Here is a 144,179-nt window from a genome sequence, read left to right on the forward strand (position 1 = left end):
GAGCAAAAGGCACCGAAAACAAACTACACCACATTGTAAATGCTATACCCGAATACTCAACGGAGCTGAAAGCTCAGCTTATAGAAAACCAAACTACTTACTTAGTGCCCTTCCCAAAGCTGATTTTTGTCCTAAACTTGTCTCTTTATTAACATTATTCTCGAAACTTTAATTATCTTCACCTCTTTTCTTGTTCCTAACATCCAATATTAATGATACTCAATTCAGTGTAGGCTCTATGTTTGTGATAAGTACTATATTTTACACACATTTCATTTAATTGTGTTAACAAACCCATAAGTTAGGTGGTGGTCTTATTTTATGGCTGAATTAACTGTAGTTCAGGGAGATTAAGTCACTTGTACGAGATTACAGATCAGTCATGATGGGGTGGGATTTGAACCCAGAGACTGGTTACAGACCCTGGGCTCTGGACCACTGTTTTGTTCTGCCATAAGCTCCAGAATACTCGAACCGCTTTATTGCTGAGTGTGCTTCATACCTCTTCATCTCTGTGTTTTGCTTACAGTGTTTTCTGATCCAAATGCCTTTCCCCTTTTTAGTAAGCTAAGCTATCAGCTAAGAGGCTACTATTATGAAAAACACTCGCCAAAACTTTTTTCTTCCCACCTAGAATTTGGGGGTCTTTCTTCCTCTGAACTTTTGTAACATTTTGTTTTTGCTTCAGTTATGACAGTTATTTTCACCCTATAATTATTTTTTTGAGTTCATTCTGTTTTTCCTGGACACTAGAACGTAAGCTGTTTGAGGTCAGGGACTGTGTTTGACTCATATTTAGGTCCCCATCAGCTCAGAGTGTTTAAGAGTATAGGCTTTAAAAGGCAGATAACTTTTCTTTGCCAAACCCTTGTTTCTTGGCATATTATAAGATGGGGGTGATAACAGTCTGTTTTACATTGGATTGTTGTAGAATCAAGGGGATGAGGCATACAAGCATTTAACACAAATATCGGTGTGCCATTCGTTGTCACTCACTCACATGAAGACAGACCCATGGTGGTAAGTCACTGATGGATAGTTTGCATCGTAAGAGGAAATCTTTTTGTATGGGCTAGACCTTAGGAAAAGTAAAAACTGGATTGTGATCCAAATGGTAGAAATGGTGAGAATATTGATGGGAAAGAAGCTTGATATCATGACCCACAAAGATAGGGCCCCTGCCTACTGTAGGCTCAGAGCCTGTCTTGGATTAATTTAGCCCAGTCCGCTGCCTGTACCGGTGCTGTCCATCTGCCCAGTCTTTCCCATTTAGGACTCAAGGGTCATCTCCTGGGGGAGGCCCTCAGTGGTGGCCTGCTGAAGTGGGTCACCCCACCCTTTTCTCCTAGGTCGGTCAGCTTTTGTACTTATTTATTTGTGTGTTGGTATTTATTCTTATTTTACTATTTTATTTTGCTGTGAGTGTTAAACCTGTTGATAATAAGGGATTATCAATATTTGTTGAAATACTGGGAATTATTGGATTGCTCTAAATAAATTTTATAGAAATTAGGCAGATTTGATACCTGATAGGAGTTACATGCTTTGAGACTGCTTTTTATGAATGTACCTCATCAGGGAGCTGAAAGGATATACATATATAGGGTTTCTACCCTTTTGCTTTGTCCATCAACTTCTCACAATTTATTGTTTTGTTGGGAATAAGTAGTTTGGGTTTGAATGACGTTAAATATATCAGCTCTGGTCTTCTTTCAGATTTTCCCCAGAGCTAGGAAGATATTTAGGGTCATTTCAAGAAGGATACCTATGTTAACAAAGCTAGAATTAAACATATTTTAGCCTTTATCAGTTGTGAAGATAGTGCAGATCATATCCTATGTAATTGGTGATTGATTAGTGGTTCTTGTTTTTTACTAGTGTTGTACGGTATGGTAGTGGGTGGGGTATATACAAGCATAATGTTTCTCTCGGATTCTGTCTACAGAATGATTTTGATAATACCAGTATTCATACTTTGCAGAAAATTTTTATTATATACAGATGATGTAATTGGAAAGTATTGCATGGTAGTTACTGAGTTTATAGGTCTCTTGTGTTAAATATTATGTAGGTAAATATAAATGAGAAACCAGTGTTGGACGGAGTGATCTATTCCTTCTTGCTCTAAAATGTTGGTTTGGGCATAAGAGGTATAATTGTATTTAGCCTTTTGGATATTGCGAATTCATACATTTACTTGTCATTGAGAGAACTGCAGTGTTCTTTAATCCTTTAAATTTAAATATATGTAGATTTTCTAATAGTCAACTTTTGATGTGTTTAGTTATATGCTAAAATATTTTTCCTAAACTTATAAATAAACTAGTTTGAGTATTTTTATTTTAAATTCCTAATGATTTTAAATGGTTATCTAAGTCATAGGCCAAATAACCTAAGTGTTCTCATAAGCACTAGTTTTCTAATGTTGCATTAGTCAAAGGTTTGATCTTTGAATTTAGATTCTTGAAGACCTGGATGAACAAATTTATATTATTACCCTAGAGGAGGAAGCACTGCAGAGACGACTAAATGGTACGTATGTATTCCATAGTTAGAGCTCAATAAAAAATTATTTAATTCACAAAAAGACAGCTAATTGAGGGGGGGAAAATACAAGCCTCTTAGCACATTGTGCTGATGCACTAGGTCAAAACCTGAGAGTAACATGTGAACGTCCCAGGTGAGGATAGTTTTGCTGAAGACTAGTGGCACTGTGGTCAAGTTCCTGTCTTTCCCTAGCTGTGATTAGCTATAGTCTAGCAAGGCCAGTTCAGTTCTGAGACACTGGCCACTAAGGCACACCTCTACTGCTATGTATTTTAAGCATGACGACTTAGTTACTGAGGTTTTGCAAATTTGCATGTTTTCTTAGTGACTTTAATATCCCTACTGCATTTCTTTCCTGTTGAAATCTTTAAGGTCAAAAGTAGTATGTCTCTTTGCTACTAGGTGCTAAATTTGACTGTCTCAGTTATGCTTAGGAGCTCTGTTGTTATTTAGGAATGCTATTCATAATCAGCTGTGATAACCAAGTAAGCATGTCAAAGATCTTAAAGTTCAATTTTTATTTACCCATCCTTTTGGCTTCAAATGAAGGACCAGTAGAAAAAAGAATAATGACATAGTTTAACAGAGAAATGATATAATTTGGGTAAATTTTCTATTTTACTTAAATGCTTTGCACTCTGCACTCTCTTCTCCTGAAAAGCTGTTTTTTTTTCTTTAATGTTGAAAACCAACCCCAAGATCAGGTTATTAATAGCTAACTGTATTTCAGGGTCATAATTAAAGAGTAGATATAAAATGGAAGGGTACTTTAAGTATGAAATAGGAAGAAATATACCTACTTTCTTAAGCTACAAATAGTGAATTTAAAGATTTTATTTTTATTTATTTATTTGAGAGAGAGAGTGAGATAGAGAGCACAAGGAGGGGGAGAGGCAGATAGAGAGGGAGAAGCAGGCTCCCCATGGAGCAGGGAGACTTATACTAGGCTCGATCCCAGGACCCTGGGACTATGACCTGAGCCGAAGGCAGACGCTTAACCGACTGAGCCACCCAGGTGCCCCACAAATAATAAATTTAAATCATCAACTCAAAAGTGTTGCTAACATTTAGACCTTTATTCTTAAATCAAATTTTATCTATTTTAGAGAATTCTTGGCAATAATATTGTATCCTTTGGTACCAATAACTTTTAGACTGGAACTACGTGTATCTTTTATTCTTCTAACGTTATTAAAGCTATTTTAATATTTAAGCCTATTTTGTTTCAGAATTATAACTTTACACTCAATACTGTCAGCTTTATAAAATTTCGTTAAAGTAGTAAATATTATAATAAATTTGTCTTACTTAGGTAATCATGCTAATAAGTGATAAATATGCCTGAATTGTCATGCTGCCTGCAGTATGCAGTTATGTTTCAGCCTGAAATATATGGTCTTTCTGTCTTACAGATCAGGAGGCTGAGAACTAGGAAGGGTAAAAGATAGCACCCCATGGAGGCCCCTGGGTAGCTCAGTTGGTTAAACGTTCGACTTTTGATCTCAGCTCAGGTCTTGATTTTAGGTTTGTGGGTTTGGGCCCCACATCGGGCTCCACGTGGGATGTGGAGTCTACTTAATTAAAAAAAAAAATAAATATATATATATATATATATATATGTATATATATATAGTGCCCCATGAATTAAAGAAGTTGAGTTAAAACAAAACTAAACCAAAAATACAACCTTTTCCCACTTTTTGCTTTAAGAAAAAGTCCCTCCAGAATCTTTCTAATCCTTTGGCTCCTCAAATTCAAAAGTGAATCATTATATCTAAAGAAATTGCAAAAGAAGTAGTTGCCAGAAGGCTAGATATATTACAAAATGAAGCCCAACCCAAATAAACAAAATACCCTGACTACCACAGAAATATAATTTGGAGAGGATTAAGCATGTTATGATAGCTAATGCTAAGCATAATTTTATTTTCTGCCATTTTGGTAAGCCATGCACCACTTCTAAGTGCTCTGTTGGTAGGTTTTTAAAGTCTTTCTATTCATGCTCTTTAATGATATGTTGGGATAGTTGCTGTAGTTTTGTTATTTGCTGCTTGTTAGCACTGTGGACTGTTTCAGGTGGAAAACAACAGGCTTGTAACACAAATGGTTCTATAGCAAAGCGTCCCGCTCTTGATCTCAGCTCATGTCTTGATCGCAGGGTCATGAGTTCAAGCCCCATGTTGGGGTCCACACTGGGCATGGAGTCTACTTAAAAAAAAAAAAGTATAGATCATAGAATGTAAGTAGTGGAAATCATCCCCATGGGTTTGATTTAATCTAGTATTATGTCAAGTGCATTTTGTTGTAACAGTTATTTTGCATTTTAAATTATTTTTTTAAAAGTGAATTTAAATAATACATTATATGTTAAAAAAAGATAGTAAGAAGGGAAAAATGAAGGGGAGGAAATTGAAGGGGGAGACAAACCATGAGAGACTATGGACTCTGAGAAACAAACTGAGGGTTCTAGAGGGGAGGGAGTAGGGGGATGGGTTAGCCTGGTGATGGGTATTAAGGAGGGCACGTACTGAACAGAGCACTGGGTGTTATATGCAAACAATGAATCATGGAACACTACATCAAAAATTAATGATATAATGTATGGTGATTAACATAACATAATAAAATAAAAAAAGTGAATTTAAAATATTTGTTATTCTGGGCTATTTTTTCTTTTTCTTTTTTTTTTTTAAAGATTCTATTTATTTATTTGAGAGAGAGAGAGAGCATGAGAGGGGGGAGGGTCAGAGGGAGAAGCAGACTCCCTGCTGAGCAGGGAGCCTGATGTGGGACTTGATCCCGGGACTCCAGGATCATGACCCGAGCCGAAGGCAGTCGCCTAACCCACTGAGCCACCCAGGCACCCTGGGCTATTTTTTCTTAAAGGTTTTATTATTTATTAGAGCACTTGTGCAGAAGCAGGGGGAGGGGGAGGGGCAAAGAGAGAGGGAGAAGCCGACTCCCTGCTGAGCAGGGAGCCCGGAATGGGACTTGATCCCAGGACCCTGGGGTCATGACCTGAGCCAAAGGCAGACGCTTAACTGACTGAGCCACCCAGGCATCCTATATTCCTATATTCTTGAAAAGAATATAGGAATAATAATAATAGAAAATTAAAAATTTTTTACAGCAGCGATTTACTCCAGAATTCATGGTGGTGTTTTGCTAGTGGCCATTGAGTGTGCTTTCTTGGTCTGTGCGGGGATGTGTGAGGCACGTCACAGGAATCTTTGGGACATCAGCGTGGTTTGCTCTGAGCTCAGCTTCACAGTCATTGAAAAAAAATAACACTTTTTTTTTCTGGAAGATATGTAACTTGTTGTGGTAGTTCTTATATTATTGGAGTTGAATTTCCATGCATAGTTTTTAAAATATCAGTATACTTTTTGATAGAATACTTGCCTGTGACTTCTCCATTGTTCGTGTTTATCACTTGTTGGTGCTAGTTTTGTTCTTATGAATATTAGTATTACTTCAGAATGTTAATATGTTATAAAATAAAGGTATAAAATTATAAAGTTATAAAGTTAATGTTACAAAACAAAACATGTTAATATGTTATTAAAATAAATTTAATGTTATAAAATATAATATACGTTAATAAAATAAAGCTAACCTGTACACTATTATAATGTAAATCAGTGTTCTAAAGAAGCCATCCTGCTAGTGGTCTGCTTGACTTTTTGTCCTCCCTTTTCTGTTTACTGCTCATCTTCTTCTAAGCAGCAGACCTTGAGCAGATGAATTTAAATTCTGAGTCTCAAGATCATAGATGAGTTGGCTGAAGAAGAGAAAAACAAGGGTAAGGATCTATAAGATTTTATCCAGAACTGGAATACTTGAAAACAAAAGAAATAGATGGTGGGAGTCATATGTATTCCTGGAGCAGGGGGAGCCCCGGATTTCCAGCCGTCTGCTGCAGACAGCCCTCCCTAGTGTGCACATCACATGCAGGAGTGAGATGTCCCAGGACTCAGCACTGTCCCACGAGGCTCCTGCTCTTCTCGGCCGCAGCACACGGCCTTACTTTGGTGTCTGCCTTGAGGCCAGGGGGAGTACTGCTTGCATTCTTCCCTCCCCCTTTCTGTAGTCAGCATAAGGAGCCCAGAATATCCAGGACCCTTGCATCTCAGATTGTCCCTCACATCTCTCTACGTCGCATTTCTGACCTGATTTCCCGCTGTCCCTGAGCTCCTGAAACTCTGCTTATACCATGTGGAACCCTGTGGATCTAAGAGCTGCTGGGACACAGCAGCAGAGCCACCGAAATCCTCCGTCTTCTCCCTCTTGCTAGAAGAAATTTGGCTCCCCCAGCACATACTGCTTCTCAGTCCCTCTCAGGTGATAGCTGTGTTCTTTCCCACGCCCCTTACTCTGCTCCTGCGGGGGTCTGGGCAGGCGTCCTCCCGTCCTCTTCTGCTTTCACACGCTTTGAATCTCATCTCATTAGATCGTGGCCTGATTACTTCTTCTTTTCCCTTCATTCCTCTCCTTCCAGACAGTTCCTCTTCCATCCTTCCTCTTCCATCCTTAAGGTTCATGATCATTCTTTCTTTTTTTTTTTTTTTGATCAGTCTTTCTGCCACTACGCCTGTCGCAACTGGGGACTTCGGCGTCTGTGTGGATGACCCTTCCGGCCTGCCTGGCCAACCCTACACCTCTCTCGGTGGTCTTCCTCGGCCGCTGGCTGCCTGGGGCCACAGCGCAGGCCTGTCACTAGCAGGACAAGCTCTTGTGCGGTCTCACCATGAGTCACCCTGCCCTCCAGCTTGCTGCCTGAAGTGTGCCATGCCCCGTGGTTCTTCATGCCGTCTGTGCATCTCAGTAACTTTTTACTGCGTTTTCTCCCGCACCTCCTTCAGACCCTTGCTGTCTCACACAGTTTCAATTCCTGGGCCATCGTTTTACTCAGTGCCCTGCTTTCTCAGTTCCCTTTCCCTCTCTCTGCTTGGCCAAACCCTAGCCTTGGTCACAGCCAGCTCTTCACGTTCTCGGCACGCACGCCTGTTCAACTGCCTGCCTGGCCTTTCCTTAAATGTGTGACCAGTATATTAAGCGTACTTTATGTTCTCCTGGAGTCATTTTATGCCTTCTCTTTCCTCAGGACTTCTTCACCATCACTCTCAGCCAATGACCTTGCTTCCTCTTTTCTTGAGAAAATAGAAGCAAGCATGCTGAAATGTTGACAAGCTTTTTCCTTCGTATTGACTCATCTATCTGCACCCCCCCCCCCCCCACAGGCTGCCTTTTCTACTGATGCTATGACCGGACTGAAGCTCAGCCCTCCCCTCAGGCACTGGATTCAGTCCCTTCTCCCTGATTCAGGGACACATCTATGACCATTCTCCTGTCTCTCTGACATAACCAGTCTTTCTCCAGCTGGATCATTTCCTTCAGCACAGAGATATGCTATAATTTTTCTCAATAGAATGAACAAATGGAAGGAAGGAAAAGAAAAAAGAAAGAAGGAAATGAAATCAATCTGTGTTGACTTCCTATCCCTTCTGGCTCACCATCTCATTGCTTTGCTTGTCTTCATAGCAGAACTCGTGGGGTTGTACATGCATCGGTTTCATTTCTGTGCTCCGTATTTGGTTTTGGAGCCACTCTCGCCTCCACTGCTGTACTTGACATGCTGTTGTCAAGTTGGCTAGTGACTTCGGAGTCCTCAGCCACACTCCTCATTCCACTTGGTTTTCAGTTCACTACACTCTCCTTGTTCTTTTACTTAAGGAGCTACTGCTTCTCAAAAAACTGCTGGTTTTTCTCTGTGTCCATAGCTTTTTCACACTGGAAAACCTCATGCCTCAGTCCTTAAACTCTTCCCTTTGTTTACCTGCACTCCTTTGGTTATCTGGTCTCATGGCTTTAAATACCATCTATATGCTACTGATCTCCCTTCTGACCTCTCCATCTGTCCACTGACGTTTCCACTTGGATGCCTGATAGGCATCTCAAACATATCTTTGATATGTCCAAAATCAGCTAAAGATCTCATTTCCCGTTTCTGCTTCTCTTATAGCCAACCTGTCTCTATAGGTGGCAAATCCATTCTTTTAGGAGCTCAGGCCAATTCCTTGGAGTCTTTCTCTTAATTCCCGTATGGATTCCTTTTAGCAAAGCTGTTGGCTCTAGCTTCAAAGTATCTGTGTGTCACCACCTTGGTTTGAGCGACAGTCCCCTCTTGGTTAGATTGTTTCCTAATTAGCCTCCATGCATCTGTCTTTGGCCTTATAAGTCAAAGTGTTTGAGATGTAAGCTGGATTTTCTCACTTACTTGCTGAGTGTTCTCCAGTGGCTTCCTTTTTCAATCTGAATAAAAACCAGTTTTTGCAGTGCTTCCCTTTCTGCCCCCCATGTACTCTCTGACTTCCTTTCCTGCAGTCTCCTTGCTGTTCTTCCCTGGCCCACTGCCTCCTGTTCCAGGGCATTGCGTTTCCCTTTTGCCTCCTGTCTTTCAGGGCTTTACCTAAAGATCCCCTTCTCGGTAGGCTTTCCCACACTGGAGCCTTGTGGGTATGACTAATATTGCCAAGCTCCACCTCTGCCCTGGCACTTCTTTCCCTCTTTCCTGCCTTATGTTTTCCTGTAACACTTTCCACTTTCTCCACTTTTTAAATATATGGCCAGTTTCTTCATAGTAGAACAGGAACTGCACAGGGGCAGGGATTTTTGTTTGTTTTCTTCCTTTCCATACTCCTGAGCCCATGATATCCCCAGTCACGTAGTGGGTTGATGGTAAATATTTGTTGCATGAGTAAATGAAGAGATGAAAAACATGCATGATGGAGAGTTGTCATTTTATCCAGAAGGAAGTGAAGAAGGCAGAAGAAATAAAATTTGGTGATAGGATAAAAGAATTACGTGGAGACACTATTTAGGAAGGCCCACAGTAGAGACCTCTGAAGACAAGCCAAGATTGTGGGGCTGGAGGACCTTATGCCCTGGGGTGTTAGTAAAGAAGCAGACATAAGGTGATTTCCCCTAGTGTGAAGCCATGAAATACAAGCAATCAAGATCCATTTCTATCTACTCCAAGACCCCAGAAGAGTAGCCCAACAGAAAGTCCCATTACATTAATTGTGGTAGAAAATCTTTTGTAATTCCTACCCAGGATTAAGAGGATGCATATATCATTAGCATGTTTAAATGTTTAAGTAATGCAACAGCATTAATTGAAATAATTAGCTTTCGTGTGTATATAGCCTATGGGTGTACTGGGTAACTTTAGAAGTACCATAATGAATAGGAATTATTTTTTATTGTTTAAGTTCAAAACCTTGACAGTTCTTTTAATGTAATTTATTTAAAAATATTGTAAACTTTGAACTTAATGATTCAATTCAACTTTGTTAGGTACTAGTTTCATCTTCATGATAAAAAGTTAGTATATCACTTTTGGTAGCAATTACTTTCCTGCTTGATTTAGATCTTTTTTTAAAAAGTCCTTTTTCATTGAAGCTTGTATTCTTTATTCTTAAGAGCACAGAAAATGTACTTGTTTCATGTTTGTGGAGTGTCAAGTTGCAGTACCTTTGTATTCTGAAAAATAGAAGATTGATAAAAATTAACTCATTCAATCTTCTCGTGGAACGTAGTTACCTGTCAGAAGCAATTGGTCACCATCAGTCTTAGAATCTTGCTTATTTATCACTACATTGAGTTTGCCAGGCAGTTTTATGATGATGTCAAGGTTTATGGTGGTATTTATGCTTGGTTTAGAGTAGTTACATCCTGTCAGAGGCATTTTTTATCATTACTGTCAGTACAGTTTGCTGACTTGGTCATTCCTTATCTGAATTAAGGTAACACCCATAATGTAAGGGAGCTTGTATCACATCTTGTGTTCTCTACATACCTTCCTCTTGACTTTCTTTAGCTATTCTTCTATAGTCTAGCAATGGTTATTCTAGGAATACGATTTACTGTTGGTTATAGCACTGAAATTGAGAATATCTCAAATGTATCAGACCCTGGGCCACTTTGAGCAGTGATGGGCTTGGACTGGCTGAAGGTGATCAAATACCAGCTCTCATCAACAACATACATAGCAAAAATTGTTGATACTCAGTGACCCCCTCCTTTTGGCAATACTGTGATAGAAGAAAGTGTCTAGTAATATCTTGACTTCCTGAGCTAACAGGAAAGAATATTAACTCTACTGGTGAAGTTAATTAAATGGTTTCTTTCTAACATGATTACCAACATTTGGGTCCAAATGTCTGAAACAATGAGAGATGCCTTGTTAACAATTTATTCGGCTTCTTGGGCCATATAACCACTTTCTTGACTATAAATTGTGGCCCAAACAAATGATCTGTTGCAAGATGAAATGAGGTGACTGAAGAGATGTAAGATAAGATATATTATCAGTAGATGAGCAATAGTTTGGAGTAACAACCTATAGAATAACTTAAGAGTCAAGTATCATATAGTCTCTGAAATTTAGAGAAAGATTGCTGTACATAAATGATCGAAATTTGTTAGCAGAAGAAAAAATTTAATATACACGAGCTACTTGTTCAGCCACAACCTATTTGGATGATAGTATTCACTATCTTAATATCTTATCTAGTTTAAGATCTACCAATAACTTATATCTAAGGTTTAAAAAAAAAAGCCAAACAATTACTTTGATTGCTTGATTTTTTTTAAAAAAGATTTTATCTATTTATTTGAGACAGTGAAAGAAAGAGAGCACGAGTGGAGTGAGGGGCAGAGGGACAAGCCATCTCCCTGCAGAGCCTGATGCAGGGCTTAATTCCAGGACCCCCAGATCCCGACCTGAGCCGAAGCCAGAGGCTTAACTGACTGAGCCACCCAGGTGCCCTGGTACGTAGCTTTTTATAATGTTCTTAAAACTGATTGTTTAATGTCTTACTGTGGTCGTTTATAATGAAAGTATATTTGATTCTTCAAATTGTGTTGGATATGAAATGTCTTATAGTACTTGATTTCTGTACTTAGCCATATTTTTGTGGATATGTCACGAGTAAATAGAAACTAATATTTTAACAAATATTAGCATTGCAAATGAAATAGAAATAGAGTGTTTGAGTGTATGAATTGTCAATCTCTTTTATAGATAATAACAGAGTTTGTTGATGCTGAGATAGATGCTTTAGAGATTTGAATGTCCGGGCTTCAGTTTTCAAAAACTTTCTGGGGCCTGCCTCATTGGCAGTGGCTCTGTGCTGAACAGTAATTGCTGTTTGCTTAGAGGATGGAGACTGTTCACTCTATGAAGTTTTAGGAGTCTTGGGCTTTAGACAACAAAATTATCTGTCTAAGTGATTAGAAATAATTAAAAAGTACTTGAGGGACCTCACAATCTGTTGATAGAGATCACATTGGTCAATTTAATGTATTAAGTACAATCAAAATTTTAAAGAGTTACTTAGGCAACAGATTTTCTAATCAACTTTCTTTGGTTATATGCTAAATTTAAAAAAATGAAAAACTAATCTGTTTATACTAGAGATGTCTACTTCTAAATAGTATTCATTATGAGACTTAGTTTAGGACACTAAATTGTTTAGGGAGATTCGTTGCTTCACATTATATGAGTTGTTTACATACCAATTTAGAGATTTATATTTATTTTAAAAATGCATTACATATTTTAAATAGTATCTGCCCTTTAACATATGAGTATCAGTTAAAGCTTTTTTATGCATTAAGGCTTAGTTATTGAAGAAATGCTGGGCTTTGGGAAATTTTGTTATCTTGGACGCAAAATATTTTTAATACCACACTAGTTTTTCAGCTTAAGAATAAAGCCGGGAAGAGTTGCCTTCAGCTATTAGTTTTCCTGAATCCAGAGAGACGGGTGGGACAGGATCAAAAATACTTACTTGATCAAAGTTATTGGCTCTGAAGGTATTCTTACCTGTGTAAGGAAGATGAAAGGTGTTGTTTTTATTGCACGCTAGTAACAGTGTAATTTTGAACTAATTGGTGTTGAACTGCCAATCACCTAGGGGAATGCAAATAGATACTCTTCTAATTTCCTTTGAGGTAGTGACATCTTATGTCGAGGCTGGAAGAAAAACAGAATAATACCGTTAAATTGACCTTAAATGAGCTGCTTTGTGGTTTTCTTGGAGAATCCCTTTTTATTTTTCATGACTAGTCCAGACAGGTTTTGTCTACCGATTTGACTTATTGACTAGACAATGCTGACATGGAGCATGTTAGATTCATTTTGAAATAAAGTAAGGATAATACAATTGTTCAGGATATTTTGATGATTTTTTTTTAGTGCAACTTAAATTCCCGTCACATTCCAATGTGTTTGCAGTGTGTCTTGATTCCTTACAATAGCCATCATTCCTTTTGGTCATTTGCACTGGAAGACTCTGCCTAAACACGCTTGCTCTTCTCACTAAGGTAATGATACATATATAGTAAAGGATGGTAATGTCTTTGAAAATTGTGTTATTCCAGGTGAATCAAAGCATGCTTTGTTTGAAGATAATGAGAATGTATTCTTAATTTTTGTATGCAAGTCAGTATATTAACTGTTGTGTGCCTAGCGTTGTGTCACCTGAAAAAAACACAGCATTTCAGATACTACTTTAGCTATTTTTCCTTTGAAAAATATAGTGATTGGTCTAGATATTTGTATTGAGCTTTGCAGATACCACACCCACAAAGTAGGCATTTCTTTCTTTTCACGTAACTTAAAATTGGCAGCAGGAATACTGTTTCTTCTGATACCTATTCCATTTTAAAATTCTGAATATTCATCAGATTATTTTTCTTTAGCACTGAACTGGTTACTGGAATAATGCTTCTTTATAAATACAGGGAATGAAGTATAGTTTGGAATTGTATTTGTAATTAATCAGATAGAGAAGTTAAATGAGCATTAACTACAGATACACACCATATAATTTATGAAGAAATGGGGTAAAAAGCAAAAGGTATCTCTAAGACTGTTATGTAGTCTAAGCTTTGATGCAAAGACACTTGAAAACCTTATAATACCATGCCATCTTACTGTAAGTCTCCTTCTTATATGGAGATAATTATTGATTCCATAATTTAATTGTCTCCCTTTGGCTTTGGCTACCAGAAACTCTATAAACTACATTCATAGTCAAAGTTTAGTAGTTTTGGGCCACACTTCCTGAATATCTCTGTCTTTAACCCTGTTCTCCTATAACCTGAATATCTGTGTCTTTAACCCTGTTCTCCTATAAATGTCAGTTATATATTGACTAGTAAAATGATTAAACTCAGGAGCTCTGGAAATACTGTAGAACAGTTTAGTGCATTCAAGACCTCAGGCTCTCCAAAAGAGAAGGTATTGAATTTCTCTCTCTTCAGTGATGGACACAAGTGAGGAAGGCGATGCAGAGGGCACAGTACTTACCTTTCCTAGGAACCCAGGGCAAGACTAGAGTTTAGTGATTCTCCAGGAGGGCTTAGAAAAAGAGCCTCTGAATTCCCCTAGTGCATTAGCACCTTTGCCATCTTGCACTTTGGGTGTGAATCCTCTGTTTTCTTTCTCCCTCTGAGAAAGGAGTACAGCTGCAGAGAGAAACCCCAGAGCACCAACGCTTCTTCTTCCTGCATCGTTGTTTCTGGCCAGTTCATCCCCAGGCCCCCAAAACAGAAATTGCTGGGCCCTCAAAGTGGTTTGTCATTGTTTGAAGGACTGTCTGACTTGATTAAGTGTGAAGGGAACAGTAGCAGTGCATAAAGAAAAATGATCACTTGCTTAAGGCTGAGTGATGAAGGTTAAGATGAGTATCTACAACAATGATTCCCACTGAAGTTAAAAGTTAATGGAGAGACAAATAAGAATTTGTACTTAGTCCCCAAAAGTAATATGGGCTTTTTTTTTTTTTAAAGATTTCATTTATTTATTTGACAGAGAGAGACACAGCGAGAGAGGGAACACAAGCAGGGGGAGTGGGAGAGGGAGAAGCAGGCTTCCCGCTGAGCAGGGAGCCCGACGCGGGGCTCGATCCCAGGACCCTGGGACCGTGACCTGAGCTGAAGGCAGACGCTTAATACCTGAGCCACCCAGGCGCCCCAGTAATACAGACTTTTAAGGAGCTATAATTAGAGAAGAAAAAAGACCACCTGGAATGTGAAAAAAGTTAAAAATTCAGTAGACAAAAGATGAAATAGACCTTATGGTAGGCAGAATAGTGACCCTGCAAAAGTATCCAAGTCCTAACCACCCTGATCCCGTAAACATGTCCCCTACATGGCAAAAAGGACTTTGTAAGGTAATTAGGTGAAGGGTCTCAAGATTATCCCAGATGATCTGGTGGGCCCAGTGCCCTCACAGCATTGTCATAAGTGAGGGTTAGAGAAGGAGATGTGACAGTGGAAGTAAAGGTGTCTAGTGACCTGAAGAGGGAACCATGAGCCAAGGAGTGCAGGTGCCTCTAGAAGTTGGAAAAGACAAAGAAACAGATTCTCCCCTAGAATCTCCAGAAGGAACACAGTCCTGCTGACACCCAGATTTCAGGCTTCTGACCTCTAGAACTGTAAGATAATATTAGTGTTTAAGCCACTAAGTTTATGGTACTTTGTCACAGCAGCAATAGGGAATGAGTGTAGTCTTTCTGAAAACTGAACTAATTATCTGGTAGAATCAAGTGGGAGAACTATTTCATGTCACAAGCCAAAAGTACAAAGAGAAGGAAACACCAATGAAATGGCAGACACAGACTAGAGCTAAGCTGCTTAATCTAAATAGTAAGCATCTAGAAGGAGGAAAAAGAACAAGTAGAAAAAAAATAAGTAAATAGATAATAGAAGAAAATGTCAATGAACTGAAGAAAAATTTTAGTGCAGATTAAAAGACCACAGAGTCCTAGACAAGATTATTAAACGGGACATTTAAAAGATCTAGATTTATTGTGTAACATTGTTGAATTCCAAGAATAGTGATAATAAAACACCTTACAAGCTTTCACATAGAAAAATCACTTATAAAGGAGAGAGAAATCAACATTAAACTTCCCGTTTGTAACCTGCTAAGGATTATTGAATAATATCATTAGTTTTAAAGGTGTGGGGGGGAAAGATTGCAATGAAAAACTCATATATTTATAAATATGTCGTATGTATATTAGGGCCAAAAAAGACATTCATTTATTCCTTCATTTCTTATCTGTATATTGAGTATCTAATTTGTGCTAGATACTATTCTAGGCATTAAGGATATGGCAACTTTTATATTGAAAGAAAAATTTAATAATAATCTTATACTAAATATTTAATTAATTAATTAATTAATTTGAGGGGGTTAGGGGAGGGGCAGAGGGAAGGAAGAGTCTTAAGCAGGCTCCATGCTCAGCGTGGAGCCTGTCCCAGGGATTGGTCTCACGATCCTAGATCATGACCTGAGCCGAAATCAAGAGTTGGACACTTAACCAACTGAGTCACTCAGGTGCCCCGGTATACTAAATTTTTTTTTTTCTAAAGATTTTATTTATTTATTTGACAGAGATACAACAAGAGAGGGAACACAAGCAGGGGGAGTGGAAGAGGGAGAAGCAGACTTCCTGCTGAGCAAGGAGCCTGATGTGGGGCTCGATCCCAGGACCCTGGGATCATGACCTGAGCTGAAGGCAGATGCTTTAATGACTGAGCCACCCAGGTGCGCCTATACTAAATATTTTTAAAGCAATCCCAGCAAAATCCAGGGTTTAGGAGGAATGGGTGGGAAGCAATGAAAGAATAGATAAAAGTATCATGAAAGCTTCACCTTGGTGCAGGAAGGTTATTCAGTAAGGCATCACTAGGGTTATAACTATGTTATATTAAAAAAAAGTACAAGTCTACTTTTGTTAACAGTGAGAAAGTAACCACTGAAGTGCCAAATTAACATAGGGAAAAAGAATAAACGGAAATTCTACTAGCTGGGAAAAGAAGAAAGAAAGAGCAAAATAAACAGAAATTATGAAATTACATTAAAGAAGAAAGAGCCACCAGTCTTCATATCAAGCCAACTTGTGGATGGCAGCACTCAGTCCCTGGATGTCACTGTTGTGCTGTGGGAAAAAACCCACTTTGAAGCCCACTCTGTGTCTAAACTTCTAATTTCATGAAATTATTTTCTTTTTTTAAAAGCTACTTTGAATTGAGGTTTTTGATTGAGTGGAAAACATCCTAATAAATACAGCTCATTCACATATGAGAACAATGAGGTTCAGAGAATGAGAACTTGAGAAAACCCCAGTAAAATTTTGGAATTTAGTAGACCTGAGAAAACCTTAGAAGTAACCAGTTTAGCAGACCCAAGGAAGCTAAATCCTAAGCCATCTGTGCTTGATTTATATCCTGGAATCTCCCAAAGTCTCAAGAGGTGGCACCACCAGATAAGGAGGTGGAGATGAAGTGGAGTAAGTTTAAGGTAAGGAGGGCTCGTTGAAGATCCTGTTGGTGAAGCATTTTGTTCTCTACATTTTTTCCCTCCATCCAAGGCACCAGGCTCTTTCCTAGCCCAAGAGAAGAGTGAGGGTGGTTCTCCAGAGAGTGAAACAGAGTCTGTGGCCTGGTGAAGTAGAGGATGGGGTGTGGGCTCACAGGCTCCCATCTCCCTTCACTTGGACAGCCAAGCTTCAATACCCCAAGGAGATCAGAAGAGTCTTATCTGGGGAGTCTGTCTAACCCAGGAGGAAAGCCCCACAGAAGCCAGCAGTAGGGTGTCCTCCATGAAAGGCCTGGCTGGGTTACCCAGTAAGAAGTTGTCAGCCACCACCTACACACTCTTGGGTTTCACATGAGCATGTTTAATGCTTTGTTCTTTTTTTTCCCCCCAAGAATTTTATTTATTTGGGAGAGACAGAAGAGCCTATGCGAGCGGGGGGAGGAGCAGAGGGACAAACAGACTTCACGCTGAGTGTGGAGCCCCATGTGGGGCTTGATGTCACAACCCTAAGATCATGACCTGAGCTGAAACCAAAAGTTGGAAGCCCTAATCAACTGATGTCCCAGTGCTTTATTCTTAAATATAAGCAGGCAGCTACGGTTCATCAGACTTCTGAGCCACATGAAAGGAGAGGTCAAAACAAGTAAGACCACCGGGGGAGACAATATACACAGAGAAAATATTTAAAAATAAACCTGTTGTTAATATCCTGAGAGAGACCAGGAGTGCAGTCATGACAAAGGCCAGGATTTCATAAAAATGGAGTATCTAGTGAACAGAAAGTGACTCTTGATAATTAGAAATAATGACTTATCTAAAAGACTGGAAGATAGAGAACTTTTTTAGAAGATAGGTCAAAATGACAAAAATAGGAGAAGAGTTTAGAATATTAGAGAACCAATTCAGGATATCTAACATCCAAATAATAGGAATTCCAGATGGAGAGAGGAGAGATTCCTAGATCCGAAGGATGTGAATTTGGAGATTGGAAGGGCTCACTAGTGCCCCACATAGTACGTGGAAAGGGACTCACTGCAAGAACATTGGGAACAAAGATCCCACACATTTCACAGGATGGAAAGCAGTTCACACTCAAGGGGACAAGAAGAAGAACTTTAGACTTCTCAGAAGCAGCATTAGAAGCTGGAAGACAATGGAACAATGACAATAATTCTGAAGGATAGTTTTACCCTAGATTTCCTTATTTAACCAAACTATAAGAGCAAAAGTAAAATATCCAGGCCCCTCAGAATACCGGCTCCCGAGCAGGGTCCCTGAGGACTGGGGCGGTGGTGTGGCCTGAGCAGAAGCACAGCGGGGGAGAGTGGCAGGAGGTGGGATCAGACGCGGCAGGGGCCAGACCATGGTGCAGAATGTGGGTTTCACAGTCAGGGCAACGGATGAAGGGCTCCTCTGTGACCCCAGCGGCACTCAGCTCCCTGCGGGGCTTACTGACGTGCTCACTCTGCTCCCAACTTCACACACAACCAGCTTTGCTCTCGTTCACATTCAGACTCAAGACCATTCAGATATGCTTCCAATTCTAGAAAAAAATCTGTGCCTGATTTGATTTTGTCAAGAAAATAGCAGACGTGGTATGTGATATACCTACACGATGCAGGGAAGCTGCTGACAGTCACTCATTATGACCAACACGGCAATTCATACAGATCTACCTACTAAGAAACGCACCCTTGAGAAGGAACGTGGAGGACTCAGAGTCAGTGGAGAGAGTCCAGTCTGTAGGTAAGTTAAAGAAAATTAAAATAATCATAATGAGCTATTTGTCCATAAAGCTCACATCTTAAAAATCCTAAGAACTCGGCGGGTCAGAAAGAAGAGTTTTAATTGACAAGTACACAGACTTCCACAGGCAGGCAGGAAGTTTTCAAGAGTTCACAGGGTGCTGCTGGGCTTGGGGCGGAGTGGAAACCCAAGGAGCACCTTCTGGGTTCATCTGCGGTGCTCTCTTCAAATCATGAACGGTTAGGGCTTAATAAAACCACTGCTATTGTCACATAGCCGTAAGAATCTGTTATTTCACGAAATACTGAGTCACAAATAAACGTCAGTGGACTATTTTCGGCTGACGGCACACACCCTCAAGGCCCGTGAACAGAGAATGCGGATAATCTTCAAGGAAAAATAAAACACAAGTTCACTTTACAAGTGAAAACTATCATAGAAAATGTATCTTCAACTAAGACTGAAATACCACACAGGAAGCAGAAGGTTGAGTTTACACGCATTGTATATTTTGGTCAAATGTTCGTATAGTTTGCTTTTTAATGTTAAAAATCTCTAGAAGCTCAAACCTCAAACACTAAGTTGACAGAGTAATTATAATTATCATCACTATACTTAGTAATGTGCTAATTTATAGAATTTTAAAATTTAGACCTCCGCTCGTCTAGTAAAGTACTTTACAGTAACATGACCTATGAACAAAAAAACATTAAGCCTACCATTTTGAGAATTACAGAGATAGATCATAAGGTAATGGATACCAGTTACTTTAAGCTCATTTTACTGCTAACTGACCAACTGTGATTTTGTGATCAAGAGATCCATTTCAAATGAAGTGGAAAAGCTGTCTGCCATTTTAGACAGTCACGTGAACAAGAAGGCCACGGTGGCCCTCGCTGTCACACACACCGAAACGGAGCCCCTGGACTCTGCGCAGCGTCAGGAGTGTCAAGAAGGGGCGCCGCAGCCGAGCACAAGGCTGACCGGGGAGCAGGCGCCTCCTGGGGGCTCCTTCCTGACCAAACAGTCCCACCTGGCCTCACCTCACCGCCGGGAAATGTCGGAGGAGGGAACCCGAGCCCTGGAGCAACAGGAGGCCTATTTCCCTCAGTGCCACGGTGGGGCCAGGACCCCACTCAGCCCACCCGCTGCCTGCTGCATTCAGACTGTCCTGTGATACGACGGTGCAGTGGCGCTGGGCGGCACTCGGGCTCCCGGCTGAGCCAGGCCCTGCGCCTGCAGCGCTCCCCAGGGAACGCAGCCGCCCAAAAGGCCTCACACACTCCTGCCTGACTGAGGCGTATGTGTAGATCTTAATCTGAGCAAAAGAAGAGTCATTTTAATGAGAAGTTCTATCAAAAGTAATCAAAGCTTTTTCCTGTAAATTGTCATCTGTGGGAAATGGCACAGATACCGTTTTATCTGAATCTCCCCCCAAATTTTTCATTTTGGGACATCTTTAACCTCTTTTTGGGGGTGTGGAGCCCAATGTGGGGTCTAAATCCATGACCCCAAGATCAAGACCCGAGCTGAGACAAAGAGTCGGATGCCCACTGAGGAAGCCATCCAGGCGCCCCATCCACCTCTTCCTGACACACCGTGGATGGCAAGGGATGGCACCAAGATCCTCACTGGCTGCACTCTCCCAACGCTGGGCACGTGGAGGGGAACATTCAAGTCTCTTCTAGGAATCTGGACCTCTGTCCTGGGCTTGAGACCAGTGTATTCTGTTGCCTGCAGACGATCCTACCTCAGACTCATCACAGATCCCCTCTACATGAATATATACAAGGGAGGGTAACATTCCCCCTTCCTCGTCTTCCGGTGCCAGACAAAACAAAACAGAGAAATCTACTCTTTCTCAAGGAGGAGGAAACACTCCTTGGGACCACCTGTCACCTGAGCCAGAACTGCCGAAGGACTCCAGGCTCCTTTTCCCTTTCATTTCCCTTATCTCAATAATCAACTCTGGCCCACTCAACCTCCCCAATTCTCCGAACCCTCTTTCTATGCTCCATCAGGAAGAGGCATGGCTAACTGAATTTTACAGGGTTAAGGCTAGGTATGACTTGTACTGATTTTTTAATTTCCAAATTTACCAGTTCTGTGATCTTGGACAAATGACACACTTGATCTTTCTGAGCCTGTCATAGTACCTCTAAAATGCCATCTACAGGGAAGGTCACTGTCGGTATCGGCACTCATGCATAAAAGCAGGTTACGGAATTATGTTACTGGAGCAGAATATCACTGTCTCAACAGTCGGGAGAAGGTTTTATAGAAAAGATGAGCCCTGAGCTAAAATGGAACGGACCCGGGCGGGCAGCATGTCGCGCACCACTAGGGGAAGGCGGGTCGTCAGCAAACCTCCTGAGCTTGGAAGGTACCGATGGCACGTAAGTGGAACAAAGGTGGGTACACACCTAAATCCACCGAGAGTCCACCTGAACCGCATCAACTACACACACAGACACAAAGAATGTACAGCCTTCGGCCCTAAGAAACAAAAAATCTGGTAAGGTATGAAAGTAGTTTAAATTGGCATATGCAAATTCTACATCACATTATTAAGTTTTTGAATGGGTGTGGGAAGATGAGAGATTGGAAATGAAATAGGAGAAATAAACGGAGCTTCGAGGTTCCAGATCAACTGAAGCAAAAAATGCCAGAGCCACAAGGAGAGTCAGAAGCTGCACACGAGGCAGCGGGATGCCCGGGAGTGTGCCAGGACCTGGGGCCCCCCAGAGGGCTCCGAGAACACACCCTTGCTCCGTGCCACACTTAGGGAGACGGGGGCACAGTAAGGACGGTCTTCAGGGAGACTCACCTTTTCGCCTTCTGTTCAGAGTGATGTCAGCCCCAGCTCCTCAACATCCCCCACAATCAAATATTAATCATAGGCTCAGATTATCAGGGTGAATGGCAACAGGTAATTTAGGCCTTCCCCACCATTCAGAGTTGTTTCAGTGTTTACGTGGGGGGGCCACGTGAACTACTGCATACACTATGCGCCAGCTGGAGTCGAGAGGGGGTGTGTGTGTGTGTGTGTGTGCGTGTGTGTGTGTGTGTGTGTGTGTGTGTGTGTGTGTGTGTGTACTGACAGGTAAAACACACCATACAGCAACAGCATAAAGATATTTATGCAGGAGTGAGGCCAAATATTTTGTGTCAATACGTGAAAGAGATAAATATTCCTATTAAAGGGCCAGCACTTCCTGTAGTTCATAAATAAGAGTACTAATTAAATGCAATTTGATACACCTTAAAATGAAATGTCTCTGGTAGTCTAAGAATAAAGGAATGGCAAAGGTGTATAAGACCCCAAATTAAGCATGTAGCGGTTGTGTCAAAATATTCATAAGAAAGCTATAACCAGGCTAAAAAAGACCAGATGAACAGGTGGAAGGCAGGGATGCCTGGGTGGCTCAGTCAGTTAAGTGTCTGCCTTCAGCTCAGGTCATGATCCCAGGGTCCTGGGATCGAGCCCCACATGGGGCTCCCTGCTCGGCAGGGAGCCTGCTTCTCCCTCTGCCTGCCCTGCCTGCCCCCTCCCCTGTTTGTGCACGCAGTCTCTCTCTGACAACCAAATAAATAAAATCTATAAAAAAAAAAAAAAAGAAAAAAGGTTGAAGGCAGAAAATCAGATGCTTTTCAAGCTTGGAAAAGCTCAGCTCAACTCTCTACCCGAAGGGGACAGTAACCACAGTGAAACCAGGGCAGAGTATAGGACTGGGAGGAAACGCCCCCCAGTGCCCCCACGATGGAGCCCTGCAAATAGAGCGGGGACGAGTCACGCCCTTGCTGGGCTGCAAGGCTGCAGCAGCAGAGGCACACCCCTGCTCTGAGGTCGGACCGGGGCACTGGGCCTTGAATATCCAGGCTACGCACAGTGAGGCAGTGCTGGGTTCTGGGTTCTGGGAGCACCAGTGCACTCTCAGTTTTCCTGAATCAGTTTCAATAAAGTGTGTAATTACGGGAGCAGAACATGAGCCTGAGACCGCTAACACCATCTGTGCAGGCAGGTGAGGAAGATGGGGCACAGAAGACACTTAAGCGGAAGAAGGCAGAGTCAGCAGACGGGGAGAAGACCCAGCGGGCACTGGGCTTCTTGTTCGAGCCACACCCAACAGATTGCTCTTCTCATCTTCTTTGCACCTGTTTGACACACAAAGTCCCCCTTTAACTTCATTTACAAACCGCATCTATACATCTTTCATGAAAAAGTACCACAGTCTAATTAAAAGGCAAATGAGATAAATATATTTGCAAATATGAAAGAGCTGTTCGTTATCATATGAAAAGACAACACAAACTGAAACAAGAAGAGCCAGAAGGACAAAGGCCTGAAGAGTGAATCCAGCTACTGGTGCAGTAAAGACCACTTTACCCTGAGAAGGAACAGAAGAGACCAATTGAGGCCACGGCAGGAGTGAGGTGTCCTCAACCCAAGAATGCAAACTCACAGCCCCCAGACTCCAGAGCCTGAGACCTCCACCTCCAAGTATATACCAACTCTCGTGGATGGTGATGACAGTGTTTTGCTTTTTTGTAACGTTTTGTTTTTAAAGATTTTATTTATTTATTTGACAGAGAGAGACACAGTGAGAGAGGGAACACAAGCAGGGGGAGTGGGAGAGGGAGAAGCAGGCTCCCCGTGGAGCAGGGAGCCCCATGCAGGGCTCGATCCCAGGACCCTGGGGCCATGACCTGAGCCGAAGGCAGACGCTCAATGACTGAGCCACCCAGGCGCCCCGCTTTTTTGTAACTTCTAACTTTGAAGTTGTTTTTAGACTCACAGAAGTAGCAAAACCAGGGGAGTTCCCGGGTGCTCCCCCAGTGGTGACACCTTAGGGCATGAAACACACTCTGCAGAGCCAGTGTTACAACACGATTAAGTCAAACGCAGGCTTCATTCAGGCTCTGTCAGGTTTTACACACACTCTTCTGCTTTATGTGTCCCAAGGACAGATTCGTGTTACACCCCGTCCACCATCGGGATCAGACAGTTCCATCTCACAGTCCTCAGGTTAACCCCCAACAGTGCTAGCTGCCCCCAACCCGAACCCTGGCAACTGCTGAACTGTCCATCATTATAATTTTCTAACTTTAAGAACATCCTATAAATGCCCAAGTTGTTCTATGTATCAATACTTTATTCCTTTTTATGAATGGATAGTATTCATCGTATAGATAGACCATAATTTATCCAGGTCACATTTTTTTTTTACTGTCACCTTGCATTCCCCAAATTTGCTATGATATAGTTGCACTTTGTTGTTAAAACAAAGCCTGCTGCATTCTCAAGAATAAAGTTTATCACATTTGGGGCCTGAAAACTTTACCTACCCTTGGAAAGTATTGCCAACCAAGTTAATCAGAGAGTTTCATTCAAATTTGTCTAACTTTCTTTATACAAAACTGCAAGAAAGTTCTGCGATCTTGGGTAACGGCAGGCTATACTATTTGAACCAATGTTCCCACTGAAAACAGTAAGAAATACTGTATAAAATGTTTTTTAAATTTCTTAAAAGAAATAAGGCACTGACTAGATATGAATTTCTGGGTTGAACCCTCATCCGTTTCCACAAAGGTTAAGTGATCACATGCCAGGCCCCAAGAGTTTGAATTCTCTCTTCAACAGACTACCTGTGCAGGAGCAAAAACAAACACCGGGACCATCAAAAGGTGGAGGTCCAACAAGAGGCCCTTCTTTCCATGAGAGGCAGGGCTGTGAGGGGCTACACTGTCACAGTAAGGGGGAAGCTGGAAAGCGAGGCAGGTGCATGTGGAGATGGCACCAGGCTCACATGATTCGGTGACTGTGAATCTCCAATTTGGGGGAAGATGTTCCAAGACAGGTGGTACCTCCAAGTACACCGCAGAAGCAAGTGTAGAGTTTTCAGAAACACGTCACTTTCATCTTTGATCTCCCATTACTCATATAATTAGCTTTTCAAATACAATTACCAAAGAAAACCTCCCCAAATAAACCAAAAACAAAACACAACAACAAACAGCACAGCACTCAGGGGACCGTACTAGGAGCAAGAGCCAGAAGGGAAAAACAAGAGGAAGGATCAACAAAAGCAGCAGATCCCACACGTGACCGACACAGACTGTAAAACAGGGAACGTACGGAAAACCAGAAAGACATGTGCAAGGCAGAGACAAACATAAAAATGAATAAATCAATGTGATGAAGACACCAAACAGAATTTCCCAAACTAAAAAGTATCAATAACTGAAATTAAGAACTCAATTGGTTTGACAGAGGCCTAGACGCAGCCACAGATGAGATCAGTGACTTGGAAGTCGGATTGCTGGGAATGATACAAAATGGAGAATGGGGACAGAAGGTGGAAAATAGGGAAAAACAGGAGAAAGAAAGTGGGGTTAGGACGCTGAACAAATCCCACATTCATGTCCCCAAAAGAGGGGACAGAGCAGTATAGAAAAGGAGACAACAACCAGTTTTCTGGGATGGGAAAGGACCAATCCACAGACTGGTGCATTCGAGAAACGCACCGAATCCTAAGCATTATATGAAAAGCAGCTTCTGTCCCCACACAGCGCCCAAGCCCAGAGCAACAAGACACAGGTCGGAAAACTGCTGCAGGGCGGAGGGCACCAAGGAGCAGCGTGGGGTACGCACGTGGAATTGTTTCAGGAAGGAAAGCCAAACAGAAATCTAGAGCATTCCCAACAAACCCATAGTAAACAAAACAATAAATTTTTGACAGAAGGAAACTCATTCTACATGAAAGGTCTAACGTATAAGAAGAAATGAAAAAACACACGGATACACCAAAGTGCATAAAGAATGTAGAAAACGACAGTATCTTTGGGACTTAAGAATGACTTGAATTTAAATACACGACAAAAGTGGCACAAGGTCGAAAGGGTGCAGGGAGGTAAACGTTACTCCGAGACAATATGTAAAGGAAGTAACTACCTGCAGATTTGATAGATTGAGAATAATGATCTCAGTTCACAGGCTAACTACTAAAAGAATAAATATGGCTTAAAATCTTCTAAACTAGTAGAGAAGAAAGTGGAACTATACTAGAATTATAAAATGGTAAGACAGGAGAAAGATACAGAGCAGGTGAGTCATACTAAAAAAACAAAATAAGATGATAGGTTTAAACCAGAAATACAACAGAATCACAATAACTGTGTAGGCACAGTTTGTCAGAGTAGGTAAAAATGAAACGTAAGAGACACACATATACACACACACACAGAAGGGAAAGTGCAAAATGGAGCAAGACAAGCCAAGCACATTACACCCAGCAGGCATGGCTATATGAATATAACACGAAGTAGAACTTAATGCAAAAAGCTTTCACAGAGGGGTGCCTGGGTGGCTCAGTGGGTTAAGGGTTTGACTCTTTCAGCTCAGGTCATGGTCTGGGGGTTATGGGGTCAAGCCCCGTGTCAGGCTCTGTGCTCAGCTTGGAGTCTGCTTGAGGATTCTCTCCCTCCCTCTCCCTCTCTCTCCCCCATTCTCTCTCTCTCTCTCTCTCAAATAAATAACTCTTTTAAAAAAAAAAAAAGCTTTAGCAGAGACAAAGTCACTTTATAATGAGAAAATGCTTAATTCAGCAGAAATATTTAACAGTTTAAATTTGTATACATCTGATATCACAGCCACAAAATATATAATGCCAGCAATAGAATTCCAGAGAAAATAGATTCCCAATACCAATGGGAGATTTCCACCTGACGCTTTGCAAGTGTGACAGAAGGCACAGAAAAGCCAGCGGGGGTGCGGAGAAACTAAAAAACAAGATTAACAATCTCGGCCTAACAGACGTGCACACATTCCAGCAATCCAGCACCCAGGTTTAAGTCAACTAGACACCCAGCCCTACAATGCATCTCAGCAAAGTTCATGCATCTGAAATGACTAAGATACATTCTTTGACAACATAAAAAAAAAATATGAACACAGATAATAATTAGGAAATGCAAATATGCTTATAATAACCACAGGTCAAAGAAGAAATCACAGTGGAAATTCTGTACTGACAGTAACAAAAATACCACGTACAGAAGCATCTAGGATGTAGCCAAAGCAGTACTTCTGTGTGAATTTATAGCCTCAATGACATACTCAGAATGGGAAAAAAGGCTGAAAACTCGTAACTGAAACATCTATCTCAAGAAGAATAACACAAACCAAAAAAGGTGTGAGGAGAGAAGATAACAATAAATTAGAGAAATATTATATAGCACAAAGAATCAATAAAGCCTAGAGAAGGTTTTCCCAAAAGACTTCTACAGCTGATACACCTGCTGGAAGACTGATCAAGAAAAACAGAAAAGAGGAACAAGTATCAAGAGTGAGTGACAAAGATCAACCCCACAGACCCTACACATTTGAGGTCAAAGGAAAACATTATCAACAGGCTTGTGGGAATACACCTTAATACGGGCACAGGGGACATATTTCCTGAGAACTGTTAACTGCAAAACTGACTGAAGAAGAAATTAAAAACTTGAAATCAACTTTTTAACTATTTAACTATTTACAACTACTTGATAAATATATTTAACCTATTAAAGACATCCACTCTGCCAAATATCTTTTCACAGTAAAAAATTCAGGCCTCCCTAATGTGTCAATATCAAGGAATAAATCATTATAATTTTACAGAAAATATTTTAGAGAGGAGAAAATGAAAGAAGACTTGTCAATGTACTCATGAGAATGGCATGCTCCTGACACTAAACACCATCAGGAAAGTTACAGCGGAGTCAATCATATGGACCAATGCAAAAATTCCACAAAAAATGCAAACAATGGGACCCAGTAACACAAAAAGAATGGTATATCATGATTAAGTTGCATCTTTCCCCCAAAGAATAAAGGCAGGTACCACATTAGAAAGCCAAACAATATAATTTTTCATAATAAAATATTAAGGAAAAATTTAAAGATAAAATATCATTTCAATAGATTTTAAAAATCTATCGAAAACTATAATCATAATTTTAAAACAAATTTTAGCCAAATAGTAATAGGAAAAACTTCCTCAGGGGGCGCCTGGGTGGCTCAATCAGTTAAGCGACTGCCTTCAGCTCAGGTCATGATCTCAGGGTCCTGGGATGGAGCCCACATCGGGCTCCCTGCTCAGAGGGAGTCTGCTTCTCCCTCTCCCTCTGCTGCTCCCCACCTGCCCCCCGCTCGTGCTCTCTCTCTTGCTCAAATAAAATCTTTAAAAAGAAAACTTCCTTAGGATAAAAATGGTTTCTATAAAAACATAGAGCATACTTGATGAAATCTTGGAAGTTTTGCCTTTTATGATGGAAACAAAAGCAGAGTCTATTAGTACTTCTGCTTAACATTGTATCAGGAATCTTTGATACAGTGATCAGGAAAAGAAATAAATGGTGCAGGAATCAAAACTGTCATTATTTACTGATGATACAATTACCTTAGAGAAAGTCCAATAAACCCCAGATTAATAATTGAAATCAATAAAGTTTTACCAAAATTGATGGATTCAATCATTTTATAGAAGTCACTTGATTTCTCCATACCAGTAACAAATACAAAGGAAACAGTTCCTTCAAAACCCATAGTATTTACAACAGCATTTGAAAAATATCAAGTATCTAAGAACAGCTCTAATAAAAGTTGTGCAAGATTTCTACGGAGAAATTTTTTAAAATTTGAGATACGGCAGAAGACCTAAAAAATTAAGAGTTACGTTGGGGCACCTGGGTGGCTCAGTCGGATGAGCAGCTGACTCGTGATTTCGGCTCAGTTCATGATCTCAGGGTCATGGGATCGAGCCCTGTGTTGGGCTCCATGGTCATCAGGGAGTCTGCTTGAGATTCTCTCCCTCTGCCCGCCCCCCCATAAATGAATTTTTTTTTCTTTAGATTTTATTTCTTTATTTGACAGAGAGAGACATAGCAAGAGACGGAACACAAGCAGGGGGAGTGGGAGAGGGAGAAGCAGGCTCCCCGCCGAGCAGGGAGCCTGATGCGGGGCTCGATCCCAGGACCCTGAGAGCATGACCTGAGCCGAAGGCAGACAATGACTGAGCCACCCAGGCGCCCCTGAATAAAAAAAGTCTTAAAAAAAAATTTAGAGATAGGCTAGATTCATGGTCTGAAGATACAGTATTAAATGCAAACAGCCAGTGAGAACAAGGCTGCTCTTGAAGAGCACGAGGAGGAAGGCCCTTTCTAGGAACCACTAACTCAGGACAAAGGTGTGTGAGTTCTGGCTCAGGAATAGACAAACCCCCAAGGGGACAGCACAGGAGACCCAGAGTGGCCTGTGCGTGTCTGAGTCCTAGCGTACGACGGAGGGGCTCTCGTCACTGAGGAACAGTCTTTCTTACAAGGTCTGCTGAGACAACTGGTGTGGAAAGCAGTGACACATGAAAATCCTGTTTCACACTATTAAAAAACCCACCACTTCCAGCGGTCAGACAACCCTGCCATGCTTTCAGAAGCTAATGCAGGAGGGTAGCTCCATCATCCAGAGCCCAGAACGGCTCTCTGAACAACATAAAGAGAGTGTAACCAACAGCAAAAAAGACTTATAAATTTGACTCTGCAAAATTAACATTTTTTCATAATTTCACCAATAGTAAAACTTCAAGCTATAGATTGAGAAAGACTATCAGTAAAACACGGACCTGAAAAGAACACCCGTATCCTGCCCAGTAGGGCCAACTCTTTCAGGTTAGGAGAGCTGGGGACAGTCTTTTGTGACTGGATGCTCCACTCTCTGGCCCTGTGGGTCCAGGCCTGTGCACCTGTGGCCACAGTGATTCTTCCTTTCTCCGCAAGGGTAGCACCAGTTTGCAGCGGGGCAGCTCTATCAGCCTGTTTCCTGCCTGTCGGATTTGGGGGGTCCAAAAGGCTTCCCTCATTTTAGCCTGTCTCTGTTCCTTCCAGCCCAAGCTGGTAGTGCTCCTGCTGATCCAGGATTCTCAAAAACTCTGTGCTTCTCCAATGTGTGTTATGGGGGTCCACACCACCTGACAAGAGGCTTCTGCACACATCTCTCCTTGGATAACCCCATCTGCTCCAGGCTCTGGCCAAGTGGGTGAGTGAGTCCATGAGTTACATACCTAACCTCTTCAGCAAAGAGCTGTCCAGTGACACCCTTGGCCTCTATCCTGTGCATGCTTTACAAACCGTGAATTTTCTATATTAGTATCTTTTGCAATCTGGATAGGCTGCAAATTTCCAACACCATTGACTGGTTTCCTAGGTTGGAAACACTTTTTTCCCCAAGCATGCTAAATGGAAAAGGAGGCCCTACTGAGATGTTAAGAGAGTTCATTTCTAGGTTCCGAAGCAAATTCTGTACCCATGTTACCTGACATTTTCGATACTTGATTCTTACTGTGCAGTGCTCTGAGCAGAGCTGGGTACTCACTCCTTCAGGCAGTTAGGTGGCAGAATGGGGGCCCCGCTGCCCAAGCCACAGGGCCCCCACCGATTGCAGTGCTTTAGACAAGACGGGCCCATGTGTTTCTCAGAAGGGACAGAGTCCTCACTGTCAGCACCTTTCTACCCCCATCACCCATGCGTGCCCCCGTGAGAGTAAAGGTCCCTCTGACCCAGCACTGATAGGACAGTTTTCTGGACCATCAGCTAGAACGTGACACAACACTTGGAAATCATGTGGGGAGAAGAGCGACTGAACCAACAAGCAACCACCAGTGCCTGGCCTGACGGAGCCATGAAGAACTCTGATGGTGTGTGTGTTGTTACGAGTGACACAAACAATGCAGGGAACATATATCCATTTCAATTACAAGACTTAAACCCTGTAATGTTTTCCTTGAAAGACAAAGTAAATTATATCAGGTGGCTCAAAAATATTTTATTCTGTCGAGAAAAATTTCTAGGAAACAGCCTAAGTTTGTTAAATTTGAAAAGCCTTTGAACCCACCAAACACACCAGAAACAGACTCACAGACACAGAGAACAAATGGGTGTTTACCACAGGAAAGGGGGCTGGGGAAGGGTGAAGCAGATGAAGGGGATTAACAAGTACGATCCTCCAGTTAAAAAATAAGGGAGTCACGGGGATGAAACGTGCAGCCCAGGGAGTGTAGTTGGTAAGACTGTGGTAACTGCACGGTCACCGGCAGGGGGCAGACTTACTGCAGGGAGCGCCTGGTAAGGCGTGGAGCTGTCCAATCGCTATGCTGGACACCTGAAACTAACGGAACACTGGACTTCCATTAAAAACATGTGTTAGGTCAATAGAGGAAAAAGCATTTAACTTTCCAAAATTGTGCACTTTCAAAAAAAATTTTTTTAAATCTATCCTTTATTAAATTGAAAAGCGTATTTGGCAAATACTGAAACATTACTATTCATATTTTATGGAAACTTTGCAAAAGGAAAACAAACTTTGTTGAATCAAATGTAAACATGAAGTCCTTAAATCAGCATCCTAGGCTTTTCACATTTTACAGTTTTCATTTCTTCTGCCACATTTGTCTAACTGGATTCTCAAACTGTGAAAAACAAGACAAAGGATCATGTTGAAGTAGGCGTGAGACATTTTGGAGCTAAAAAGAGGTGCAGGTATAATTCTGTCTAGTAAGTCTCTCCACACTTGACTGAACATGTAAATATAAAACTGTTGACTGGAGGGGCCGCCTGGGTGTGTCAGTCACTGAGCATCTGCCTTCGGCTCAGGTCGTGGTCCCAGGGTCCTGGGATCGAGCCCCACATCGGGCTCCCTGCTCCGCGGGGAGCCTGCTTCTGCCTCTCTCTCTGCCCCTCCCCCGGCTTGTGTTCCTGCTCTCGCTGTGTCTTTCTCTCTCTCTGTCAAATAAATAAATAAAATTAAAAAAAAAGAAAACACCAAGAAACTGTTGACTGCAAAACCAGAACAAGACAAACTTGCAGAAACTTAGTACATTCCTCATTTTGTAAACAGACTTTTAAAAAGGCTATATAAGCTAAACAAACAAAAACAAAGATCTGTTTTTGTGTAAATGCTGGTATATTTACATATATGTAAACATGCACATTCATATTTATAAGTCTGTATATGTACACGTATCTGAAAAGTTTTAGTTTTTACCAATAGTAAAATTACAGATACCTATTTCTTTCTCTTTTATTAGATATTATCTAATTTTTTACTATAAATATATATACAACTGAAATCCAAAAAAAAAACATTGAAAGTTAGTATCAGCCTAAAAATGCTTATAATGTATATTTCATACCTATAGTTCATTTTTCCTGTTAATTTGACAAAAGAAATGGGAAGTCTCTTTATACTGTCATTATGCTGAAGAAATGAGAGTCCATAGGAATAAAATATTTCACTAAAAAATATAATAAAAATTTGAATAGTGTTCAGTGGTTTCCACTGGTTAAATACGGAAATGCTCCCGAAAAAAGAAGGAACAAAGTCCCCAAGAGGCCTTCTGCACTATGAGAGTCTTGAAAGGGACATCAGAAAAACACCTTAGAACTGACAAAAGCAACACAAATGAAGAAAAACAAGATTAATGAAGCAAAAACACAAACCAAGGCAAAACAAAACAATACAGGATTTACTAAGAAAATAGGTGTTTGCTCGATGGATGCAGGAGTAGGAGACTTTTGTGGGCAGCTGAAGGAGAGTAGAGGAGTGTGCTAACAGGCTAACACCTGCAGTGCCAGTCCCTGTGGACACAGCCTGAGCAGGGGAGGAGGGGGCTCCCCACCAGGCAGGGGGACTCGCACCAGGGAAGGGGGCTGGTTCACACCGGGCGGGGGGCTTGCACTGGGCAGGGGCGTTGGCTCATACTGGGTAGGGGGGGTTGGATCATTCCAGGCAGGGGGGCTCACAGGGGTAGTGGGGTTGGTTCACACTGGGCAGGGGGGTTGGCTCACACTGGGTAGGGGGGTTGGCTCACACTGGGTAGGGGGTTGGGTCACACCAGGCAAGGGTGTTCCCACTGGGGAGTAGGGTTGGTTCACACCAGACAGGTGGGCTTGCACTGGGCAAGGGGGCTGGTTCACACTGGGCAGTGGGGTTCACACCAGGCAGGGGGGTTGGTTCACACCGGGCAGGGGGGCTGGTTCACACTGGGCAGGGGCCTCCTGTTGGGCAGTGGGGCCCCAAGCTCACACCTTCCAGCACTAAGTGCTGCTGGTGCCTAGTGGGCTGTGTGTGGGGTGCTAGGCATGTGGCCTTCTTTCCCGTGGCAATTGTAGAAGGAATCCTTGTCGGCCTCAGACTCGAGTCAGGAAGCTCCTGGGGAAAGCTGTGACATTCATTCAAAGCAGAAATGACATCAAGGTCCTTGATCTAGGGAGCAACAAAGTCAAGCTACATCAGCAGATACAATCCACAGAAATGGGTGGTGGAGTGGACATAGAGAGTAAGGGAAGGGAGGCTTCCAATGCTAGTTTTGGGAAACATACCCACTGGTGTGCCACGTCTGGCAGGGAACTCTGTATTGCATTTACTGTAAAAGAGTGAAAACACCAGCAACACAGACTTATCACATTTGCAAGCTGACTTTCCTTTGGGGCCGTTCTTTCCAAGCCCTGCACTGAGGATGTGGTGTGTGCCATGCACCAGGCTGGGGCTGCTGGAGCGGCAGTAAGCTGAGCCAAGGCCCTCTCTGCCGGGTTCCACGCACGCGTCGGGCCTACGACTGCATCCATGTCCCCAGGGGACACTGGGTGACGTGCCGGGTGCAGATCAGGGCTGTGGGGGGATGGTGACTAGGCATCCGGGCTGCGTGCGTTCAGACCAGGAACTGCCCGCTGGACCGTCCCATCTGAAGGAGTTGGCTCGGGAAGACTGATCAATGGCTATATTCTGCCTGTTTCCACTTACCCAGTGAGTTTCTGGGGACAAAGCTCTGTCACCAGAGCCCCCTGCTGGCACTCGGTATGCATCTAGGTGCTAACGACGACACTGCATGATAGCTCAACCAATGGTCTGCACACTCGCAGCTCCTCAGAGCAGGGCGGGAACTCTGTGCCGGGTCCGTTCAGTGAGGGTGTGAGGAGCCCTGGGGCATGCCCTGCACTCTGTTCTAAGCATGGAGCCAAACGCAGCCCCTATCCTCACGGAGCGTGGTGAGCACAGAGCATCAGAAAAGCAAGACCAAGTATCAGTGACCAGTGGAAACGTCAGCAGAATTAAAACAGGCTGATGTGATACGCCAAGAGGCTAGTTGGCAGTGAGCACCGAGCCCAGGTTAGGAGAGGCTTCCTGCAGCTGAGAAGGGCCAAGCCTGGAGTGTGGTGTGGTGGTGGAGGGAGACACACAGGGCTGGGAAGGCAGGCTGGCCACAGCAGGCACGACGCTGAGGCAGTCAAGGGGAGAGCGGCCACGGGAGCAAGTGTTCCAGTTCCAGCAGAAACAGCCGCGAATGCACAAGACTGCGTGTTCTTGGAGGAGACAAGCTCCCCGTCTCAAACAGCAAGTGGGGCTGGATGCGTGAGCGGGCTGTACACAGGACACTGTCATGGGCACAGCACCCTGGGGGCACGCTACAGCTCCACTTAGATGTACGTAAGTGAAAGAGACTTCACCTTTAGACAAACTTTTGGAGAAAGCTGGTCTGTAAAGAAGCCTTTCCCTTCAGAATGTTTACATCCTTGCGCAAGACTGTTCTAGTCTATGTTACTCTGTTCTGTGTTACAAAAGATGCTTATTCTAGCTTCATGCTTTATACATGATTAGGCTTGAATTGCTCATTCATGTAAAAATTTTCAGTCTTACATATGAAGCATTTTTTAAAATATACTTTGTGGAAATATTTTAGAATGGACTTATATATATCTGTACTGTAAATATTAGTAAATTAAACTCATTAGATACCTAATATTAACTATTTAGATCCTAATTTCAAGTTAGAGGGGTTATCATTTTGAAAAATTGTTCATATTAAAGTCTGTCTTACTCAATATTTTATCTCACTTGACAGATATATTAGATTGTTTCTGAAATATAACTTAGTGATGCATATAATCCAATGGCACTAGAAATAAAGTCTATTGGCAATAAACAAAACTGTTTGTTTTATCAAGAAACATCTCTCAATTCTTGAATATACTATCAAAACATTCATATAAGGAAGAGCATCAGATTTCTAGATTATTCTAACAAAACTGACTTTGCCTCCCCAAAATACTATTTTCTTTTTTTTTTTTCCCCAAAGATTTTATTTATTTATTTGACAGAGAGAGACAGCGAGAGAGGGAACACAAGCAGGGGGAGTGGGAGAGGGAGAAACAGACTGCCCACTGAGCAGGGAGCCCGATGTGGGACTCGATCCCAACACCCTGAGATCATGACCTGAGCCGAAGGCAGTCGCTTAACCAACTGAGCCACCCAGGCGCCCCCCAAAATACTATTTTCTACAGAAGCATTCCTTAAGATTCATCAGAGTTGTTGGCTCCTTCCTCTTTAGCTTTGTATGAATAACTTCTTCCATGCCGACAAAGATAAATTTCAATAAAATCAAACTCAATGAAACCAGTTCCTTGTTTTCTCTTAATTCTTACACCTACCTGATGGGAATGATGTAGGAGAAGAGAAGGAGGAACCGAAACAGGTTGTGGTACCACGGGCCTACAAATCCTTGTAAGGTCACCATAACAACCGAGAGAGCAACTAAAGCCACAAACAGTGCTTTGGTCAGCTGATTGAGTTCAAGGTCCAACAAACCAACCTGAAAGGAAAACACAGAATTAGGGCATAACCATAATGTCTCTAACGTGACAAATGTGAATACATGATAGTGATGAATGACATCCTTAGATCTCCTCTTGTACTGACCTTAACTATAATAAAATACAAAACGGTATTAACTTTACTCTTCTCCTGAAAAGCCTCTGAGAGATTTAAGCAGAATTTCTGAAAGGGAGTCATGATCCCCAGGAAATTCCCAGAAAGGATTTACTGCGACAACGGGAGTCCAGGGTATCCAACCAAAAAACACCCAGATCCTTTGTCAAGATGAAGATGCTATGACAGCTGACTAGGGCAGACTGGGACGGGGGGGGGGGGGCGCAAAGCACAGCAGAGCCCTGCTCAGGCTGTGGAGAGTGCATGTGTGTCTCTCTGCACGTGGAATGCCAGCTAACTGATGCTTAAGTGCATCCCACGTAAGGATTTCATGTTCACGTAGAGGCTCCCAGGAAGAGGACAGTGTCTGTCATCCCTCTCTGCCAGGAGTGTCTCTGAAAACACCTTCTCTGAATCAAGCAGAAAAGCAACAGACAAGGTAGTTAGCTTGACGGAATGCCTTTTTAATGTGCACAAACCCTACGCTTTAGGTTCTCCCCATAAGGTATACAACCCCAAATTCATTCTGTGGATTGTGCCCGATTGGGCAAACCGTGAGGGGAAGCTATGTCCATGGGAATGAACTCATTTTGGGGTGCATTCTGTGTGGGATCTTGGAAACGGTGAGAAGTAGTGTTCATTCCTCAAGTCAGAAGTGATCTCAAGCTCTGGTGGTCTGCATGCTGCCCTCCCCTGCTAAGTTGCCTGGCTGAAGGACCACAGTGTGGTACAGCATGTGGGTGGACACAGGGGTGGGGTCCTGGGCTTTGCAGAAAGGCTTCAGAACCACACAGGGGGAGAGGTGGGGTCACACAGCAATGACATTTTCTCGGGAATCAAAACGTAGGCTCATTTGAATGCTGGCTCTGCCACCTCACAGTAGGACCTTGGGCAAACTGTACACCCATTTTCTTATCTGTAAAATAGGGTTACAGAAGTGCCTCCCTAACAAGACTCAGGGGGTTAAAGACGAAACACAGCTCCTGGGACAGAGTAAGCCCACACACGTTTTCCTGTTCTCGTTCTTTGAGTTAGGAAACACTGAGATCTGAATCTGCACTTCCCACCTCTGTGGCCTTGGCCTTCCCCTGGCTACCCTCGCTTTCCTCAACCCCAAGCTGCGGCTCCCCACCTGCTAACCAGGTGGGCTCCCTGCCGGCCCTGGAGAACCCACAGTCGCCCCTGGTGACTGCCCACCCTGCCTACTCCTCACTCACGGGACCCTGACAGGCACCGAGTCCTACCACCTCTGTCATTCACCACCATCTGAGCTCCTCCCGAATCTCGTACAAATTGTGAAAGAGAATAATCTAAAAAGAAAGTGAGTGCCATAACTTTGATAAAATAAACGAGATACTACAATTCTCAAACTAAAGTGTTTGAGAATTACTGAGCTAATTAATTAGTAACTTGGTTTATTTTTTAGTACTTTTGAAAACCCCTAATTTTGGCCAAAATGAGGTTAGCTTTCCCCATGTCTCAGTCTTTAGTTTGTATCTGGTTGTGATTAACATCTGCCACAGACTTGCATGAGAACATTCGAACCTGTAGTTAGAAAAAAACACCAAACTTTGTCAGAAAGTGCAGGTAAGTAAGTGTAGCTCGGACGAAATCCACTCACTGAATAAATGGAAATGTCTGCTGAGCTTTCTGCTACAGCGTAAGGCGATGAAAAATGAGCCCACTGAGATTCCACCCGCAAGAAACAGCCAGTCTAGTAGGAAAAATAAGATGAAGAGCAGTGATAAAATTACAAAACAGAAAGTTTTCTTGTCTAACCCAGCTGCTGCCGGATGCCACTCCTATAGGCCTTTAAGAACAGCCTAGAAACACGGGAACCACAAGAAGCCAGAAGTAACCACTGACGTTTCTCTAGAGCCTGGGTTCTACCTGCTCACCCACCAGGACAAGGCAGGGTCTGCGTCCTGGGCGGGGCTCGGCAATCCCCCGACAGGCCCCACCCCAGAGGCTCCCCGCTCCACCTGTAGGCCCCGCCCCCAGGCCCCACCCATCGGACCCGCCCCCGTGGCCCCGCCCCATCGGACCCGCCCCGTGGCCACGCCCCCCGCCCCGGGAAGAAAGCGCGGGGCCTGCGGAACGCGGTGTGGTCTGGCGACGCCCTAACTGAGGCTGTGGGCAGGTGCCTTCCCGTCCTGCACAAGCGGTCACCTTCGGGCCAGGGGTCACCGCGAGGCCCCCCACCTGCAGGCCCCGCAGGCAGCGCCCGCCCCCTCCCCAGAGGACGGGCAGGCTGCACAGGAGCCCTTTGCGAGCTTCTGGAAACCTCCGGCAGGGCCGCCCAGTAAAAGCCCTTGAGAACAGGGCAGCTCAAGAGCCCCGCACTGGATTTATCAACCGCGTTTGAAGAGCAGCACAACCAGGACAAATATCTTGCAATTTCCGCCACTTCAACTACTACATAGTTTATGCTTGAATTATTGAGAATAGGTTTTTGGATTAGAATGAAGAAAAATTAAGCTGAGGAAGTAGAGCATGTTTCAAAGCCCAGACCCTTCTGCTGTGACAAAGGAGGCCTGAGTGTCAGGCCTCGCTGAGGGTAGGATGAAGTCATTATTCATTCAGTCAGGGAAAAAAGACTCAATTACCTCAACCTAAAGATGCTATCAATGAATGCAAAGTGCATATTTTACTCTATTCATCCAAATCCCATTAAAAAGTGAAAGGAATGATTTAATCTGGCCTTGCAGAGTTGGTCTTTTTTCTGTAATAAAATAAAGAATCACTGTCTTGCAAAATGCATAACCACTACCTCACATTCTCCCTGCATCCCAGCAGTGAAAGACTGTAAGCACAGGGACAAAAACAGTCAGAAATGAGTACAAAGTTTCCTTTGAAAAAATGCCACATAGAGGACCGCAATGAGCAGCAGCCCACTGCACACTGCTGTGCAGATAGCTCCAAGTATTCATACCTGTCTGACCAAGACGCAGGCGCTCAACTGCCTGACTCCCGCTAGGCGGGTCCTCTCCCACACCCCTGGGATCCAAAGGGAAGCTTCATCACTTTGAACTTTTTAGGTTTACAGAGCAAAATACAACTTTTCAATAACAGGTTGTTCTTTGCATTCTTTCAGGTAGCCCTTGTTGAACTATGATTATTCTTCCTGGAAAATCACTGCAACCAAGCTACAGTATATAGCATGATCTAAATTTGCTGGTTTTTTGGGTCAATTCTAATAAAGTCCACTTTTAGTTAATAGTTAATATTTTTATACTCATTTCTCTAAAACATGCTTAAAAAGTTTCTACAACTCGCTTAAAATGCAATCTGGACTCTTAAAAACAATATTCAGTATAAAAACTAGTTAACTCGTAAACTTACAGGTTTTATAAAGAAGATGGTAACTTCACTTTGATGTGAATCTCTTCCTTCTTTAAAAAATTTCTTTAAACACCTGAACAGAGCAAATACCTTTTGCTGTGATTGTAAAACCTTTCCACCCATAAAATATATTATTAATCACTCGAAGTAATTATGACTGTGTAAGAAAAGGTAAATTATGTACACTAGCAAGCAATTTTCAACATTTATTGTAAGTTCCTATATTAGTAAAGCAAATTTTCTTCTACTTGTCATAATATTTGTTTTATTTGAAACAACTGTGATAACAAAATTAAATACGCTACTGGAAATTTTAATCTCCAGGGGAAAATTTGTGCCTAATGTCTAAGATACCACAGTGGTTCTGCAAAGGGGCTGTTCTAGGATAATGAACACAATAATTGCCTGTATAATCTAAAATGGTACTAATGGCAACGATCACAAATCCATTTAGCTCCTCTTTAATTTATGTACCAAGTTTAAATAGCTAATGGTTCTCAGTAAAATAACAGTTTCTACCAACAATAAAGGGTAAATACGGTATTCTCCTGCTTAATCAAGAAAAGATCAGTCAGGTTTTTGTAAATGGACGAATGAGAGCCCGCCTTATCTCTGAGATGCAGCGCTGTCCCATCCATCTCACAGTGAAACCCCTACCGCGCTACCAGGTCCCTAAGAAGTCAGTGTACACCCCAAACTCGAACAAAGGTCTCGTGCTATACAAACTTAGAGACAAAACAATGGGCCTTGACACCCACTAAGTGCTGACCATATGGTATTATCCCTGGAGGAGCATGATGTGAACATCAAAATGTTTTCACCATTCTTTTAAAACTCACATTTAACTCACCTGTTACACAGAAGTATTTTAGAATAACTACACAGTAAGATGTGAAATGTCAAAAAGCCAATTTAAACTCTTGCAAGGAGCTAAATAATATTTTAATTTGTCCTATATTATCCCTGTACATGGATCACATTTTGAAACAGAAAAGCCTCCAATCTAAAAGCCTAATAGCTAATTTACTCAAGATGACTCTACACGGGCAGAAGTACGGCGTCATACATGAAAGATCACTTAGGGGAAAAAATAACGTTGTTAACGCTGTTTATCTTTTAGCAGCTAAACTACTCTTGGACCAGCCCACCGGTTCCTCATCATTCAGAATTTGGATCTTGACTAGAAAACTGAGACAGGGCGACACTTTAACGTAATTGAAATTCCTATAAAAAGCACATTCCTTTTAAATATCTTTGAAACAAATCAGCCCTGTATTTTCTACTTTTAGTAGAATCTTAAGAAACAAGAAAAAAATAAGTCATCTACAGACCTTCATTTGTACTTATGTATTTCAAATAATTGAAACTCATTTAACTCCTAATTCTTACAGCAATAACTTTTTCCATTTTGGAGTTTCAATGGAAAGTATTAGTTTTTAAAAAGTGATGCTATATAGCCTTTTATTTTTTTCCTCAAGTCTACTTACTTACTCATCTTTGGACATGAACTACTAAGTCTGACGTGTCTGCTGCACACACAGCCTGGCCACACGCTGCAGCCGTGTTTGAGCTCTTACTGCTCACCGCCCCAGTGATCTGCGAAATAAGCAGCGTTTCTCTGAGCCATTTTAGTCTATTGGCTCAAGAATCTGTGCTTTTAAAAGCTCCCTAAATAAGTATCAGTACGAAAATTCTTAATGTTAAAATATATCACCTTAATTTTTAAAAATAAGAATGTATATTTACACAATACACATTTTAAAGTCTGTTGTTAGAGAATATTTCATATCCTACAATTTTACCTACCAACAAATTTTGCCTGACTCTCCTATATTCAGCAACTAAGGTTTCTTCCTGTGCTTCCTATACAGTTATTACGTAAGATGGTTTTCCTTCAGTGTTGAACATTTAAAAAGAAAATGGGGTTGTTCTATTTTTTACAGGAACAAAAAAGTACTGGTGGGAGGATCAGCTATTCAGCAAGAAGTAAAACCACTTTGCATATCAACGGGAGAAACTTAAGAGAGGAGACAGGAGATTCAAGGCAAACCCTAAGTGAGCCTGGTTTACACAAACTTGGGACTGAGCTCCGCTGTCAGACCGTGCATCGTCAGCTGGCTGTCAGTAAACACGCTGCTGAAGGTGAAAGCCTTGCTGAAATCTGCAAACATGTCACCTGCTAAGTCGAGTGCACAATGAAGCTGTTTGGTCAAACTGCTGGCCCTGCAGACCCCTGGAGAAATTTCAATACTGGTTTTAGCATTTCCGATAGGACACATATCCACTCAACAGGGCACTTTTTATAACTGACAAAAATGTCACAAAAATAGCAGGTTGTCTATGAACATATGTATGCACACATCTCAGATTTGGTTTTCCCAAATGCAGGCTTGCTGTATGGTCCTGAAAGACAACCTACCTGGTCACGTCGGCTACTGTCTGACAGCTTCCTCTGTCATATTAGAACTTTTATTAAACGATAACCAATATGTCAGAAGTCATCAAAATTAATGCAATACAGTGGCTTAGAAATAAGTGCTAAGTTTAATTTTTAACATAAATTATTTCAAATACTCGTGTATACAACTTGTGGCACATCGATGCCATATTTAAACAAAAATGGAGTGAAAACATGCAAAACAGCCTGGAAACTATTTGGAAATTTAATGTGTACTCCATGTACACAAGTTACATCAAAATCCAGCACTAAGTATTAAGAAAACCCCGTAACTTTCTAATGTACAGTATTCCCAATCTTATTTCACAATAGTCCACATAATTTATTTGAAAATCAGGGATGTAAGAAGACTAAAATGCACCTGCCAGCGCTGTACCGACTATAACCTGAGTGCGCCGCGGTCGCGGGTCATGTTAATGGCTTGCTGCTCTTTGTGGCCAGCAGAGGGCGCGCATGTCTCACGCTTATTTTTTCTGAATCCTGAATGCCTGCTTTTTGAATGCAGAACTTCGATCTCTAATTCAACCAATTCAGTATATTGAATACATGTTACGTACATGGATGTATTTTTTTTGTTGCCTAAAAGGGTTACCCTAAACATCTAATTTCTGCCATGCAGAATTCAAGGCAGAACTGATAAGGACTTCCAAGAGGGGAATTTCCTGAATAGAAACATACTGTTCTAGAAGGAATCATGTTTAGAGATCAGACATCCAGAATACGTTCAGAATACTGCAGGTAATCAGCAGAGTACTACGGGACTAAGGCTTCTGAAGATTTAGATCTATTATAAACTAAATTGATAAAACAGTAACAACAGCTTCCATTGATGGTTTCAGAAGATCCTGCATATATTTAACCTTATTTTTGTCCTAACAGTGTAGGAAGCTATCAATTTTAAATGGTTTTGCCAAGCCACTCACCAATTTAAAATAATTACTTCAATAACCTAAGCTATCCACTGACACCAGAAACCTTAACATTCAACATCATTCACATAAGTGGAATTCCAAGTCAGGCATTTGGATTTCAAAGTCATTAAATAAGCAGTTGATTTTGGTAATTTTATATTTAACAGATATTGACAAACAGCATTAACCTACTTTCAAATCCTTACTATCTACAAACACAACACCCACGAGTTGGGGGTCTAGCCATGTTATTGTGTTTAAAGGACAAAGCCTGGAGGGATGTGGGAGGAGGGACGGGGCCCAGGTTGCAGGTACAAGAGCCACCTCACGCCCAGGGTCACGGCCTGCGGTACACCCGACGCTCTTGGGATTTCTTTGTTCCCTAGCAACATGAAAATCAGATTTTTCTAATAATAACCCTAAATGGTACTGATACTTTTACAGAAAGGCTTTTATTAGGAATCTTAAGAGTTGAAGGGGAGACTGTGCTTCCTGCAGCACTGCTGGTGGCGGGGGGGGGGGGGTGCGCGTGCTGGCCTCTCCCGCGCTCGTCTCTTCACCGGTCTGCACGGACGAGACCAGACTGCCCAGCACCGTCTTCTTCTGGGAGACACGTGCACGTGTGCATCTTTACTTTCTCCTCAACGTGGCAAGTCCTCTGTTTTAAATATCTTGTGTGTGTGTTTCAGAAACACCCTTAAGACACATTCTTATTCATTAGATATAATCTGTAAAATATTATTGGCTAGAAAACAGTATTGTACTGCTAAGGATGTTAATAATACCAGTACTAAAATCTGGGCTCCATGACTACTTGTTAAGGAAATTACTAAACATACAGCCAGGCCTTCCAACTCTACTGCATCCTCAAACTGCCAAGCACAGTGACAGCTTCCCTTCAGGAGACCCTCTGAACTCTATTTAAAAGAGCCAGAAAATAATTATGCGATCCCTTTCTGATATCCAGAAAATGAGGTGTTGAAGGAATTATTCTGGTGAGTGGCTTGGAGCTGCTGGACTACAGGTGATATGAAAAGGCTGGGTTTGGGGGAGGATACAGGTCAGAGCACCCCTTCCCCAGCACAGTCCACAGCGGGGATGCACGGGGCTGACGGGGGGATGGCCGGAGCAGCCCTTGGCCCTGGAGCCTGCCTGGCAGTGCGCCATGAGAACGGTTTCCGTTTCTTGGGGGAGTGTGTGTGTGTGTGTGTGTGTGTGTGTGTGTGTGTGTGTGTGTTTTTAAGAAATTGTATGTAATGGGGCCAGGGGTTACCACCTTTCCACCTGTATTTTTTCCCTTATAAAATTCTGGTTAAGGAAATGGCTCAATTTTTATTAGTAAATGAGGTCCCATTAATTTAAAATGAAACCTTAATTTCCAACCTGAGATCCTCTTTCATAAGAGGTCACGATACAGAGGAGTCTCCAAAATAAAGTCAGAAACTTGCTCAGTGATTAGCTTCAAAACATTACTTACATCTAAACTCTTCCTTCGACGTACCAGCAAACACAATGTACATAATGGTTTGTGCAGGGGAGTTTACCAACTTTAGTCAACAGAGTTTTCATATAATAGATTCCAGAAAGTCTGCTTTCATGAGAGACTTGAGTCCAACACTAAACACAGCCTATGAAGCTGCTAGTTCTGAATCAAACATCTTGGGGTGGGGACGGATGACAATTAGCAGGAAAAGGCGGCTTAACTGCTCTAGTGGTGCAGTTTCATGTAGCACGGTTCCACGTGTGAGCCTCTGCAGCGAGCCCCACGGGGACCCACACTGTGTACCACCAGCCGCCATGTCACATGAAGGCTGCAATGGTGTCCGGTCACGCATCACTGTCTCCCCTCAATGTTTCTTAGATTATTGTGTAAATATGCAGGAATTTATGGACCACATAAGGTCCCTACCCCAATCTCCGAATATCCGGCACCTATCATTACATAAACCAGTCAACAGTGCTTTTAAATCAAGAGTCATTAGCTGACTTGACAAGATCTATGACGAAGATATTTATTGGAACCCAAGCTAGGATCATGGTTTCACAGAACTCGTGAAGCTCCCTGACAATGCGACGCATGCCCCCGACTGTACCGGCATCAAGCATAGGGTAGATCCATAACACACTGGGGACCGGTGTCTCAAACATCTGGGGATGACACTGTCGTGAACACAGGGGCTCGTTCTGCCCATGTCCTGGCACCCCCGAGTCAGCATCAGCAGTGACTAGCCCCTTATAAGGCCAACAAAGAATGGCAGAGAGAGAGACACCGATGGAGAGTGGCCAGTGGGTCTAACATCTAATTTTGAGTCAGTCCACGGTTCTCATGATTTACATTCTTATTTTTCAAGAAAAATGGAATTTAGCAGATTGGCTAAAAATTTTAAATGACAACTTCAGGTGGTTGAAGAAACTTTCCATCTTGCTTTACCTCCTTTATTATGAGAACTGTCTGTGTAAGAGCTTTATTAGTGGCATCTTGGCAAAATGTAACACTATTTTAAACATCTAAAATTTTTGTGTTACTTTATGTTTTCAAAGACATTTTATGAACCATTTCATACTTAATGGCTTGTAAGCAATCCCAGGAGTTAGGAATTGTGTGAAAAGTTGCCCAGATTGACGGATAAAGTGAAAAGGTCTGTATTAATTTCCAAATAAAGAAATGCATGGCGTGGTATCTCACGATGATTACACTCTAAAGTACCAATTAGAACGCATCAGAAACTAGAGCAAGTTGACACTCTACAATAAAGCAAATAATTTCCAGTTGGAGGGGCAGAAAATGTTAATATGCAATGTTCAAGACTACAAGAATCTTTGTAAAAGGAAGTAGCTAATAAGGTTTAATGATGCATGTCAGGAAGCCACAGTATGTAGGGAAACACAGCTGGCTTCATTTTGTAAACTATTTGATATACACATCTTTCTAGTTCGCGATTATCAGCTGTGCCAGTGCCACGGGGGACAGTTTAGCCTTCAAATCAGGGCATTCCTCTTGTTCTCTAAATTACAAGTAAAATACATTAATATAATATGGTGCTAGAGGCTAAGTGCCCTGACTAAAGTTTATCCGCTCACAAAAGAGGATTTAAAGAAGTCTTCTGTAAAATGTCATGGAAACAATCCTACCAGCCTAAATAGGCTACTAAGTACTAGACCCATTAAAACAAATCATAAAACAAACACAACGCCAGGATTTAGTGAATTAATTACCTTCACCAAACGGTCACCATCTTTCCTACCTTGTGCATGAAAATACAGATGAACTACCACATGGTTGTACTGAGAAACCCCACGGCTCTGCTCCCCTGCCAGGGGTCCACGTGTGCGTGTGTGGAGGACCCCACTCCAAAAGGCCATACTCGTGCTACTCACACACTCTCAGCTCTGGGGGACTGCAACGTGCAGGTGCCAGCAATTACTAGCAGATGACAGAAGCACTCTGATTTTGTACCAGATGGCAGCTTAGGGTCACTGGAAGCCAGCAGGCCTTCCACAAGGAAACCCCGTGTTAGGCAACTATCAAACGTGAAAGCTCTTAGACACAAATTAATTATTCAGCCACCAGAAGACAACTCCTAGGTCACAACACTAATATCAAAATGCTGTTAAAGCACTCGGAGCCACTTATTTTAAATGTAATTACACATATTAGCTGCTAAAAACAAGCATGCCACGTAATGACGAAAAGGTTGTCCTAAACTAAGAGAGCTAAAATTCTAGTAATTAGTGAATTGTCTTATGGCAGAATATACTCAACAGGTTCTCACTCTGGATGAGGGCTGTTTATGGCTGAAGCCGGGAACAGCCATGGCCGAGTGGGTCTGCACTGAAAGCTCCTCGGCACCTCAGCTGCTCCCGAACACACGCCACGGATCACAAAGAGGGTACGGCGTTGCGGCTCCTCGGCGATCTGAGAAGAGTCTCAGAATCTCAGAGGTCGTCGTCTATCAAGCCTTGGTGCTCAAAAATATGACAGAGCACCCAGGCCAGATGTGAGGAGACAAGGGGCAGTATGATCTCCGAGAGGCTGTGCATTTTGACTGGGGGACGGACCCACCGTGAGCTAGTTCAATACTGGAGTCCGTCAGGCTACATTCTACATGAAAAAAGATGCAGGCAAAAGTGCTCCAGGCAAACAAAACATAAATGCATAAGTAACTGATTTACTTTAACAAGAGTAATTCCACACTAATAATTAACATAAAAGAGTTTTCATTTTTGGTCTGATTAATTTCAGACCTCTTATGACCTTAGCCATTTCCCACCCAACGGCCTTCCCCAAGTGCTGCTGCATGATTGCCGTTGGTGGATCTTCCTAACTCCATCAGAGGTCAGCACTTGTGGCTGACCTCCCGGGAGCTTCGGTCTCCTCCTCCAGTCTGGCCTCCTGGGCCAGACACAGCCCAGCTGTGGATGCTCCCTGGGACTACTCATCCCCATAATCAGATCTCTGGTAGCACTTCCCTTTAACTACACACACTTCCACAAGGTCCATAAAATAAAGACTGGTCAAATTTTGCTTATCAAAATGTTTTTCTCCACTGTTTTTATCTAAATGTGCTAAAACTTGCTGACATGGCACCAACTACTTTGGGGAAAGCAGAACAGACTAAATCAAACGACTGACCAAAACCAACGACCAAGAAAGTAAACAGTCAACAAAGGCAAGTCTTTTATCCAGCAAAGTCATCAAAGGACAAATAACCCCACGGTACCTGCCTGTTCTACCTCAAGCCTTCCTTCCCACACTCTAAGTGGGTTCTACCGAGTTCCAAGCAGGGACGGGGCGGTGTGTGTGGAGCCCTGAGGTTCTGGGTCGGGCAGGAAGGTGTCCTCAAAGAGCCAGGGTGGGGGCACGTGGAAATGCAGTCCTGAAGGACTCCCAGAGATGCACTCTACACTGCTCTGTGTCCTTCAGCATCTCTCAGAGCCTTGATACTTGACTGATGATTAACTGTCCTTACAAAACCATGCTCTCAAGGAAACAGCAAGGTGAGACACATATTCTTCCCAAAGGATAATCCTATAACTTACATGAAGAGCATTTTAAACTATAGAAGAAGCTGCTGTGAATTGCCTGAAGTGAGTGTTGGTCATCAGATTTCTCTTAAACAATGATCCACCGCAGGTAAGCTAATTTTTCTTCAATTTCCTTTCAAAGTAAGTATGACATGATGGTAGGAAATGGCACCATAATGACTAGAATTTAAACGAATTAATTCTTCCCAGACTATTGTTAAGTACCTATAATCCACGGCGGCACACCCCATCTTCCCACCTGCCTGTCACGACGACAACAGGCCTCAGGCAGGCTTTAGCTCACGTGTCTTCCCAGAGCTCAGGGGCTCACGCTTCATCCTGGGGCCCCACTCCACGAGAATGGTCCACGTGCACAGGGCTGCGTGCACAACGTCCGCGTGAAGTGCCACGATGTCATCTGGCCTGTGTGCAAATTCGCCATCTTTGTTTCCTCTCTAGATGCACAACTAGTGACGGACTGTGGGCAGGAGAGACACACGGAGTACTGGCGGGCACGCGGGCACAGCCTCGCCTCTCAGCCAGGCCAACTCAGCACCGCCAGGCCGCTGGCCCCATGCACCGCCCAGTGTGGCCCTTGGAAGGGCCTTGTCCTCTTTCAAGGCGAGATACATCTGGGCCCGCTGGGGTCTCTGGCTGAAAGGCACCCTCTCCACGGTGAGCCCTCTGCATGAACGACTCAGGCTGCCGGCCTGGGATGCGGCCCTGGAACCTCTGCAGTCTGGCCCACAGCTGGAACAGGAGAACCGCTCACGGCAGCCAACCACCATCATTCTTGTTCTAATGTCATGATGAAGCATCTACTTCTTATTTGGTCTCATTTCTTTCAAATCCAAGCAAAAACACTGTTACAGAATAGCTGACTTGGAGGCTGCAGATCTTTCCCCCTTTTGAAATCCAATCATTGGAACAGCTTTCTCCAACAGGAGGTCATGTCGGCTCCTGGCCCCTCAGCCACTGGTCACACACATCACCATCTCAACAGCGGAGGAAGAAGACAGAAGTGAATTTCACAGCCTGTCCACACAGAGCTCGTGAGTGGGGTAGGGGCAGAAGAGTGACTCAGGACCGGTCAGGACGGTCAGGGGCAGGCTGCGCCCACAACTACTAAGGAGCTGGCTCTGGCCTGGCCGATTCCATGAGTGAAAAGTAAGATCTGGACTTTGGCAAGCATCTTCAAAGCGACACCCCATCGCTCCGAACACACATGGGAGTGTACGGAGTTGGAATAAAAATGGCGGGACCGACGTGTTCAGGGTCATCCTGCACTATGGTCTTGCACATCAGCAGCCCAAACTGACAAGTCACTGTGCTTTCTCTTCCAGTGTTTCTGTGAGCCTCTGCACCGACACATCAGGGACCCACCATCTGCCTCCCTCACACAGACAGGAAATAGCTTCCACAGGGCCCTGAGGCGGCCTCAGCACCTGACCAACAGCAGTGAAGTCTTGTGCTACAAGTCACCAAGTTTCTCATTTAAAAAACTATCAGCTGGCCAAACAGGGTAAATATTTTTTCTTAGAGGGGTGGGGCAGAGAGACAGAGTGTTAAACGGGACAACCTGAGATCATGCCCTGAGCCAAAATCAAGAGGTGGTCGCTTGACTGACTGAGCCCCCCAAGCGCCCCAAGACAGGGTAAATTCTTGAGACGACAGTGCTCAACATCTGACTGGGATCTGTAATTAAAATGCAAAGTATGCATTTAATATTTTTAATGGGAAACCAATTTGGGAATAAAAGGCTTCACTGCAACTATATTTTTATATGTCAAGAAACAGAAAATGAAATTTTAAGAAGGTAACAAATAAAATAGCATCACAGGTGGTGAGCAGCCCATCGCAGCCCTTCTTCCCGTGTCACAGGGATCCTTTTGGTCTTTTCGATAGTGTGTCCCCACCCGCACCACCCACACCAGCTCCTGCACAACGTCTGCTTTTCCTACAGGAGCCCGTAACATGTCGACCATGGTGCTTTCACATCCCGCCCGCTAGCTCCCGAAGCTGCGCCCTCTGTGCGTCTGGGTCTCGCGTTGGCTTTGTTTCTCCAGGCTGTTTTCCTACCTGGCAGCACGTCTTACAAGGTTTGCTGAAAGCTGGACATGATGTACCAAGTAACCTGGGCAGGGGCTGGAAGTGCCTGAGGACCTCCGGTGTCCTCGGCTCCATCTTCCCCGCTGACTCGGGCTTCTTGAGTGTGGCTCCTCGGGGAGTCTATGCCCCGAAGCTCTTCCATCTGGAACTTGCCACTGTGGCCCTGGAAACCCGCCGGTGTGCGGCTAAGGTGTGGGGCCGTCATTCACTCCCAGGTTTTCAATGGACCTGTCACCTTCACAAATGGGGGACTGAGTGGGAGAAATGCCCTCCCCAGGTGGGACAAAGCCAGACAGGCTTTTCACTGTCTACAGTAAGACTCTGCTACGTAGGGGACACTCCTCCCTGTCCCCTTCCTGCCTTGCGGGGGCGGGGGTGGTGGCTCTGGAGCCCCCAAGATGGCAGCACCCGGGTCCCAGACTCAGACAGTCCACACTCGTCCTCCAGAATTGGTCAGAATGACTTAATTAGTCCTTCCAGTTGATGGCTCCAGCTCAGATCTCAAGCCTGTCTCTCAGCTTTCGGGTGACAGTGGTTGATTTTCTCAGCTCAACTCCTTTCTGCTGTAGGGCCAGGTGTGCCAACTTCCCAGGCCGACAATGGACGGGGCCCACTGTGCTACCCCCTTCTGGCTAGATGCGGGGATGGTGCCGTGGCCCCGGGTGTTGGAACCACAAGGTAGGAGAAACCCAAGTCCCCAGGGACCCCAAAGAGAGCACTCCGCAGGCAGGAGGAAGTTCAGAGCTGTTTTCTGAACCCCTGTGATGTCAGGGCCCATTTGTTACTGCACATTAGCTTACTGTGGCTCACAGCCTGCACAACCCTGACAGCAAAACCCAACATCCCACTTTCTGCTTCTGGAGGAGTTTTGCTGGAGAAAGTCACACAGCAATTTACAATCATCCTTCTAGAAATGGCGTCTCCAGCCTCTACTAGGGCTTCAGCAATATGGGTCAATCTACTTGCTTTGTAATGGCTTGTTTTCCCAGCCTTCTCTACTCCATATTCCCCAGGTTTTTCTCCAGGCCAGAGGGCTCTCCCCTGACTTTACTCTGACAGACCAGCACATTTCCTACCTCACCCAGAACATGGAGCCGAGTGGTGTGCCATGACTGGCCATGTCTGATCAAATCCGTACTGACCAGACCTTGTCCTGCTCTCTTTCTCCTGTCCCGTGAAATGGGATGCCCCTCACCCAGTTCAAGAACACCCTCCTCTCTGCTGAAGACCCTCCTGTGTCCTTTGGGACTTTATTCTACTTTGTCTCTCTGGAATCTTCCCTCTCTTCCTTGCTACTCGCATCGCCCAGAAACATGGCCACGTTGTTCGTGTCCTGTAAACACTGCCCAGCCTGAGAACACTCATCGCCTCATCCCCCCTCCCTCCCTGCTCATCCTGGAGGTCACCAGAGCCCTGCACATGGTCAGAGCCACATGTGTGCTCTAGTCGGCTGCATTGGACAATGGTGATCGTTCCCTCCAGCTGCAAACTCTTCTCTTTGATTCAGCTCGTGCCTTTGCCCGTTTTTGTGGGTTCTGTTCCTCTGACCATACTAGTTCTTGTAGGAGCATAGGGGTCCTCCTTGGCCCAAGCCTACTCAGACCGTTTCCATGAGAACAGTATCTATCCCACAATCTCAACTACCAGTCAACTCTACCCTAACCAGGAGGTACAGAATCCTATCTAACCGCACCTAGAATTCTCTACCTGCAGGTATCAAAAGCTCCTCAAATCGCCAACATCTGGGAAGTTTTAGAGTAGTAGGTATCATCTTTAGAGAATGTAGGCTGAGAGGTGCAAAGCTTAACTTTATTTTCCTAAAATAATTCCTGAAATATTCAATCTAATAGAATCTGGTCACAACCTAAAATCGTAATTAATATTTCAGATTTAAATTAAATTGCATTCTGGCCTTTACCACTCTGTTTCCCCACCCCCACTAGACCCAGGATGGGGTGGGAGGGCCTGGTGGCACCTGAGGATGAGGAGGCTCCCTCCTCTGCCCACTATCTGCATGGTATCGGCTCTGGGTGCTGAAGTCCCAGGGTCGGCGGTCAGCACCATGGCAGACATTTTCCTGGTCCTCCCATCTGCCCCTGCGGGTGGCACGGGAACTTCTGAGACTGCCCTGCGGGACTTGAAGCCTGCGGCACCCGTGGGAGGGGCTCAGCTGGGGAGGACCTGGGGCCGTGGTGTCCTCTGCCCCCACAGCTGTGCTACTGGGGCTTCTGCTCCAAGAGGCACGAACTCCACACCCACATCTCTCTTCCTTGCTCCTCCGACTCTTCTCCTTTCCCCTCCGGAGCAGGCTGTGACAGGATGTCTACGGAGGGCTGGTCTGGCTTTCCTACCGCTCACACACACATTCCACCGCGGCTTCTCTAAGACTTGGCTTCTCAAATCTCAACAGCACACAGCTCTTCCAAATCAAGTCTCAGTTGTTAAGACCATCAAATTTGTTTTAATCTATTTAAAAACTCAAAAGCTGAGCACCAAGCTACGTATTTTTTTCTTTCCATTCATATTTTAAAATTTCTAGTTTCTTGCACCTCTGACTGAATTTTTGAGCATTTAGGAAGTGTGTAAATAAAACACCACAGCATCCTCACCTCAACGTCGTGCTGCCGAAACGACACCGAGCTGTCTGAAATGGGGCTCTCCAGACCTCATCTGCCGCCTGTCCTGCCTTCTGAACTGGTCTCCCACGGCGCTCAGAACGATCTACCACACACATCTCCTGGCCCTGAGCTCATTCTACTCTGGCTCTGGGATGTGGGTCACGCACTCCACAGCGGAACGGAAGGCCCCGTGCGATCGAGGCCTTCACTGTTTCTTCAAGGACAGTTCTTGTCGCTCCCTTCCGTAACCACACACAACAAAAGTGCCAAATCACTCCTGGTCCGGGACCTACGCACCCAGGGTCTCTGCTCGTCCCTGACCGAGAGCACCCTGAAGCCCCCTCCTCGAGTCTGACCCCCTCCAGGCCAGACCTCCCAGGTTTGTTAGGGTCAGTGTTCACTGCCCCCCAGACACCTGAGGACTAGTAAGACTATAAAGGACAAGTCCGTTTGAAAATGGTCTGTTAATATGTCTCCCACTGAGCAGATGATGAGCTCCTCCAGGGACAGATGTTTAGGTCCCCATGTTTTTCCTGTGCCTTAAAAAGCCCCTGCACAAAACCAGTGTCCACGAATGGATGAAGGAGCGAGTTACCAGCATTCCAGGTAATTCTGAGGAAAGCAGTGAAGCACGAAACAGAAAACAGAGAATTTATACTCCATTTCTTATTATGAAACATATATGGTGAATTGATATCAAAAGATTTTAAACAGGGGTGCCCAGGTGGCTCAGTCAGTTAAGCATCTGACTCTTGATTTCAGCTCAGCTCGTGATCTCAGGGTCGGGAGACGGAGCCCCTCGTTGGGCTCTGCGCTTGGGATTCTCTCTCCTCTGCCCCGCACCCATAAAAAGAAAAAAAAGGTTACAAACAGAAACAACTTCATGTTAATTAGTAAGAGCGGCAAATAGCTCAACCTGTATCCAACCACCAAACTAACAGAGAACTTCAGATTGGACAGTAAGCAGGAGCAGGCTGCGCCAGTAAGAGGCTCCCTCCGCCCTAGGGTGACAGAAGGATGGATGAAAACCTACCAGTTTACTTTGAAAAGTTAGCATCGAAGCACTAACAAAATAAGAAACTGAACATTTTTATACTTCTTGAACTACTTACATTGACTTTAAGGGGAAAAAACATTAGAGTACTCTTCATTTATTTTTAAAACTTGCACATGGGGCGCCTGGGTGGCTCAGTTGGTTAAGCGACTGCCTTCGGCTCGGGTCATGGTCCTGGAGTCCCGGGATCGAGTCCCGCATCGGGCTCCCTGCTCAGCGGGGAGTCTGCTTCTCCCTCTGACCCTCCCCCCTCTCATGTGCTCTCTCTCTCATTCTTTCTCTCAAATAAATAAATAAAATCTTTAAAAAAAAAACTTGCACATGAACTATCTCTTCTAAGCAATGTGAATCTTACTTTGAAAAACAGACCCAGGTCCTGAGCACCCTCCTTTTCTCTTCAGTGCACTAATTCAGCATTAAAACAAAAACGGAACACCCAGCTACAACCCAGCATGTTACATACACATCCTTAAAATGACTTAAAATGTGTATTAAATGAAATTGTGCCATCACATGGATACTTTATTTTTTTTTTAAGATTTTATTTATTTGAGAGAGAGAGAGAATGAGAGATAGAAAGCACGAGAGGGAAGAGGGTCAGAGGGAGAAGCAGACTCCCCGCTGAGCAGGGAGCCCGATGTGGGACTCGATCCCGGGACTCCAGGATCATGACCTGAGCCAAAGGCAGTCGCTTAACCAACTGAGCCACCCAGGTGCCCTCACATGGATACTTTAAAATGTCCAAGAACCCATTTATTTATTTACTGGTGTTAATTAGCAACCACAAATATCTTTAGAAGTGTTATGATTCTTGATGCAGAAAGCCAAGGTTTGAGAATAGATCTTGAAGAAGACTGATGACTAATTAAAGAATGTGAGGAAACTTCTCAATCTGTTTTTCTTCTAGAATGTAGCATACAGGGATGCCTGGGTGGCTCAGTCGGTTAAGCGTCTGCTTTCAGCCCAGGTCATGATCCCTGGGTCCTGGGATCAAGTCTTGCATCGGGCTCCTTGCTCAGTGGGGAGCCTGCTTCTTCCTCTGCCTGCCACTCTCCCTGCTTGTGATCCCTCTGCCTCACAAATAAAAAATCTTAAAAAAAAAAAAAAAAGAATCTAGCATACATTCTGTAGTAACCTGATCTGACTGCCAAGAAGGCAAAGTGAGCACATTCCCCTGAAATCAAGCTGCTGCAATGTCATCTGCATTCATCTAAAGTATGGAACAAATGCATCATCTTAGCCCGAAATGAAAACTTGGAAGTAGTCATTTTTCTTTATATTGTTTGGAATTAAAAACATATTAAATTGGTCCATTATGAAAATTCTGTTTTCTATGTTGTGTGTTTCAGACAATGTCTGTATCTTAAGGCTATGAAACAATTTTTGTAATTGTAATAAAAAAACAAATTATTGACTTTAACCTAAGATGGGTGCTTGAATGACTAAATATTCAACCAAAACAAAATAAATCCTTCTCTAAATTGTACCCTGCACAAGCCACTCATTTCTACAGGTTAATGCACTTTACGTACTAATGTCCCATTTCTCTCTTTCTCTACTTCTGCTGCGTGTGTCTGTGTTTGCAGTAGCAGGAGAGGATCTGTAATGCCGCTCCGCAAGCACACGGTTCTACGCAGCACGGAGCTGGCCATCAACGTTCCCGCAAAGGAAGAGTAGTACGTACTCCATGTTCAGTGAGCATCACTACCCACGGGAGAGTCCACAGGAATCCTGCTCTGTGTCTGGAAGACATCAATCTGAGTTCTAGGCCTAGCTTCCCGAGTCTGCTCATTAACTTGGAAGTCACTTAATTTGGAATATTAAAACAAAACAAAACAAAAAAACTACCCTGAATGTCAGCCCAGCAACTCATACTTAAAACAAGTCACTATTTATTGAGGGTGTACTGTGTGTAAAATGTAGGGACAGAGACAGAAAATAAATGTATCCATGACGAATTCCCTCTTTTGATTATAATCTCTTTCAGGACAGTATTTATTTCAAATCCCAAGCAATAACAGATGCAAAGAGCAATTCCAGTTAAGTCAGCTCTACTTGTTTAGAAAGCAGCAGACAGAGAACGGGAAGGAACATGGCTTCACTTGTCTCTTTGCCCAGGGTCCTACACACAGCTGTGTGGCAGACGTGGAGTGTGGGGAGCCAGAGTTGGGATGAAGAGTCAGGCCTCAGCACCTGTGTCCACCCAGGGCTTTCTGTGGACAGCTGGAGGTTCCCCAGCAGGAGCACCTGTTACACTGGCACAGCAGTCTGTGACCACAGACTTGCAAACAATACAAACCCTGCTCACCAGACAGACATTATATTCAATGCCCAAAGAGACTCTGAGCAACTTTGATCTCACTTCCTCTTAAATCAACTGAAGACAAATACTATTCTGTACTCACCTAAAGGCTCTTTCAGGGTGAGGCTTTAAGTATTTAATACGCCTCTCAGTGGTTCTCTCAACAAGTGACTCCTCTGTTCATTCAATCAGCATTTACTGAACACCTCAAGTGTCTGTCTTAACAACCTATAGGCTTTGGCTGAGGTCTACAAAATGAATAAACAATGGTTTTAATCTTCATTGAAACGAAACAAAAATAAAACAACTGGAGAATAATTACTTCCCTGTGTCCCTGTCCTTTCTAAACACAGTGCATGTGGCCTGTGCCCGAGCAGAGTCGTCCAGCCCCACGAGAGGGCACAGGCCCAGGTTGGGGGATGGCACTGAGGCCACCGAGGAAGGAGACAGGCAAGGGTGGTCGGGCCCAGAGGCTGGAGCTCAACAGCTGAACAAAGAGGTACAACTGGAAAGTGTGGGATCAATCAAATAAGTAAATACATCAAGGGCAACAGTACCCATGTTTCTCACTAGAGAGAGAAAACTAGAAGAAACCGGAGCAGCAAGTGTGCCTGAACTCCCAGTGTTCAATATACATAAATAATATTAGGCTTAACAGCGTGTGTCTGTGCACGCACGGGTCCATCCATCCGTCTTCCTGTCACACTTCCGTCTCCTTACTCCGTTCCACGCCTGGGCCTGGGTACAGCACATCTCAACAGCTTCGAGCACACCCAGGTCCCTCCTGACTTCCAAGTGACATTCTCTGCTGGAAGGAACCCATGGCTGATCCCAGGGCAGGGGCAAAGAAAGTACAAGATGAATCTGGAACATCTTTTGTGGCAGAAAGAAAAAACAGTATTTTTATTTTTTTAAAATTTAAGTTTAATTTAGTTATAATATTCTGTATTATTAGTTTTAGGGGTAGACTGATCAGTTGCGTATAACACACAGTGCTTGTTACATCCCGTGCCCTCCTGAATGCCCATCACCCAGTGACCCCATCCCCCACCCACCTCCCCTCCAGCAACCCTCAGTCTGTTTCCTATAGTTAAGAGTCTCTTAGGGGCACCTGGGTGGCTCAGTTGGTTAAGCAGCTGCCTTCGGCTCAGGTTAAGATCCCAGCGTCCTAGGATCGAGCCCCACATCGGGCTCCTTGCTTAGCAGTGAGCCTGCTTCTCCCCTGCCGCTCCCCCTGCTTGTGCTCTCTCTGTCAAATAAATAAAATCTTTTTTTTTTAAAGTGTCTCTTATGATTTGTCTCTCTCTGATTTCGTTGTTTTATTTTTCCTTCCCTTCCCCTATGATTCTGTTTTGTTTCTAAATTCCACATAAGAGTGAGATCTTATGATAATTGTCTTTCTCTACTGTATTTTGTTTAGCATAATACCCTCTAGTTCCATCCACATCATTGCAAATGGGCAAACGGCAAGATTTCATTTTTTTGGTGGCTGCATAAGATTCCATTGTATATATGAACCACATCTTCTTTATCCATTCATCTGTCACTGGACATCTGGGCTCTTTCCACAGTTTGGCTATTGTGGCCATTGCTGCTATAAACATCGGGGTGCACGTACCCCTTCGGATCCCTCCATTTGTAGCCTTGGGGTAAATACCCAGTAGTGCTATTGCTGGGTCATAGGATAGCTCTATTTTCAACTGTTTGAGGAACCTCCATACTGTTTTCCAGAGTGGCTGCACCAGCTTGCATTCCCACCAACAGTGTAGGAGGGTTCCCCTTTCTCTGCATCCCCGCCAACATCTGTCGTTTCCTGACTTAATTTTAGCCATTCTGACTGGTGTGAGGTGATACCTCCCTGAGGTTTTGATTTGGATTTCCCTGATGCCGAGCAATGTGGAGCACTTTTTCATGTGTCTGTTGGCCATTTGGATGTCTTCTTTGCAGAAATGTCTGTTCATGTCTTCTGCCCATTTCTTGATTGGATTATTTGTTCTTTGGGTGTTGAGTTTCATAAGTTCTTTATAGATTTTGGATACTAGCCCTTTATCTGATAGGTCATTTGCAAATATCTTCTCCCATTCTGCCGGTTGTCTTTTGGTTTTGTTGACTGTTTCCTTTGCTATGCAAAAGCTTTTTAGCTTGATGAAGTACCAATAATTCATTTTTTTTTACTTTGTTTCTCTTGCCTTTGGAGACGTGTCTAGCAAGAAATTGCTGTGGCCAAGGTCGAGGTTGTTATTGGCTGTGTTCTCCTCTAGGATTTTGATGGATTCCTGTCTCACATTTAGGTCTTTCATCCATTTTGAGTTTATCTTTGTGTGTGGTGTAAGAAAAAGGTCCAGTTTCATTCTTTTGCATGGGGCTGTCCAATTCTCCCAGCACCATTTACAATACTTCTAAATGATGGCTTTATAATAATGGGACACAGACACTGGGCTGAATGCACTCCCATAGGCCAAAGGGACAATATAACCATCAATCAAAGACAGTAAGACAGATGATAACGCCAGGGGCAAACAGAAGACCACCAGTCACAGATAAGACAGTGTAGGAGATGCTAAGAGTAGTATCTGAAGTATAGCAAGTGCTCCATAAATGCGCCCTCCATCTTGCAGCGCCCCCACCCCCTCTGCATACCGCCAGAGCACTTCAACCACCCAGGACAGCATCTCAGTCTCCAGTGAGCCCACGTCCCCTACAAAGACACCACATAACTTTCAGGCAAATCATCTTGAGATCCTTCTTCGCTCCTCATTAAACTGCCCAACATCAATTATGTCTGAGGAGCTTGGACTGCAGCAAGAGAAAAAGACACAGCTTCTGCCTCCAGGAAGTTTAAAATGTGTGGAAGAGGCAGACACATAAACAAACAGTGGCCCCAGGTTTACTCCTTTGTTCAAACAGTTTCCTTAAGCATGTACATTGGGCAGGGCACCTGAAATACAGACATGAACAATCTCTGCGGTAAAGAAGCTTACTTCTTAGTAGAGGAGGCAGACAGACTAGTCATACAATGATCTCGTTACGTCTCTCCTCGGAGCTCAGGGTTAGTGCAGGGAGCTCTGATTCTGCCCAACGCTAAGCAAGTGCGGGCCACTGAAGCTTGGTGAGCACAGAATCAGAAGTGAGCCTCTGGGCTAAGCACCAAGCAGGTGGAGGGCGGGGGGCTGTGTAGCCTACAAGAACACCTGCAAAAGGTCAGGGCCTCCTGGCTAGAGCAGAGGTGCTGGTGTTTACTCTGCAAGAAATGGGGACCCCTGGAGCCCTCCTACACTGTTGGTGGGAATGCAAGCTGGTGTAGTCACTCTGGAAAACAGCATGGCGGTTCCTCAAAAGGTTGAAAATAGAGCTACCACACGATCCAGCAATGACACGACTGGGTATTTACCCCAAAATACAAATGTAGTGATCCGAAGGGGCCCATGCACCCCAATGTTTATAGCAGCAATGCCACAACAGCCAAACTATGGAAAGAGCCAAGATGTCCATCGACAGATGAATGGATAAAGCAGGAGTGGTATATATACACAATGGAATATTATGCAGCCATCAAAAGGAATGAGATCTTGCCATTTGCAACAACGTGGATGGAACTGGAGGGTGTTATGCTGAGTGAAATAAGTCAATCAGAGAAAGACATGTATCATATGTCCTCGCTGATATGAGGAATTCTTAATCTCAGGAAACAAACTGAGGGTTGCTGGAGTGGTGGGGGGTGGGAGGGATGGGGTGGCTGGGTGATGGACACTGGGGAGGGTATGTGCTATGGTGAGCGCTGTGAATTGTGTAAGACTGATGAATCACAGACCTGTATCCCTGAAACAAACATTATATGTTAATAAAAATAAAAAAGAAAAAGAAATGGGGACCCCTGGAAGGGCTCTGGGCAGGAAACTAACCTCAACCAATCTGCACTTTGTGAGCATGTGTGATGCCAAGAGAACAGGACTGCAGCTGTCTGAGCTGTGCAGGTGAGGGAATGGCAGCACTGCCTGGAGGGGGTGCCATCCCAGAAGTATGGGAAACCCTGATGGGCGGAGGGGCGCCCCAGACGTGAGTGGGTGCTGGTAACCATGGGGGGATGGGGGAGGCTAGCCGCACGGGAGGGGACGGGGAGGCTGGAGGGTGCAGGTGCAAGGGAAGACGACGATGAGAGCCTGGCGCTCCAGCCGCCAGCCCACAGGCGCGCCACCGTCTCACACAGCGCGCACATCTTCAATTCACCTGAGTTTTTACGACCCCGTCTCCTGGCAGAGGAGCCGCTGTGGAAACAGTGATTTGCAGCTTGGGCAGTAACTGTATTTTCAAAGTAATACCCACACTGCTGTGCATCTGTATAAAACAGATCATTTTAAATCCCTAAATTATCAGGGTGAAAACTTTTACAAACTTTGCATTCCAAACAATTTTCCTCTGTTTTGAAAGTAATTTTTGTGAACTAGATGTGCTTCAAAAAATAAGATTCATAATCAGAACGTAATGGTATAGTTCTGTCTATAATGATGTCTTGGTTGTTTAAAAATTTAGAAGTTTTAATGGAGTCAAAGAGCCAATTCACACAGGTGCCCAGGGTGACACGAAGCCCCCGGGCGGCACCGTCGGCACCTCGGGGTCATTGTGGGTCTGCCTGTCATTTGCCAGCGGCCCTCCTTCTTCAGGGTGAGAGTAACACAAGACAGTGCTCTTCTGAAGGGCCCTCTCAATCTCGGCCTCATTTCAGCACAAATTCAAATCAACCAACCAAACAGCTCACTCAGCCAGCCCACTGCACGAACTAACCCGGCCTCAGTTATTACCTAACCTGCATCAGGACCAAGCTCACATGATCACTAGGATGGGGGTTTTTACACTACGTGAAACACCCAGCGGGCCCCGCGCATCCCTGTCCCCTGTGACCTCAGGACCACCATCCTTCCGAGCCAACCCCCCAGCCCCGCGCAGCGCTCCTCCCACCAGAATTTAAAAACATCAAACAGTAAGTATTTCACTGATCTTTGCTAAAGCTTTGCCACTGGAGGCTCTGTTCACTGGAGGAAGGAACTAACTAACCTTTAACCAGTATGTTTTGGGCTCGCTCAAAACTTTTCCTATTGCCTCTAGAAAATACTATGAAGAAATACCCTGGCATGTTGATTTCAATTTATACTGAAACCAAAAAAAAAAAAAAAAAGGAATGTCTGACGTGTAACTTATCCCACAGAAGTTTCTGTGTCCTGTGTTCAAAAATGTCATTGTGACTCAAGGCCTCAAAAAAGTTTTGATTTTGATGGTATTACACAGTTTAAAAACAAGACTCAGAGATGCTTGCTGTGGATGACTGGCCCTCAGAAAGAAATCCCAGGCAATCAACAGTTCATCACAGTGGGAAAGCTCACACACACACAGACACACACACGACATATTTTAAAGTTTTACAAAAGGTAATTATTAGCTGACACCGCTAATTACATAGGAGAAAAGAAAGCCATTGAATTTCATGTTAAATTTATCATACACACGTTTTAGTTAATGCAGTTTTAAAAAAGAAACTTTGGTACAGTTGCTACTCTAACAACAACTCAAATTTTTTAAAAAACGGTAGCATTCAGAATATATTTTCAGATGTATGAGAAGACAATTAAGTTGAAACCAGATGTTTTAAGATTTGTTTCTGAGGAATATTTTTAAAAAAATTGTCGCTTAGAAAAAATTAACTATGGAGGGGAAAAAAGACAATCAGCTCCTTAGTAAAACTATCTAATCATTCAGCACACGTGCTGGGCGCTATGCCAGAGGTCTGACACGGTCATGGTGGCCAGCGTGGGGCCAGCTCTCCGGGGGACAGGCTTGGGGTCCGGGCAGCAAGCTGGAGGCGCCCTGCACAAGGAGCCAGCGGGCCTCCAAATCCACCGAGACCTCAGCCCCCAGGACAAGCACCCTGCACGGCCTGCCAAGTGCTGGCTAGTCCATGTCCCCACCGAGGACCAGCTTCTCTCTCTAATGAGGAGGAGCCAACGCAGGGGCCAAACACGCTGCACAGTAGGCCTTCCCAGGACACAGTAAGGAGCCCATGTGGCCTTCCCTTCTAGCTGGCCTGGCTTGGAATTTACCCCCAGGAAAGTCTGCTTCTGAACCCACACCGTGCACACAACCTGTTCCTGATCCGGAGGAGGCCCCCGTGTGCACAGTTGCACTGTGGGTCTGTACCACTCAGACCCACCACAGCCCTCTTGGGAAGAAGACATGACTCTGGGAATCTCAAAGCAACAGGAAAACCTCATTTCCCCCCTTCCCAGTCTCCACTCATACCATCGTCACCCACACTCCACCTTCCTTCAGTTCCTGTCCCACGTTTTAAAACTGGTCTTACTCCTTACTCTCGGTTCTACTAGATATTCCAGATCCCATTTCTCACCTGTCCAAAATGGCTTCCACCAAAAAAGGCTTCAGGATTATCTGATGATGGTAAGTACTCAGTTTTGTGAGCTCATAAAAGATGGAAACATTGTGACTGAAAGGCATCACAACTTCCACAAATTTCTAAGTTTTTATAGGCTCGGAGTAAGGAAACAAGGATTTCAAAAAACAAAGACAATTATGAAAATATTTGCTTCTTGAATAAACTATACTTCTTTCGTTTTTTAAGATTTATTTACTTATTTAGAGAGACAGAGGGAGCGGGCACTAGGTGGGGGAGCTGAGGGAGAAGGAGAGAGAGGATCCTAAGCAGACTCCCTGCTGAGCATGGAGCCCTACTCGGGGCTGGATCCCAGGACTCTGAGATCACCACCTGAGCCGAAATCAAGAGTCAGACGCTGAACCAACTGAGCCACCCAGGTGCCCCTGTACTTCTTTGTTAAGACTTTGGTTATAAAGAATTTAACTATACTGCTCAGAAATGATAAAATACTATCGAGTAGTTTTCGACAAATGATTAGTAAGCCCTCCTCATTCAGAACTTTATGTAAAACTAAGGCTTTTTAGTGATACAAAGTATTTAAATAACAGATACGCTCATGTTCCTATTTAGAACACCTGCTTTATAATCAAATTCATACTTAAAAGGAACTTAGGGACTAAATCCAGGTTTTCTGGTGTAGATATTTGCTGCATACTCTGACAGAGCATTATGTCCCAGATGTTATCATTAGGATTGCTTTTTAACCCTTTAGCATTTTGCCTCTTTATTGCTTTCCTGAAATTGTAAGTTTATTTACATTCACAATGCTGATGAAGACACACAACTTTTCATGGTGAGCAGCTGCAATATGAAAGTGTGCAGTCACACAAGTGCAGCAAAGGCGGGGTATGTGGGGCCATAACCCCTAGAGCCACCCTGGGTCCTGTCGGCATGCCGCTGAACCACGTTATTGTAGGCTTGTTTCTCTTGTTGATCTTTTCCCGATGAGGCTTTCAAACACTATGATTTGTTAATATTAGTAACAGTTATCCAAATACAGCATTCCTGAAGTCTCGTTATTTACAGTTGCCGTATTCTACAGCACACAGCACGTGCGCGAGGCACACGATCACGTTTCTAAACAGATATTTAAACCCAGGGATATTTTATTACTCAAGAAGACAACTATTAGAAAAATTAAGGGGTACTATGATTGCACACAGAAACCACAAGAAAAAAGAGAAGGAAGTTATTCTATGGTAACATCTTAATACAAGTCAATACAACTTTTAAAATATTAATAAACTGTCCTTTTTAAAATAAGAAAGCTATTCTCCAACACAGCCTTGATATTTCAACCTACAAAGTACAGCATAAATAATTCTATTTTGTTCTGTTATCTGAAAATGCCTTTACGATAATTCAGAGAACAAGAAGTAGCTCTAATTCACATAATGGCACATATCACCTGTCTGTCAGTGAGACATCTGAAAGCATCTTTTTATTAGAAACACAAATCAATATGCCCAAGGGATTACAATAACTGCCTGAAGCAATCTGTATTACCATTTCATCCCTGATGCTCTTGCTCTGAGCAACCTATTATTATGAATGGCATGAAAATGGCAGCCTGTCACAACTGATTTTTCTTCACCTCCTGTAAGAATTTTCCCTCTTAAATGTAATCAAGTATCATCTTATTAAATATATCTCAAGCTAGGCTTTATACAACAGTCCATTACTCAAGTTGTATTCCTTATAATTTAAACTTTCACCAAATATTATTATAAAAGTAACTCCTTAGTAATAAAAACTTTCGGTTTGTTTGAAGTCTTAAGATAACAATTTCAGACTGGGTAGACCCCATGTCCCTGCCTTGCGCCTGTTGGGAGTCCTGGAGGCATGCATTTTTGTCCTGAAAAAGAGCCTCGAGAACTGGTCTATATCTCAGAACTCTCCTCCATCGAACAACATCATAGAATTTGGTATTAATCGACACAACTAGATAAAACGTGCTACATTTTAAAGAGTACTCCGATAAACCCTTGTAATAAGCTTAAAGCTGTATATTCTGATTCTATAAAAGGATCAACTTGGATTCCAAGGACCACTCTGAAAGGGTGAACTAACATGGCTCATCTGTCAGTGATGAATCTGGCTGCAGCTTAGTTCACCTGCCTACGAATTCTCTTTCCATCTCAGATTGTCGTGGCCAGTGAGGAGGCGGTGGCTCTCAGTTATCAGTATGTGTCCCAGCCCTCAGGGCTGGCTGCACCCCCAATTTCCAATTCAGGAGGTCTAGGAGAGACACCCCGGGGCAGTCTCCGTGCAGGCAGAGGTGACACTGATGTCACCAGCCCAGGGCCACTCAGCTGGACCACGAGACAAGGCCGTGTGGATAGGGAGGTGCCGCAGAGTAAGACAAGTGGCTAAGGCAGCAGGTAGAGAAACTGCCTTCTCTGTTTCTTAAAATGCATGCCTGGGGTAGAGTGCAGGCATCTGTGGCCACAGCAGATGAGGCAAGTGATCACATTTTTCTCCTCATTTTTCTGTTGGATGTTTTCTTTCTGACAAGCAGCTAGAGAAGAACGGAACAGACAAAATGAAGACAAAAGGAGAAAGGCCCAAATTAAGGCTTGGGAAATGGGATGGGCAGAAGGACAAGTTTAAAAACAGGTTTTATGAAGCAACGAGCAACACTGGTTCAATGGCGAACATCCCTCTCCTCAGCTCTGGGAGGGTATTCTGACAGGTACAAATGCTGGTGCATGAGCACCTCCGGCCTCCACAGGGAAGTCACACGCACATCCCCTGACCCGTGGGGACGGCTGGCGCTTTTCCCAGGGGGAGACAGGGCTCTGTGCGACAGTCCTCACCAACGACTCCACCAAGGGGAACGGGGGCCCTACGAGCGGGCCATGATGTTGAGTACCGCCAACTGTGTGCACCTGCGACTGTGCAAGTTCCCCGACTCGCCTGCCCCACCACCTGTCACTCTGGACCAGCCATTTCTCCGCCCATGTCTCTGCTTCTGCTCTGGGGCTCTTGAACATCGGCCTGAGGAAGCCACACACTCCTTACTGGCTCCATTACAAACTTAAGAATCCCAGCAGCTGTTGGGTCCTTCCATCACTCAAGAACTGATGAGGCTGAATCGTTTGGCGAATCCTCTCCAACTCCGGCCGTGCTGTGCATCCCTCTCCCCACCTGAATGACTGTTATCACTGGCTTCTCCCCCACCCGTCAGCACTGCTCTCTTCCCGCAGTGCCTCCATCCCAGAAGCGCACAGACGTTTCACAAATGAGCAGGTCCCTCCTCTGCACGCTACGGGAAGGCAGGGAATAAAGGCACTACGGAGCGAGAGCAAGGACACACCGGCTGACGGACTGAGGACCGTCCACATGTGTCCAGAGCCATGGAGCCACGCCCTACTGCACACAGCAGCTCTTCCCCCAGTGACCACAGAATCTTCTCTTCGGTGACCTGAAGTGACTGCGGGATGACCGTGGAACGCGTTCTTCCATAGACTGCAGCTTCTCCTTTATAAACTAGGGCCCTCTCTTCTTTTATGGAAAGCATGAATAATTTTACAATTTTCTCAACCAGAAACAAACAAAATCAATAAAACCCTCTGCCCGCATCCCTGCTGCTGTCCTGGTGCTTCGGGCTCCCTCCCAACCCTCGGCCCCGCTGTCCTTCCCCTCATCCCCGACCTTCCTGCTGCCTTTGCATCTGATTCCCCCGGAACAAATCAAAGACAATGATTCTCCTGTTGCTAAATCTACTCGTCTCTTTTCATTTTTCTCCCCAACGACCTCCAGAGCGCCGGCACGCTGTGGACCTCCACCCAGTGCTACGAGTGCCTTCCTCCTTCAGCCTCTTCCTCCCTGGCCGCTCTTCTGCCACTTCAACCCTTCACTGCCAGCACTAGGAGGTTTGACGAGGTTCCTGTCTCGTTCTGGCTCTTACTGTACATAAAAGGCCTGGGAGCGCTCATCTAGGACCACGCTGGGGTAGCCAGTGGTCCTAAGTTATTAAGTAGTCCCCCTTTCTCTCCTTCTGCACTGGGGGTTGGCCTCTACCCCCGTGACCCACTCACCTTCTGTGAGGGCCATTCCTTGCTCTGGCCAAGGAAAGGTGACCTGAGCCACTTGGTATGTAACCCGCCCCGTCTGTGTCTTCGTACCCAGTGGTCCTGGAAGCACGTGTCCAGGAGGGCTCCCCGAGGGACCACGATGAGCAGAGCACCTGCCAACGTGTCAGACCCATACTGAGGAGGAAAGCGGTCTTTGCTGTAGTAAGCCACTGTGGTTTTCAGGGCCATGTGTGTCACGGCATGACTCAGAGACAGGACTCTTTCGTAAGTACGTATTTCCAGCCCCAATTACTCTGCTGTCGTGAGCACCACAGCGAAAGCTCACCGGAGCACTGTGTCTGTCACTGCCCTGCGTGCACACAGAACGGAGTCTGAGGAACAGTGCGCTTCCCTAAAGAAGAGAAACTCGGAAATGGTCTGACTTCCCTCTGAGATGTTTCCTTTGTGTTTCGGGTGGCCTTCTCTGAAGTCCAAACGTTGGCTGGTTTAGTAAGCCACGGCAAGAACACTGACAGGTCATCTTTACATGATGTCTTCCTTTCTCTCTTTAGGGATCTGAATAGATCACATCATCTTTTCATTCAACATGTATCAGTCCTTCCCCTAGATAAATTACATCCGTTACTTTTTGCCCACTGTAGCATGCTCATGTTTCCTGAATTTTTTTCTTATACATCTGGCATTTGACACGTAGAAATATTTAATAACGTATGGAAATTTAGAGATTTTATTCTTCTCCTAGGAGCATTCCTTAATTTACAAAAGCGCTTCCTCTCAAGCTGACGCATTCTGACCCGCAGCGCTTTCAGGGAGAAGCACCACGGTGACTGCACCACAACGTCCCCGCTCCAAAACCAGCTGCCACCATTTCCTCCGAGGGTGGTCACGCAGATTCATGATGTTACGTACCGGGTGCTTCAAACAGCACCTGCCATGTGTTGGCGCTCTTCCTGGGCCTCAGCCATCACAGGTACAAAGACTTCCACCTGGAGCTGATGGAGCACCAGGAAGGTGCCGGCCATGGAAGAGCACGTTTGCTCCACCTGTGAGGCTGACACGTGGCAGAGCAGGGTTCTGAACCCAGTTCTGCAAAAAGTCAGAGATGCCCTTCCTATTATAGGTGTGCTGTGTTAGCACCAAGGACATTTAGAGGTTTTGTTTGGTTTTAAAGGAGGGACGGAGGAAGAGGAGGGGAGCGGAAGGACGGCTGCCGACATGGGCAAGGAGCAGGTCTCCGGGCCCCCTGGCGGGACAGTGTGGGGTGGGGTGCCCGCACAGCTAGGGGCGCACTGAGTATTTCTGGGCACTCATTCCCAATGCACACTTCCCTGTCGAGGAAGACAGTCATGGTGGGTAACGTGTACTGAGCGGTAAGACACAGAATTAAGCCATTTGCCCAGGGTCACAGAGCTGGCTAGTGGCAATGCCCAGACGCTGACCGGGCAGCAAAGCCCCAGGCCGGAGTTCTTCACCTCCGGTATACACCTGGGAAAGGTCACCCGACGGCTTCTGTGTCCACGCCCAAGGGGAAGAGCATGGAGCCAAAACCAAAGGTGTGTGCAGAGCAGTGAGGTGAGGACAGACAACAGGAGGGAACAGAAAAGAAGCCACCCCAAAGAGTAAGCTGGGAGGAAACAGGAGTTGTATTCCATGACAGGATCACTTTTCAGATTTTAAAGCTTACTATTGAAAATAAAATCGACCCTCAAATTCATCCTAAAAGTAAAACGATTAGAAATGATTAAGAAACAAAACATACCCTAGAACTTGCATATGCACAGGTAGAACATTCTCATTTTGCTTACTAAAGAAAAAAAAATAGTGCTATACTTCACAGAAAACATACACAAATATGCATGTAATCTGTCAATAATTTAATAATTTATTTTTAAATAGATTTAACTCTACAGAAAAAATAAGGACTTGAAGTATATTCAATTTCCTCAAATGAGCGCAAGCTTTTTAACAGACATCAACAGGGATAATTTTCCATGTTATCACAATCAGAATTTAAACTAATATGAATGTGTCACACACAGACATTTGGAGTCCTAATGAACACTACTTCATCGAGCTCCTGGGATGACCCGTGTGGCCCGGCAGGGGCAAGGACACTTGCCAGCCAGCAAACGTATCAGAACCACTCTGAAGCACTGCAAATAGGCACGGACATTCAAAGGGTAAGGAACGCTTTCCTAATGTTGGAAGGGTTTTTTTTTAAAACAATATTTAGCTGAAAAAATGGAATACATCTTGTCCTTAAAAATATCTTTTCAAAGAGTTATTTCATTTCTATTGCTTTGCAATAAAAATTCCTACAAAAGACAACCTTTTCTACTGATTACTCAGAAAGCAAGGTATGAATCCACGACAGCACTTTTTTTGTTCTACTCAGATACACCTCAGATTATATTTCAAATAAAAAGGAGTAAAATGCACAGTTAAAAAGAGCTTCTCATAAAGTGGACATCGGCAAATTCTGTGACCTGACCATACAAAATGTATTAACCAAATAATAGCAACTGAGATATCAAACTAACTTTTTCTTGGTTCCTATGTAACTTGCATACACATGCTGCCTACCTAAACAATTTCAGAAGTATAACAGAAAGATGATCAATTTAGGAATATAATCAAGCAGTCTTTAAAACTAAAACCTGTTTTCAACATGCTATGAAATGAAAATAACTTAAATGAGTTCAACAGTGTCGCACTATCAAATACTGTAACATACCAATGTAGATTCTATTTTAAAAATGAGCCATCGACATAAAAAAAAGAACGCAAACTGTAAAATAAACTGAAAAGAAGAGACCACAACTCACTATTTATGGGCAAATTGTATAACCAACAAAGAAAACTTAAGAGACACGGAAACTTTGATTAACCAAGAAAAGATACTTTTGGAAGTTCTTCAGTATGAGCATGCTGTTACATAAATACAGAGAATTCACATCTGAAAACACCAACATTTTTGAAAGTCTGTTTTTAGGTTATTTATATTAAGCTAAAATGAACAAGCTCTTCAGGACTGCATGTACTTTCTTACTGAAAGGGAAAATCAAGTCATTAAAGCAGCTGCTCCTTAATCTAGCCTACCTTATTTTTTGGATTGGATGTGTTCATTACACTTCGAGTCTCTTTTCCAGTATAAATGACAACACCTATTACAGTACCTGCAAAAACACGAAAGTGGTCCTTACAGAGATGCCTCAAAGGGGAAGCACAGAGAGAACACTTTCTAATCAATTGTCTTGATGGAAAATATTATTCACTACTTAATTTTATATAAATTTATCTAACAGCACATTTGATTTGGCTAGGTCAAGAAAGTCTAATCTCAATTTTCAAAATAAGCTTTGAGGAACTCAACTGATTTTTTAAGCTATACAAATTTACCTATATACAACAACATTAGAAAATGTACTGATAATCTTTTCCCTGTCAAGAGAAAGGGTGACATCACTCGGTTCACGTGTGCAAACACCACAGGTAAGTGAAGAGAGGCTGTGTTCTCAAGTGGTCAGGTGCATCATGGGACCTTCAAACCAAGACCGCGCCAGCTGAACCACCTTCCCTGAGCGAGACTTGAGTATTACTAGGTATAAGAGCCTCCGCTGACATTTTAGCACCTGTACAATTAAAACAGTAAGAGACAATTACATAAATAACATTTGATGTTGAATTTAGATGTTATTAGCCTTTTTTACTCATGTCTCCTCAAAGTTTGGTTTTCTAAGTGTGTATGCCTATCAAACTTAAGGTAAAAGAATACTAAAATACCCCTAGAACAACCATTGGATTACAAAGGCTCAGAGGCACTCACCTCTGTAATATTAAATTAAAAACCACAGAACAGGTCTGTTTCTAAACTGCAGCTACGCATAATCTATATTCCTAGTTTTCGTAAATTCTGAGGATGAGAAATGATTAAAGAAAGAAAATCACGTCCATAAATACTCACTGAGACCAACAGCACTGCAGAATTCACTATAATAATTGTACAAAAACTCTTTGATGTCACATTAATGTAACGTGTGAAATTTAGGGCGTTGTAAGTCAGGACCCAGGGAATAAATGTGATCCTAGTGATCTCTTGGATTTATATGAACAGACAGCTGCAAATCATACGCATTAGATAATGAACGGTTTCCTCCATGGAATGTTCAGGAAGACAGGGAGGTGCTAGAGGGCTGCTCAGTGGTCACATCTGCAGAGGTTACACGTTTCTTTCAAAATAAGCATTTCCTTTCTTCCCCCTGTTTTAATTGTGAGCCGCTTGCAGAGCTGTGTGGTTGAATTTCCTGAGCCCCTTGAAAGCAGAGCAGCCCCTCCAGCACAGAGGGCAGCCCAAACTGCACAGATGCGACCTCTGTAGAGCAGTGCCCAGCAGAGCTGCAGATGGCAGGTCTGCACTTAGTGCTCAGGAAAGCACAGATTACGTAATGAGCCAGTGCCGTAGAGGACCCCACCCGAAACACACACAGCTCTCGTGTCAAACAGTACATTCAATCCGACTGCGTCAGTAGTTTCTTCCTATTTTGCCAATTAAACTTAAAATATAGGAGTGTCTCATGTGAAATGAGCTCACTAATGTTAAAAAAGTACAAAAACAGAAGACAAACTGCAAAATTATTTTTAATATTAGCAGAACAAAGAGTCTCAGAAAAGACTTAAAAATTAATTAGGCTAGAAAACACTGTCCTAAAATCCAGACAAACTATTAGTAATGTTGATTCTAGGCTGGTATTGCAGTTACAAGTATCCAAAATGCAATCTGAGAAATGACAAGACTAAGAAAACGTAATGCATTCAGATACACATAGATAGCATATTTAATCAGTACTGCAGGTTAAATATAACGTACATAAAGATTATTTAACAGAATTCCTCCATGGTTTTCCTTGTATAATCTACTGAAGTCTGGTAAAGGCTCTCCCATGCATTATCTCATCCCATTCTCACTGAAAAGGAATTAGAATAATGCATTTTTTTCCAAGTCGGTCATGCTTTTTAACTACTAAAATTAGTGAAGTCAGTATGGAGTATTTGCAGTACTCTCCATTCTTTTTGACAAAGGGCACCTACTTATGGACTAGTACAGGCTGAAAGGTTGACCAAACCCTGTATGTACGGCAAATCTATCTATAGATACATATATATAGATATACATGGCAAAGTGGTCCCCTGTTCATTTTGGAAACAAGACCAGAGAGGGAACACAACAGAGCACATTCATCAGAAAGTCTGACAGAGAGAACGTGTCAGAGACAGACAGACACATGGACAGACCTCGAGAATGCTCAACCATCCGAAGTAGTTCCTGACTGTCACTTAGGCACCTGCTGGCTCCCATGCAGAAGTGCTTTCCTCGTGCCAGTCTCAACAAAACCCCGAGCGTGGGTGGCCCACCCACTGCAGAGTTTTCATGTGCCTGCAACAGATGGGGAGCACAAAGGCGGCCAGCAAAGACTACGGATTTGCCTCAGGAGAGCAACACGGCGAGACCGAGCCAGGGACACAGGCGGACACTGCGACCTGCACCAGGTCTGGGCCCCGCCCGGTGAGCGTGCCATGCATCCGGGGACAGCAGGGCAGCTGCACCCACTTCCCAGCGGCCAGGACTGCCCAGTCCCGAGACCCGAGGTGCAAGCAGCAGCAGCGTGCGGCGCCGCTATGTCCTCCGTGTCCCCCACTGCCCTCCTGCACCACAGGTCGCGGGTCGTGTCCCTCAGGGGACTGCAGTGGGGCAGCTTCTCCTGCTTTCCCGAGGCCCACCAGGCAGCCGCTCTGCCGCAGGAGCCTCACACACCATGCCCACTAAAGGGACAGTGTGATTTTAAGTTTCTAATCTGGCACGAGGACTAGTCTCATAAAATATCATGCCAAAAATTACCAAGAGAAATGAAACCACACAAAAACCAAAAAGAATATATATGTTCCAATTTTTTCAACCTAAATTATTTCATCAAACTGCTATAGAAGTATCCAACTGTTTACTCTCATTTTCTGTATTTATCACAATCAGTACCAGCCCTGGACCCCTGTCTACGTACAGGCCCCCCTCTAGAGGGAGGGGTCACCCTAGACCCCCGTTGGCACACACGCCCAGCAGCCCTGCTCTGGGGGGGTCACTGCCGTCGGCACACAGGCCCCCGCTCTAGAGGGGTCAGCCTAGACCCCCGTCGGCACACACGCCCAGCAGCCCTGCTCTGGGGGGGTCACCGCCGTCGGCACACAAGCCCCCGCTCTAGAGGGGTCACCCTGGACCCCCGTTGGCACACACGCCCAGCAGCCCTGCTCTAGGGCACATCCCTGCTTCCAGGCTCTTGACAGTTTAATTTCAGAACACTCTCTTGTCCACTTATCACTTGCAACGTGGCAGCTCTCTGGGACACTGACTCTGCTCTGGGAATGGCGTTCACTAACAGACAAGGGGAAGAAGATGGAGGGCACCACAAGCAGTTGTGTTTGTCCCTTTTCAGGGACCCTTGGCCCTCGGATCCTCTGTGGTGTTAACGTGAGCCCTCATTCCCATGCACTCAGAACCCCAGGATGACGGAGGAAGGCCCAAGTTCACTTCACCTAGGAGGCAACCTGAATTCAGTGGACACGTATTCAAAAGTAAGATTTAAAACAATTCTTTCTCAACTTATAATCAAGTATAAAGAAGATATGAGCCCTTAAATTACTCCTGGAAACCCAAGGTCTTTCAAACATTGCTCAGGATACAGCAGTTTCATAATATATAGAGTCTAGTAATTGCTCACATTATTAAGGTTTTTAAATAAAGGTAAGTATGTGTTAAAATATTTAAAATTAATGAAAAGAGCTTGCATTTTTAAAATGTCCAAACACAAATGAATCTTAAGAGGCGTCTTAAGACTTAAGTTTTTTTGAACGGATGGTTTTTGAGCAGCATAAATACTTTCCTGGAAGATAAAAAGCCCGGGTGCACTGAATTCAACCCATGAGAGAATGAGAAACAGTCATCAATGTGGCAAGCATATGTGACGCCTAGATTTGTGTCTGTTCTGCCCACGTGTGCAACCAAGAGCTTCCACGTGCCAAGGTTGCCTGGAGAGGAAACGTTTGTACGGGGGTTACCGGGCACATCACATAGGCCTTCTGCTCGGGGGCTTCTGCCTCTGTGAGAAGAAAGGCCACAGATCGATAGCACTAGGGTCAGTAGCAACATTCTAATACACAGGGAACAAAAGAGCAAATAAAACGTATTTTTTTTTTTAAAAAAGCATCTTCAATATGATGGAAACAAAACAGAATACAGCTCTAGACATGGGGAAAATGTGAAATCAGTGACCAAGTATCAGCTCATATGTGCTATGTTTTAAATATTTTCCTATCAGCTATTAAACGCTAAAGGCTGAAGGGTGACAGCTGTCGAGGATGGATTCCAATCCCGACCCTGGGACAGCCTGGCTGTGTGACCGAGCGAACAATGGGGGCCGGCGCGATGAGGCTGTGCAGCACCACACCGAGCCAGGGCGCAGCTGTCAGCAAGGTCAACAAAGATCGGCAGCGTGGAGGACGCGTGAGCTCAAGATTCGGGGACTCCTCCTGGCCGCAGTGCCCTCTCCAGTGACCCCCCGGGCACAGCCAGTCTCCCCGTCCTGGGGTCTACACAGCCCGAGACCTGGCCTGCTCCCCACCCCTCCTTGGTGTGCTATCCTGACTTCTCTTTCTCTTTAGTTTGAGAAATTTAAAAGATCATCAGTACAAAAATCATGAAAGACCTCAATTTCTATTAAAATTGTCCTAGTTGCCCTCAGATTTTTATTAAACATAGGAAACATTAGTATACACCTAAGGCCCCTCTCCTCCTCTATTCCCTAGAAGGTGCACACGTGGACCCCTACAGGAGCCTGACTGACACACTGCTGTGCACACAGGCCCCCACGGCGCACGCGCACAGAACTGCCCGGCCTTTCCCCGAGCCCCAGACACCAGGCCCCGGCACCATCCTCGTCAGCCTGCAGCTCAAGAGGCCCTCACGTAGCTGCTGGTGCGCTCACGAATCCTCCCCACACCTTTCACCCCTTGACCTCACGCACCTGTTTGCTCTTCCTTCAAACTCTGATCAGGTAAGGATTTTGGCTTCTTTGTTTTGGGGGCACCCTATACTTCCCTGTGGTACTCAGCAGAGCGTAAAGCACCCGCCTCGCTTTATTAAAGTAGTCCTCGCCCATGCGCGCTCCCGAGGACAGTGCATTCAACAGCGCCTGGTCTCTGCAGAGGGATTCTTACAAAACCACCAGAAGAGCAACCAGGCTCTATGGGCGCTGGGCCACAGATTAAGAAGACAGACAGCCCTACTCTGAACATCCCCTAGCCTTCCTACCCCCACCAGCAGCCTTCACGCTCCCTGCTGCTAAGATTCACTCCTGTTTACCATTAGCAAGTCAACTACTTTCTGAAAAGCTGACCAGCATTTAGATTTCAATACCTCCCAGAGAAATTTACTTCCCAAAATGTGTATTTAGGTGACCTCCCTGTTCAGCCACTAGAAATACTCCAACATCCTCCAATTTCACTCAGAAGAAAATTAAGACGCTTTACTCTGGTCCCCAAAGGCCGAACAGGAAATATCTCCCCAGGCCCCCTATCTCATCTAATACTTTTCTCCCTGACAGACAAACCCACCACAGTGATCTCTTCCAAATTCTACTGGGTGACTGAGGAGTGGGAAAACCCCCAAATACCACCCCTTCCTTCCCCGGTTGCGCTAGGCCACCTCCCAGTAAGGGACATTGACAAGTCTGGCGAGAAGAGGGATCAGAACCCACGAAATGCCGCTGCCCTGCTCCACGGAGGCCTTGCTCCTTGCAGCGCACAGCCCACAGCCAGCGCTTGCTTAGCACTCAGCCCCTCAGGTCCTGCCCCACACCCGCCAACTACAGGGAATGATCCGTAAGGTCCCTGGGTGGTACAAGGTGGTTATTTTCAGAGATACTGCACAGAGTCACTCCAGCACAAAAGCACCACCAAATGTGAGAGCTGACACTAACAAGAGAACTTGTTTCATACCTGATGCAACAATGGTGCTCGCCCGCAGTGTATTTTCTAGGCTGAGACTCTCATGAATGGGTGGGTGGCAGTCTTCCTGTTCACAGAGAAGGGGAAAAATGGCAAGTTAGCAACTTTTTTTACTTCAGATATCTGCAGTGATAAAACAAACATACAAGCTGGATTCAGTGAATGAGCAGTGAAACGGCACTGCAGAATAAAGGTGAAAAATGGGAATTTAGACAGAGGCTCCTGGGAAGAGGGCAGAGCAGGGAGCACCAGGAATCTCTGCCCACCGGGCAATGACCACATGGCAGAATCTGTCTGATGGGACTATTTGGGGATTGTGGAGTCGGCTGAAGGCTTGCAGCTGTCCAGGAGAAGTAGTCAGTTTTGGTCTCTTCTAGCTCCCAGCACAGAGCAGCTACCCAGCCATGCGGCAGGCAGCTGTGCACGTGTTTCTGGGGCAGCCTGCAGACGCCAGGTGGGCAAGAAGCACCCCGTCCTCCAAAGAGCAGGAGTCTAAGCTCTGACCACTGCCGGCTGCTTCTGATCACACAGGTGCAGACACAGAGCCTGGCGGCCCTCGCTGTCGGCCCTCCAGCTCCACTGACTCCAAGGGCATTGGAAGGGCGAGGGCCCCATTGTCCCCCTTCTGGGAGCCAGACATTAAACACTAGAACATTCTAAAACAACTGCATATATGGAAAAAAACACAAAGTGACTGTGGGTGCCCAAGAAAAAGCTCAGAAAAGACCTGAAAAGACATTAAATGTACACCTCAGACTGATAACCCAGCACAGAGACAGTCTATAATCATAAAAAATAAGTAAATCAACAAATAAATATAATGACTAAAACCCCAGCAAGCCCGGAAGAAGGGCGAGAATGGACTTCCAGAGGTACATCATTACACTAAAAACAAAGTGTTCAATAACAAGGCATTAAAAACAAAACAACAACAAAAAAAGTATGGCCCATTTATTTTTTTTTTTTAAGATTTTATTTATTTGAGAGAGTGAGAAAGAGCATGAGAGAAGAGAGGGTCAGAGGGAGAAGCAGACTCCCCACTGAGCAGGGAGCCACATGTGGGACTCGATCCAGGGACTCTGGGATCATGACCTGAGCTGAAGGCAGTCGCTTAACCAACTGGGCCACCCAGGCGCCTAGTATGGCCCATTTAAAGGAACATTGTAAATCAACAGAAACAACCCCTGAAAAAGACCTGATGTCAGATATACAAGACAAAGACTTTAAAAGGAAAGTATTAAGGATGTTTAAAGAAATGAAGATGTGGAGAATGCCAAGAAAACAATGTGTGAACGAAACGTAAATATGAAGAGACAGAAAACCTCAACAGAAAGCAGAAGAAAGTCAAGAGCTGAAAAGTACGATGACTGAAATGAAAATTCCCCTAAAGAGATTCAAGGCAGATCTAACCACGCGGAAGAATCAGCAAACCTGAACACGGAACAACGGAAATGACCAAGTCTGGGAAACAGAATGAAAACAGGTGGAGGAAAATTAAAAAGGTCTGAGGGAGTGCAGGACGCCAAGGTACAAACCAATATAGGTATTGTGGGAGTCCCAGAAGTGGAAGACAGAATGAAAAGGGCAGAGAGAATATGTGAAGAAGTAATGGATGAAAACACCCCAAATCTGATGAAAGACATGCATGTAAACAGTGAAGAAGCTCAAGCAAATCCAAGGAAGATGAACTCAAAGAGACCCACATAGAGACACATTATCATAAAAGTTTTAAAAGACAAAGACAAGGGCGCCCAGGTGGCTCAGTCATTAGGTGTCTGACTTTTGTTTCGGCTTAGGTCATGACCTCAGGGTTGTGAGACTGACCCCCACACTGGACTCCACGATCGGCGCAGAGTCTGCTTGAGACTCTCATTCTCCCTCCGTCCCTCCCCGCCACGTATTCTCTATCTCTTTCTCGAAAATAAATAAATAGGTCAGCACTATTTTTAATTTTTTGAGGCACCTCCACACTGTTTTCCAAACTGGCTGTACCAACTTGCATTCCCACCCACAGTGTAAGAGGGTTCCCTGTCTCCACAACCTCTCCAACATTTGTTGTTTCTTGCCTTGTCCATGTTTGCCATTCTAACTGGTGTAAGGTGGTATCTCAATGTGGTTTTGACTTGAATTTCCCTGATGGCTAATGATGATGAACATTTTTTCATGGGTCTGTTAGCCATTTGTATGTCTTCTTCAGAGAAGTGTCTGTTCATGTCTATTGCCCATTTTTTTGACTTATTTGTTTTTTGGGTGTCAAGTTTGAGAAGTTCTTTATAGATCTTGGAAATCAGCGCTTTGTCTGTAGTGTCATTTGCAAATATCTTCTCCCATTCTGTGGGTTGCCTCTTTGTTTTGTTGACTGTTTCCTTTGCTGTGCAGAAGCTTTTTATCTTGATGAAGTCCCAATAGTTCATTTTTGCTTCTGTTTCACTAGCCTTTGGAGATGTATCCTGAAAGAAGTTGCGTGGCCAATGGCAAAGAGGTTACTGCCTATGTTCTCCTCTAGGATTTTGATGGATTCCCATCTCACATTAGCTACCCTATGACCCAGCAATTGCACTTCTGGGTATTTACCCCAAAGACACAGATGTAGTGAAAAGAAGGGCCATATGCACCCCAATGTTCATAGCAGCAATGTCCACAATAGCCAAACTGTGGAAAGAGCTGAGATGCCCTTCAACAGATCAATGGATAAAGAAGATGTGGTCCTTATATACAATGGAATATTACTCAGCCATCACAAAGGATGAATACCCAACTTTTACATCAACTTGGATGGGACTGGAGGAGATTATGCTATGTGAAATAAGTCAAGCAGAGAAAGTCAATTATCATATGGTCTCACTTATTTGTGAAACGTAAGGAATAGCAGGGAGGACGTTAGGAGAAGGAAGGGAAGAATGAAGGGGGGGAATCAGAGGGAGAGACGAACCATGAGAGACGATGGACTCTGAGAAACAAACTGAGGTTCTAGAGGGGAGGGGGGTGGGGGGATGGGTTAGCCCGGTGATGGGTATTAAGGAGGGCATGTACTGCATGGAGCACTGGGTGTTATACGAAAACAATGAATCGTGGATCACTACCTCAAAAACTAATGATGTACTGCATGGTGACTAACATAACATAATAAAATAAAATAAAATTTTAAAAAATTAAATAAATAAATCTTTAAAAAAAAAAAGACAAAAAGAGAATCTTGAAAGCAGTATGAAAGAAGCAAACCATCACATACAAGGAATTCCCAATAAGGTTCTATGCAGATTTTTCATTAGAAATAGTGGAGACCAGAAGGCAGTGTGGTGATACAAAGTGCTCAAACAAACACACACCCATGTCAGCCAAGAATCCCATATCCAGCAAACTGTCCTTCAAAAATATGGGTAAAATCAAGATATTCCCAGACAAACAAAAGTTTAGAGAGTATGTGTCCCACTAGACCTTTCCTGCAAGAACTGTTCAAGGGAGTCCTGCAGGTAAAAGAAGAGGGTACAATAACTCGAAACTACATGGGGAAATAAAGATCTCAAGAACGGTGAGAATACAGGCAATTATAAAGGCAAATATTATTGTAGCAATGGTTTGTAACTGCACTTTTTGTTCTCTACATGACTTAAAAGAATAATACATAAAACCTAGTATTGTTGTAATTTTGGTTTGTAACTCCAAATCTTGTTTTCTACATGAAGAGGCTGGGTGCATTTAAAAGAACTATTCGTTTACATTTTTAGTCACAGACCGTATAAAGATGTAATTGTGTGAAATCAGCAAACATAAGGGGTGGGCACAGAGCTATAAAGGAGCACAGCCTTTGTATGTTATTGAACTTAAGTTGGTATAAATTCAAATTAGAGTGTTATATCTTCAGAATGTTAAATGTAATTCCCATGGTAACCACAAAGAAAACAGCTATAGAATATGCACAAAAGGAAACGAGAAATTTAAACATTTCCCTACAAACACCAACTAAACACAATAGAAGACAGTAATGTAGGAAATGAGGGACAAAAAAAATATATATATAAGGCACACAAAAAATTGAACAATGACAGAAGTTAAGTCCCTTCTTTTCAGTAATTACTTCAAGTATCAATGGATTAAACTCAACCATCAAAAGACAGATTGGCACAATGGATAAAAATACATGATCCAACTATATACTGTCTACATGCTGAGACTCACTTTAGATCCAAAGACACAAAGAAGTTGCAAGTGAAAAGAGCTATTCCATGAGAATAGTAAGCAAAAGTGAGCAGGTGTGGCTACACTAATATCAGCAAATAAAATGTGAAACCAAAAAAGGTTATAAGAGACATTATATATTAATTAAACGTTCAATAAGGCAGGAAGATACGATTATAAACAACTGTGCATCTAATGAAAACCTGTAAAAATATATGAAGCAAAAACTGATAGAACTTAAGGGAGAAATAGCTCAAGAGTAATAGAGACCTTAATATTCCACTCACAATTATGGCTAGAACAACCAGACAGAAGTAAGTAAAGAGAAAACTTGGCAAAATAAGCCAACTAGATCTAACAGACATGCAGAACATTCCACCCAAAAACAGCATACACATTCTTCTCAAGTGCACACGGGACATTTCCCAGGACAGACCTTATGTTACAAATGAAGCTCCAACAGATCATCATACAAAGTATCTACTCCAACCACAATGAGATAAAGAGAGAAATCAATAACAGAAAATTCACAGAACTGTGGAAATTCAACAACTTTTAAACAACCAATGGATTACAAAGAAATCACAAAGGAAATTAAAAGATACTTAGAGACAAATGATAAAAAACTTGGGAGGTGCAACATAAGTGGTGCTAAGGGGGAAATTTAAAGCTATAATATATGCTTATATTAAAAAAGAGGAAAGATCTCAAATCGATGACGTAACTTTACAACTATGGAACTAGAAAAAGAAGACTAAACTAAACCTAAAGCCAGCTGAAGGAAGGAAAAAATAAAGATTAGAGCAAAGATAAATGAAATAAAGAACAGAAAAACAATTTTAAAAGTGAATGAAAGCAAAAGTTCATTCTTTGAAAACATCAACAAAACTGGCAAACCTGTAGCTAGTTGGACTGAGAAAAACACAAAAAAGAAGACTCAAATTACTAAATTCAGAAACCAAAGTGGGAAAATATTACACTTCAACGGAAATAAAAAGGATTAAAAGAGAATACATTAGTACCCATGTGGCAAGAAATTGGATGAATGGATGAATTTCTAGAAACACAAAACCTACTAAGAGTAATCATGAAGAAATAGAAAATCTGAATAGACCTATATATCTAGTTAAGAGACTGAATCAATAATAAAAAATCTGACAGAGAAAAGCCCTGGGTCCAGTGACTTCACTGGTGAAATCTACCAAAAATGCAAAGAAAGACTAACATCAATCCTTCTCAAACTTTCAAAAAATTAGAGAAGGGACATCTCCTAACTCACTCTATAAACCCAGCACAACCCTGATACCAAAGCCAGACACAGACATGACAAGAAAAATAAAGATCAACATTCTTGATGATCACTGATGCAAACAAAAATCTTGTAATACTAGTGAATAGAATTTAGCAAAACATTAAAAGGATTATACACGATGACCAAGCAAAATGCAAGGTTGGTTCAACATGTAAGCCAATCAATGTAATACATTATATTAACAGAATGAAGAAAAAAATCCACATGATCATCTCAACTGATGCAGAAAATGCAAATATTCAATACGCTTTTGTGATTGAGGGAAAAAAAGCAAAAGCATTCAATGAAACTAGGAAAAGAAGGGAACTACAGGGGGGTCTGGGTGGCTCAGTAGGTTAAGCGCCTGCCTTCCGCTCAGGTCATGATCCCAGGGTCCTGGGATCGAGTCCTACATTGGGCTCCCTGCTCAGCGGGGAGCCTGCTGCTCCCTCTCCCACTGCCCCTCCCCCTGCTTATGCTCGCTCTGTCAAATAATTCAAATAAAACCTTAAAAACAAAACTGGGGGGGGGGAACTACATCAACATAATACAAGCCATACATGAAAAGCCCACAGTGAGCACCATACCAGATGGTGAAAGACTGAAACCTTTTTTTTTGGTCAGGATGTCCACTTTCACTATGTCTATTCAGCTTAGAACATAGTACTGGAAGTTCTAGCTACAGCAATTATGAAAGAAAAAGAAATAAAAGCCACGTTATTGGGAAGGAATAAGTAATATTACTTGTTTGCAGATATGATCTTGTATATAAAAAACACTGAAGATTCCACGAGAAGATTGACCTAACAAATGAATTCAGCAAAGCAGCAGGCCACACAGTCAACATACAAATAGCTGCATTTCAGGGGCGCCTAGGCGGGGTAGTTAAGCATCAGTTAAGTGTCCAACTCTTGGTTTCAGCTCAGGTCATGATCTCAGGGTAGTGGGATCAAGCCCTGTGTCTGGCCCTGGGCTCAGGGTGGAGTCTGCTTGAGACTCTCTCGCCCTCTCCTTCTGCACCCCCCCCCAAAATAAATGAATAAATCTTAAAAAAAAAATCAGTTGCATTTCTACACACTACCAATGAACAATCTGAAAAGGAAATTATAAGAACAATTCCACCTACCTTCAAAAATAATAAAATATTTAGGAATTAACTTGAAAGACTTGTACAATAAAAACTGCAAAACTGATGAAAGTAAAGAAGACATAAATAAATGGAAACACATCCCATATTCATGGATTGGAAGACTTAATATTGTTACAATGTCAAGAATACCCAGAGTGACCTACAGATTCAATGCAATCCTTTATCAAAATCCCAATGACATTTTCTGCAGAAATAGAAAAACCCTCTTAAAATTCATATGGAATTGCAAGGGATCCCAACATCTAAAACAATCTTGGAGGAACAAAAGAACAAAACTGGAAGAATCATACTTGATTTTGGGCGCCTGGGTGGCTCAGTTGGTTGGGCGACTGCCTTCGACTCAGGGCATGATCCTGGAGTCCCGGGATCGAGTCCCGTATGGGGCTCCCCGCTCAGCGGGGAGTCTGCTTCTCCCTCTGACCCTCCCCCCTCTCCTGCTCTATCTCATTCTCTCTCTCAAATAAATAAAATCTTAAAAAAAAAAAAGAATCATACTTGATTTTAAAATTTACTACAAATCTACAGTAATCAGAATGGTGTGGTGCTGGCATAAAGACAAACATACAGACCAGTGGAATAAAATGAAGAGCCCAGAAACAAACACTTGCATAGATGGTTAAAATAATTTTTGATGAGGGTGCCAAGACCTTCCACCGGAGAAAAGAGTCTTTCAATAAATTCAATAAATAAATGATACCAGTGCAAAACTGGTATCCACATGCAAAACAATAAAGTTACCCTTCCCTAATACCACATATAAAAATAACTAAAAATGTACCAAAAACCTAAATGTAAGTCTTACGACAACAAAACCCTTAGAAGAAAACATCGGACAAAAGCTTCATGAAACTGAATTTGGTAGTGATTTCTTGGATGTGACACCAAAGGCAGAGGCAGCAAGAGAAAGAACAGACAAATCGAACTTCATGAAATTTTTAAATTGTGTGCATCAAAAGACACTATCCAGAGTAAAAAGACAACCCAAAGAATGGGAGAAAATATCTGCAAATCATAGATCTGACAAGGGATTAACATCCAGAATATAAAGAGAACCCCTGAAACTCATCACCACCACCAAAAAAACATTCAAAAATGGGAAAATGACTCAAATAGACATTTCTCCAAAGATATATAAATGGCCAAAAAGACATGAAAAGATGCTCAAGATCACTAATCATTGGGGAACAGCAAATCAAAAGCCCAATGAGGTCCCACTTCACACCACACACTCATGAGGATGGCAATGCTCAGAAAAGGAGGAAACAGAGGATGTGGAGAAATGGGACCCCTGTGCGCTACTGGTGGGAAGGTAAAATGGGGCAGCCGCTGTGGGAAACGGTACGGTGGGTCCCCCAAAAGTTGAAAACGGAATTACGATTTGATCCAGAAATTCCACTTGTGGGTATAGACCCCCCCAAAATGGAAAGGAGGGTCTCGAAGAGATATTTGTACCTCCAAGTTCGTAGCAGAATTATCCCCAATAGCGACCACGTGGAAGCAACCCAATGTCCGTGGATGGTTGGATGGATGGATGGATGGAGGCAGAATGTGGCCTATCCATCTAATGGAATATTACCGAGTCCACTGCACCTGCTACAACACAAATCATCCTCGAGGGCCTGGTGCCGAGTAAAACAAGCCAATCCCAGTAAGACAAAGACTGCATGATTCTAGTTACATGAGGTACTTAGCCAAAAAAATCTCAGAGACAGAAAGGAGAATGGTGCGTGCCAAGGGCTGCAGGGAGCAGGTAGGGGGAGTGAGTCTTTAATCGGGACAGAGTTTCAGTTTTATGATGTGAATGGTGGTGATTCCTGCGCAACATAATGAACATATTTACGGCCACTGCACTATACACTTAAAAATGTTTACGATGGTAAATTTTATGTTACGTGTATTTTGCCATAACAAAATGAAAAAAATTACAAAACATACAGGAATACTTAAAGAAATGAAATTATAAGTGGAAAGAATGCCTTTAATCAATTCATTTTTAAGATATTTAACTTTAATATAAATAATTTCAAATTTGCATTAAACCACTACATGTTCTATTTCTTTCAGGCAGCAAACTAAAATTTTATCTTCCAACATGTAACTTAATAACAACCACAGCCCTCCTGGAAAAGTATAAAATATTATCACAGATAAATTATAAATTAACCCATCAACCTCTACTTAGTGGCTATTGTAGAATATGGCGTCCTCGCCTTTTGCTAAGGAGAAGGGTTATGTTTTTCAAATACATATATTCACGGGAGAAAAAAGTCTATCTGTGAACATTTTAAAACGAATACATATCTGTATCTATCTCTATAAAGGCAACATTTGTATTTTATTTTTCTTTAAAATTATTATTATACTAGACATTTTTCATTTAAAAAAAGGTCAGAGGTAAGCTGTATGTTAGGAACTACTGTGTACAGATCTCAAGCACGGCCATAAGTCATTATCACAATAACAATAACGCACACTCCGGTTTTATCTTTACATTATAATGCGTATGTTTAAACACAAAAATATTTCAAATCTGGGAACTTTTCGCCCTGATCTGAAGACATGGTCTATACAGCATTCTTGCAATTTTGATTATGGAGTGTTTCTAGAATAGAGAATTACAAAAGCCCAGAGCCCTGCCCCTGGAAGTATCCCAGGAAAGATTTCAAGCGTGGTGGCATATTGCCTTTATGTGTCTGAGGTACCAAACCTTCACTGTCCCGAGTGGCATGAGTCTCTCTTCTATAATGCCCCCTCCATGGAGAATTGTATTTTAAGATCAGAGAAGTAAAAGTAACTTGGGAAGGAGGAAACAAACTGAAATTTTCAAACATGCGTGTAAGAAACAGAGGTTTGTGCTACTGGTGTTTTCTTTCCGTTCACTCATCAAACCATTTTTTTTTAAGCTTTTATTTATTTGAGAGAGAGAGAGAGAGAGCACAAGCAGGGTAAAGGACAGAGGGAGAAGCAGGTTCCCCGCTGAGCAGGGAGCCTGATGTGGGACTCGATCCTGGGACTCTGGGACCATGACCTGAGCCGAAGGCCGACCCCCTTAACCGACTGAGCCACCCAGGCGACCCTCATCCAGTCGTTTTCAATGATATAAATTCTGGCCGTTTTGCTAATTACTTGGAAGGCACTTACTAGATATTTGGTTCTCTGATTTATTTGTGAGGTACAACATCTAAACCAATCCTGACAAGTTTCCAAAATATTTCCCCTAGTATTGCAAATATTGATCAGGTGAAACACTGTAATTTAAATTGAATTCAAGGGAAGGGCTTGGCACACAGCGGCCTCGTGGACATGGGACAGCAGGACCAGCCGCTGCTCAGCCTCTTGCATTCCAAGCACTGGACAGTCAGCAGTTAAGTCCTCGGACCACAGCCATCTAGAGCCCTCGCGAGGCCGTCAGAGAGCCCTAAAAAGAAAGCTACCACTCGACAGATAAGACAGGCTTCGTCATTTGACTGCGATGCCATTCAGTGTTCAAAACACAGGTGGGTGGTGTCTCTTGAAAATCAACCCATTTTAAGAATAGAGAGGGGTATATAATGTCAATGTGCCTAGGGTACATCCTGTGGGAAGAGGAGAGTTCATTCTACTCTTTCCAGTATGCACTCGGTTCCTAGGCAGAGCCCACAGCCCGTGTTAGAGGCTGGGGCCAGGAGGAGAGCTGAGCGCGCCTTTCACCGCAGTTGTCCCTGGTCTAGTGCAAGAGCCAAAAAGGGACACACGCAGTGACACACAGTGCGCCACCGGCGCACGCACGGACGGGCAGGAGCGCAACGGTAGCAAAGAACAGAACAGAAAAGGAAGTCTTCTGAGTATCAGTTCTTAAACTGGGTCTAAGATCCAGGAGCTCCGCAGACGGCCCTTGATGAAAGGGATCTGTGGACCACGGCCCCCGTGTACGGCCAAAGCTCTGCTTCTGGAGACACACTCACTTTCTTTCTCATCTTACAGTCACTGTGAAGTGACTTCTTCAAATATAGTTTGTCAAGTAAAATCTGTTCTACACTTTGCTGCATTTAGTAGGTGTAGCTGGAAAAACCTATTAATAATTACATAACGGCATCAATATACAAAATACTATGGAAAAGTATTTTTTAAGAAAAAAAAACATCAGGCTTCCACGATCCCACTAAAAATGTGTTTCTGAGAAACAACTTGGAAGAGTCAGAAGAGTCACACTAGTGTTTACGTCAGAAGGAGAAAGACTGTCACACTTCGGAGCACTTGTAACCACTTCAGTTTATACAGCTTCTCAGCAATGGTGACCACAGCCTTACAAATGTTCAAACACAGCCGGCCTCTGACGGAGCTCCCGCACAGCAGCCCGCGTACCGTCATGAGCGTCTTTACCACACGGGACGGTATGCAAGTACTGTGCTTGTGCGCTCGATTCTTCCACAGGAAAATGCCCGGGAAGGGAGCTGCCACTTGGTCCCTCTGTTTAGAACCAAAGCAGCTGTTCAAAGCAGAGGTAACAATCACCTGAGAAATAAATCCTCCAAGAAAACGGAGTTCCCCTTTGACTTTTATGATTTTACAGAACAAAGCATCAACATTCAAAAGAGGAGTATGTGGCCTCTCTGCATCAACTGTTTTGTACTTGAATTTATTTATAGCTGAACTAAAATGTCTAACTTCTGATCCATTGAGAGATGGTCTTAGAATCCAACCCTGAAAGACACTGTTGGATAGAGAACAACGCTCACTCCTATTTCCCAAATATGGTCCACATGGCTTATCTTTCAATTATATGTTAATCTAGGAGTTACAGCCACAACCTAGCAAATGGAGTATATAATTTGGATAAAACCTGCCAGTTGTTGACTCACACACTTATCATTTAAAGTATGAAACAGGGGCGCCTGGGTGGCTCAGTCGGTTAAGCGGCTGCCTTCGGCTCAGGTCATGATCCCAGGGTCCTGGGATCGAGCCCCACATCGGGCTCCCTGCTCAGCGGTGAGCCTGCTTCTCCCTCTCCCACTCCCCCTGCTTGTGTTCCTGCTCTCGCTCTCTCTCTGTAAATAAATAAATAAAATCTTTAAAAAAATAAAAAAAAAGTATGAAACAAATAAAATGATTCTCTAATGTGAACTCTGAATTATCTTCATGTATCGTGGCAATTTCCATGCTTCTCTCCCCCCGACCCAGACTGTGAGCTATGTAACTATGGTGTTGACCTAGATCTTCTGAGCACCAAGCGCAGAGCAGGCACCCATATTTGCCCAGTAATTGAAGAAATCAAACAGTAGAAACACGTGGAGCCCCCCCTCTACTCTCCAGCACCCCTTATCTTTGCACGCCGTGGGAAGCCAGCAGTCGGCTGTTATTCTAAGCTGTCCTAATCCGTGGCATGCCTTAGAAGCACTCCTTTGAGGCACAACCTGCCTGTAGCTGCCCATCATCAAGTGACCACCAAAGTACAAATGAGTACACTTTTATGAGTTTGAAACTCTTCCTAGGGGTCCTTACATATGGACATCTAAACATTACCTATGCACACAGATCCTTTAGTACAACATTTTCCCACTGTGTCAAACTCCAAGAAAATAAGGCATTAAAAAATAGACATGGGGCAGCTGGATGGTCCAGTCGATTAAGCATCCAACTCTTGATTTCAGCTCAGGTCATGATCTCAGGGCCGTGAGATCAAGCCCCGTGTCAGGCTCTGCACTCAGCAGGGAGTCTGCTTGAGATTCTTTCCCTCTCCTTCTGCTCTTCCCCCCACCACCCCACTTGTGCTCTCTCTCTCTCGCTCATTCTGTAAAATAAATAAAATCTTTTAAAATACGTAAATTTTGTCAGTCTTTCTATTATTATAAGGCTTTCTAAACTGCAAATAAAAGGTTCAATACAATTTCATTTAAGAAACTTAAGTTGGTTCTCCCATTACTTTTCTACAACTATTTAATCATGTGAATTCATTTTGTCTATTTCTAGCACAATTATGTACTGAAGAACACACAATATCTATGCAGTTTCTTTTCAATTCTGTAATAACAATGATGGACTTTAAACATTAAACTTTTTCTAATACTAAGAAAATTATTGTAAAAGATAGCTCCTTACCAATCTCATAGAATACAGAATAAAGATTGGGAAGATGGGAAAGAAATTATCTCTGAGTCACTTTGTCTCTCGGTTTCCTTCTCCTTAATGTTACACGGTTTGCAAAGATGAAATTTGCTCTGGGGAGGGAGAAAGCAAAATGTCACCACGTGAAGCTGTTTTCACAATAGTGCACCCCTCTTAACAAACAACAGAGATCTGCTTTTTAGAAAGGATAGAGTATTTTGATTGGAAAAGACCTGAACAATGATGAGTGTGCTATGGTTTGCAGAAGAAATGACAGCAGAAAGTACATATAAAGAACATTAAATGGGAAGGCGATGTTAAAGGCCTAGGAACACTGATAATATTTCAAACTGGCTACAGTTTTAAACTCTAAACTTCAGGGAGAATTGCTAGGTCCTGAACAATAAGCAAATCAATTCTATCAATAATAACATGGATCATTTCTATCACTCGGGATGTCATGCAGTGAGCAGCTGGGGTTACCCTGACATTATAGGGTAAGCAGCGGACAGTATTCACAATGTGCATAATTAGATGCTGCTCAGGCAACAGAATACATAATATGTGAATTGCCACAGGACACCTGAATTAATTCGCTCTGATTCTTATTTAATTACTTAGGCTGATATACACTATGTTTTCTCTCCCTTGTAGTTCATACTCTAGAAAAGGAATATATGCAGATGTCACTTCTTTAAACGCTCACTTAATACTGGTGATTTCCACTTTCCAGTTAGAAAGCCAGTTATTTAGCTGGTTTTTCCTTTCCTCCTTTTTGAAAGATGTACACAAAAAATAAAGCTTTTTCTCCTAAAATAATCCGGAATTCACTATGAATGTATTTAAAAGGAGTGAAATAAAATCTTGTCAGAAACACTAAATGGAGGCCACGAAAGGCCAGGACTGTTCCCATCAAGAACATGCGGTAACTCACATGAGCTAAATAGAAGTTCAGAGAACTACAAGGCCGCCATCAGATCCAAATCCTGAGAGAAAATCCTTGTGCCCTCTCCTGGCTCTGGAGGTGACTGTGCCATGTGGGGTACTTTTCCTCACTACAGAAACTGGAGCTCACAGTGTTTTCTTTCTCCCCTGTGTGCTGCGTGCACGAGCTATAGGCAGCCCGAGCTACCTGCACCTGACCCGTACGGTTTGGGGACGCAGTGGGATGGGAGCAAATTCAGGTGACTGCCTTCATCCCAAGCAAACTGGAAGTCTAGAGGACTCTTTTACGTACACCAATATTACAATCTCTCTTCTAAGCTGAAAATCCTTAAATGGCTTCTTCCTTCTTCTGACAAGACCTTCAGGAAGGAGCCTGGCTACCCTTCCCCCACATCTGCACGCTCACTCACATACAGTCTCACACGCTCGGCCATGCACACAGGTCACGCACTGTCCCATGCTCAGTCACGCACTGTGTGAACTGCGCTTTGCAGCCTGGCTGTGTTCAGCCAAACTCTCGCTCCCTCGCACTGATTTCAGGGGGATTCCACACATTGTCTAGCAGACATTTCCAACTCTTACCAAGTGATAAGCAATATAAATCTGTGAAACAGAAAGGAAGTAAGCAAATATTATTCCAAAATATTAATAGTGGCTAAGTTAATAACTTTTTTTTTAATTTTATCCATTTTTTTGACAGAAGAAAGATTTGAGAGCGCACAAGCAGGGGGAGTGGCAGAGGCAGAAGGAGAAGCTGAGCAGGGAGCCTGATGTGAGGCTCAATCCCAGGACCCTGGGATCATGGCCTGAGCCAAAAGCAGACACTCAATTGACTGAGCCACCCAGGCGCCCCCTAAGTTAATAACTCTTATCGTACTAAGGAAGCCCTTTGGAAAGGCTTTTTCTCAAATAATGCTAAATTGTCCTTAATTAGAAGATGCTTTCTTCATAAATATTTTTACAAAAACACATAAAGATCTCGGTATTCTCTCCAGACCTCATTATGCACTGCCTCGTCTCCCTCATCTGTTTCCATGAACACCTTGAACATACTGTTACCGAAGCACTCGTAAAAATAAAGTTACAAAGCAATGGCCAATGACTATCTCCTCCACAGGCATCCTCATTTTTACATCCCCATAATTTCCTCATTATCTGGCATTAGCAAGTGCTTTCTCAAATGATGACAACTGCTCACTAATCCTGGTACGTGAACAAGAGGGAAACGAAGCAGACTATACCAACAGAAATCTGCAGCAATTAAAAGTAAACTATAGACATATACTAAAACCCCTTAAGGATTATATATATATTTTTAAAAGATTTTATTTATTTATTTGACAGAGAGAGACACAGCGAGAGAGGGAACATAAGCAGGGGGAGTGGGAGAGGGAGAAGCAGGCCTCCTGCTGAGCGGGGAGCCCGATGTGGGGCTCGATCCCAGGACCCTGGGACCGTGACCTGAGCCGAAGGCAGACGCTTAACGACTGAGCCATCCAGGTGCCCCCACAAACCCCTTAAGTATTATGAAGCATTTATAATATCAGCTGTTAAAATCAAAAGTTACTGAGTCCTCCAAATCTGATTGGGGAGTCACTGGGGAGAAGGGACTTCAAGCTATAGCAAAACACCATGATCGTGCAAAGAATCCAATGAAGCACACACGTGTACATGAGCAGATGCACAGCCATCCAGTCAATACAAACCAGGAAACAATGTGGGTATCACAGTCTATTAAATCCTATCCAAACTCACACTGAACTAGTGAAAGTACTTCATCTTACTGGCTCGTAATATTTTCAGGGAGAAGGACTTTCTCCAGAGTAAATGTGCTAAACAAAAACACTGTACTGAGTATATCCCACAGAGACCGGATGTGGGAAAATTTAAGAACTTGAAACATTCTCTAGGCTTTCCCTTTTCAGTTCAAAGCTTCTGTTCTCATTTATTCAAATTTAAGATTTGCTGTTTTTAACGTATAGACACAATGAATATCTTTGTATTTAACACAAGATTTAACTTACCCTGGTAAATGTGCCTTCAAAACTATGAATATCCAGTTGTGGCTTCTGGGCATACACATAAGCACTGACTGAAAAAAGGTCCTGGAATACAGAATATCTGAATTAATTACATTATAATTAGACAAAATTACTTGGAAATTTTTCAATCACCGACTAATATTTTTCATATGTTATGTACCAAAAGTGATGGTTGGTTTTCCTATACTTTGTGTGCCAACACTAGGTTAGGATGGAGGATAACTAAGGGAAATAATTTTTAAGCTCAACAGAGGTGTGGCAATTTCTCTTGGTTCTAAAAGACTACTACTTAATGATAGGTGTATGTCGAGCACTTGGGAGTTGCTCAAAAGCTCCATGTTGCCTGGGGCTGTCCCAGATTCCAAGTTTAAAGGTGGAAATATACTTCGTGGAGTTCTGTCATACTGTGTATGAGTACTCAGGAGTTACATGGGTACCCAAGAATTTAGTGGGATTTAAATAATCCTCACAATTCCGCATAAGATCTATAAAACAATTTAGCAAATTCCTAAATTTACTTGCATGTTTTTCTTCTAACAGCTACTGCATTTGCCATAAACAGCTGACTTCCTTGAAGCTATGAACATACTGCATTTCTCCCATGTGCCTGAAGCACATCCCCACGATCTATATTTATAAAATTGTATGGGAAGGCTTTAACTATTCACACATCACAGCAACTTTCCCAGAACTAGCTCTGAAGTAGAAAAAAGTCGTTTAGATTACCCGACTCACAGGCAACAGGTAAATGCTTAAACAGTAAGTCTCTGGACATGACACTGAAGCACCTTATTTTAAGGCAATTTATAAAAGTACATCTGTTGATTTATAAATTTTAGTTTTTAAAACTCTATATAATTTTATTAAAATAATGTTATAATAGGTGAAAATGTATTGATAACAAATTTTACTTTTTTAATGGTGCATGATTATGTTTACCAGAAGATCACAAACAATTTATAGTACCAAAAAGTTCCTTGCCTGTATGGACTTTAACCACCAACACCCACACAGGATTCTGACTGTACTGCCTACTAGACAGCCCAAGGGCGAGTGACTTCCCATTTCTTCTGTGTGGTGATCCCACACATCCTAACGTGACCGGCGTGTAACTGACATTAGGAGACAAAACTCCAAAGCACACAGGTAGGAAGCATACCTGAGTTCACAGAGGGAGGATGCAAATGATCATGTGGATGTAGAGTGACCTACTGAATTTGTTATAATCTAAATATGCTCCTGTATTTTTCAAACTGATTCATGTGGACACAAGTAATATTCTTAGTGGGTGAGTTACATCCACAAATGGAGATGATACTGGAGCCTTTCACAGTAAACTATCAGAACTCTTTTAGTTCTTGGTATTTCAGTTGTTTTAAAATATATATATCTATTCTTAATTGGCTATCAGAAAGCTGGACAAGTACAATGCTATACGGAAGTTTCAGAAATCTGTCCTTATTACAGGCCTGAAATTTAAACAAGACCCACATCAGCTAGGAGGGAAAGAACCCCAGCCCGCTGCGTCCCCATGCTCCTCGCCAGGGCTGCTGCCTGCCTGCCCTCAGGACCCTGAAGCCACAGTGCCCTGGCCCATGCGCTGCCCGCATTGCCAGTCTCTCTGCTGCCCTCTGAAGGAAGACTAGGATTCCTTTTCCGTTTCATTAATAATCTACGCGTTAACAATGGGCATCACGTACACCTGAAGATACCTGAAGGCATTTGGGGTCTGTTGAGTCCAGGGTTCCAGATGATGCGACTTCCAGGCCATGCTGTGAGAGCTGTGCTAAGACGCAGCATCAGCCCTGCTCCAAGGAGGGCTTGAAGATACCTGAAGGTGCTCAACTGGAAAGTGAAAAGAGACTTCTAAGTTTAAGGTAAATTCTGTAATACAAATGCAGGTTTGATACAACAATCTAGTGACTATTGAAAAAACGAATGTAAAAAGAGAAAACTAGCCACTCACACAAGAACTCGTCAAACTCAAGCTCACTGCACAGCAAGGTAAAAGCTGTGGATGGAGGGCCAAGCTGGTGTCTGAACAGGGTGGGCTTCCCAATGTGTCCTGAGAACGAGGCACCGCCCTCCCCCATCTCCACCGTCCCCTCAAGCCCTCCTTGGAGCAGGGCTGATGCTGCGTCTTAGCACAGCTCTCCCAGCATGGCCTGGAAGTCCCATCATCTGGAACCCTGGACTCAACAGACCCCAAATGCCTGCACTTGACTCTAAGCTGGACCCTACGTGGTCTGCCAGGGCTGTTTCAAGCATGGCACGATCAGCGCCAAGCTGAAATCGAGGAACAGGCTCGCAAACAGAGCTGGGACCTGCAACAGGTGCAAGAATTCACAACCCCTGGAGGGAAATTAGCCATTAAAACAAGCCGGATGCTGGCTGGGCCATCTGGTTTATCTGAGCTGCCCACGATCAAGGGCCCATGCTCTGATGGGCCATATGAAATCAAGATGCTAGGGGCACCAACTTGTGACCCCTGCCCAAAGCTGCAAGAGGGAGGTCCATCCCATGCTGGTGACCCTCCACAGCCCCATCTGTCTTGGGAGTGTCTGGCTGCTGTTAACTTGTGGTTGGCATTCCAGATCAGCTGCAGTTTGCAACAGTGGACCACAAGCCTGAACCCACTTCCCTCACCTCCCCCTGTATGCACCTGAGAGTAAGGTAGTTTGATTAGTCAGTGCCGCTGCCCCAGAAAGTACATGATGTCTGTGGGCCATTCCCCAGATAAATAATGGGGACAAAAGCGGTGGTGGGGTACATAAAGCCATTTTGAAATGGTTTGAAGATTCAGATTTCCTCTTGACCAATTCCTAAACATGATGTGTCTTCAGGATTAAGTTGTATAAAAGTATTTTCTGGTATGGGGAACCTGGGTGGCTCAGTCTCTTGAGTCTGACTCTTGATTTTGGCTCAGGTCATGATCTCAGGGTCATGGGCCTGCATAAGATTCTCTCTCCTTCTCCCTCTGCCCCTCTGCCTCCACCCCCCCCACACTATCTCTCTTTCTCTAAAGAAAAAAATAATTTCATGTAAAAAATGCTTTGTGCTTCTTCTTCTTCTTCTTTTTTTAAGATTTATTTGAGAGAGAGCAGGAGAAAGAGCGAGCAGGGGTGGGGGGAGAGGCAGAGAAAGAATCTCAAGTGGACTCACCGCCAAGCACGGAGCCTGATGTAGGGCTCAATCTCATGACCCTGAGGTCCCTCGATCCCTCAATCTCATGACCTGAGCCAAAACCAAGAGTCAGACACTCAACCAAATGAGCCACCCAGGCTCCCCAAATGTTTTGTGCTTCTTGCATAAAACCCTTTCAGCTGAAAGTCTGGGAAGACAACATGAAGACTCCGGGTGGCATAACACTGGGGAGGAGCAGAGGAAAGAGGGCACTTTTGCTTCTCACAACTGTCGGCAGGCTCTCCAGTCCAGCAGGAAACCCTCCTGCTGCCAGTGACTGGCATCTGAGATTCAAAGGGGCTGCCAGGCGTACAGCACGTCTGGCAGCTGGGATTTCTCACTTGGACATGGTGGTAAAAGGTGAACGGTACTGTTTTAACGGGCTCTGGCCAGGGCCTATACGAGGCAGACCTGGCAGCAGGCATGCAGACTGGTCTCACCCGGCTGCGTGAGGTCCCAGAACAATACTGCTAGCACTTCTCCTGTGAAGACACCTTGGCTGAGGCAGTAGGCTGTGCAGAAAAAGGAACGCAGACTTGAGAAAGGCCTGCTCACAAGCAAGGCTGGCCCTTGGGTGAGGTCTAGAGATGTGGATTTCAGGAGCATTCCCACCATTCCCAGATAAGAAAGACTCACTGTGCCTGAATGATTTATTCAAGCAGCGTGGTTTATACCGAACATAGGCTTCCTTCTGGGAGTCTGGCACCTTGACATGTGCCAGACAGAGGAATGCCTCCATGAGTCTCTCCTGTGTTTCCTTGGTAGGCACCATCTCACTTGTGTTCTCGTAACGTGCTGCTGGGGGTGTGCAGCACGTCCTGTGAGGGTCCGCTGGGAGGCGCTCCGGAACCGTGCGCCATGCTTCCTCCAGATTCACCCCAGGGCCTTTCACTCGGCTGTCTGTGCCCTGTGTCCAGTTGCTAAAATCAATCATGGTCATGAGGAGGACTATGTGCTGAGTCCTGGGGGATTCTCCCAGGTAATCATTAAAACTGGGGGTGGTCTTGAAGGTCCCCCAAAACAGAGAGTTTACCATTTTTATAGTTCTCATTTTCATTTTTTGTTATTTGTTATATTTTGGGTTTGCCTCAGAATAAATGTTTTAGCGTGGCTTCCGCACTTAGAAAAATCACAGACTTGAAGGCATGAAGACTCAGAGGCCAAAGATGGGGGTAACCACAGCGGCTGAGGAGCGACGGGGGACGTGGAGACCTGAGGTGGGAGAGTGCCTCGGAGGGGCCCTAACTCCGGCATCCTCTCACCCCGACCCCACATGACCCACATGCGGGGCGGCTTTCCAGCAGTCCAGCTGAAAGAAGTGAACAAAGACCCCCAATTGCAGGGAAGCTAGAGCTCAGAGTTCGACTTCAGCCCAGTGAACTACCAAGTAGAACAAAACCAAATTCAAAACACAGTACCCTTTAGAAGACCATAAGGCAATCCAGAGTGTCTATAATGTATCATTAGAAATGCTGAAGACACCATCCAAACAAACTTCTAGACGTATGAAGACATAAGAACACAAGATCCAAATTCAGGAAAGAATTCAATCAATAAAGACGAATTCTGCGATGAGCAGATATCAGAATTAAGAGATGAGAATTTCAAAGCAATGTCAACATCTCAAAGAATTAAAGGGAAATCTTCTCCTAAAGCAATGGGAAACCACAGTACAGAAAAAAATATATGTTTAAGGAAAAAGAACCAAATGGAAATTCTAGCGTTAAAAAAATACAATATCTGAAGTAAACTTATTAGACGAACTTAACAGGAGATTGGAGATGAAAGAACAGAGTCAGTGAACTTGAAGAAAGATCAAGAGATAATGAATCTGAAGACACAAAGAAAAAAGATTTAGGAAAGGATATGGTTGCAGTACCACTGACAGGGTATCAGGAGATCTAACGTGCTTACAACTGGGTTCCTGGAAGGAGTGGAAAAAGAATGCGGAAGGAAAACTATTTGAAGAAATAATGACTAAAAATATGCAAAATATGTTGACAGCCCAGACAGATGTATGAAGCCTAGAAAACCCCTAGGCAGATAAATAAAATTAAAAAAAAAGAAAGAAAGAAAAGAAAACCCAAGGTAACACTGCTAAAAAACCAAAGAGCAATCTCAAAAATACCCACAGAAAACGACATATTACACACAGGGAACAACTATCAAAATAATACTGATTTCTCATTAGAAATAATGGAAACAGGAGACAGTGGAACAAAACAGAGTGCTACGGGGTGGGGGGGGAATATCTGTCATCCAAGAATTCAATATTCAGCAAAAATATCCTTCACAAAAACAAGTGAAATAAAGATATTTTCAGATAAATAAGAATGAGAATTCACTATAAGCAGATATACACTACAAGAAATGTTAACAGAAATTCTTTAGGCTGAAGGGAAATAGTATCCAGTACAAATTCAGTCTTTAGGAAGGAATGGTGAGGAACAAAAATAATAAATCCTGTTTGTCCACTTAATGTTTCCTTAAAATACAGATAAAACATCGGAACAGTTCATATGCAGACATAGTGCATATAAACGTACATGCGTACAGAAAGGGCACAATACGCTTTCAGCATAAAGGACAGGCAGGGGAAATGGACCCATCCAATGACAAGGTTCTTACATTTTATGTCAAGTGACACAATTTTAACTTTCCACAGCACACTTTTAGTTAAATGCATAATATGATCTCTAGCAACTGCGAAGAGGTATAGCTAAAAAGCTAACAGATTAAGTAAAACAGAATTCTAAATATATTCAACTAACCTAAAACTGCGAAAGGAATGTCTGAGACACTGGAGCTGTGGGCAGCAGTGGGAGGAGACAGCCTGTGAGGGAGGGTCAGGAAGAGAGAGGGCAGGGGGTGGTCTTGCTGCCAAGGTCTCTAAACAGCAGTGTTAGGCCAAAGCGGTGGAAGAATTATCCTTCAACAGGAGAAGGAGCCATTCTTCATCACAACAGGTCAAAGGGAGAAAAAATAAATACCAGTACGCATAGTACTGTTCATGTACTGGCGGGAAATAGAAGGAATTTCCACTCGCTATAATCCCTTTCCTCTGTAAGACAAGCTCCTGCGAGAAGGATCACACACCTGCCCTTCTCTCCTCACGTGACCTTACCTTGCAGGGGGAAGGGGTGATTAAGGGCAGGTGTAGGAGGAGCCGCGGGAGAGCTGAGAAGACGGAAAACACTGGCCACTGGTGATAGGACCACAGGTGGTCACAGACACAAAACAAGGGCTACGGACTATCTTATCTGTGGTGATGGTGTCAGAGGTATACTGAAGTGTACAGCTTAATGATGCGCAATTCATTGTCTCCAAAACTTACCTCAATGCAAGTGAAAACACACACATAAAATGATTACAGGCGGTATTAAGGACCGAGCTAGAAATGGTAGTCACACATGCATGCTTCCCACCTCTGGCCTACGTTCTCAGAGATGCAGAACAATCCATCTTCCAGGCCTATTTACGTTTTTATTTCAGCAATCATGTCTTTCTAAGAGGTCTACTTTCCATGTGATCTTTTTTTCATAGCTTCTGTTTGGACTGTAATATCCTCTCCAATTTCTTAAAATGTATTAGAGATTTGTATTTATTGTCTTCTATTCCTGGAAACCCCAATTTATCTAGCCTTGTCTGATCTCCTCTGTTCGTGGGAGCCTCGAATGGTGGGCTGTACATCAGGCTCTATCGCTTAAAGAAAATGTTCTTTCACAGAAAACAAGCAACAGCCTAAAAATGATAGAGCTTCCTTCATTTCTAGAAAACATGGATTTCGCGGTTTACGTTTCATTTCCTACTTTAATCTAGGTGGGTGGGGAGCACACAAATCTTCAAGCGGCTTAGACTTACTGGAAGAACAAGTGTGAAAGACCTGATTCTCGTAAAAGTGGTAACCATAACAACCCCAGAGGGAGCATTCTGCTCTGAGGGCAGCCAAATCCTCCAGGAGAACTAACTGAGAAGTTTTAGTGTGCACCACCCAGGAGGAAGTACGAGAGGAAATCAAAGAAACTCACCAGAAAACAAACTGCAGAAATGGTGCAGCAGAGACATCGCACACCCCACCGTCCTCCCCAACTCTCGTTCAAAGACAGGACTCCCAGGCCTTCGACGGGCATATGGCCCCCGCTGCAAAATGCAGCCCTCTCCCCGCATTCTCTCCAGCCAGCTCGCGCTGCGTGGGGCGGAACACGACGAGACGTGCTCTGGCAGGAGGGCAGCAGTCACGTGGGACACAGGGGAGCGTCACCTATCGATGATGACACAGCTGCCTTCTCAGCCTGGGACCACCCACCTCTGGGCTGTCAAGTGAGGGGAAAAAACTTCTCTCCTAATTTGTGGTGCAGCAGTTCAGGAAACAGAAACCACTCCCGATCTCAGAAGCAGAAAGGGATTTAGTATGTGGAGTGAGGTCCTTCCAAAATCACAGGCAGGAATTAGACTCATGACTGAACCTCCAAAAATTACTCTCAGAATATGACCAAAATGGCCCTCTCCATGGGAAATACCCTTGAACTACTGAGTTCAAGACACACTCATTGAGTCTGACTCCAGGGCGCAGAGGCCACTGACCACACAGCACCTGCCACTTCTGCCCGTGACACTGAGGGTGGCCCCTGCCAGCAGAGAACGCCAACAGGGCAGAAGGAGACCTCATCCCCATTCCTGCCCTAGAAATTCTTGGAGAATCTGACTTGGGAAAGCTCATTCACACACCTTCATCAGGGCCTGGAAAACACACACTGATGAATTTTCAATTTTCTAGAGAACACAGATGCTACACTGGATAAAGCATGGAGAGAGCAGCTCACCACAGCGGGTCTGCTATTGCAGTTTACAGAGTATACATTAACTAATTAAAAGTTACTTTCAAGTTAAGTCAAGCTGGTTTACACAAGAAAAAACCCACACCGTGTGATAACTGTGGACTTAGGGAAATAGAATGAGAATGTTTAATAAGCAGGCAAACGACTCCTGGGATAAGGCAGGTCTAAGAACCCTTCATCATTTAAGTATTACCCTGTCGAAGTATTTTTCAAAAAATGAAGCTCTCGCATAACAGACTACCTTTTGATACATGGAAATAAAGAACAATTCTAGCAACAATCCTCATTTCTACATGCATATGAACATTCAGAGGAATGCGTTTCATTTAGTATATTAGACATCAAATGACTGAATAATGGCACAATAATGAGAATGTCATTCGAGGCTTTTCACGATAATTTAAAAATCATTCTGAAGTTTTCAATAACGTAGGAAAGCCTCTGCTATTAGGTCAAGGGCAACATTTGTTCGCATCACTTAAAGGTCATTAAAATACATCCTTAATCATAACATGTGGTTCATTACAAATAAAATTGCATTTCGTTCAATAAAACTAATTAAATGTAAATGGTATTGTTTACTGCTATATGGATCTTTTGAAATAAATCAGCAAGTCATGATTTATTGTGACCTCATTGTTGTTAATAAATTTGCCTGATCACAAAAGCCAGAGACACGTTTCCCAAATATCTACGGGTGCTGGAGAAGCATGCCTTCCAGCCACCTGTGTGGCAACGAGAAGCTGAGCCTGCCGTCACAGGGTCTGCAGCACAGTTATTATCAAATGGCTTGTTCCGATTTTAACGGATCACATCGTGAGATCAGGGAATACAACAAAATCGGAGAGGGTATTCTTGGTGGTATCCTCGGTTCTTTAAAGCTCTGAGGTTTGCAGGTTTACTGCTTGGTGTCACAATGCTAAACTGATGATGCGACAAACAGGGAAGGACACCAAATATCCCCAAATCCATTACATCAGAGACAGAGAAGTCAAAGTGAGTGACAGGGGAAGAGTAAGCTGTTAAATGAAAAACCAAATTGCCGTGCCTGAATCCATAATGAAATTGGAGCTTTTTTCCCTATGAAATCTAGCCATATGTGCCAAATTATATGAAGCTACAAAAAAATTGATTAATGAACCAGAAATTCAGTTAAACTTCCTTTTTTCTAGAATATACTGCTTTTTGATTTTATGGTCATATCAAAACTTAAAATGTTTTCATTTACGAGTTACTTTACCTAAATGCTTATTCAAACTCTCTATCAAAGTACATCAACCATAAAATTTTTTAAAAATTAGCATTATATGAACTGTATACTATAACTCTGTAACTGTTTTTGAAATTTATACACACCTGTCCCTAATAAAAATGAAGAAAAGATCCTTATAATATTGAGCATAATAAAATGTCACTTCCTGTGGATCATGGCCAATAGGACGCTCAAAGGTACAGATGATAACAGAGCGGGGTTTTAACGACTCCTCTAAGACATAACTTACATGCAGTAAAAGTGTACAACTGTGTACACCCGCACACCCACACCTGTCTATGACGTCCGCACAGCCAAACTGCGGGACACTGCCGCCCCCCTCTGCAGGATGTGCCACCCGCTCTCCCAGAGTTCTGCGTTACCATCGTCACCTCAAGTACACTTACTGGTTTGTTAGCTCGGGATTTTCTTTCAGACACATTCTTTCCAATACAGTGTTTTAACTTTGCACTTTCCTTTCTACCACTCCTAGCAAACTAAAGCTACTACAAATGGTTATCCAGTGCACTCACTTCCAACTGTCCACGCCAGTGACTGGAATTCCTGCAAAGGAGACTCAGGGTGGGGCCCCCATCTGTGCATACGGCAAACAGAAATCTTTCCCAGTCCGTTATGATTAATCATCCTTATCTCCCCCACCGGTCTAAATCCTGGAGGGTTTACTGAGAATGGACGCCAGAAAAAGAGAAACAGGGCACAAAGGAGAAACACACAACGGAGAAATAGTAGCACCAACACCTGAGTCGGCTCAAATCACATCAGGAAGCCAATAGGCTGCAAGAGCGTCTCGTGAAAAACACAAATCCATTTTCACAAATAGTATGAGAACTGTAAGCTAGATGTCCTAAGTAATACAACGACAGCACAGCTTGATTTTGCCACATGAAGAAAAGCAGACAACAAACACAGGCAGTCTGAGTGAGTCTCGGGAAGAGCTGAGAAAGGGGGGGACCAGAGGGCGGATTCGCGGGCTCCAGCACCATTAGGCCTGTGTCACACGATGTGATACGAAAGAAGCCACTTGACACTCACTCTTACGACAGCCTTGTAGCCACACAGATGTGGTGACGTCATGAACCTTCCTTCTCTGGGAGTCCATGTGCAAGCGACGCTTTAATAAGTATAATACCAGAAATACTAATGACCAGTCTCTTATTTCCGACTGACAAACCACTTAAAGTGGTCAAAATTATAATATTGGGAGGAGAACAGCCTTCTGATCACAACGAAAAACCCATAAGCATAAAGGAAAACAAATAATTACCTAAATAAAATTTAAAATATTTACATGGGAAAAGATATTCTAAGGCAAAGAAGTTCAGAAGCAACACACACTTGGCAAAGGTAGGGAGAGACAGGCACACTCATGCACTGATGTTGACGGTTTAAAACGGTGAGACCAATTGAGAGCAATTTTAAATTTTTGCTAAAATAGTGAACTATTCAGTGCGTGGTACTGCGACTGGCTAACAAGTTGTTTTCTTAAGTTTGATTTCCCACCCACAGCTTGACTCAAAATAAATGCTACATTGATAGGAGATCTTACTGTAAAGCAGGGGTTGTTTTCAAAGTAATCATTTAAAATATAATCATGGAGTGGAAACATTCTAAACATAAGACCAAAGGCAGTAACCACTTGATTTTTACAAGTTGTTTTTACTGAAACACATCTAACCTCTAACACATGCAAGTTCACGGTGCACACCAGGACACAGCTGTGCCGAAGCATGGCCGTCACTGCAGCCGGGGGCCTGGGCACAGCCACCAGCAGGCAGACTTCCACGGGGACAAAAGAAACCATCAAAGAAAACACTCAGACAAGACTTAAAGAAACGGCAGACTGATCCATGATAAACAAAGTGCACATAAAGACCTCTGAACACACACAACAGGAAAACAGGCAGACACCACAAACAGAAACTTATGAAACTAAAACACAAGAAACAGATTTTCTTAGGTAAGAGGTGTCTTCAACCTCACTAAAAAATTAAGTGCCAATATAAACACAAGTTATAGTTATCGCATGGGAAAGACGGGCAGGCCACCAAGAGATGCGCATGCTGCTGCAGTGTTGGGGCGGGGTGTTTTGGCAAAAGAATCGAAATCTTTCAACTATGTCTATCTTCTGATTTCTAACACCATCTATAAAACGTCAAAACTGTTAACGTTCATATTCACTAACAAATACCAGGCTGGTTACTGAAGTTATAATTTGTCAAGGACTAGGCAGCATACTGTTGAACAGTTAAAAAGTACGTACAGTATCATCCAGCCATGCAGGTGCGTGGTGGAAGGAAGGGTGGAGAAGGGGCACCGCCAGGAATAATTGTTACCCAAATGTGAATGGCAGCCAACGCTAACAAGTAAAATTATGACTGGTTCCCATCTTTTTTATGATGTATAGATTATTTTCAATGATATTACTATTATAAGCAGGAAAAAATTAATCTCCATTTCTTTTTTGCAAGAATGAGTCCAAAGACAAAGGACTGGTTAGCTTGAAACACAGCAGAAGTGAGGCAGGAGGATGGCCAGCACACAAGTGTGCTCCGGGTCCCATATCCTCCTGGCAGGGATGTCCCTACAACAACCAAGTCCACAAGAAACAAAGACCCAGTAATTTGCTGTTTGAAATTATTATGCTCGATGAGCCACCTTTTAATTATAATTTGAAATGTCACATAGATTGGTTAGTCCACAGACATTGGTATTTCTCATTAATCAAAAGCTTCTATAAGCTATGTTGTTGTACCTGGTATAAGACTTGCCCTTCCACCAAAAACACTGGGGAAATGGACACACTATGGGAAACAGCTGTTTTCAGACATGGACACAGTGCTTCTGAGAGCATCACAGGCCCGTGACGCCTGGGAGAAGACAACACAGATAGCAGCCTGTGGGAAGCCAGCTTCTTGCAGAAGTGGATTTCCCATACCACAGGATGAGGGGGAAGCCAAGCCCCAAATGGCAGTCTTTCTACATTTAGGGACAGAGATCAGAGCTCTGGGGCGCAGGACTCTGAAAGGGAAACAAAGGGGAAGGGACTGCAGGCTACCGCACCGCGCTCACAAGTCTGTCTACTGATGCCGCCACACACCTGGGTGGGAAACATGAGGTCTGGCCGGGAAGAGTGCTACCAGAGAGCCCTACCCTGAACCAACCTCAGAGATGACACAGAATGGGGGACAGGTCAGGCCCCACTGGCCAGTTACAGGCACCTTTGAACGACCAAGAATTTCCAAGGCTGTGCCACAAAGATCAAGCCCTTGTACTAGGATTAGACCAGCATCACTAATAAAGGGGACTCGAGGCCCACCCCAATCAAGTGTAAGCACAAGCCTTGAAAAGATCAAGTTTATTCACAAGCTGCTAAACTAAGAAAATAAAATCAATGGTTTTGAAAAAAGAAAAAATATGGAACACTTAGAATATCCAGCATCCAATAAAATAATTACCAGACATGCAAAGAAGCAGGAAATTGTGACCTGTAACAGGAGAATAACTAAAAACTTAAAAACTGGGAACCTAGGGGGCGCCGTCAGTTAAGCATCTGACTCTGGGTTTCAGCTCAGGTTGTGATCTCAGGGTCTTGAGATTGAGTTGCATGTTGGGCTCTGTGCGCGCAGCAGGGAGTCCGCTTGAGATTTTCTCTCTTCCTCTCCCTCTGCCCCTCCCCCTGCTCATGCATGCACACTCTCTCTCAAATAAATAAATCTTAAAAAAAAACAAAACTAGAACCATACCAAGAAAGAACAGAGACAATGGAATTAACAGATGAAGAATAAGTATTATAAAATGCTGAAAGATTTAAATGAAACGATGAACACATCAAGAAGGAAAGAAAGGTATCTAAACAGTAATGAAAATGAGAGAACCACATGGCACTTCCGATATTAAAAATACAATATTTGGAATAAAAAATTTGCTGGATGATCTTAATAGAAGACTAGATACTTCAGAAGATAAAAATCAATGAATTAAAAAAGAGAGCAACAGAAACTACCAAATCGAGTCACAGAAAGTAAAGAGCAAGGGACCTCAATGACCTGTGGAAATGAGTGGTCTAACACACGTCGTTGATGTCTCAGATGGAGGGGGTTGGGCAGAAAGGCATGAAAAATAAAGGCTAAAAGTTTCTGAAATGGGGCGGGGAAAAAACCAAGAATCTCCAGATCCGAGAACCCCAACAAACCCTAAGCAAGACAAATGAAGACACATACACCAATTCCTGAAAGAAGACATCACAAAAAAAATCTTCAAAATGCCTACAGAAAGAGAGAGACAATAAAGAGGAGACAGCATATGCTGTAAGGCAAAGCAGAGACAAGAGAAACTGTCAAACAAAAACTTGAAAAATCTCTTCCAAAAATGAAGGTGAAAGAAAGACCTTTTTCAAGCAAAAACTTTCACAGTTAATCTAGCAGACTTCTCCTACAAGACATACTGAAAGAAGTTCTTTGATTTGAAGGAAAACTACATTGAAAGTTAGATCCACATTCAGGAAAGAGCACTCTGGAACTGTGTAAATGTACAGGAAAAGTGGAAAAGAGGGGTTTTTTTTGTTCCCTTCTTAACATGCTCGACAACTTTTTTTTAAGATTTATTGATTTATTTTTCGTGGGGGAGGGGCAGAGGGAGAGGAAGAGAGAATCTCAAGCAGACTCCACGATGAGCACAGAGCCCGACATGGGGCTCCATCTCACGACCCTGAGATCATGACCTGAGCTGAAATCAAGAGTCCGATGTTTAACTGACTGAGCCACCCAGCTGCTCCACATGTTTGACTGCTTTAAAGAAAAACGATATATATTCTATTGTGTGCCTTATAACATGTAGAAGTAAAACATACGACAAAATAACACCAAAGATGAGAAGAAGGATGTGGAAGTCTAGCTGTGCGAGTTTCTTAAATCATATACAAAATGGTGTAACACCCTTTGGAGAAAGAGAATACTGAGTTAGGAACACATATTAGAAACCACAGAACAACAACTGCAAAACACAACTAATGGTTACAGCCAGTAATAGTAGTTAAACAGAAATCTACAATAATACCTAAAGATGGAAAAAAGGAACGAAGAGATGAGGATAAGCAGAAAATAAATGGCAAGTAACCTCCTTTAACTCAGCCGTTACTGATACTTATGGTAAATGTACTCATGAAAATGCAACAGAGTAAGTGAGTCAGAGTAAGGAAGAAAGCGGTATCTACTTCTGTTACGCTAACAAGAAACCCACTTCATATATAGAAACAGACACAGTAAACATAGAAGCACGGAAAAAGATGCAAACACCAATCAAAAGAAAGCTGGAGTCACTATATGAACATCCAAGCAGATGTCACAATCAAGACTGCCACCACAAGGACTGAGCAGACTTCAGTTCACCAACAGGCTATGAGAATTCTGAATGTGCACGGACCCTAACGAGGTACACAGGACAACAACTGATAGAACCCAAAGGAGAAAGAGCGTATCTTAAAAGTCTTCTTTCATTAATTAAGAGAATAAATGGTAGAAAGCAAGTAAAAATACACATTTAAACAACAGTTGCCATCGACTTGACCTAATGAGCATCTACAGGCTACCCACAGAACAGCAGAACACACTCTGTAACAGGCTTGAGCACTGACCCACAGAAAGCATGTGCCGAGTCACAAGTCCCAACCTGTGACATGAGACATGACGTGGTCCACGAACAGAACAGAATTAAGTAACAGCGAAGTTACAGAGGGCATCAGGAAAATCCCCCGCCACATGGTAAGGAAGCAATGTTTTCAAGTAAAGGGAAGGTGAGAAGAAATCACAAAGGAATTAGAAAATATTTAACAAAAACATAATGAAAATACAGTGTATAAAATTTATGTGATACAGGTTAAGTCATGCTCAGGAGAGTTACAGCTCTAAGGGCTTATAACAGAAAAAAACAAGGTAAAAAAATCAAGAGTCTCACTTCTGCTTTAAGAAGTTAACAAAGAAAAGAAAAATAAAACACAAACTAACTTAGAATGAAGGAAAGGAAATAAAAGTCAGAGGACAGAAAATGAACAAACAATAAAGATTATCAAAGACACCAAAAACAGGGTCTTTGAAATGACTAAGTCAATTAACCGATGGTGAGACTGTCCAAGAAAAAAAAAAAAGAGAGAGATATAAATTACCACTATTGAAGACGCAAGAGGATATCCTACAAAAACTAAAAAACAAGAACATAACAAATTTTATACCATAAAATTTGGCAACTTACATGAAATAAACTCTTTGAAAAACACAAATTTCCAATGAACAAAAAATCCGATTAACTCTACTATCTACTTCAGAAATTCAATTCTCAATTAAACACCTTCCCACAAAGTTAACTTGTAACTCAGATAGTTTCAAAGGGAGTAAGTTCAATAGAAAAAAAAATTAATAAATAACACCAATCTTACACCAACTACTTCAACAAATACAGGAGGCAAAAAGACTTCCCAACTCATTTTATGAGGCCAGCACACCCCTAGGTAATAAACCAAATGCATTACAATGAAAACAAAACAGACAAATACAAACAAAAGCAACAAAATCAATATTCCTCGTGAAAATAGGCATAAAAGTCCTTCCCAAAATATTAGCAAATCAAATACTGTAATATATGAAGGGAACACTTTGCATGAACAAATGTGATTTGGTTTACCCCAGGAATATGAAGTTGATACAATCAGTCACTCCATACAGATCATCCTATTAACAGATGACAAAGAAAAATCATACAATCATGTCAATAAACAGAAAAACTTCTGAAAAATCCAATCCCCATTTATGATAAAGCCTCTCAGCAAACTAGGAATAGAAAGAATTTCCTCAATCTGATATGGGTAATGTAAAAAGAACCTACAGCTACCATCACACATGATGTTAAAAGGTTACGTGTTCCCCGAGATTGAAAGAAGACCAGGATGAATGGTTTCACCCCTTCTGTTCACCAGTGCATTAGAGATCACAGCCGGTGTGATATTGCAAGCAGAAGAAAGAGAAGGCTGTCTACTACGCACACTTGCATGAAAGAGCAATACTGTCTTCTTTGCACATGATATAGTCGTGTAGAGAGAGCATTCGAGGGAATTACACAAAAGCCACTAAAAAGACATGAATAGACATTTCACCAAGGAGGATACACAGATGGTCAACAAGCACAAGAAACAATGTTCAGGGGATGCCTGGGCAGCTCAGTCAGTGAAGCATGCGACTCTTGGTTTCGGCTCAGGTCATGATCTCGGGTTGTGGGACTGAGCCCCGTGTCGGGCTCTGCACTCAGCATGTAGTCTGCTTCGGATTCTCTCTCCCTCTCCCACCTGCTTGCTCTCTCTCAAATAAATAAAAATCTTAAAAAAAAACAAAACAGAACAAAAAAACTGTTCAGCCTTGCTAGCCATTACAGAAACACAAACTCAAATGAGGTATCACCATGCACTTACCGAGATAACTAAAATTAAAAAATGACACCACCAAATATTAGCAAGGCTGTGGAGAAACTCAGGCACTCATGCATTGTTGGTGGGAGTGTTTCATGGTATAGCGACTCTGAAAAGCACTTTGGCAGTTTCTGCTTCTGCATGCACACTCTGCCACACATCCCTCACTTGTGACTTAATGACTTACTAGCTTCCCACTTGTTCCTGTCCACTGTGAAGTGGACAAAGGTCAGCTGCTTAGTGAGAAAGAGTCAATGTCAACCTCAACTATTACCTTCATCAGCTGGTCCAATAGAATCTGCTTTCCCTCATTCACAATCAATCAATAAGTTGTACTAACCCACATCATATAAATTATACATAATATCCTACAGAATTTAAACAAACCGTCCCAGAACACTGAGAAGTAAGACTGAAAACAAATCATCTGAGTGGTGGGCCACCTTGCATTGACTCAGAAATTGATCTAGAACGGCAGTTTGGACAATTTTCAAAACCAACTTCTGATCTGAGGAATGATGGGAGACCATAGATGTACAGGAGATACAAAATTATTTCTGTGTCTAAGAAAGGAACAATTAAAAACAGGACATACTTTGCATATATCTGGTGTATTTTTTTTAAAGATTTTATTTATTTATTCATAAGAGACAGAGAGAGAGAGAGAGAGAGAGAGAGAGAGAGAGAGGCAGAGGGAGAAGCAGGCTCCCAAGGAGCAGGGAGCCCGATGCGGGACTCGATCCCAGGACCCCGGGATCATGACCTGAGCTGAAGGCAGACGCCCAACCATCTGAGCCACCCAGGCGCCCGCCTATATCTGGTTTTATCAACTCAATACGATACACCACATGAGCATATATGTAATTTTTTAATTGGCAAACACCAATACAAAAGTGGGCAAAAGAGAAGGGTAAACCAACAAATAAATACACATTTCTAATGAACATGTGGTGGAAAATTTCAACCATCCTGGAACAAAGAGGTACAAATGAAAACAATGAATGGTCTAAATTTTCTCTATCAGAGATTTTTTTCTTCAATAGTGATTTTAAGTGTTTTGAAGCACATTCACCAATAATCACATTCTGCTGGTTACAGGGGTTTGGGCACAACTCTTCTGAGATGACCTACCATGAGCTGAAATCACATGTGTTCCTTCACACACCCCCTGTTCTACTTTTCAGAATTTACATGAAAAAGGAAGACTTGCTATTTACATGCCTCCTCTTAATATTTATATATTTAAAAAAGCCAAAAACTAGGAGTTGCCTACTTGCTCCCACCCATGACAGAGGTGTCCAAGGTTAGCTGATGAGCCGAGAGGGGTCATTCTCCAGCTCAGGGGTTAGGAAACCAAGACCTGGGGTTCAAATCTGACAACCTGCACTCTCTTCTGCATCACCCTTGGGGTAAGAATGGTTGTTGTTGTTGTTGTTGTTTTTTTAATCTTTAAAGGGTCGGGGGGAAAAGGGAGCAGGAAAGGCAGGAGGTTAGGCTGTGACAGACATATTACATGACCCACATTGTTATGTGACGATGAATAAATGGACAAAAGAATCAGCCACCGCTCACTAGTGACCAGAAAATCTTTCAAGATATACACAAAACATATAAAGGAATAAATTTCAACCTAGCGACCACATAAAGCACAGACAACCAAAAACACCTAAAGAATCAAATATTTCCCAGTCTTATACATGTCAAACGTATATAATTTCCAAAAGGTCCAGTGTGCACAAGAATGAGGAAGGCCCCTGCTGTTCATGGTAAATTAAGTGTACACCATATGTAGTGCAAGTAGCTACTCCTATCCAAACCCAACCAATCCAAGGAAAGTGACCAAGTCTATAATACTACCCAAGTTCCCTTGCCTTTACCAACAAGTGCTCGAGGCAAAGGTCACTCGTAGACCATCTCAGGTTTTCTTTACTCTCCACTGCATATCAGCAGATCATGTAGGAAGAATGAAGCTCTTCTCATTCAAATACATACTAACGTCTAACACAAGCACCAAAAGGCCTCAACCGTGGCTTTGTTAAAAAAAAAGATGTGTGCCAGCTCAGCAGATTCTCAGCATTTGTGAGAGACTGTTGAAAATGCTGGAATCCATAAGTACTATTCTCTCTGATCCTATCTCTTGCCTATTGCCCAGGAACAAAGGGGCACTGGGCAAAGACCAGGCAAGGTGCCTGACGGTGTCCTCTCCCTTCTCTCTCGGTCACAAGACGCAGTAACATTCCCCTCCTCCTAACAGAAGAGGGTTCTCTACTGTCCCAACTAAAGCAGAGTGCACATGCCTGTCTCCAAAAGGAGGCTTAACTTCGTCTGAGTCCCACAGTCTGCCAAAGCTAATGGACACCAGCCTACCACAGAGTTAAGTCAGTCATCAAAAAGGGACTCAATTATGGACTCATTTAACCCTGCCAAAAGTTCTCAATCTTAAAGATTACTCAACTGCGAGGTTTAAAAACAAAAACCAGAAGGGAAAGGAAAGCGAGAGAAAACAAAAGAGGACGAAAGTGTCAGGCCGACAGAACGCCACACACCCATACCTAGAGCAGGTCATGTGCCCAGACACCAGAGAAATGATTCTGGCGTAGTTTTCAAGGGCCCTCTGTTAGTAATAAGAGGATCGTTTCTAGGAACCTGTGCATTCAAGAAGTCAGCTGGTATGTGCAGACGTGGATTTGCTGCCTGGGAACGAGCACCAAGTGAGATGGCGCTGTAATTCCAAGAACGCTCACCCCCAGGGCTGGCAGCCTCTGTGTGCAGCTCACCGCCACCTTCAGCTTCCAGTCAGTTTCACCATCAAGCCGGTCAGTTCGAATAAAACACGAACCTTGGAAGGAGACAAGAAGATCCCAGAGTTACAGGTGCGTGAAGACCACAAGTGTGCGGCACAGTGGGACACAGCAATGACACAAAAATCTTCAAAAGCCTTTATACATTTGATTCACAAACAAGTGTGCTGAGAAGATACAGGTCACTAACTAATCACTTACCTGCTATGTCGTGTCCTTGCCTATGGAGGCTTATTATTAATTAGGGCTTTATTTAAAAAAAATGGCTTGGATCATTTCTACCTTTAATTCATGTTTTAATAATAAAATAATAAGTAAATACACAAAAATATCCAAGAGTGTGCCATAAGTTCGCTAATAAACTATCTGACGTACCACCATAAAACATACGTTCAATAATAAAAGCACAGCTAAAATGCCAAAACCCAGGTAAGATCTATTGTCATACAACCCAATCAAATTTTAAACATGAAAAAATATTAAAGTAAACCTCCATTCACCCTCTGACCATACTATCACACCATTTCATAGAACAGAAAACACAAAGTGACATACATACAAAATGATCCTGTAACATTTATTTATTGTAACAAAAGGCTGGCAACAGATAATGTGAAAATCAATGAATAAAAGGGAGTACAAGCAGCCACATAAGAAAGATAGGCTCGAAGACTGGGCTCAGACCGGAGACAGGGAGCAAGCCAGGAGGGGAGGGAGGGGGCGAGGGAGGGAACAAGGGAAAGGGAGGGAGAAAGACCTCAATGTTTACTGTTCACGATCTGCAGGGTGTCCATCCCTCCGTGAGGAAAGCAGGGTGTAAATGCTGCTCACGGACTAGTACCTGCCACGGAAGAGCCAGGCGGGAGAGGGAGGGGATGTGCAGGTATGGACATGGGGACGACCTCTGCAGAGGGAGGATGGCAGGAAGGGGCTGTTTTATACTGCGCCCTCGGCAATCACACGTCTTACAGAACTAAAAAAGCAAATCACACCAAACTTTTAAAAAGCAATCCCTAAAAACAAGCATATGAAACAAAATCACATCACTTTCATCACCAAATGAATTCAAGTGACTTGATACAATAAACGAGGTACAAAAAGTCCAAGAGCATCTGCACATCCTAGTGACTTAGGACAAGTAACTTGTAAACAACCGCGAGACCCTGAGAAGACCCTGCGTGTGCCCTGTCCCCCCTCCTCCTAACACTATTGTCATTTGCACTTCCTGGCTCTGATCTGGAGTTTATCCCCCAAGTGTACATCCTCAGGACACTACAGTTGAGCCTTGTCCATTCTGGGTCTGTCTCCAACGTCCCTTTTTATCTACAGGCCCTCCCTGCCCTCCCTGGTTTGCATGTCACTGACTGAACACATAGGATGCAGGCAACCATCTCCCCTTCCCCTATGGGTCCTGTAACCCTGGTTCCTGCACCCAGAGCCCAGCTCACACTCCAAGGACCCTCAGCAATGCTGCCCAGCTGCCATCCAGAGGCACCACGTCCAGGCTCTGCTTTGATACCAACAGCCCTTTGTGCTCAGAGCCCACATCCACGACCACAGCACAGGCTGAAGAAAGTGGAAGGAAGTGTATCCTTCCTTTCCACCATTTAGCTAGAACACAATGTCAAAGGAGAGGCATCTGCTCTTTGGATTCAGTCTGGTCACCTGGTGAAACAGTTCCTGTAAGAAAGCACTGATTCCTTGTAATTTATCCACATTTTAAGACAATGAGTTGGCCCCCTGCCGTCCTCAAGAGAAGACCAATCAGGCGTGTATATGCACGTGTGCATACACGTGTGTGTGCTGCATGAGCTGCGGGAATTGAGAAGTTTCAGTGCAATGCCATTACTGTTATGACCGAGTCTCAGGTTGACCTACTGTTGGGGGGTGAGGATTTGAGTTCCAGAGTTACCACATTATAAAGGTTAAAATGTCCAGGGTTCAACAAAAATCAACAGGCGCACAAAGAAACAGGAGAGTATAGCCAATTTAAAGGGGAAAAAAAGGGGCGCCTGGGTGGTTCAGTCGGTTAAGCATCTGCTTTCACTAAGGTCATGATTCCAGGATCCTCAGATCAAGTCCCACATCGGGCTCCCTGCTCAGCGGGGAGTCTGCTTCTCCCTCTACCTCTCACCCCTGGTTATGATCTGTCTCAAGCTCTTTCTCTCTCTCAAATAAATAAAATCTTAAAAAAATAATAAAACAAAGGAACAAAAAAGATAAACAGATACTGTCCTTGAAGAAGACCTGATGTCAGATTCAATAGACAAAGACTAGTCTAAAAGATGCTCAAAGAACTGAAGAAAGATGTAAGTCAAGAAAACAAATTATGAACAAAATGAAATCAATAAAGAGAAAGAACACATAAAAAGAAAAAGAAATTCAAGAACTGACAAGTACAGTAATAGCAACGAAAAATTCCCAGGAGGGAGCAGAAGGGAGAAGGAAGAATCGGCAAACTTGAAAACAGGACAGAAATGGTCCAGGCTGAGGGACAGAGAGAAAAAGAACTAAAAAACCGTGAGCAGAGACAGAGGGGTCCGTGGGCTCCAGCGCCTGAATCAGCATACGTACTGTGGGAGTCCCAGCAGGACTGCGGATACGGGGGCAAGAGAATATCTGGGGAAATAATTACTGAAAACATCCCAGATGTGATGAGAGACACGCAGCCTAGCATCAAAGAAGCCCAAAGAGGGTCAAGTCAGAGGAAGTCAGAGAGACCCACTCGGAGACACATTATAATCAGACTTTCAAAAGACAAAGAACCCTGAAAACAGCAGGAGAGAAGAGACTCATCACATCCAAGGGATCCTCAGTAAGATTATCTGCAGATTTTTCATCAGAAACTTTGGATTTCAGAGAAAGTGCACCAATATGGTCAGAGCTGTAAGAGGAAAACCCAAGAATCCTATATCCAGCAAAACTGTGCTGCAAAGTGAGAGAGAAATCAAGTCATTGCCAGACAAACAAAAGCTGTGGCAGTTGGTGACCACCTGGACCTTTCCTGCAAAAGCCGCTCCCAGGAGTCCGACAGGCGCAAGGGAAGGACCGGGGACAGCAGCGGGAAGCCGTGCACGCAGTAAGGTCTCACGGAGGGCCTACACATGGCCAGTCCCACCAGCCAGCACCACTGCGGCCACAGTCTGTCCCTGCACTTTGTTTCCCTCATGATTTAAGAGACTAAGAAATTGAAAGAAAAAAGCAATCATTGCTCTAAAAGTTGGAATTACTGTAACTTTGGCTTTTAACTCCACACCTTGTTTTCTATGTAATTTAAAAGGCTAATGCACTTAAAATAATTATTAGTTTATGTTTTTTTGGATATCAGATCAGATAACATCTAAAGGTGTAATTCTGTGACATCTACAAGCAAAGGGGTGGGGATGGAGCTGTAAAGGAGCAGAGTTTTGTATGTTACTAAACTTCAGCTGGTACCAATTCCAATGAGAGAGAGCTACAACTTAGGCTGTTACATGGAGACGCCACGGTAACCACAGGGAAATGAGAAAGGAATTTAAACATTTCACTACAAAATATTACCTGAAACAGAAAATAATGCAGAAAATGAGGATGAAAAAGAGCTCTGAGGCACATGGAAAACAAACTGCACAACGAGACAAGTCTTTTCTTATCATTACTTGACCCTGTAAATGCATTAAACTCTCCAATCGGAAACAGAGATTGCCAGAATAAGTGACAACACATAATCCAGCCATATATGCTGTCCAGAAGAGACTCACTTGACATCCAAAGACACAAAGAGGTTGAAAGTGGAATGATGGCAAGAGATACTCCATGGGAAACAGTATGGAAATTCATCAAAAAATTGAACACAGAATTACCAAATGAGGCAGGCCATTCCACCTCTGGGTATAAACCGCTAAGAGCTGAAAGCAGGGTCTCAAAAAGATATGTGTATTCATATGTTCACAGCAGCATTATTCACAAGAGCCAAAACATGACAAAAACCCAGTGCCCATTGATGGATAAATGGATTAAAGAAAAAAAAAAACCAACTGTGGTCTGTATGTAGAACATGATATTATGGAGCCTTAAAAAGGAAGGAACTGTGCAATATACCACAGCACGGATGAACCTTGAGGACATTATGCTAAGGGAAAGGAGCCAGTCACAAAAAGACAAATACCGTACGATTCCACTTATGTGAGGTTCCTGGAGGAGTCACAGTCATAAAGACAGAAAGTAGATGGTGGGTGCCACTGGAGGAGAGGAGGGGAGAATGAGGAGATATTTTTAATGGTATAGAGTTTCTGCTCTACAAGATGAAAACAGTTACAGGGATAGATTAGAGGGGCAGCTGTACAATGATGTGAATGTATTTAATAACACACTACTAAACTACATATTTAAAAATGGTTAAGATGGGGCACCTGGGTGGCTCAGTTGGTTAAGCATCTGTCTTCAGCTCAGGTCATGATCTCAGGGTTCCGGAGTCAAGCCTCAAGTCAGGCTCCCTGCTCAGAGGGGACTCTGCTTCTCCCTCTGCCCTCCCCCTGCTCGTGCTTGCACTCATCTGCTCTCTCTCATGCACGCACACATTAATAAAAATCTTTTTAAAATATGGTTAAGATCGTGCACTACTGTGACTTATGAGAAATATGTATTTGGTCATTCAGATGATTCAGATGACCAAATATGTATTTCTCATAAGTACGTGGTCTTCATCCACAGCGCCTGGCTCTCTGCTCCCCAAACCCTCAACATTTCCCAAGTGTTGAGAGTGATCAAGGTGTCTTTTATTAATGAAGCTGACTTTTGGAACCCACGCACTCAAGCTGCCAGGAGGTCCAACCATGGGATCAGAGGGCTGGAACTTTCGGCCCCACGCCTGACTTCTGGGGAGGGGAAAGGGCCCGGAGGTTCAGTCAGCCAACGGCCAATGATTCAATCAATTGTGGCTATGCAAAGAAGCCTTCATAAAAACCCAAAAGGGCTGGGTTCGGAAGCTTCTGGATTGGTGAACTCCTGGAGACTGGGAAGAGTGGCTGTCAGGAGAGGGCATGGAAGCTCCACACCCGTTCCCCAGACCACTCCCTGTGCACCTCTTCATCTGGCTGTTGATTCTACCCTTTGTCATACCCTTTAACAAACAGGTCAACGTGTTTCCCTGAGTTCTGTGAGCCGCTGCAGCAAATTATGGAGGAGGTCACTGGAACCTCCAATCTGCAGCCAGTTGGTCAGAAGCACGAGTCACAGCCTGGGACTTCCGACGAGTGTCTGAGTTCGGCGGCAGGAGGCAGTCTTACAGGACTGAGCCCTTAACCTGTGGGATCGGATGCCATTTCCAAGGCAGACAGTGTCAGAATTGAGTTGAAGTCTCAGACACCTTGCTGCTATCCCAAGAATTGCTTAGGTTTGTATGTGTGGGAATCTCTCTACTCCACGATGGAACTAGCTCCGGGAACTCAAAAAGAGGTAATACGTTTTATATTATGTGTATTTTAACAAAGTAAGAAAAAAGATACATTTAAAAATTAAAACTGTTCGCCAGCCTTGGGAAAAAAAAAAAAAAGACTTAACGGCAAAGCTACGGTCATCATGGCGGTGTGGTTCTGGTGAAGGAGCACACTCAGGTCAGTGGTGCAGAACAGAGCTCAGAAATAAGCCCCCGTGAGCACGCTCAGCTGCAACAAAGGCGCAAAACTTGTCTCCTCAGGAAATGGGTGCTGCGACGACAAAACGCCCCACAACAATGGCATCCAGACACAGACCTCACATCCTTCTCAAAATTTAACTCAAAATGGGCCACAGACCTGAATGTAAAATGCAAAACTAGAAGTCCTAGATGAGAACAGGGGAAAACCTAGGTGACCCTAGTGTAGTGTGGTGACCACTTTTTGGATACGGCACCGAAGGCGCAATCCAAGAAAGAAATATGTGATGAGCTGGACTTCATTAAAACTCAAAACTTCTGTTCTGCAAAAGACAGTATCAAGAGAACGAGAAGATAAGCCACAGACTGGGAGGGAGAATGTCTGCAAAACACACACCTGACAAAAGACTGTTATTCAAAATATACAAAGAACTCCTACATCTCAAGAGTAAGAAAATAACCTGATTAAAAAACGAACCACAGACCTGAACAAAGAAGACACACGGATGTCAAATAAGCACATGAAAAGGGGCTCCACAACGTCCTGTGTCATCGGGGAGACAAGTTTCAACCACAAGGAGACACCACTGCACACGGATGAGAATGGTGACCAGTGCTGACGGGGGTGGGAGAGCAGTGGGAACTCGCACTTGCTGCTGGTGGGGATGCAACGTGGCGCAGCCACTGCGGAAGATGGGCAGAAGTCTCACTAAGCTAGACACAACCGTACTGTATAAACCAGCGACTGTGCGGCTTGGCACTTACCCAAAGAACATGCGAACTTAAGTCAACACAAAAACCTGCACACGGATCTTACAGCAGCTTTTCTCGTAACTGCCAAAACCGGGAAGCAACTAAGATGTCCTTCAATAGGCAGATGAATCAACTATGGTGCATCCAGACAATGAAGTATTATTCAGCGCTAAAAAGAAATGAGCTGTCAGACCACGAAAGAAAGCTCATAACGCACACCACTCAGTGAAAGAAGACAATGTGATACGGCATTCTGGAAAAGGCAAAACTATGGAGTAAATAAAACGATCAGTGTTTGCTGAGGGATGAATAGATGGAGCACAGAGAAGTTTTACAAATAGTATCATGAACGAAAACACTCCGTATGATGCCATAATGGCAGATACATGTCTACATTTGTCCGAGCACACAGAGGGCATCCCGGCAAGAGCGAAGCCTCATGTCAGCTGTGGACTCTGGCTGATAGCGATGTGCCGGTCTGGGTCTATCACTGGTAACAAATGCAACACTCCACTGGGGCCTACTGATGACGGGAGAAGCGATACGTGTGTGAGTACAGGGGTACGTGGAAAATCTCTGTACCTCTCTTTTTGAAAACCTGTGATTGCTCTAAAAAATTAATGTCTGAAAATATATTTTAAAAATGCATTCGGGGCACTTGGGTGGCTCAGTTGGTTAAGCGTCTGCCTTCAGCTCAGGTCATGATCCCAGGGTCCTGGGATCGAGCCCTACATCGGGCTCCCTGCTCAGTGGGCAGTCTGTTTCTCCCTCTCCCTCTCCGTCTGTGCACTCTCTCTCTTAAATAAATAAAATCTTTAAAAAATAAATAAATAAAAAATAATAAAAAATAAAAATGCGTTCAGATTAATACAAAAATATATCAACAAAAATATTATAAAGTTGATCCTTTAATGGGCCCACTATAAATGTATTTTCTCTTCCTTATGATTTTAATAACATTTTCTTTTCTCCAGCCTACTTTGTTATAAGAATACAGCAGGTAATACAGAGAACATATAAAATATGTTAACAGACTTGATGTTATTGGTAAGGGCTCCAGCCAACAGCAGGCTATTAGTAGTTAAGTTCTGGGAGAGCCCAAAGTTATACGTGGATTTCCAACTGCGTGGAGAGTGGGGGATGGGCGGGGTAGGGGGGGTAAGCAGCCCTAACCCCCGGGTTGCTCTAGGGTTAACTGTACAAACATGGGATCTCTGCAGTAAAGAGAGAAATGCTGCAAATAACTGGAACTGCACCACAAAAACCCACATTTCAATTTATATTTGAACACCTGCAGAGATGGAGACTCCCCTTCCTTGTACTTTTCTCATATTTATATTTCAGGGCTCCCTTCTGCTGTCTATCTGTGTTGGCTGAGGCAGTAGGCTGTGCAGAAAAAGGAACGCAGACTTGAGAAAGGCCTGCTCACAAGCAAGGCTGGCCCTTGGGTGAGGTCTAGAGATGTGGATTTTAGTTATGGATCTAGAGGCCCTCTCTACTAACCATTGGCTACCACATGTCCCCACCTCCTTTTACCAGCCTCTGATTTTGGGTGTTCTATAGAAGTTTTGAAATCTGGAATTCTTGTAGTTTCCAGGTTTGGTATTATGCTGGGAGAAGTCATACCCATACTTTCTGTGGGGGTTCCTCGGCTGTTTCCCTTGGCTTTCCCAGTGATGACCCCTTAAGCCACCCAACAGCTGTCGGTGACTCACCCCACATCCGCTGCAAAGCACCCCCGTTTCCCACAGCCTCCTCTCACGTGGCTGACAACACGTCCCTAATTCTGAGGCAAAGTCAACCCGACCTCAGGGTGAGAAATCATGAAAAGCTAGCTTGATAACAACTGAGCAAATCCCACAAAAAGGACTTGTTCCATGAGTTCATTAGGCAGGGTTTAATACCAGCCAGGAATTTGCTCCCACATGAATCCCCTTTTTATGAGCGGGGCTCTGGAGTTTCTACTTTGTTCTGCTGAGCTGTTGGTCTCTTTCACCTGTAATACCAACTGCTTCGACTTCTTTAGCTTTACAGAAAGTTTTGATATCAAATAGGACAAGCACTGTTTTCTTTTCCAAAACTTGCTGGCTAGTCTTATACATTTTCTTTCCTTGTGACATTTAGAAGTGGTTAACCAATTTCCATAAAATATCCTGTTGCGATCACATTCATTTTTTGATCATCAAACACAGTAGGTAGATGGCATGACTGGGAGCTGCAGAGCAACGAAGGCTGGCTGCTCCATAAACGTAATGAGGACAATGACCACGTTTTCATAATTAACTGTTTAAGGACTCTGGGAATTAAGCAAAGGCCTGCAGCAATCCAAGGATTATTCATTTATGCAAGAAAATTTGGATTTAGGTAAGAGCAGGAGCTTTGTGGTGCTTCGCCCAGGCCTCCTCCCTGCCCCTCCCTGAAGCCCAGTCCAGCAGCCGCAGCCCCACAAGGGGCAGGACTGGGCAGGAGCGCCATCAACACTTACATTCAAAAATGAAAGAAAGATCCCAACTCAGTAACCTCAACTTCCACCAAGAAACTAGAAAAACAAAAGAAAACTAAACCAAAGGTAAGCAGAAGGAAGTAACAAGCCCTAGAGCAAAAATGAGTGAGATCAAGAATGGAAAAACAAGCCAAAAATGGGTTCTTTGTTTTTGTGGTTGTTTTAAAGATTATTTATTTATTTATTTATTTGAGAGAGAGAGAGAGAGAGAGAGGGAGGGAGGGAGGGAGGGAGAGAGAGAGCGCTAGAGAGGGAAGGGGCAGAGGGAGAGGGAGAAGCAGACTCCCTGTTGAGCAGAGAGCCCCATGCAGTGCTCAATCCCAGAACCCTGAAATCATGACCTGAGCCGAACGCAGATGCTTAACTGACTGAGCCACCCGGGGTGCCCCAAAAGTGGGTTCTTTGAAAAGATCAACAAAATTGACATGTCTTCATCTAGACTGACTCAGAAACACAGAAGACTTAATTACAATTAGGAATGAAAGAAACGTTACTGCCCAACTTATGAAATAAAAAGGAGTACAAGGAAACCCTAAGACAAATTTTATATCAACAAATTAGATTAACTAGATGAAGTGTTGAACAATTTCCTGGAAAGAAATACAAACTACTGAAACCGACTCAAGAAAAAACAGAAAATCCAAGTGTAGATACTGATACAGATGATACAGGATAGATGCTATAAATATTTCCATGGAAGAGAATTAAGAATCCACCAATAAACCCCTGCATTTAGTCAATGGTTTCTGACTGACAGTGTCAAGACAATCAACAGAGAAAGACGGTATGTCTCAAGAAATGCTGCTGGGATGGCTGGACATCCACGGGCAAAAGCACAAATTCGGACCCCTGCTTCACACTATACACAAAAGTTAATTCAAAGTAGATCAAAGACCTACATGCAAGAGCTCAAACTATAAAGCTCTTAGGATAAAGATGAAATCATGACCCTTGGTTAGGCAATAGTTTCTCACATGTCACATCAAAAATACAAATGACAAAACAAAAAAAAATAAATAAATGGGAATTCCTCAAATTTACAAAATTTTCTGCTTCAACAGACACTTTCAAAAAAATAAAAAGACAACCCACAGAATGGAAGAGAATTTCTGCAAATCTGGTAAGGGAACAGTATCCAGAATATATGAAAAATCCTTACAACTCAACAATAAAAAGACAAATAATTCTATTAAGCAATGGGCAAAGGATTTGAACACTCCTTTCCCCAGGGAATGTATATAAACAGCCAATAAACAATTGAAAACATTCTAAACATCATTAGTCATCAGGGAAATGCAAATCAGAATCACAATGAGACAGCATTTCACACCCACTAGAATGGCTATAATCAAAAAGACCGACAACAACAAGTATTAGTGAGGATGTGCAAATACTGGAACCCTCACATACTGCTGGTGGGAATATAAAATTGTACAGCCATTTTGGAAAACACTGGCGGTTTCTTAAAAAAGTGAAACATGTTATTGCCATGTGACCCGGCAATTCAACTCCTCTATAACCGTGAGATTGGAAAAGGTACATCTACACAAAAACTAGCACACGAATGTTCATAACAGCATTATTCATAATAGCTAAAAAGTGGAAACAACCCAAATGTTCATCAGTGGATAAAGGGATAAACAATATGTTGTATATCCATACAATGGAATATTATTCAGCCATAAAAAGGAATAAAGTACTAATACATGCTAAAACATAGATGAAACTCGAAAACATTATGTAAAGTGAAAGAAGCCAGACACAAAATGCCACATACTGTATGATTCCATGTATCTGAAATGTCTGCAGTGGGTAAATCGGCAGAGACAAAAGATAGATTAATGTTATTCAGGGACTGGGGGAAGGGGAGAACAGGGGGTAATGCAAATGGTACAGGGTTTCTTTTTAGGTCATAGAAAATGTTCTTTTTAGGTCGTAGAAAATGTTCTGAAGGGGCACCTGGGTGGCTCAGTCATTAAGCATCTGCCTTCCACTCAGGTCATGATCCCAGGGTCCTGGGATCGAGCCCCATGTCGGGCTCCCTGCTCAGCGGGAAGCCTGCTTCTCCCTCTCCCACTCCCCCTGCTTGTGTTCCCTCTCTCGCTGTGTCTCTCTCTGTCAAATAAATAAATAAATAAATAAATAATCTTAAAAAAAAAGAAAATGTTCTGAAATTAGATAGTGGTGATGGATGCAAAGCTCTGTGAATATACCAAAAATATACCAAACTATTTGATTATACACTTTAATGGTGTGTTAATTATATCTCACATCAAAAAAATATATATAACAGGAATCTATGTACTTACCATGAAGAATAAAGAGTAGTCAACATTTTGCTTTATTTACTTCAGAACTCTGTCAAAAATGCACGCAGATAGCACTAAAGCCCTAGACCCAACTGATAACCTCTCCTTCCCTATAGATTGGTAATGACAAAATCTAAACCATCTTTACTTAATTCAGGTGTTTATACCTTTACTGGTTATGTAAATATCCAAACAAGATACCATAATGTACCCCTACTTGGTAACTGGGCTTTTTACAGTCAACCCTGTTACTGAGATTTATGCATCTCGATACATGTAAATCTAATTCATTCATTCTAATGCTGAATAATTTTTGACTGTATGAATAAAACAGATGCCTGGATCTCCTTACTGAGGCCAATAAGGTAGTTTCTACCATTTTACTATTACAAACACAGTAGGCCCAAATCCTTGGTACCTGCCAGCATCTTCTCTAGAGCAAATACCTGAAAATGGCATTGGTGGGTCATATTATGTGCACACTTTCCACTTAGTCATGTAACCAAATTCATCTCCAAAGCAGTGATACCAATCAGTACTTCCAAGAGCAAGGTGTAAGAGTTCCCACTTCCCCCACACCTCACCAATATGCATTAACTGACTCGCCAATTTGATGAATATGAAAAGATCCCTCATTGTGTTAATCCATTTATCATGGATTAACAGAAAAATCAGTGTTCACACAGGTTTATAAAAACCTTTCTGGTTTCCTCATTTTGAATTGTCTTTTTACAGCCTTTATTCATTGTAGGCTTATTCCTTCTAGATCTCTGATATTAATCCTTTTCATGTTTTGTGACTTTCAGATGTTTCCTCCTGTCTGTAGTCTCTTTTAATTCTATAAAACATCTACCATACAGATTATTTTTCTACATAATATAGTCAAACAAACTAGTCTTTTTCCTTACAGTTAGTGCTTTTTGTGCCTGGTTTAAGAAATTCATCTGCACCCAGATGTCACAGAAAGTCTTCTGTCTTCTCATCTGTAAGTGTTAGTTTTGCTTTTCACACTCAGGATTTTATTCCATCTAGAATTCAGTCTCATATAGGAAGCACTTGGTAGGGATCTAATTTTATCTTTACCATAGGGTAGAAGATTATCCCAGCAATATTGACTAAAAGGTCCATCCTTTCCCCATTGACTTATAACACAACCTCCAGTATTATGCATTCCTATGTGTGAGTATGGTTGTGTGTGGGGGGGGTGTGTGGGATGTGTGGGATGTGGGGGATTTGAGTGGGGGGTGTAGATAGGTGGTGCGTGGGTGTGGGGGGTGAGATGTGGGGAGTGGGGTGTGGAGGGTGTGAGTATGCTGGATATAGGTGGGTGGGCATGAGTACAGGGGGGTGGGGGGTGTTTGTGGGGTGTGGATATAGGAGATATGGGGTGTTTGGTGTAGGTAGGGGTGTTAGGGCATGTGAGAGGGTATGGCTATAGGGTGGAGGGGGCTGTGAGTGGGGGAAGCATGGGAGTGTAAATAGGTATGGGCAGGTGTGGGTAGGTGTAGAGGGGTGTGATGGGGGGTGTGAGAGGGTGTGAGTATAGGGTGTGGGGGAGTGTGAGGGTGGGAGGGTGCAGAGGTGTTTGTGAGGGGGTGTGGGTTCCCTAATTCTGCTGCACAGACATATCTGTCTGTTCCTGGGCCAACAACAAAAATCCTAAATACTACACCTTTATAATAAGCTTTGGCATCTGAATGGGCAAGTCTCCCAGTATTTTTTTTTTTTTTTACTTACCATTTTGGTTCCTTATTCTTCTACCTGTATTTTAGGATCAACTCTTCAAAACCCAGGGAAGCCCTGCCAGGATTTGATTTTGCACTTTACAAATGCCACCTTAATGCTGATCGCTCACATCATTAACAAGATAAAACTAACAGTGTTTATTCATGCCTTCTCTTTTTAGTTTTTGATCAATCTTACCAAAGGTTTTTTTTATTTTTATTTTATTTTATTATATTATGTCAGTCGCCATGCAATACATCATTAGTTTTTGATGTGGTGATCCACAATTCATTGTTTTCGTATAACGCCCAGTGCTCCATGCAGTACGTGCCCTCCTTAATACCCATCACCAGGCTAACACATCCCCACCCCCCTCCCCTCTAGAACCTCAGTTTGTTTCTCAGAGTCCATAGTCTCTCATGGTTCATCTCTCCCTCCAATTCCCCCCCCCCATTTTTCCCTTCCTTCTCCTAATGTCCTCCATTCTATTCCTTACGTTCCACAAATAAGTGAAACCATATGATAATAGACTTTCTCTGCTTGACTTATTTCACTTAGCATCATCTCCTCCAGTCCCATCCATGTTGATATAAAAGTTGGGTATTCATCCTTTCTGATGGCTGAGTAATATTCCATTGTATATATGGACCACATCTTCCTTATCCATTCATCTGTTGAGGGGTATCTCGGCTCTTTCCACAGTTTGGCTATTGTGGACGTTGCTGCTATGAACATTGGGGTGCACGTGGCCCTTCTTTTCACTACATCTGTGTCTCTGGGGTAAATACCCAGGAGTGCAATTGCTGGGTCATAGGGTAGCTCTATTTTTAATGTTTTGAGGAACCGCCACACTGTTTTCCCAAGTGGCTGTACCAACTTGCATTCCCACCAACAGTGTAGAGGGTTCCCCTTTCTCCACAACCTCTCCAACATTGGTTGTTTCTTTCCCTGTCTATTTTTGCCATTCTAACTGGTGTAAGGTGGTATCTCAATGTGGTCTTGATTTGAATTTCCCTGATGGCTAATGATGATGAACATTTTTTCATGTGTCTTTTAGCCATTTGTATGTCTTCTTCAGAGAAGTGTGTCTGTTCATGTCTTCTGCTCATTTTTTGACTTGATTATTTGTTTTTTGGGTGTTGAGTTTGAGAAGTTCTTTATAGATCTTGGATACCAGCCCTTTATCTATAGTGTCATTTGCAAATCTTCTCCCATTCTGTGGGCTGCCTCCTTGTTTTGTTGATTGTTTCCTTTGCTGTGCAAAAGCTTTTTATCTTGATGAAGTCCCAAAAGTTCATTTTTGCTTTTGTTTCACTAGCTTTTGTAGATGTATCTTGAAAGAAGTTGCTGTGGCCGATGTCAAAGAGGTTATTGCCTATGTTCTCCTCTAGGATTTTGATGGATTCCTATCTCACATTGAGGTCTTTCATCCATTTTGAGTTTACCTTCGTGTATGGTGTTAGAGAATGGTGGAGTTTAATTCTTCTGCATGTGGCTGTCCAATTTTCCCAGCACTATTTATTGAAAAGGCTGTCTTTTTTCCATTGCATATTTTTTCCTGCTTTGTTGAAGATTATTTGACCATAGAGTTGAGGGTCCATATCTGGGCTCTCTATTCTGCTCCATCGGTCTATACATCTGTTTTTGTGCCAGTACCATGCTGTCTTGATGATCGCTGCTTTGTAACATAGCTTGAAATAGGGCAACGTGATGCCCCCAGCTTTGTTTTTCTTTTTCAATATTTCCTTGGCCATTCAGGGTCTTTTCTGATTCCATACAAATTTTAGGATTGTTTGTTCCAGCACTTTGAAAAATGTCATTGGAATTTTGATCAGGATGGCACTGAAGGTATAGATTGCTCTGGGTAGCACAGACATTTTAACAATGTTTATTCTTCCGTTCCATGAGCATGGAATGTTTTTCCATCTTTTTGTGTCTTCTTCAATTTCTTTCATGACTGTTCTGTAGTTCCTAGAGTACAGATCCTTTACCTCTTTGGTTAGGTTTATTCTGAGGTATCTTATGGTTTTTGGTGCTATTATAAATGGAATCATTTCTCTAATTTCTCCTTCTACAGTTGCCAAAAGTTTGAAATTTTTTTTTTCTTTACAAAGAAGCAGCTTTTTATTACTTCTATTTTTCTTTGTTTCCCATTTCACAAATTTCTTCTCTTACCTTTATCATTTCCTTCCTTATACTTTCTTTTGCTCTCTTAACTTCATAACTTGGGCACTTATTTGATCAATTCTGAGCCTTTGTTTCAAATAGGTAACTCTAAGGATGTAACATTCCCCCCAAGCATGGCCACACTCTACAAACCTTAATTTACATTGTTATAATCAGTTAATTCTGGAGAATTCCACTGTGACTTCCTCTTTAACTGGAATGATTTTTAGTGTTTTTTAAATGCCAAATACATAAACTTTCCTTCTCCGTGTTTCTATGATTGATTTGTGGCTTAACTTCACTGGGTCAGAGGATAGGGTCTGAAAGAACTTGAGGTCTACTTTGTGACCAAATGCAAGGTCAGATTTGAAATGTTTCATGTGCCTCAAGAGAATATGTATTCTTCAATTGATTATTGTTTTTTTATATGACCAAGAACTAGAGCTTGTTCGAATCTTGTACACTTTTATGTATGTGTTTGTATCTGACCTATCGATTCCTGAGAAAGGAACATTAAAATAGCCCATATGACTGCAGAATTATCAACTTCTCCTTGTAAATCAGCCAATTTTTCTATATATTGTGAGGTTCAGTTATTGCATATACATATATATATGCATATTGCATATATATATATTCAGAGTGATTTTATCTTTACGATTATTTTCTTTTATCGTCATATAGAAACATTTTACATGACAGAGCTTTTGTCACCACATGCACCCATCTGATACTGATGGAGCTGCACCAGTGTTGCTGGCATTAACTGCCCAGTACATTTACTTCACACACACCGTCAAACTCTCCCCCAGATAATATCATCAGAAGTATTTGAGTGGATTTTGTGTTGTTTAAATCCAATCTTAAGACCTGATGTTCTCACCAACTCGCTGGGTGCCCGGAATCACAAGATTTCCCGGAGGACTGAATGTAGGGTTTGAGATAAGAAGTAGAAATCAGGGAGGCTCCAAGACTTCTGGCTTGGAACCCCAGTGGAAAGCTCAGGAGCTCAGTTTTGGGTGTGTAAGTCTGAAATGGTTGTTTGCCTTGTGAGTGGAGATGTCAAATAGGTGACAAGACACCTGAGTCCAGAGGTGATAGGACAGGTCCAGGCAGGGAGCCAACAGAACAGAGAAAGGGTAAGACCCCTGAAGCAGTGAGGGGCGTGGAGATGTAAGTGGCCACACTGAAGGGAGCAGAGACACAGCAGGGAAGGCAGAGCACCCGACAAGGTACAGACAGACAGCCCGTTCGGGGCAAGAAAGCAAAAGGGCAGAAACGTAAAAACCCATTACATTCCCCAACCCCTACACTGAGGCAACGTATGAACACGACCAGAGTGTGAGGAAGTGACCCTGTGCAAGTCCCACTTGCAGCTGCCCTGGCAAAAGGCCCCCTTTCAAGCCAAGCCAACAAGGAGAACACCCACTGTAGGCAAATGAAAACCAAAACAAAACAAAACAGCAATCAGGGGCAGGGCCATGAAAGGCGCGCAGGCTCCTCCTGTGGGAAGATTTTGAGAGGAGACACGGAAGCAGATAAAGAACCAGATCCAGAGGAAAGCAGTCTGCACATGACTAAATGGGCACACGTGCATTTGTGCACACAGGAGAACAGCTGCGCTGAGCTGGCGAGAAGTTTCTCTGCTGACCAGGTCGAGTCGGAGTCACACAGCTGCACACCTTCACCATCCTTCTCATGGTCATCGTCGACGCTGAGCATCATCTCTAAGAGCCCACGAGCTAAGACAATGCAGACCCTCACCTCCGAAAGACCCCTCTTTGAGATGGCCGGATGGGTGGCATGCTGAGAGGGCCCCACCTGCACTGGGCTCCCGCACTCAGCACGCGGGCTGGGCCCTCCAGAGAAGGTGCAGCACAGGGAGTGAATGGGGTGCAGCACAGGGAATAAAGGGGGTGCACACGGCCTCGAGGGGCCCATGCTGTGTTAGGAACAGGAGATGTGGGGCCTAATAGCCACAACGCCAGGTGGGCCAGCAGTCTCCCTCCGTCTCACAAAGGTTAACTGTGAGCTACACTGTTCTGGAAGACACTTGTGTCCTCCTGGGTAGACAAGGGAAGTGCATGGACACACAGGCACGTGGGCAGGACTGGCTATGCAGAGTCTGAAGAGGGGTGGGCCCGACGGATGGAAGACAAGAACAAGGTCAGGGGCTCAGCCCAGGTGGGCTGGAACAGAAGCTAAAGGAAAGGGAGAAGCAGTAAGTTGAACTAGAGAGGCAGGCTGCAGGCCAATGCCAGAAAACCCAGAACACGCAGTTACGGGGCTTGCTTGCTCGGGTTTTATCAGAAAGATAGCAGAATGCCAAGGAAAACTTCAGAGCCATGCTGGCATATGGAAATCTGGAACTGTATTACTTTTGGAGTAATTTCCTGAAGTCTAGACAATACATTTACCCCCAAGCTCCTGTGTGCTGCTGGGAGCCGATGCACAGCTCTCACTGAGAAAGCAGCAACACTGTGGGGCCGGGTGTGCACAGGCCGCCCTGGCTCACAACAGAGCCTCATAATCAGTACACAGATGCGGATCTTGAAGACAGCTCAGGCTCATAAGAGGCTGCGCAAACTAAACTGATATGTGTACTGTCAATGGAAGACTTGGACACAGATCATTTGGAAAAGAGAAAGTTTCCTTGAAGAGACTCAGTCTTCAAAACTGACTCACCAAATGAAAACATAGCAAAACTGCAACTTTGGGGATTTAGGGAACTGCAAATTAAAACTAGATACAGGAGAGCCTGCTGGCTCCATCGGTTGAGCGTTTGACTCTTGATTTCAGCTCAGGTCATGATCTCAGGGTTGTGGGATCGCGCCCCACACTCGGCTCCATGCTCAGCGGGGGGTCTGCTTGGGATTCCCTCTCTCCCCCTCTCCCTCTGCCCATTCTCCCCTCTCTCCAAAGTAAATAAATCCTTTAAAAAAATAAAATAAAATAGGGCACCTGGGTGGCTCAGTTGGTTAAGCGACTGCCTTCGGCTCAGGTCATGATCCTGGAGTCCCGGGATCGAGTTCCGCATCGGGCTCCCTGCTCAGTGGGGAGTCCGCTTCTCCCTCTGACCCTCTTCCCTCTCGTGCTCTCTCTCATTCTCTCTCTCTCAAATAAATATTTAAAAAAAGAAGTTTAAAAAAATAAAATAAAATAAAAAATAAAAAAATAAGATATAACTACATGTCTATTAGAATTGTTAAAATGTTAAAACCTAACAATACTAAATGCTGACGAGGTTGTGCAACAACAGGAACTCACTCTCATTCATTTCTAGTGGGAACTGTCTTCGGAAGACAGTTGGGCAGTTTCTCACAAAACTATACACAGACTTACACATGATCCAGAAATTGTGCTTCCCAGTATTTACCCAAATGAACTGAAACCTTATGTCCAAAAAAACACCTGCACATGAATGTTTAGGCAGCTTTATTCATAACTGCCAAAAACTGGGAGCAACGAAGACATCTTTCAATAGGTGAATGGATCAACAAATCGTGGTACATTCATACAACAGAATGCTATTCAGCAGTAAAAAGAAATGCCCTATCAAGCCACACACACACACACACACACACACACACACACACACACACAGACAAAGCTTAAATACAAATTGCTAAGTGACAGAAGCCAGTCTGTAAAAGCTACACACTATATTATTCTAACTATATGACAATTCTGGACAAGGCAGAACTGCAGAGATATAAAACAGACCGGTGGTTATCCGGGGCTCGGGCAAGGCGCTGAATAGGCAGAGCCCAGGGCATTTTCAGGGCAGTGAAACCATTCTGTATCACACAGTGATGGGGACTACAAGACAGTAAGCATTTGTCAAAAGTCATAAAACTTTACAGCACAAAAAGTAAACCTTAATGTATGCGATTTTTTAAAAAGCCATTTAGGATGTCAGGGGAATCCCAGGGTGGAATGTGGAATGCAATGGAAGACTCTTAACTGTATTACAAATGTAGGGAACAAGCTCCCTGAAGAGAGTGGGGAATAAGGTGCTGACCTAAGCCCCCGCAGTTGAGTGCAGTCTGTAAGGAGCAGGGGACTGAACTCAAGGACCGTACTCCAGTTGATAAGGGGGCTTCCCAGGGGGTGCCAGTTAATTCTACTGCTGCTGTCCATGTACCTGGGAGCTGAGCACCTGAGTGGATGGCAGAAGGTGGGAGCCAGGTGTCTCACTGTCGGAGGATGTTATACCTAAGCAAGAGGAGGAGGCTGCAATGACCCGTGTGGTGATGGATTCAGCAAGAACTCATGTTTAGCTTCAGTGTAGACACAGATGGTTACATATGGAAGTATTTATAGAAACGCTGAGTATACACAGGCTAACATATACACACGTATCTCCTCTGCTCTGTCAGCCAAGAGCACCTCAGTAATGACTTCTTATACCATTCTTCAATAAAAGGGACCAGGTCCTGATTCTAGGGCCGGGGGCAGGATATACACACAATGAGCCTGGAGTGTCTCATAGCACCAGAAAGAAAAGAGGTGCTTACAAAACAAAACAAAGCAAAGCAAAACAAACGTGAACAACACAATGAGGGGGCCTACTGGAGGGACGCAAGAGCCAATGGAAAGGACGGGACATCAGCCTGAGCTGGACCAATCTGAGCAACAGAGCAAATAAAGCAGCATAGGACCATAAACCAAAGTCTAGAATGAATATCCATGATCCATACTGATATGAACAAATGACTGAAAAAATAAACAAATGGGAGAGAGCAGATGAATCTCCTAAGCAGATAGTTCTAAATCATTTCTGAAGCTACTCCATGGTCAGGGAGGGGAGCATAGGCCCTCACGGCTCAAGCACGCCCCATGCATAGCAAGCAACTCTCCCGGAGAAGACAGTGTGGGCAGGGGGAAAGAGCAGGTGTGAACTGGAGACAGCTGACACACACACCACAGCCAGATGGCCACCGTCGTGTCAACAGCGACCAGCCAGGTGACAGCTATATGCTATCATATATACATGTACGTGTACATATATATACATAGATATACATACTCTTAATATGTGATGAAAATGCCTTCACCTCTGTGGTCTTCCTTCCAAACACCTACACCCCCAGGCTAATCCTGAGGAAAGTATCAGATAAATTTCAATAGAGGAACATTGGAACATTCTACAGAATCCCTCAAGTAGCCCTCAAAACTATCAAGGTCATCAAAAACAAGGGAAGTTGAAGAGACGTCCTAGCCAAGAAGAGCCTAAAGAGATACGATAACTGAATGTTATGTGTGGGGTGGGGTTCTAGGGTGGGGTTCTAGGGTGGGGTTCTAGGGTGGGGTTGTAGGACAGAACAATGACATTAGAGAAAAACTCAAGAAATCTGAAGTATGAACCTTTGTTAATAGTAATATGTCAATATTGGTCCATTAATTATGACAAACACACTGTACAATATTAAACTGGCTGTGGGGTACACAGAGATTCTCTGTATTATCTTTATAATAATTCTGCAGATCTAAAACTGTTCTAAAATAAGAGGCTTATTTTTTAAGAAAACCAGTAAGTAAGGAAAAAAGACCGAGGTCACCAAGACTTCGTTAGTCCGCTTGTGGCGGGAAAACAGCAACTTTCTCGCAGCATTGTCGGATTCCGAAATATTGTCTGGTCGCTTCCAACACTGATATGGCAGAGTCACAGAGAAGGTGTTTCTGCTAGAAGGTCCAAGTTTATAGGAAAGGCTCAAGATTTTATCATCTGGGCCACCATGTACCTTGCAGTGTATCTAAGCAAGGGATTTCTCTCTGATCGGCTTAGTTGTAACGGACGCAGAACAGTGCTAGCTTTGCCTCAACAGTAGTTCTAAATCTGACACTGAATATTCAGCATAGGACACTGAATATTCCAGAAGGCAGGCTTTCAGGTCTGGACACGCCGAAACTCTCTTCTGCCTTGCTGGTCATGGCCTCAGTAGCAGCCCCCTTTACTGAGCAGCGCCAACAGCTAGACGTTGTGTATACACTGCCGCTCTCCTCACACCACCTCAGCAAGACAGGGACTATTGTTCCCACTCTGCAGATGTGGACACTGAGGCCCAGAGGCTTCACAGCCAGCAAGCAGTGGAGGCCGTCCCACCCGCCAGGCACCAAAGTGGGGGCCAGCTTCTCCTTCCAGGCTGCGTTCTGCTCCAGGCCCCTTGGCCTCTCTGAGCACAGCCAGGCATACAACGCAGTGGCCTGCCAGCAAGGGCATCGCCGAGCTGCGAGCAGAGCTCACTGGTCAAGCAGACATTTTTGTGAGCAGTGCAAATGCTCCTGGGGAACAGAGGACTCTTCCTACATGGAGAAAGATCAGGAATCATTCTGAATCTGTGCCCTTGAAACAGAGCCAGAGTCTAAAAGCTTTTACAGAACCACATGCCTCACAATCATCAATATGCCATTAGATCCCAGACATTAATTCCCTAAAAGTATTTCTGAACCTTTGAAAGGATTAACCCTTTACTATATTAAATACCCACCCCCCCACACACACATAAGCTAGAGTTGCTGGCTTTTCTTTTTCCACTCAAATGAGACTGATTTTTTCTATTTTCATTAAGATTACTCAGATAAAACTACGTTTTGCAAGTGATCCTTTTCCCTTTATTTACCAAATATTAGGAAAATCCCAATTCAGTTTCTAAAAGTTCTACAGTTCTCAAACCTGGAGCAGGAAAACAGTGATAGTCCCCTCCCTGGCTTCTCGATCAACATGGGGTTTGGTATGCAGGGTTCCAAAAGTCTCCCAGGAGAACTGGAGGGGATTTTTAGAAGTCACCTAACCTACCTGCCTCGGGCATCCTCCTACTGCCACCTCCTCCTACAAGGTGGCCCCAGCCTCTGCGGGAACAGCTTCTGGTGGCGAGCCCCATCCCTCCCCTCACGGTAATGGAGCTGGGACCCTAAGTATGATCCTTCACACACAACCACCATGACTGTCACTCACTGGTGAAGCAGGGCCAGCCTCAGCAGTCAGAGAAGCCAGGGCTGAATCCTGACACATTCACCAGGGACAAGCCTCCCGACTTGTCTCTCTCCGTCTTCCTCACCGAGGGGCAGCCAGCTTCCCGGGGCTGCGTGAGCAGTCACAGGCAGCGCGTGTTCCTGTGCACACTGCAGCCTAGCGGACAGTTCAGGGTATCACCCCTCTGACCACCTGTCTCCACACACCAGCGACAGCCCCACTCTCTGATCCCCCTCTAGGAGCCTAACAGGCAGGCAGCACAGGGTGAAGCAGGACTACCACCTCCATCATTTGGATTCCCTGCTCCTAAGAATACAACTGTAACTGCCAAGTGCCCTCCGGAATTGATCTAATTATGCCTCAGAGGAGGATCATGTGCAACGGCCCAGAGCCGCTCAAAGTGGGGCCAGAAGAGCTCACCGGGAATGCAGATTCACAGGCCTCAAACCTACTGGATCACAAGCTGCATTTTTAAAAAAGATTTTATTATTTATTTGAGAGGGAGAGAGAGAGAGCAGAACAAGGGGGAGCGGCAGAGGGAGAAGCAGGCTCTCCGCTGAGCAGGGAGCCCTGATGAGGGGCTTGATCCCGACGCTCCGGGATCATGACCTGAGCCGAAGGCAGACACTTAAAAACCGAGCCACCCAGGCGCCCCACAATCTGCATTTCTAAAATCCCAGTGCTTCACGTGCACATTAAAGTTTGAGAAACACTGGCCTAGATCCCTAGAGATGAAAAAGGATTTCAATTTCAAGGTTTCTATGAGGGAATATTTCAGAACAGAAAGCATGCTTTCTTTCCCACCTCTGCTGTTACTAACACATAGGCACATTCAGTCGGCAGGAAGAGTAAACAGAGACTGGCTTCAGGGGCCTAGAAATAAAAGTTGTAAAAAAAGAAAAAAAGTAAGTGAGCTGACAAGTCTCACAACCATGAGCTTTTCTGTCCTCTTTTTACCAGCCTCCCTCTAAGCACCTTCTCCTCTGTTGGATCAAAGTTTGCAGAGATAAATATTCTGGGTTTTTTTTTTTTAATAAACAAACACCCAATTCCTAGTTGTAAGTCCCACTGGGAACTGGAACAGTAGCAGATTGAAGAAGAAAGAGAAGAGGAATTCGGTGGTGTTTTCTGACATCTTCTGAAAGCCAGTGAGCTCACCCCGGGTTCAGGGTGGCCAGCCCTTCCCCCCTCCTCTGGGCTACGACTTCATCTAAGCAGCTAAAAGGCCAGCCCATACCATTTGGGGTTTGTGCTAACTGAACCAGCACTTGCTGGTTAAGGCAAAACTACCTCATCCTAGAGCACTGACAGCATGGGGCAGGGGGCTGGGGGAACAAAGGGGGAACCGGGTGGAGGGGTGAGGGGACTGGCGACAGAAGGGAAAAGCCCACACGAGTGGCAACAGTGAGCTCTTCTCACACGCCAGCGTGTTGGACTCTGGCTACTAGGAAACCTGCCCCGTCGGGCACACAGGCAGCGCACAACAGAAGGAAGGAACCATCTCGTAGATGTGACGAGGCCTGACTGCATCACTGCACTGCAAAAGCCCCCCAGGGGACTCTCATGTGCAGTCAGGGTGAAGAAACACTGTTCCAGGAGAAAGGATCTGCTGAAATTCATTACCACTGTTTTTGCAGTAATGAGGCAGATTTTCTAAAACACAATGCTGCTAACAAGATGGTGCAGGTGATTGCTTGGAGAGCGGGCATCCAGAATAGTGGAAGAGTCTTTAAGCCAGGCAGACAACATGCACACAGACAAAAGCAACGGTCGGTCCCAACACCAGAACATTCTCTGCGCCTCTCCCACTCCTAAGTGGACCAAATTCGTGAAGCTAAGGCCAAGCCGGCATTTTATCTCTGCCTGCTTGGCTTATGCAGGGGTCAATAAACTACAGCCTGCCACCTGCTTTTGTACCGCGTATGAGATAAAATGGTTTTTGTGATTTTCAAAGGTTGAAGGGGGGGAGAAAAAGAACATAACAAAGACTACATGCAGCCCACATACCTACAATATTTACTACGGGGACCTTTACAGAAAACACCTCCAGACTCCTGGCTAGTGGCAACCATAGGTGCCCAGGTATCCCCAGCACAGGCCTGCACTGTCAGGCACTTTCTCTGCCAACCACACAGCCAAGAAAGCTCTGAAATGCCTTGAAAGCATGAAACCAGGTGGAAACATGTACTCAGTCATCCTGAGAATCCAATAAAAAAACAGCCACTAACTGCCAAGCTCCCTAAGGTGCACTGAGAAATATTTCCTCCATGTGCACCGGGGGACCGTCCAGCTGAGGGAGCTCAGGATGGGTGACATGAGTGTCCCAGGCACCTTGGCTGGTGTGCTGCTATGGCCCCGGCTGGTCCCTCACCCACCTGCCCCCCAGTCTGACTCCCGCTGTGCCTGGTCTAACTGTGCCACTAAAGGAAAGCACCACAATGCCCACAGCCATTGCCCGGGTGAGCCTCCAGTCGAAGACACTCCTTGAATTAAGTGCCACCAGCAGCATCCCTGCTCGTCCCCATGGTTAACCATGGCACCTGGCTGATCATGGAAAGGACAGCAGGAAGCAAAGTCTAGAACCATGCCTCAGAGACAGCAACAACCAGTGCTAATAAGTGCAGGCAGAGGCCTTGCCGCAGGGCCAGAGCACCCCTCCAAACCCGCCCCAGGGGGCCCTGCTGACAGAGGATGCAGTCACCTCACCAAAGCCAGAAAAAGAGGCCCGCCTCCCCAAGACAGCTTCTGGGGAGGCTGAGGAAAGGGCGTTACCAGACTCCCAGGAACCGAAGGCAAGCAGTATCTGGTTATCTCTCCACACTCAATTGTCATAATGTATTCAGCAGATGGAGCGCAGCATCGTCTACCTGCACTGTATCACTTCCCTCTGTAGGTCATTTGGCTCACAAAATTGATTTAAGAGAGATTATTCAATTCCATTTTACATTTTCATGTTTGGGAACTCTGCCAGCAGCAACTTCTGTTCTTCCAGAGGTCAGGAAGCTATGGACAAGGCAATCTCCCGCTCTTGTAAATGGAACTCCATATCCCCTTTATGAATTTCCTGTCAATCTTCAAATTACTTCAAATATGATTGCCCTTCATTCAGACAGTGTTTTATGTCTCCATGTCTACCTTCTTCCCATATCTGATGACGGCCTTCGCTGTAGACAGCGCTCCCGGGAGCCGCTCTGGGCGCCTACGTCAGAGGAAGTGTGGGTGGACGGGGGCAGGAGGGCCCCTGCAGCCGCCAGTCGGGAGCAAGCTGGCTGACCACAGCAAACGTGAGCTAGCTCACACCAGCCACTGCCATGTGCCCTTATTCTTTCCACGGGAAAACATGCCCACCCTCCTCGCTGTCTCCGCTTGCTCCGGCCAGGCTTTGCCTGCCCTTCTCCCAGCCACCAGCCACTCCATGTTGCCCCGGTCCTGCTGCCAGTGTCCTCTCAAGTGTTCCCCACATCTGACCCGTGTCATCCTATCTGCCCAGGGCCCCTTCGGTTCTCTGCCACCCGACGAGCTGCTCTTCTCACTCTGATGGACGTGGGTCTTCTCCTTGACCTCTTGACGCCAGATGCCCCAGCGTCAGTCCCAGGTCCTTGCCCCTCTGTGCCCCCTTCGGTAACCCCGTCCACCCACCGAAATGCAGTTCTAACCCACATGAAATGGCCTGTTCCTACCTCCAATATGACAGGTCCAAACAGGAACCTTCAGCCTCCCACCCTTCCCAACCTGAAGCCCCTTATGGTTTCTCCATCCCGACCACAAAATGCCACCTTTCCAGGCATCCTTCTCATGTCACAAGTCTATGTTTGTGAGCAAGCCCTGTGAGCTCTACCGTCAACCATATCCAGCATCCGACCCTTCACACCCCACCACTCTGGTGCACACCACAATCACCCTTTCCCGTGTCAATGGGATGACCTCCTAATGGGCTCCTTCTTCTGTCCTTGTGCCCTGAAAGAGCAGCGGAGTCATCCTGTTAGAACCTAAATCCATTCATGTCCCCATCCTGCCCAAAACCTTACAATAGCTCTATTTCCCACAGAGTAGAAGCCAAATTCTCCCCCTGACCTCCAAGGCCCATCAATTGCTTACCCTCCGTGCCCCTACTGCCCTCAGCTCTCAGCCACCATCTCCTCACCCTCCACTCTGCCCCGCCACCCACACTCTCTGGCTGTCCCTGGCATCTGCAACTACGTCCCTGCCTCTCAGGCATTCTTTCCCAAATATCCACTCATCTAAGTTCCTTGCCTGCCCCAAGTCTGTCCTCAGATGTCCCCGGCTCAACAAGGGCAGCCCTACCCTCCCATGGCCAGCACTCCTAATCTCCCCTACCCTGCTCTGTCCTCTATCACAACATGCTCCTTTATTACAGCCCCTGTATGCTGTGTCTATCTCCCCTTGACAGGATGTAAGGCTCCTCGGGGCAGGGTTTCTAACTGATCTGTTCACTGACAGTGCCCAAGCACCTAGAATCCTAGCACTTGAAAGGTACTCCATAAATCTGAATTTAAAAATTGTTTGTCTCAAAATGTAAGTTTCCTAGAAACCAAAGTAAAAGGGGGAGTAAAATGAGTTTCAGTTTTGACTATGCATTTGGTGTGTGGGGAACAGCAAGGATGCTGATGTGGTTAAACAAAGTCAGCTGGGGCAAGTGGCAGGAAGTAAACCCTAGAACCTGTAGAGACCAGGTCATGTGAAGCTCAGTGCCACTTTGCCTTATACCATGAGGGGCACAGGGAAGACTGTGGAGAGTTTTGGACACAGGGATGGTATGATCTAACCTATATTTTTTAATTAAACTTTTGAGATTTTGAGATAATTGTAGACTCACATGGAGTTGTAGAAATAATACAGAGGTAATCCAGGTACCCTTAACCCAGTTCCCCCAAGGGCGACATCTTACAAAGTTATAGAACATGATCCCAAACAAGATACTGACACTGACGCGGTCAAGATGTAGAACACTTCTACTCCCACAAGGGTCCCTCATGTTTCTTGTTTACAGTCACTACCTCCCACTCCCATCTCTTGCTGAAGCCCTGGCAACCACCAATCTGTCCTCCATTTCTTATAATTTTCTTATTTCAAGAATATTATATAAATGGAATAATACAGTATGCAACCTTTTAGGATTGGCTTTTCTCAGTCGCCCTAATTCTCTGGAGATTCATCCAGGTTGTCCCATGTGTACAGTTCAGTCCTCTTCGTTGCTGAGGAGCATTTCATGGAATGGATGTGCCACAGTTTGTTTAACTGTTCACCCGCTGAAGAACATATGAGTTGTTTCCAGATTTTGGCTATTTCAAATAAACCTACCGTGAACACTTGTGAATAGCTTTTGTGTGAACATAGTTTTCATTTCTCTGGGATAAATGCCCAGGAGCTTTTATTGCTAGATTGTGTGGTAGTTACAAGTTTAATTTTATAAGAAACTGCCAAACTGTTTCCCAGAGTGCCTGTACCATTTTACATCCCCACCAGCCGTGCATGAGATCCAGTTCCTCCACATCCTCACCATGATCTGCTATTATCACTATTCATTTTATCATAGCCATTCTGATGTGTGTATCATAATATCTCATTGTGGTTTTAATTTGTACTTCTTGAATGGCTCATGATATTGGGTATCTTTTCATGTGCTTATCTGCTATCTAGATCTCCTCTTTGGTGAAATTTCATCTTCATGTCTTTTGTGCAGTTTCTAGTTGAATTGTTTGGTTTTTTTACTGTTGAGTTTTGACAATTCTTTATATATTCCATTATCAGTCTTTTCTCGGTATTTCTCCCAGACTGTAGCTTGTCTTTTCATCCTCCTTTTTCTATTGCAGAGAAAAAGTTTTTATTTTTCATGAAATCCAATTTATTACTTCTTCTCTTAAAGTACTCTTTGCCCAACCTTTGCCCTAAAATGAAAGCATTTGTTCTATTTTTTTCTAACTTTTATATTTTTATATTTGAGTTTGCGATACATTTTAAGTTAATTTTTATATAGGCGTGAGACTTAGATTAAGTTTCATTCTTTGCCTATGAATGTTTGATCGCTCCAGCACTATTTGTCAGAAAGGCTATCCTTTCTCCCTTGAATCACTTTTGCAATTCTCAAAATCATTTGAGAAGATAATTTCTCAAAAATCATTTGGGCATATTGGTGTGATTCTCTATACTATTTTCTACACTAGGTTCCCTGTACTGTTCAGTGCTCTCGCTGTCTATCTTTCTGTCAGTACCACAAAGTTTTGATTATGGTGGCTATAAAATCTGGAAATTAGGGAGACTGATCCCTCCCCCTTTAATTTTCCTTTTCCAAATTGTTTTAGCTATTCTAGCTCCTTTATTTTCCATATGTATTTTATAATCAGTTTGTGTATAGCTATAAAAAATTTTGCTATGATTTTTAATAGAATTTACCTTAAACCTGTGTAACAATTTGGGAAGAATCATCATCTTTACTGTGTTGATTTTTCCAATCCATGAACATAGTATATCTCTCCATTTATTTAGGTAGATCTACTTTTCTTTCTTTCATCAGGGTTTTGTAGTTTACAGTATAAAAGTTCTATAAATGTTTTGTTAGATTTATACCTACATGTTTATTTTTCAGGAAGTATAATTTTGGTGTCCACATATTCATTAATAATAACACACAAAAATAAGGCTGATTTTTGTGCGTTTATTTTGTATTACGCAACACTGCTAAACTCACTTATTAATTCTCGTTTATTTTGTTTTTGTTTTGTAAATTCCTTGGGATTTCCTACATGACATCTGCAGACAAGGACAATTTTAATTCATCCTTTCTGATCTGTAAGCCTTTTATTTTCTTGTCTTGTCTTACTGCATAGTCTAGAACTCCCAGCACCATGTGGAATAAGAGCAGGTATACTTGTCCTGTTACTGATCTTAGGCAGAGATCATTCAGTCTTTCATTTTAAATATGATGTTAACTGTAGGTTTTGTATATGCTATTTATCAAGCTGAGTAACCTTTCTATTCCTTGTTTTCTGAGACTCTTTATACGATGTTGGATTTTGTCAAATGCTTCATTAAATTGAGTGATATGATCATTTACTTTTTCTTCTTTAGCCTGTTAATATGGTGTATTACACGGACTTTCAAATATTGAGGCAGACTTGCATCCCTGAAATTATACAATTCTTTGTATATATTGCTGAATTGTTTGCTAATATTTTGCTATGGATTTTTGTATCTATATTCATAAAGGATGTTGGTCTTTTAATGTCTTTTTTTCTGGCTTTAATATCCAGGCAATAATACCTTTACAGAACTGGTAGGTATTCTCTTCTATCTTGTGAAAAATAAAAGAATCATGTTATCAGAGTCCCAGAAGAATAAGAAAGAACTGGAGTAGAGTAGCTACTATCTAAAAGTTTTCTGTTTTGCTAGGTTGTCTCTTTCCTGGTCCTTTGCCTAAAGGAAGCACGCTTCTGTTGCATTTTGTTTTTGTTTTTGTTTTCTGCACCTGTTGTTATTTATGGGTTACCATCTTCTCAAATTCGAGGCTAAGATGTTTAAAACAAAAAGAACACTCAGAGAATTCACTATCATGTCATTCCTTATGTCCTGAAGCCCCTAGCTGGTCTTTCTTCTCCTCATCAGAGTCTGCATTTCTTTTATATATAATGTCTAAGATCTTTACTTTTACTTAGTGGGAGAAATGAAGAAAAGCACATCAACTCCATTTTCCTAGAAAGGGAAGTAAACTACATTTCTAGAAAGAGCATTCTGGCCACTGTGGGGATAATCACCTGTAACTAGGCAAAAACTGAAGAAAAAGGAGACCTGTTAAGAGGCTAATGAAATTATCCAGGGGAAAGATAAAGGTGCCTTGGGCCCAGCCTGATAGCAGTAGAGGTGGTAAGAAGTAGTTAAATCCTGAATATATTGTGAAGAAAGTGCAGACTAAATTTGCAGATATATTAGACATGGGGCACGAGAGAAAACAAGGAGTCAAAGACGATTCCCAGGGTTTTAGCCTGACAAGTGGAAGAATGGAGTTGCCACCAACAGATATAGAGAAAACTGAGGAAGGAGTAAGGTAGGGAGAATGACGACGTTTTTCAAATGTGAAGTAAGAAATGCCATGATACAGCTGAATGGCAGTGTTAGGTAGGTAGATGAATATGAGCCTGGAGTTTAGGGGATGCGGTTCAGGCTGGAATGATATACTTAAAATCTAGAGGTGGTATTTAAAGCCATGAAACCGGGTGGGATCACTAAGGGAATGAGGCGGAAAGAGAAGAGTAAGCTCTGGGCTCTCCAGTGAGGACTGGGATATGGGAAGGAGCCAGCAAAAACATATTGAGAAGAAGCAGTCAGAGAGCAAGGAGAACGGTTGGGATAGAAGTGTGTCCCAGAAGCCAAATAAAGAAAAGTGTTTTTTAAGGAGGAAGGGGCAAAAACCTGGATTCAGATGCTGCTGAAAAGTCAGGTAAGATGAAGATTGAGACTTGACCACTGGATTTGGCAAAGTCAAAGACGTCTTTGGTGATTCTGATAAAGCTGTTTTTGTGAAGTAACAGGGAAAAATCCAGACGCAGTGGGTTCAAGAAAGAACAGGAAGGAAGTAGAGACAATAAATGTAGACCTGAGACTTAGGTGAGTCACTGACTTAAACTTATAATTGAGGATAATGATGCCCTTTCTTCCCTAAATTAATCTCTACTTTGGATTTGATACAGCAAAATAAGGAGATCTAGGGAACAGGACTTGTAGGGAGAGACATAAACATAATAAGTACATTGGATTTTAACAGGAGATCATAGACAAATATATAGAATACCACAGTGGGATGGCAAATTCTATACTGGATGGGAAATCGGGACAAAATTCTCAAGATGATAGTAATTCTTAAAGAGGGCTATCATGAGAAATCAACAAAGCTCTTTCATTAAAGTTTTTTGAAAATAAGTTCCTGCAGAAGTATATGTAATTAAGAGATAAGGATTATTGAAACTTAGGCAGTTCTACTGGTGTCACTTGCAGGGAAAGATTTAAATTCAACTTATAAGAGAAAGTTCAGTGAACATACAATGTCCTTTAAGCCAAAAGAATATGAGTGGGCAGTCCTATAGTTTAATTCTTCATCCTAACATTTATAAAGAATCTTACATGAGATTAAGCACATGCCAAGCTATGAAATAAAAACAAAAGTCTATCCCCAACCAAAAAAATAAACAAATTTTAAAAAACACACCAACATATCTTCCTCCCACTCTGCCATTATCAGTTTTTGGCTTAAACGTTCTGAGTATTGCAAACCATCATCTTAACATTACAATTAAAGACCAAATGATATACTTGCCTTAAAAATAAAAGGAAGTGACATAAGCCAGTCACAAAAGGAAAAATCCTATCTGATTCCATTTATATGAAGTACCTAGAGTAGTCACATTCATAGAGACAGAGAGTAGGATGGTCATTTCCATGTGCTGGGAGTGAGGGGGAAATGGGCAGTTATTATTGAATGGGTACAGAGTTTCAGTTTTGCAAGATGAAAACAAGTCTAGAGATGGATGGTGGTCATGGTTGCACAACTCTGTAAATACACTTAATGTCACTCAACTGTACACTTGAAAATAGTTAAGATAGTAAATTCTGTTATGTGTATTTTATGATTTTAAAAATTTTAAAGGAAAGAGACCTTTGCTTCTGCCCATAATGAAGTAACCAAGGTAGGACTTACCCCCTGACTGTGAACAACCAGAAAACTGGAAAAAAAATACATATGAAACAACTGACGTCAGACAACAGTCTGCAAAAAACTGTCAAAAGCCTTATAATTGTCTTGAATTTCTTAGTTAAAGCCCTTTCCACACTGCATGGCAAGGGAGGGAACCCAAGCAGAACATCACAGCATACTGAGTTGCTGAAACATATCAGAGCTCAGAGAGGCTGAAGCAGTTGGAAATTAATACCCCAAGTGACATACAGAGAGAAAAAAGACTAGGAAAAAAGAGCCCCAGTTATGCAGAAAGGCTCTGAAGAGAAGAGCCACTCATAAAAAGAGCTCCAAAAATCTGCTTGGGGGTCTCCTTCATCTGTTGCCAAATTCTAAGCAACACATGAAAGTCAATGAAACGAGGGAAAATTGACCAAAGAATTATAAGCTAAATAATTTTCATGGCTCAACAAAACTTTGGGAGACATAGTTTTGACCAGCCTGAGTTGAGAGCCCTAGGTGAACTACCATGGCAATAAATAGAGACAGCAGAAGGGCTGCACCTAAATAATGGGGTTAAATTAGCCCTAAAGTAAAAGATACTCTACAGTCAACCCAAAAAACTTAAAATTAACCCTTAAAAAATCCCAAGCTGATCTACAAGTAACCTATCTGCCTGAAAGAACAAAGTCCAACACTCTTGTAAAAGATGTCAAAATCCAGATACTTACTGTAATATTTATGATGTCTACCATCCAATTAAAGTTACTAAACCTACAAGGAAACAAAAAAGCATATACGCAAAAATGGCAACCAAAAACAAGAGAAAAACAGTCAAGAGGAACAGACTGAAAGGCAGAGATAATGAACTGTCTAAACGAAGATTTAAGACAACTATTATACCTATGTACAAGTATTGAAAAGGCAACACGAACATAGTAGGAGATAAACAGAAGATTTAAAAAAGAACCAGATGGAACTTACAGAGGTGAAATAAATACATGTATGTCAGAAATGAAAATTTCAATAAATGAGATCAACAGCTGACTAAATATGCAGAAGAAAAGGTACTAGACAACACAGAAATAAAAAATACCCAAAGTGACATAGAGAGAAAAAAGACTAGAAAAAAGAGCTCCAGTTACCTGTGGGACAGGATCAAGTGGTGTAATATAACCAGAAGTTCCAGAACTGAAGAGGAAGGTACACAGAAAAAATATTTGAAATGTCATAAAATACCAGATAATATTCCAAGTTTGATAAAAACCAATAAACCTGCAGACTGAAAAAGCTTAACGAAATTTAAGAAAGAAAACCACAATGAAAACCATACTGAGACATCAAAGAGTAGGAGAACTTTAAGTAAAGAGGAGGAAATATAAGAATTAGCACAGATGTCTTATCAGAAATTATACAGCCAAACACAAAATCCTTTAAGTGCTGGAAAAAAAAGACTGTTAATCTAAAATTTTACTTCCAAAAAAATATTCTTCCAAATTAAGGAGAAATAAAGTCATTTCCTGATAAACAAAAGCTAAAGGAATTTGACACCAGCAAACGTAAGCAACAAGAGATGTTAGAGGAATTTCTTCAGAAGGAATTAAAATGGTACCAGGTAATTAACCATCAAAAAAATAACAAAACAACAAAAATTAAAACAGATAGGAATTGTCAGTGATGGAGATAAGAAGGAATATGAAAAAATACAGAACTAATAAAAAAGAAAGAGAAACAAAAAACAATTTTTTAATAGCAAGATAGATTTAAACCCAACCATATCAATAATTACAATAAATAAATGGTCAAAACATTCCAGTTAAAAGGCAAAGACAGGGTAAAAAAAAAACAAACACACCTTAACAATATGTCATCTACAATAATACCCACTTTAAAGATAAAGACATAAATTGGGGTGCCTGGGTGGCTCAGTTGGTTGAACATCCAACTTTTGATTTCGGCTCAGGTCATGATCTCAGGGTTATGGGACTGAGCTCCACATTGGGCTCTGCACACAGCGTAGAATCTGCTTATCCCTCTCCCTCTGCTCTCTCTCTCTCAAATAAACAAAATTTTAAAATCTTAAAGAAAGATAAAGATATAACATGGTAAAAGAAAAAGAATAGAAAAAGATATGCTACACAAACACTAACCAGAGATGAAGAACGACATCTTATAATGATAAAAATGTCAATCTATTAAGACACACCAATCCTGCATATGGATGCACACAATAATTAACAGAATTAAAAGTAGCAATAAGACAACACATCTCTCTGTACGATATAAAGCAAGTAGATATGAAATCAATAAGAATAGAAGACTTAATACCACCAATCAATTGTCCTAACTGAAACTTTTAGAACACCACAGC

At 43.2% G+C, this 144,179-nt stretch overlaps 1 protein-coding gene across 1 annotated transcript; it reads right to left on the reverse strand.

Annotated features, from left to right (window-relative positions):
* Nucleotides 1-4,569: 4,569 nt before the first annotated feature.
* On the reverse strand, nt 4,570-110,871 carry LOC148161732 (putative phospholipid-transporting ATPase IIB). Its single transcript, XM_088020604.1, has 8 exons — nt 110,847-110,871; nt 109,923-110,065; nt 90,512-90,592; nt 74,830-74,905; nt 68,884-68,960; nt 35,210-35,370; nt 12,437-12,586; nt 4,570-4,752 (listed from the first exon to the last, which is right to left on the reverse strand). The coding sequence occupies exons 1-7, from the start codon at nt 110,869-110,871 to the stop codon at nt 12,550-12,552; spliced, it is 600 nt and encodes a 199-aa protein (XP_087876730.1). The 3' UTR covers nt 4,570-4,752; nt 12,437-12,549.
* Nucleotides 110,872-144,179: the final 33,308 nt, after the last annotated feature.

The sequence above is a fragment of the Eumetopias jubatus genome, unplaced genomic scaffold (genome assembly GCF_037043125.1).
Source record: "Eumetopias jubatus isolate StellerSeaLion01/CBP00866 unplaced genomic scaffold, mEumJub1_p1.0 scaffold_80, whole genome shotgun sequence".
NCBI lineage: Eukaryota > Metazoa > Chordata > Mammalia > Carnivora > Otariidae > Eumetopias > Eumetopias jubatus.

Excerpts from the sequence above, each read along its gene's own strand:
- LOC148161732 (XM_088020604.1), bottom strand. The coding sequence starts at position 110,871 with ATGGACACCCTGCAGATCGTGAACA. Across the intron at positions 110,066-110,846 it reads CACCCTGCAGATCGTGAACA|CTGAAGGTGGCGGTGAGCTG; the intron begins GTAAACATTGAG and ends ACTGACTGGAAG. Across the intron at positions 90,593-109,922 it reads CTGACTTCTTGAATGCACAG|GACCTTTTTTCAGTCAGTGC; the intron begins GTTCCTAGAAAC and ends TCTGTATTCCAG.